The sequence below is a fragment of the Arvicola amphibius genome, chromosome 13 (assembly GCF_903992535.2).
Source record: "Arvicola amphibius chromosome 13, mArvAmp1.2, whole genome shotgun sequence".
In the NCBI taxonomy this organism is placed as follows: Eukaryota; Metazoa; Chordata; class Mammalia; order Rodentia; family Cricetidae; genus Arvicola; species Arvicola amphibius.
Window position 1 is genome coordinate 39,468,297 of NC_052059.1, and position 144,179 is coordinate 39,612,475.

The 144,179-nt window shown below is 46.6% G+C and overlaps 2 protein-coding genes across 2 annotated transcripts; one reads left to right on the plus strand and one right to left on the minus strand.

The window, feature by feature from the left end:
• Window positions 1-23,424: 23,424 nt before the first annotated feature.
• Window positions 23,425-88,426, minus strand: Siah3 (siah E3 ubiquitin protein ligase family member 3). The gene is made up of 2 exons (XM_038310683.1): window positions 88,238-88,426; window positions 23,425-24,093 (listed from the first exon to the last, which is right to left on the minus strand). Exons 1-2 carry the CDS (start codon window positions 88,370-88,372, stop codon window positions 23,425-23,427), a joined length of 804 nt encoding a protein of 267 aa, XP_038166611.1. The 5' UTR covers window positions 88,373-88,426.
• A 10,697-nt stretch (window positions 88,427-99,123) lies between these two features.
• Window positions 99,124-99,444, plus strand: LOC119800458 (60S ribosomal protein L36a-like). The gene has a single exon (XM_038310636.1). It carries the CDS (start codon window positions 99,124-99,126, stop codon window positions 99,442-99,444), a length of 321 nt encoding a protein of 106 aa, XP_038166564.1.
• The last annotated feature ends 44,735 nt before the right edge of the window (window positions 99,445-144,179 follow it).

Below are 144,179 nucleotides of genomic sequence, written 5' to 3' on the forward strand. Positions count from 1 at the left end.
ATGGCTTTGTTGGAAGAAGTGTGTCACTGCTGGGATGGATTTTGAGGTCTCATATATGCTCAAGTCACACCCAGTGTCTCAGTTCACTTCCTGTTGCCTTTGGATCAAGATGTGAATTCTCCAGCACCATGTCTGCCTGTATGCCTGCATACTTCCAGCCGCCATGCTTGCAGCCATGATGACGATGGACCAAACCTCTGAAACTGTAAGCCACCATCTCAATGAAATGTTTTCTTTTATAAGAGTTGCCGTGGTCATGGTGTCTCTTCACAGCGGTAGAAATGCTAAGACACAGACCCAGTGTATCTCTCCACCTGCTGTCTGTGGATCAGGGTGTAAAGCTTTCTGCTACTGCTCCAGCTCTAAGCCTGTTTACTTCCCACCATGCTGATCACTGAAGACAGAAGTTCCTGTCCTGCCCAGTCCTGCAATCATTCAGTCCCAAAGAAACACACAGAGGCTTATGTTAATTATAAACTGTTTGGTCTATTTACTCAGGCTTATTATTAACTAGCTCCTACAACTTAAATTAACCCATAATTCTTGTCTATGTTAACCACATGGCCTGGTACCTTTTCTCAGTGAGACATTCTTGTACTGCCTTCTCTGATTCTGGTTGGTGACTGTGTCTCTCTGCCTTTCCTCTTCCCAGAATTCTCTTAGTCTGATTGTCCCGCCTATACTTCCTGCCTGCCTACTGGCCAATCAGTGCTTTATTAAACTAACATCAGTGACAAATCTCTACAGTGTACAAAACCATTATCCCACAGCAGATCATGGACCAATCCTCTGAAACTGTGAGCAAGCCTCCCCAGTCTCTTTAGTATAAAAGTTGCCTTTGTTATGGTGTCTCTTCACAGCAACAGAATGGTAACTAAGATATCAAGCTACATAATGCAACTGGCAAGAATGTGTTCAAATCTTACATTACAATTTTTTATATAAAAACAAGACACAGAACGGAACTGTAAATAAGTACTGACTGATTAAAACTTCTGTGCTATGGACAGATTGGAATGTTACAGGACCAGAGGTAAATTACCTTATCTTGGACTAGTGTTAGACTCAGACAACCATTCCTTGCCCGCCCCTGTGTTAGAACTAACACCCTGTAACTATTAGAAAAAAAAACCCCAACAAACATTTGGAGTCATTACCTTAGCAGGCCCACTGGTTTCCACCAACACAAAAGCTAAGAAGAAAGTCATCAGATAGCATCTTGAACCTATAGAAAAGTCTCCCCCATCTTGCTGTACCTGCTTCTCTGAAATATCCATCAATGTACTTTATACTTGCCTTGATTTAGGAATTTTTCTGTTCTATAAAACTATAAACTTCATGAAAGTGCTACCACAACAGGGTGGAATTTGGAGTAACCTACATCTGTGTTCCTGGGCCACAGTCACTCAAAATGTCTCTAGGATAAACGATATTTTATTCTCTTTATAATGAGAGCCAGGGTTTTGTGTTGACAGAACTCATTTGTATGCTCATCATAATATAGAAATCCACAATCTGCACCCTAGAGATTGCAATTGCATTGACTCATCTTTAAAATAATGGCTTTTAATTTATTCGGTGTTACCACAATTGTAAAATGCTTTCAGAAAGGATACAAGTTTGGGGCCAGAGAGATGGCTATGTTGGCAAAGTGTTTATTGATCAAATACAAGGAACTGAGTTCGAGCCCCGAAATCCACATTTTAAAAAGCCAGACAGTGTGGAGCATGCCTGCACTCCCAGCTACGAAAAGAAGGAGCCAAAAGGATCCCTGCAACTTGCTGGCCAGCCAGTACCTGAATTGACAAACTCCAGAGCCATGTCAGATAAAAAAGGTGGAGAGAGATCAAGGAGGACAGGTGAAGTCAGCCTCTGACGTCCACATGTACAAACTCACACACATACAAGCTCACACATGTGCAAGCTCACACACGTGCATACACACAACAAATAAGCAAATAAACAAAGAGCTTTTTACAAAATGTGTGATTCTGATACTTGCAGGCTCCAAGCAGTGCAGTGCTGCTGTCCTGGTGTGGGTCTCTGGCAGTGTTGCAAACAGGGGAAAGAAGAAGAAAAAAAAGAAAGAGAAGCAGCCATTGCCAGAAAAGTTTAACCAAGTGGGATGGACTTGATTTATACCAACATGGTACTGTGGAAACTAAGTCATTCAGAGAGCCCAGCGGTACTCTTTACGACGGTGACAGTGGCCCAACAGATCCCACCTCTTAAAGTTCAAATCACAGTATCAGATAAGTCTCCAAGGATGTTCTGGTATAGTCAAGGAGGCCAAAAGTAAACATGAAGACTCAAGCTTTTATGTGTATGACCAGTACACAGAGAACGCGTGGAGGAGGAGCTGAACGCAAGTCAAAATCAATTAAAGACCTCAATATAAATCCTGATAGGACTGTGTTGTTTTTTTTTTTTTTTGACAACCTCCTCCAAAGTAACATTTACAACCCCCCCCAACAACAACAAAGCACACACACACACACACACACACATCTGTGAAGTGAACTGAAGCTTCCTGAAACAACCACACACAGGTTGAATGTCCTACAGGCTGTTATTGTGGAAGGTTAAAATGTCACTGGTCCAGAACCAAAATTACCTTGGGCTTCCCTTAGTTCCCTTCAGTGTCATTTATCACCAGTCTCTGCATTTGACAGGACAACTTTTTAGTTATCAGGTAAAAAAATCTAGAGGATATATTACCTAATCTATTAATAGACCGTTGACTTCCACTTACCCCAAAGCTCAGACGTGGTCAGACAGTGTCCGGCTCCTATGACACAGATTGCCTGCTGGGTCCTGATGCTCTCACTAGTGATTTGGTATATGAATTGATTGATGATTGTTCTTTGCTCTGTGACTGTAGCAGTTTCCATAGCCACTCCCACAATGCAATGTGCAATTTGGGACATCCGAAATCTGTGTATTCTAAGGCCATGATCACTCATACTTGGCTCAGAATAAACTGTCTCTCTCTCCTTCAGAATGAGAGCTGTGTTTTGTATCTGCTCTTCCAATTTCAGAAGTCAGAGTGCAGTAAGCAGAGCAGAATGGAAGTCATTTACAGTAGAACACGTCAATTCTATATAGACCAGTCATGTATTCCCACCCACACCAATGCCATGAGGAAGGTGATCATTACAGCATGACATGTCCGGTCTTTCGTAGGGTTAATGTGATGACCTTCAGTTATGACACCATTTGTGATGTCAACTTTCTGACAGGTAAAACACAGATCTTGGAGAGATTGAAAAGTAGAAGAAGAATCAAGTAGTCTGAGGTGCAATGAAATGGTGGAAAAGAGAAAGGTCCATGATGTCTGTGGAATCTGGGCCTACTGGTGCAGACCTACAACCATAGCATGCTGGGAACAGAGGCAGAACGATTGCAAGATCAAGGTCAGCTGAGCTACAGAGTGATTCCAAAGCCACCTTATACAAATTAGTGAAACACTATCTCAAAATAAAAAAATTAAGAAATGGGCAGGGAATGTAGCTCAGGCATAAGAACATTTGCCTAATATATGCAAGGCTTCAATCTTATGTACTATGGGGGGTGGGGGGGAAACGGCTGCACAGTTTCCATCCCTAAGAAGCAAGTACTACTATTCCAGAAGCCGGAAGTTAAGAGTGAGAGGTTCCTGGATGCTCCAGTGCAGCAAAGAATGCAGGAAGGTCAGAGGAGCTGGAGACAGTGGGCCTCCTGTAGAAACCCATGACCATCCACAGCACGTGACATGGAGTTCAGACTTCGAGTCAGATGAAGATACAAGGGCCCATGGCATTGAAAGGGCAGACAGAGCAGAGTTGGGAGGGACAGGAAGAGAAGACCTCGGTGGGTAAAGAAGCAGATGCCACAGGGGTTTCGAGTCTGGACCTCAAGGTAAACCTGTCTTGGATCTGTCTATGTCAGGTTCTTCCTAGACTCTACTCAATGAGGCTTTGGCCTTGAGCTTTGGTGTCCTCCTTGCTCGGCCTGTGTGACCGAGCCTTAGCCAGAATCCTGTTAAGTCCATATAGAGGGAGTCCCAGCCCATGGCGTCCCATCTCTCTCCGTACTAGCCAGTCTCCTTGTCCACCATGCCATAAAGCGGCCTGCTTTCAGAAAAACCCTGTTAGGACGACGAGTTCCCCTGCCCTGATGTCACCTCTTCATAATTTTCCAGCTTCAACTCCTTCTCCAACCTGTTCCTTGGCCAGAAACTACTAATTTCCCCTGTATTCTGGATTGAGCCTAGTTCTGACCTGGGGCCTTATTTGTAGCCGTTTCTGAGTGGAACATGGTTTTAGCCTTTTCAGTTACTATCAGGTTTTGGTTCTTTATCAGTTGTGAAGGGCAGGGGGTGGAAAATGAGGGTGGCCATAGTGTGAGGTGTGTGTGTGTGTGCGTGTGCGTGTGTGTGTGTGTGCTCGTACACCTACGCCTGTGTGTGAAGACATAGGACACAGAAGTGAGGTAGATGCATTTGGCCTAAGTCACATAAACAAAGTCCAAACACTGACAGAGAGTTGGCAGCAGCGATTTCACGTTGCGACCAGAACTTGTTCTGTCGTGACTGCTCTGGCAGCTTCTTCATTAGGCCAAGAGAAAGGTATTTGCCGAGAAGGAAGGGTTGTGCAGCTGAACCCTGTTAGAACAATGATTTGGACGGCTGGGCTAGGCTCTGCCAGTGAGTGGTAGAGATAAAATTGCCTGGTCATTCTGCGGCCCTAGATGGGCTGAAACGGCTGTGTAGACCAGGCTGGTCTTGAACTCCCAGAGCTCTGCCTGCCTTTGCACCCTGAGTTCTGTGACTAAAGGCTTGCACCACCATGTCTGGCATCTAGTCATTATTCTTGATACAGAGGTGACTTCACCCACTGTAGCCGTCTTCTTGTGGCCTTGAGAAAGGACCCTAGATGGCTCCCTAAAGGGGCATAGTGTGGTTTCTACTGGAATCTATAATCTGTGTACTTACAATCCTAAGATCCCAAGCAAAAAGCTTTATTTAAAAAAATTACATCATCTCAATTTCTTTCAATGACATTAAAAAAAAAAAACTGTTTCTTAAGAAATGTAAAAGGCACTCAGCCTAGGGTCCCTGGTGCTTTATCACTGCCTCTCGAATCAAGGCATTAGTTGGCCTTCCAGGAAGCTGAGAAGTTTCTTAGAGAAGGATGTAAATGTGACTGCATAGCCCAGGAAGCAGGCCAGAGAACTGCCTGCAGTGGCCAGAGGCTTCTCTCAGGCCACTTTGGGAGGCCTAGGACAAATCCCAGGTTGTCATTCCTCTCCTGGCTATGGACAAAAGCAACGTGGGCTTTGCTTTCAAAGTCCCCTATGTAGCAACAGAATATAAACCCTCCGGGCTGAACTAGGAGATCAGAATGTAGACTTTCCAGGTTAGTATCAGAACTCCCTGCAAGGTGGCCCAGCCCCACAGCCACCTGCTGTCTCAACCTGCTCGTTCAGTTTGCTGTGAAAAAAAATCCAGCTGATGCCGCTCGGCCTCCCCGCCTGCTGTGCTTGTTGGTGTCCCCTCTCCCGTCCACCCACTTGTTCAGGACAACTGAATCAAGCTGACATGTTGATAATAAACTGCAGGCTCAGCCGAGTTTTCAAATTTGGTCTCTTTTTCTGTAATGCTGTTTTCATTGATTCTGAGAGTCTCTGGGACACTGGTAGCTCTTTTGCAAGCCCTGGGCAAGGATGCAGACTCCACCTGTGTGTGTGTGTGTGTGTGTGTGTGTGTGTGTGTGTGTGTGCGCGCGCGCGCGCGCGCACAATAATAGCTGTCTCTATACAGAGAAGCCTTGGCTGTCTCCTGTTTTCTCTCCCTCATCCACTCAGGAAGCAGAAAGAGTGCTGGGGCCGTGTCAAATGGAAATGTTTGGTAATTTCAAAGCTACCAAACCAAAACCTATTTTCTGTGACCACGTAGTCCTCGGTGTAATCTCTCCCCTTTTTCCTTAGCTTGCGTCTTTTACATTACTTCGACACTAGCAGAAAATAGAATTTCTCACCTGCAGATGGAGAAGAGAAAAGAGGCCTGCCTAAACATTAGGTAGAAATTGCTTGTCAAGTCTGATCAATTCAGAGAAAATCCAAAGCCCTTTTGAAGAAGAGACACAGTTGACTCTGGGAGATTAGATGGGCTGTCCTTTTGCAGTCATTGTGTGGCTAAATTGTCTGCATATGCAACCTGTTTGCTAAATGTACGATACATTTGCATCTAAATGGCCCATAAATTATTTGATTCTGCTCCAGAAAGTGCAACGCAGGCGCCCCCTCCTCCTCTTGGGCGTTCGGCCTCTCCTCTGTTATTGCTTCTGCGGGCACTATTATCTGACAAGGCTCCGGGGAAAGAGTACAGGAATCTATTAGTGAAAACCCATCTCCATTATGAGCTGAGATTTGAGTGAGCAAGCAGAGGAATCTTTCATTATGTACAGCGTTTGGTCTCCAGGTCTCGGGGCCACACTGATAAAAGTAATAAGAAAAAAGCAGAAGCTGGTACGGAGAGCCCATTGGCCCCTCCCATTCCATGCAGCCACCACTATCTCAGCAACGTGGCTTTGCATGAGGAAGACCAATGTGAGGTGTCAATTACCACGTCCTGGCTGCCTTCTGTGAGGACGCTGGCTCCCCTTCCAACACTGGGATGGGGAGTTATAGCACACACTCCTGCCAGGGTGGCTGACACCCCAAGGGGTTTTAATTGCTCACTGAGCACAAGGAGGTGTTAGGATCACACACTTCACTCCCTTTATAACCACACTGCTAGGTTTTAGTTGTTTGGAGGTAAATTTCTAGCAAAAAAGACACATCTGCGTTAAATACTCTGCGATGAGGGCCTGGAGAGATGATTCAGTGGTTAAGAGAGCCTCCTGCTTTTCCAGGGGACTGGAGCTCAGTTCTCAACACCTACATCAGGTGACCTGGAACTCTAGCTTCAGGAGTTCCAGTGCCTTCCTCTGGCCTCTGTGGACACACACACACACACACACACACACACACACACACACCTATGTAAAAAAAGAAAAACAGCTTTACTGATGGCAGAAAGCTAGGATGTTGCAGGCTGGGAGCTGTAGTGATATTCTGTGTTTTAATAAATAAAGCTTGCTTGAAGATCAGAGTGCAGAGCTAAGCCACTAGAGGCCAGGGAGTGGTGGCACACACATTTAATCCTAGGACTCAAGATCACCCTGACAATTGAATTTGTCTAAAAAGAGAAACTCACACAAAGGTGCTCCCTGCACTCAGGAGTCGCATGCTTTAATCCCAGCACTAGGGACGTGGAGACGGGAGTGATATGGCTGGGCAGAGAGAGGAATATAAGGCAGGAAGAGGTAAGAACTTACTGCAGTCTGAGGTTGGTGGAGCGCATTGCAGCCCGCAGACACACTGAGAACAGAACCACCTCTTTGTTTGTCTGAGCCCTGGTAGAGGTAAGAACTCTCTAGTGGCTTGGCTGCTTTGCTTTTCTGATCTTCAGCCTGAACCCCAATATCTGTCTCTGGGTTTTTATTATTCGAGCTACAGGTAGCCAAATCATCTTGAGCTCTTTAGCCCTCAAAGTAGTCATTACCGGCGTACTTCTGTGTGTGACCTGATGTCTTTGAGACTATTAGGTAAATCTTGTTGGTATGTACAAACAGGTCACTAGCTTCCTCCAGTCCAAAGTAAGAACGCAGCAATGGCTTTGCTGGTGGTTATGACATGCTAGTGGTTATGATATTGCTAGGGTTGATGGCATTGCTAGGGGCTTCCTCTAGCTGTGCTTTCCTTGTGTCCGGCACTGCAAAGCTGGGCCTTTTTATGGCCTCCTTTGGTGAAATTTGTGATGTTCCATTCTTTTAAAGGGTTCCAGGCGGATGGCGTGTCTTGATTTAAGAAAGTTCAATATATTAAATCCAGTTTCACGGAGAAGAAATATGGGAGAGCGGTTATTCACCTTGTGAAAGGATTCACTGTGGGATGCTGAGGGTGATAAATATTATATGTGGTACTTAGTGTGTGATTTAGTTCACTGTTTCCAGAATATGTCTGTGGGCAGAATGTTGTGTAGTTACTTATAGGGTCTTGGCGCTTTCGTCCTCGGATTCCTCGGCCTTTGCTCCCCAGCTCACAGGGACACAGAGACAGTGAGCACAGAGCACAAGAGTGTTTGTCTCCATGACAGTTGCTTCTAAGTTTTTTTTTTTTTTCTGGAACTCTGGGGTCTCATTCTTTACTGTAGTCTCTTACTGGTTGCTTTTCTTCTCGTTGTAAGCAACACACCCAATAGGAGGACTTAAGAGAGGAAAGGCTGGTTGGGGTTAACTGTCTCAGGGGATATAGTTATCGTGGTGGTAGGAAGTATGGCCTCCGGGACAGGTGCATCTGTAGGAGAGGGAGGGTGAGGAGGGGGCTCTCACATCTGGCACATCAGGAAGCAGAGAGCTCAGGTAGCAGAAGGAGAGGCTCTAACTAGCCTCCTGCTAACTAGGACACACATCCTAAAGGTTCTATAACCCCCATAACAGCTCACCAGATAGAGACCGAGAGTCCAAACACAGTCACCCATGGGGGAGACTTCATACTCAGTACAGTGCAGTGTGAACTGGCCAATCCAAATTCAGTCCCCTCTTGGTTTGACTTGTTGCGCTAGAGCTGGAAATGGAAGTGAGGGGCTTCCATTCTCTAATTTCCCTGGTATTTAGGACTTTTTTTTGTCATCAGGCATGATGGCAGAGATAGTAGCCTCTTCTGAGGTGTCTGGAACGGAACAGCTGGTCGAGTTTCACGAACATTTAGGGATGTACCTCAATTCAGCTAAAACCAGATCCTTGGCTTCACTGCAGTAAAGGATTTCAGGACAAGGCAGTAGGAAGCAGAACTGGACTCTACTAAAAGTCAAAGAGAACTGCTTAGAAAAAGAATAGGGAACCGTGGAGCCGTGGGTGTGGCCTTCCGAGAAAAGTTCCAGGTGATTTAAAGACCTTCTAGACATGTATGCTAAGCACAGGGGTTAAGGAAAGGATGATGCTCACGGTGGAAAAGAGACAGAGCCACGTGTCATCGGTGTCAGGTGAGAGCCACATCGTTTCTGCTCAACCGTGTGTGTGTGTGTGTGTGTGTGTGTGTGCGTGCGCTGTGGCCTCCAGATGTGTCTCGGCGGGCTGCTCAGACACACTTGCTTTGTCTCTTTCATTTTGATGAGTGAGATTGTAGGGTGACTCCAGAGCTGCCTTGGATGGAAGTATCTAATAAAACCAGGTGCCACCATGGCTGGGCAAGGGGTGGAGGACATGATTATTGTTGTTTTGTTTCGATTTTCTGTAAATGGGGCTTCTGGTGAGAGTCCTGGAAAATCGTAGGTTTACAGTTGGGAAGGGAGGAACAGCTTCTGCAAATGTTCTTATTTGAAAATACCTTCACACAGAAGGGTGCCGCCTCTGTGTAGACAGTCCGGACAATGGGTACAGCAAACACTGGCAGCTTTACTGGAGTTCTTGCTTCTCAGCAGGAGAAAGACTTCAACCAGAAGCTAGTTCTTTTTCCCTCCTACGCCCCCATAGTTCTCACCATCTTTCTGTCTATCCTTCCTCACCAACCATCACGGCATCTAGCACAGGAGGCGACAGCCATAGTATTTTTGTTAGGAGAGTTATATACTGTAGCCCAGTGGGATTTTTTGTTTTGTTTTTAATCTATTTAGTCCCTGGAAGTAACTCTCTAGTCCTGTGATACCCTGGAAATATTTTCTGTGTCATTTCTTCTTCTTCCTCTTCTTCCTCTATTTTCTCCTCCTCCTCCTCCTTCTGCTTTGAGACTGGGCCTCCCTATGTAGTCCAGGCTGGCCTTGAACTTGAAACCTTCCCCTCTCAGCCTCTTTTGTGCTAAAAATCACAGGCATACACTAATATCCCTGGTCATAATATTGTGTTTTGATTCAACTAGCTGAAATGGGTTTTGTTGTTTGTAACCAGGGACTTTAGCCAGCATACCTTCCCTTTCTTGCCTGCCCCGGGGAACACCCTCAGAATGGCTGTCATCTTAGGAATCCCTATGGTCATGACAGCCTGCCACCCCTCTCTAAGCTGTCCTGTTCTTTACTGCCCCAGTTTGGGCCTCACCCCACTTGGCTAGCCAACTGTGAAGGGAGAATTTTCCACAAAGATTACAATTCCTTTCACCCGCAGGACCTTTCTACAAGAGATGAAAGCTTTTAGATTATAGTTTCATTTGTCCAGAAAATTGGGATTTTACAGGGAAGGGGTTGATCCACTCATGTTTTATCCTCCTCTATGCTTTTCGATGTGTTGGCACCTGGGTCTTACAGGCCTGGGGGATGCCCTGCTCTTCCAGGATCAGCTAATGACTCATCCGGAACCTATGTCCAGTCACCTTTATCTGCACTGTTGTCTGCGCTAAATCACCCCAAACTCTACAGCCCAGGATTCACTTCCCTCCCGTTTTATTCAAACAGCCAACAGCGTGCTTGCTAGACACTAACTCTGCCTCCCCTGTTCCTCCAGCAGAAGCAACACGAAGGCTTTGCCCAGGTTTCCCTCCCTCCTTCTGCCTCCTGACTGACCCTGATCTTTTCTGGGTGTCTTGAGGATAAGGGTTTTCCCTCAAACTGAAAGAATACGCTTTTCCCATAAAAGTTATTGTCTCTGTCTTGTATCTTATTATTCCCAATGAAGACAAACCGGGTGCATCTTATCGCACAGAGAACGAAGCTGTTTGAGCACGCAGTATCATTATCCAAAGATTTTAATCTTTTGCCAGAAGCTCCATCACAGAGCCCTGGTGGTCTGCCTTCTGCCTCGGAGAATTCGATCACAGGACTTCCCATCAATTGATGAGAAGACTTGCAGTGTTAGGGACACAGGTCACCCGTCAGCAGATTCAAGGTTCCCTTCATCAACTTTGAGCTCTTCTTTAGCGGTGCAACATTCAACCAGCAAGTTCCTCTTCAAGCCCTGCCGGTTTAATGGGCCATCCTCTCCTCCTCATTGTGCGGTGCTGTGTGAATGTTGTTGGTTGACAACTGTCCACAAATCTTTCCTATGTCTATGTGATTGAGTAGGAATGACTAATTGTTCCAGAACTACCTTTAATTTTTAAAAGGCGTTTGCTTGTTTATTGTTATGTATGTGCTGTGTACATGTGTGTGGTACGTTCATGTGTGTGCACATGTATGTGCAGATCCTTCCATGTGTGGAAACCAGAAGTAGGCATAATGTATCTTTCTCTGTTGCTCTTGATCTTATGTTTCTGAGATGGGGTCTTTCACTGAAGTACAGGTTTTGGCCGGCCTGCCTGGTTAGCAAGCACCCAGGATCCACCTGTCTCTGTACCCCCAGCTCTGGGGTCATAGGGCATGCTGCCACACCTGGTCTTTATGTGGATACTGGGAACTCAAACGCAGGCCCTTGTACTTTACCCATTGAGTCATCTCCCCAGCTTCTCTGCAGCTATGGTTACAGCCATGCGTATCTAAGCCCAGTGACAGTGACTCTGCCTGGATCAGATTCATTTGCAAAGACAGCTGGCTCCTCAGAGGGATTTGCTTACATCCCAGGGTATTCACATTTCTCTCCCCCGCTTCTTCCTTCAGAAGAGGGAATAGGAATGTTTGCTTGTAACTGATACATAAAGAAGAGTTCTCCTAATCTCTGGGTGCTTTTTCACTGATGCACATGTATTGTGTGTGCAAAGCAGCACCCAGACCCTGGCGCATTATCTTACTGAATCGGGCGCTCAGAGACCCTGCATCAAAATGTTCCCCTTGCTGTAAATAGTGAACTGTTACATTTGGGTGCATTTTCTGCTTATTTGCCAGTCTACAGAGGCATGCCAACCAGCCCAGCTGCAACAACTGTGAACTGGGAACCGCTGACGGGCTTGTATGTGTGAGGTGTGTGCTATGATCAACCTTGAGGTTGCTTGATTAGATGAAGGGCGTTTGGTTGCCTCAAGTACACTAAGAAATGCCTGAGGGCAAGGACCACATCTTCTCTTCCTTTCTGGTCCTCCTCTTTGCTACAATAGACACTCAGCGATGTTTGATTGCTCAAGCACTCCTCCTACCCCTAAATACTCTTCTTAATGGATCAAGAACATTGGGGACCACTTTCTACATTGATAGCTCCCCTCTCCTTGAATGTTCTGTGCCCACATCCACGTCCACAAACATGCACATTCACTTTCACTTATTGTGTGTGTGTGTGTGTGCGCACACACACCCCAAACAAACAAACAAGGACAAATTAATAAGACAAATTGTCTTATTAAGATACAAAGACAAACACCACCCAACAGTATTTAACTTTCTAGTTGAAACAGGTCCATGACCTTACAGTCTTGCGGCCAGAGAAAAGGAGTCACACTCTGGGCTCCCGGGATAAGGAGTGGAGTTAGCAAGAATATAGATAGATAGCAATCTACTCTCGTAATAAAACGATGTTCTTTCAGTATTGAGAGCCAAAGCCAGGGCTTTGTTGTGCTTGTTAGATAAGTGCTCTATTACTGAGCTGTATCCCTAGCTTTAAACAGAGCTTATTAGACTACCTTTTGTGTCTTCTCCTACATTGGCCAGATTCAACCAATTAAAAAAAAAAATGTAAGACGCCCAATTAAACTGGGATTTCAGATAAACGCTGAAGTGTAACGACATCCTAAATGTTGCATGAGATATACTGAAGTTGTTGCTGTTTATCGGAAACCCAGATTTAACCGGTCTCTTATGTATTGCTGAGCAATCCAAGTCCCTGCCTTCTCCGAAAGTGCTTTCCCCAACTCAGCAACACCCTCAGACCAGCCTTACACCCGCAGCGGGTGATGGTTTGTTTATTCTTTTCTATTGAGTTGGGGCAGGCACAGAGCTGCTGCTGAGGGGATACGGACAGCCTTCCTGTGACCTTTATTGTGTTTTCAGGTGGATTTTGTCACTGTTCAAAGGGGACCAGGAGATGAAGCGGGTAGTGGTTTAGCCTTCTGCTGGGAAGCCTTTTGAGGTCTTTGGTTTCTTATTTGACTGTGCATCATGTTGAAAAATCTGTTATTCTTTAATTATCTGGTGTGAAAGAGAATGAAGTAACTGAGGCAAAAGTCTTCCTAAAGTGGACTTGGGAGCCACGGGAGTACAGCACTCATGGCTGCTCCCTCAGAAAGAGGCAGCTGTAGAAAGACAACTAAAAGAAGACACCAAAAGATCCAGCTCAGCCTTGGCCGCTATTGCCACTTCCTCCCCCGAAGCTGCCAGCCACCCAAGTCCCTGCTTAAGTACTCACCTTTTGTTGTACTGGGGCCCAAACACAGCTTGTGGTGGGCATATCTTCACCCCTCACCTATAATCTCTCTAAAGCTTTCCTGCCCTGGCCTAGGAGAAAGACCTTCTCTGGACCTTGATCTCTGGGGTTGGAGAACCTACTCAGGGGTTGCTTTGCTCAATATACCTGTTGTTATACTTTTTCAGTTTGGTTTGATCAGGCTTACTGTGTCCGCAGAGAAACTTATTATTGGGGGGAGGGGAGAACCTATTAATGGGGACCTGAAAATAGAAAGGAATCCCTAGCCCTAGAGTCTGCTTGAAGCCTCTGGTAGCCGAGAATCAAGAACTCCAGGAAAATTAGCAACATTTGCTGTTTGGTTACCCACACAGAGGCAATGCTCTCTCTTTTTTCAATTAGAGAAAATGGTTGGCAATGTTCTTTTATATAAAGATATTTCAAATAATGTTAAAATAGCAGTGGGCTGTGCTCCAGGCTTCAAAGCAAATGGCCTTCTAAGATGGCCTTGCCGTAAATGTTTCTTTCTACAGTGAGTAGAGGACAAGGAATGCCGCAAAGTCACTCCATGCCACATGCCTCCTGGGAGAGATTTATTGGGGGTGGGGGATCTACAAAAGGCTGTCTCTGAATGAGGATGGAAAGGGAGCAGGCCGTACAGGTGCAGGCTCTGTTAAGGGTACAGTGCTCGCACCCAGGGGAAATGTACAACAGTGGAAATGTGTAGCGTTTGGTGGCTGGTGATGACGTGTTTGCGGGCACTGAGTCACTGAAGGTGGGCTGGGCAAGCACCTGGTTCTGGAATGTGGTGGTTCTCAGTTTTCCAACACTTACTCCTAATGAGAACACGAGAAAGACACCAGCAAGTTTGGGTGCAGAGACCTGAAAACCAGCAGATCCGCTTCTTGTCCATGCTAACCAATTCTGTCCTGTCTAGAAGCCAGAGAGGTCCTTGCTTCTATCGGCAGTGCTGTCTTGACCAAAGTCTAGAAATGCCAAAATGTTAAATGAAGGGTGCCGGTTCAACATCTGTTCTAGCTTTTGTCTTTCAACCTTAATGAGCAAGGATGCCTAGAAGCTGTGGGAGACCAGATGCCCTGGAACCTGTTCAAACCTCCAGTCTAGATACCCATCGTGGGGTGGGATAACTGGACTGACCAACTTACATCCCCATACCTCCGCCAAATAGAGCCTTATTAACTTAGAGCAGGCCCCTCGGTCGCAGCCCTTTCCAGGAACCCTCCTCTCCTAAAGCTACACCGTGCACTCCCTTTCTCTTGAGCTCTCGCCTGTAATAAAATTCCTTTCTGAGACTCACCCTTCCTTTGTTCACAAAATCCATTCTGAGTCTGCAAGACAGAGGATCCAAAAGTCCTGGTGTGGTTTTGGTGGCCATTGTACTCAGGGTCCTCTGATCACTCACCTTCCATGGCTCCTTTTCTAGAGGTAAGCCTGATATTCTTCAGGAATCTTCCAAACAAAGCTATAAGCATTCATTGCACTGAGAGCATTTCCTTATAACTCTGGTTGTCTATAATTTTATCTTTTCTGCTGTGAACCTCTCATGCACCTGGCAGCCTCTATAGGATCACATTTAACCTCCTTTCCAACTCTTTAAAGACAATAACTTCAAACCCCGCCAGCCTCCTTTATATGGCTGTTATGAAGACATGAGTGTGTCTTGGTCTCTCACAGAATGTGTCTCTTTCCATTAATTCCTGTGCTTGAATCTCTGTGAACACTTTCTTTCAATAAAGTCCTACTCTGGTGGCAGGGGAGATGGCTCAGTAAATAACTTGCTATGCCAGCACGACAACTCCAGTTTGGGTCCCTAGCTCCTATGTCAAAAGCTGAGCATGCTGGTAAGTGTCTATAATCCCGGCACTGGGCAGCAAGGGAGGGAACAGTAAGGGCAGAGATAAGAGGATCCCTTGAGTTCACCTGCCAACCAGCCTGAAGTTCCTTTCTGCAGTGAAGGTTCTTCCTTCATCTGGGTGGGAGGCTTCTGAGGACACCTTGGGTTACTGTAAGTAAGGCTGGGTCTATATGTGTTAATCTTGGGAATTCCACAACCTTGAGAAAATTTGAAGCAAGCTTTAATTAAATACTGGCCAGGAAAATGGATTCTGGCCAGGTCCACTCCTGGGTTCCCAGGAAATGGCCGCAAGTCATGTCTTGGAGAGGTTTGAAAAGGCAAAAACATCAGGCTACTGTCTTTCCCAACAGGACCAATCAGAGGCAAGGATACATCCTGACATATTTCCTGTCTACCTACCTCTGACCTACATCCAATCAGGGACCAACCTACATCCTATTGTATTTCCTGCCCATGGGCCTCCTAGATGTAATGGCTGCAATGGATCAAACACTTCCAGTGCAGTTGGGTCAAAGTTGGGAGTAAAAGCATAAACAATAGCCTCCAGCATTTAACTTCCATTCTCACACATGCTACTATGTATCACCTTCTATGGCTGATAAAAACTACAAAAAGAGAATTAGATAAAATCCATCCTCATGAATGGGCCTTCCAAACCTCTCATCAAATGTACTTAAGGACTAACCAGTCAGAATGGATTTGTGATTTAGGAAGTCTGACCAATCAGTCAATTGTTTCCCAAAACAACACTGGAAATCTATCAAAATGAGAACTCCTCCTCTGAGCTTATTTTCTGGAACATTCTCTGTGGTACCCTGATACAGTGTGCTAGAATTACAATCCCTATTTTTCCAACTGAATGTCATTTCCTTTGACCTCAGGGTTGGATCTCAAAATTGAGAAATGTCCACCTCCTGTGTGTTAATGGACATTGAACTGGAACCTGGGAAGAGGCAGAGAGAAGGGAAGAGTCAATTACTTCTAACTGGGTGGTAGTCAAAGCCCCCAACCTAGATACTTAATGGATGCTTTTCCCACTGCCCCCACCTTGCAGAGTAAATGCCAGTGTCCCATCTACCTCTATGCTAACGGGAAGTGGTATGGTGATTTCTTTCTCTGCTGCTTCTAGGCAAAGCTTACGTGGGGTTTAGTTCTGAGCTGTTGGAGGACAGAGCACGATGCCCCAATGGCAACCCTGTTCAGGCAGCCTGGGATTTTCAGGGTAAATGACTGCATCCCAGGGGGTTTGCTGGGAACCTTCTGGTGAGGATAGGACAGGGATTTAAATACAAATTCCCATCTCCGTGTCCCCCAGGCAGGGATTTGAAGGATAAACCCCTTCTGCTCAGAGGAAGATTTATACAGTTACAGTCACTTCGCTGGGGACTGTGTCTGTGTGACACTTGGCACTGGGGACTGCTCTACACTGGTTCATCCATCCATCCATCCTGGATGATAAGCTGTCACACCCCTATCGCTCTGTGCAGGCCTTTCCACTCCTCTGTCTGCCCCACCTTCCACTGTCACCCCTCCCCCAATGGCAAGAGCAGAGACCCCTATAACCCTGGTTGACAGACCACTTTGGATGGGTTGGAGCCCCGGTTACGTCTTGATTCGCCATCCGAATGCAGCCTGGGCCCTACCCAGTCACCTCTTCTTGGACTTCCCCTCCTCTTACAGAGTCACCAGCTGGGGGGTCTCTCCAGGAGACTTTGCCTGCTTTCTGTGTTTCCTGTGCCCCATTTTCTCACTGAACCCTGGCTTTGGGTTTCAGAACTCCTAGGGGAGAACATTAACAATCGGAGCCCTGGGCTTCACTCTGGCCCTCTCGAATCAGAACTGCAGGTTCTGGGGGCCTGGAAATTGCGGTCTCCAGGTAATTAATAGTTCAGTAACCCCTAGATGCAGTCGAGATGGGCCTCCCTCTAATGGCTGATTTTTGGAAAGGCTCCCTTTCCACCTTCATTTAGGGGACACTCTGTCCCCAGGATTGAGCCACACTAGTGAATGTCTTTGAGGATATGAAGAGAAACAAAACAAGTACTGGGCTCCTGTGAGGTGCAAAGCAGTCAACAGTCAAGGGCATGGCCTGAAAGGTACCCCAGCTCATGAATATTCATGTTAGCCTTCTGGTCACTTTTGATCATTCAGGTCAATTCTCTCTCTCTCTCTCTCTCTCTCTCTCCTCTCTCTCATCTCTCCTCTCTCTCTCTCTCTCTCTCTCTGTGTGTGTGTGTGTGTGTGTGTCTGTCTGTCTGTCTCTCTGTCTCTCTCTCAGCTTTTATGAGAGCAGGAATCAGGTTCTGGGCGTAAGATGGTAGGAAGATTGAGGTTTAACTGAACTGACAGGCAATAGGATTAGAACCATGCTCAATTCTGATCTTGGGAGTAACTAATGGTGGCCTGGAATTAAAGAATTAGACCACGAAGGCTTCTTTGACAAGTGATCTGATAGACCCAGGAGAAAATTTTAGAGACTGCGCTGTCAGGCAGAGGCAGGGGACAGCTGAGATAAGGGGTTCTAGGAGGCAAGGGCCAAGGGTGAAGCCCTTCTCTTTTTTCAGGATGTGGGGAGAGAGGCAGTGGTCCCGCCTCTCAGGGCAGCGGGAGGCGTGGAGATAGGACCGGAGACAAGGCAGCTGTCACAGTGCCAATTCACCACCGCTAGCGTTTTCTTCCTTCCATTCAATTATGGCTTTAACTGGAGGCACACATGGAAGGGGCGGGGGATAATGAAACAGAAGGCAAGCATGACAGTCCGTGAATCTCTGGGTATCGCCCTCTGCCCGGGAGCTTTCCCATTGCTGTCCCCTTATGTTGCAGGGAACAAACCAGCAGTAAGAATAAGCAGATTCCAAAGGGCTCAAAAAAAGAAATGGTATCAAATGCAGTTTAGTGGCTTTTCCATGGAGGAAGGGATGGAGGGACAGTGACATTCTGGCTCGCTACTGCTTCTTGTCTGTGACATCATAGGAAAAGCTAGTAGATTCTATATATGTCAATTGGAGTGAGGAGGTATCTTTGGATGTCCATCCCTTTCTTATCTCCATTCTCCAAACAAGGTTTTAAAAGGGCAGGGGATGTTTCTGGTGCACTCAGAATGAAGTATTTCCACATACATACTGTGGGAAAGACAGTCTATAGCCTACCTAAGTAACTGCTGTGTTCCGATTGCTAGATCTCTTTCCAGGGGATTTCTTCAGTTGCCCAGTGAAGGGAATCTTCAAAACAAATAATCAGAAATTTGACAATCTGACTAGGAAACATCACTTTTGATATTAGAGTTGGATTTAAATCAGAGCCTGTGACTCCCCACCCCCTTCTTCTAGATGTTGGGTCCAATCTGTAGCCTTGGAAAGTCTTGCAATTTCTGTCACATCCCTTACACAGAAACCAATGGACTCAGAGGCACTGGCTCATGTGTGTGTATGTGTGTGTTTGTATATGTTTGTGTGCATGCATGTGTGTGGTGGAAGTGGGGGTGTGCATGTGTGTGATCATGTATGTATGCATGTATGTATGTATGTAGAGAATGAAGGATGATGGAAGTATGTGTCTCCGCCTTAATTTTTGGTTCAGAGTCTCTCATTGAACTTGGCTCTCACTCCTTCAGGTAGACTCTCCGGTTAGGAAGCCCCAGGGGTCCTCCTCTTTCTGTCTCCCCATTGCCAGGATCATAGGCACACACTGCATCACCTGAGCTTTATGTGAGCGCTGGGGACCCAAATTCTAGTCTTCACGCATGTTCGGCAAGCACTTTACTGACCAAGCCATCTCCCCAGCCCCCTGAGTCATTCTTCACCTCAGAGTATCTGCCTGCTTCTAGGCACAGGACTTCCAAGGTCTAGTGTGACTTCTGTTGACAGTGGGAACCACGCCCTCTCTGGCAAGACTCCTTGCTGGGTTGCATGAAGTAAAGTAGCCAGAGCAGGAAGGAAGGTGCTGGGCTCCATCTTTCCCATGACAGCCCCTTCCCTGTTGCCTTCTCTGCCCCTTGATTCACAACAAATTGGAGTCTCACTTTCCTTCCTTGGCAACACATTTTATGTGATATTCGAAACCACTACTTATTATGTCCTTCTCTAATGTTGGATGTTTCCAATCTCTAGTTCCAAAGTAAAGCATTTCTTTAGAGACCATTTTGGCCCGTAGGTCAGGAAGAAGGAGGGAGGGGAACCTATGAGAGAAAATGATGGAGGTGATTCCATTTTATAGAACTTTAGTGTTACCAATAGGCTGGTTTTGTGGGCCACGGTTCTCCATGAGAGCCATTAGACAGAATTCTGCACAGTAGTATAGGTCAGGGTAGGGCGGAGGGCGGTTTTGAAGGGCGTCCTGGGCAAGAAGTGCTCTTGAAACCCTCAGGGTCTCTTCCCCAGAAGTGTTGCATTCCTGAACAGTTGGCTGGCTGACCGCTGTTTACTCACCAAGAACTCCTCCTTCCAAAGTCCTTTCTCCCCACCTGTGTGCACCAGCACTATTTAGACTGTGCAGTGATGGGAAAGGCTTATAGTGTTTGCCAGTGGCTGTAGTGTAAATCCTTCCATCCTGGCTAATTGTGAGCTATCACCATAGACAGTGGTGAGCTATCACCACGGCATGCTGAGCGGGAAGGCAGGTGGTGGTGCATCGTTGTGAGCTTGATCTTTGCAGGTGTGAGGCAAAGGGCATCAGGGGCACACAAAATAACATGTGGTGAAAGAATCAGGCAGCCTGAATGTTATGCTCGTTCTAAATAGAATTTATTTAATTCTAAGATTATATATAAGTTAATTTTCCAGTGATGGTTGTAATAACTGACCTACAAAATTCTAAAAATGTAACCGTGTGAAATACAAGTCAGCTGTTGAGCTGGAAGAGAAGGAGACGAACAGAAGAGAAAGGATACATTTAGTGCTGAAATAGGAAAGCGGGGTTTCTATGCCCTTCAGACTTTATGACTGGGTCCCTCTGAGACTCTGGAACACGAGTTGCTAGAAATGATAGGGATGGAGCTGGTTAGAAGCCTGGCTATGGAGCCAGCTTCCTACTCGCTAACTGCGGCGTCTCATCTATCCCAGCACACAGCAGTAGCTTCATGGGGCTGTTTTGAGGATTATGTGGATAATATATTCCAAGTACTTATCCCCTTGGGTCATCATATAGGGAACTTTCTGTTGGCAGCCACAAGGTCGACTGGGACAACTATCCTGTTCCCTTTCTAAATGTCCCCTGCACCGCAGAAATGTTAGATCTATTCCAGGCACAGGCTCGTTGCGTACTCGCCGTTAGGAACGATACTCATTGTATTGCTAAGCCTCCACCAGTCATTCATTTAGGCTCAGGCTCAAGGAGAGCCGTGCTTCTCTTTAAACACCTTCTAAACAAACTGCTCACAGCTGCCAATTCAAATACAGACAGCCCGTGTCTCTTAAGTGCTCCTGTCTGCCTGCCTATGCCCTCTATTAAAACACAAACGCTCTTCAGAGAGTAAGTATCCCTAAGCTGAGTGTCTTGGCCTGAATGAGGCAACCACGTTCCAGAATCTATGAACAAGAAGCTTAAGAGTGGGCGACGGAGGCCAAAGAACACTGAGCCACTGAGACCTCCCTGTGCCTCGTCCTTCCCACCTCCCCGGGACCAGTGGGCTTCCACAATGCTAAGACGCCACTAAACGCAGATTTCCCTCCAGCCTTTCCCTGTGAATTCTCCTTCTAACCCATTCAGTTTTCAAGTCTCCAATCAACTGCTGAAGCAAGACCTTCCTGAACACTGTGGGGTGGGGGCGAGGGCAGGGAGTCATTGTCCTATGGAGAATACCAAGTCTGAACTGGTAGAGAGGAGTTTTACTTGTGGTCTGACATGTGACCTTGAGAAGGTCATGGCCTGTCTCCGAACCTGTGTGTTGAGGAGAGTGATGGGCTTTATTCAAGGCTAAAGGAGAGAGCCTTTGGGTGGTAAAAACACTCAAACACTGCTTTTATTCCTCTCTTCTGTTTCCAATGCACCAGTGATAGCTTGTTAGCTTGTGTCTTTGTCTTCTGTTCTTCACGTATTCATGTGAAGAGAAAGGCTGTCTTGGGAGCACCATAGGTGGATAAAAAAAGAACCACATCTCCTAACCTTTCTTCTGGAGATTTCTAGGAACCAGCATTCAAGTCACTTACTCGAATACTGTGTGCAGTTACGGCGGCCGGCCGGCAGTCCTTCCTAGGTTGGCTCAGTAGCAAGGTCAAGGCAAGGTCGGGAGAGCTCCGAGGCCCGTGAGCATTACATGTCACGTATTCTTCTTGAGGTGTTGTGTGTCTGTTTAGCTGGGACACTTAAGATGTTACAAATGACCCTCAGAAGCTAGGGGAGGAGCTGTGGCTTCTGATGCCCTTAGACAGTTGGGGAGGTCCTGGATAGGAGGGATGGGGCCCTTACCAGTGGTCTCTCCAAGGACTGACACACCAGCCTCGGGTCTAGGCGTGGTTGGAGGTTAATGGCCTGGAGCCCACAGGACACAAGCTTCCTGATCCCTCCCAGCTTCATCTTCATGATATTCTGTGAGCAAAGTGAATTTGCTCAGGCCCTGGATAGATGAAGCCTCGGTTCAGAGTCTCAGCGAGGACTGGGTGACTGGGAAGAGCTGTGTTTTCATTCTATAAATGCATGCTTCAAGTGTGGCTCGGCAGGCAGGAAAAGCGGCTGGGAAAATCAATCCGTTTGGGAGGATGGGTAATGTATTTTAAGATGAATTAATTTTGGTGGAGAAAAGATTGCTGATGGGCAGCCAGGACAATCTGCCTGAAACTCAGTGTTCGCTGAGAGGCCAGTCAGGCCCAGAAGGTGTGCCTGAGGTCAGGGAGTGAGCCGGAGAAAGGCCCATACGGCCCTCAAGAGAGCTGTGCTGGTTTGGGGTGCCATGCTTTCCCCTAGCACCTGACAGTGACAGAAAGGACGCTGTGGACGTGTGACCCCACTGGGAAGGCTTTAAGGTGTGCAACTTAGAAGAGAAAGGAAGCAGAGCAAAGACCCCCACTTCCTTCCAGTGCAGGAAGGCCTTTCCCCCAAAGTTGATGCTTTGTTCTAATGGCAAAACAAGAGAGAGTAACCTCTGGGGGGTGAGAAGATGGGGGGTGAGGAGGGGTGAGGGCGAAGGTGGGTGAGGGATGGAGTGAGGGTAGGAGTGGGTGGGTGGGGTGTGGGGTAGGGAGAGGAGGATGAGGTGAGACGGGTTCCTGAGGTTCCCTTCTGCATATGCCGGACTTACTCCTAAGCAGCCATGTGGACAGCGCTACAGAGCGTGTTAGTCAGGAGAGAAAAGGGGAGGCCCAGAGTGTGTCACAGAGAGCTCTTCATGCTGGAGGTCCTAGTTGCTTCTTTCTGGGGTCCTCGTGTTTGATGATGGGTCTTATGCATATGCCATCAAGGAGAGAGTGACTCTCTGTCTGATACAAAAAGGTGTGTGTGTTTGTGTGTGTGTGTGGGGGGGTGATGGATTTATTGTTTATGCATTTAAAGCGTCTCGCTGAGGCAGGCATGCCCTCCCAGAGGTCAGAGGTTGATTTGGTGCCGTCTTTTTCTTTGCAATTCTTCTTCTGCATCATACCTATCCCGCTCTCCCCAGAGGCGAGGCGATTTTCAGAGGAGCACCAAAACATCTGGTTTTTAATTGCAAAGCAAAGGGGAATGGCATGGCCAGGGAATAAAGTCAGAACCTGAAAGACCGAGGGTTTGTATCTGACGGCTGACTCCAGCCCGGGATCAGGTGACCACTTCTGACCCAGAGTGGGCCTCTAGGTGACTCCACTGTTTGTGGAGGAAACACTGTCTCTCAGGCTTATGCAGCTTTGCTTTGACCCCAAGGCTCCTGGAAAGGTGCCAGTCACGTCTGGCTGCCTCAGCCATGACAAGTCAGGCTCTACCTGAAACCTCCGGAAAAGAGAAGGAAGGAGCTATTGGAAAGCCAAATCTCCCCTTAGCCCCAGTGCCCCGTTTCTTGGCGTTCGCTCCCTGTGGAAGCAGTAGCGAAAGAGACTAGTGGTGGCCGGAAATAACTACTCTGGTAGAATCTTCCAAACGTTCTACCAAACTGTACCAACAACACACAGGACAGATTTCACACCAAGCAAGACCTTGACTCACAGATGTTTACATAACAGAATGCCTGTGGCCGATGAATACTAATACCACAAATTACCTGAGACGAAAAAGAAAGAAAAGAAGGAAGGAAGGGGGAATAAAAATGTCCTGACATCTGGAGGTTCAAGGTACACAGGCAGCGTGAGTATCCAGCGGCTCCTGGCCTCACATCTCGGCATCCGTGGCGCGGACCTCGGTTGCCGTGATGGCGATTCCAATGGCGAGGCTGCCGTTGTCAGAGAAGAGCTGGGCCAGTGAGGTGTTGAGAACCAGGCAGTCCCCATCAGTGATGACCGAATCCACACACTCCAGGACAGATCTCGGGGTGGCCTCCCATTTGAGACGCCTGTGGTTTCTGTTGAGCTCCAGGCGATAGGTGAAGCAGTCGGCCTGGGTGGGGGTCCCGATCAGCATCATGGTAGCAAAGAACTGAGGGTGCCCTTCGTGTCGTTCCTGTTTCCTGAGCACCAGGAGGAAGTGGTGGCCGAGGCAGGAGTGCATGATGATCCAGTCGGCTGGCGCGGGGAGGTGCATGTCCGTGGCCAGGAAGACTATCTCGGCCCCTTGCAGGATATCGATCCTGTGGATCTGGCGCAGGTGAGGCACCACCACCTCCAGGTGGCCTTCCCACTGGCAGGAGAAGAGTGGGCATAGGCAGGGCGTCATCTGAGGACTGTGCGTCCCTGCCTCCTGGTGGTTGAGGTGGCGGGGGCGGGCATGGTGGCACAGGTGGTTATGGTGACAGTGGTGGCGATGGTGGTGGGGAAGATGATGTGGGTGGAAGCTGCCTTGCTCTGTGGAGTTCTGAGTGACAGCCCGTCTACTGGACACATACTAGAAGGAAAGAGAAGGGCATTAGTGGGGTGACAGACTTGTCTCTGGCGCCAAGTGTGGCTCTCCCGATATTCGAAGTGACAGTGAAGGTGTGGAATTTTCTCTCTCTCTCTCTCTCTCTCTCTCTCTCTCTCTCTCTCTCTCTCTCTCTCTCTCTCTCTCTCTCTCTCCTCCCCTCCTCTCTCTCTCATTGGCTTTGCCTGATAAAATGTAACTCTCACTTTTCCTCGAAGACGAAGACGGAGACCATTACAGAAAACCACATCTGCTCAAAATACAGAGGACATGAGGTGCTCAGCCCCAAAGGATCCATCTATAGCACAGTGGTACCCAAGACTCAGGCGACATTGTGGAAGGGGTCTGAAAACATTGCGAGAGCCAGAGGAGCAGGACATCTCCTGTGAGATCGTGTCCCCTAGAAATGACACGATTTTGCAGCAACACGGCTATGTAAACAAGACTTGGAAAAGTATTCCACCAATAGTCATGCTAATGTGGAATGGGAAATTCGGGGGGGGGGGGGGGAGGAAGGGGCTGGCCCTAGACAAAGAAATACAGGCAGCTAAGGAATGCTGGGTAGGCGAGAAAGAGTTTCCTCCAGGGATGAGCCTACTAATTAGTTATACAATATCAAATGACTAGTCCTGAAACTGTGTGTATAACAAACAATGCTCAGCAGATTTAGCAGGTTGGAGTTATCTATTGATAGATAGATAGATAGATAGATAGATAGATAGATAGATAGATAGATAATAGATATATAGATAGGTAGGTAGGTAGATGATAGATATATAGATAGGTAGGTAGGTAGGTAGAAAGGTAGGTAGATAGATAGATAGATAGATAGGTAAATAGATGATAGGTAGGTAGATAGATAGATGATAGGTAGGTAGGTAGGTAGGTAGATAGATAGATGGATAGATAGATAGGTAGGTAGAGAGATGTAGCAATAACAATTAGAGAAAAAGAGGCCATGAATTTGAGAGGGGACAAGGGGAGGTAGGGGAGTTTGGAAGGAAGAAAGGGAAGGGGAGAAATGAAAAACTATTAGAGAAATAATATCAGTGAGAGGAGTGGCGTGAGAGGGCTCAGTGGGTAAAGGCACGTGTCACCAAGCCTGACAACTTGAGTCCTATCCACAGAACCCACGTGGCAGAGGGAGGGAACAAATTTCCTCAAGATGTCTTCTGACCTTCCCACTCATATTGTTATTCAGTACATGTACACACACACACACACACACACACACACACACACACACACACACACACACCAATTCTTTTAAATGAGGTGGAGAGATAGCTCAGCAAGTAAAATGTTGGACATGGATCCCCAGAACCCACATTTAAAAAGCAAACAAACAAACTGGGGTTGGTGGGACAACTTGTAGTCCTGATGCTGAGAAGATGGGGACAGTAACTGTAATTTTGCAACTGTTATGAGTCATAATGTAAATGTCTGTGTTCTCTGATGGTCTTAGGTGACCCCTGTAAAGGAACTGTAACCCAGAGGTTGAGAACCACTGCTTTAAAGTATTTGGGAGGAGGTTCATGGGCTATATATAAAAATACTAGGCTATTTTTATAGAAGGGATTTATAGAACCAAGCCCAGTGAGTCCTAACAGACAACCATATACAATGGGGCCCTGGAAGTTACTGGAGGGGGTAACTATTCTAGCTGGTATGGGGTGACCTTACTCTGAGTGAAGATAGAGGTGGCTTCTCTAGCAAGAACAGAGGGTTTACCAGCAAGGAGAACAGAAGGTCAGGGAAGCCAGAAAGAGCACAGGGTACTTGAGAACTGTTGAGAACTTTCCTAGAAGCCGCCCGGTCTAGTGCGGATGGAGAGTGGTGGGGTCGGCATACTGCTAAGGTCTTCTAAGTCAAACTATGGCTGAAATGTCCTCTGTGCCCAGCAGTGGGTAGCAGGAGGCTCAGGAGACTCTCTTGATAGCTTTAAGGGACCCCTGTGTGCATTTTTAAGCCAAGCAGTAAAGCCTGCTCCAAACTGGCATCCAGAATGGGGCCAGCAGATGGTCCCTACCCTGTCCTGCTATGGGACCCAAGCGACGGCCCTACCACATAGTCTTTCTGGCTGCTCGCTCTTGGTTTCATCTTCCACCACGACCAGCCATTTTTGTTTTTTAATTGCTGTGGCGCCACGTGGTAGAGGAGGGTAATCAGAGGGGATGCAAATGACTATGCAAATCAAGTCTGGCAACACGAACTCACGGAGACCTGTGCGTGCACCCTCTGCACTCTGAGAAAGAACTAAAAATAAATGCAGCCTTAATTCTTCATTTCTCCCCATTCTGTCTTTTGATGCAAAATATGTTTCATTTAAATGATCCAGGGTGAGGGAGGTCACAGGTTCTGCTGGCAGGGAGAAGGGATTTGTTTAATTGGCAAAATGCTAATCATTTTTGGATGATGAATCCTAATCTTCCCATCTAATACAGTGGATGTGTGAGTAATTACTTTCCTTCACTAAACTGTTAATGCAACATTAGTGATTACACTAATTAAAACTAATGAACTCTTACCACTGATAAACCCTCAGGCAATGGATGGCCTCCCTCCATTGGCCGTGTTTAACTTCCTATTTGGAAGAGAGGTTTTGAATTAACCTTTAGAGTAGGGCACGAAATTGGGTTTAGAAATGTTAGGCTTTATAGACTGGGTATAATTCTGTCCCTAACCATTACTGAGCCTACTTCCACCGAGGGTGTAATTGAATTTTAAAACACATTTCTTAATTTGATCAGCCACACTCCTAGGCTTGGTAATGGCTGTCCTCTGAATCCTGATTTCAGGAGGGGAAACCTGTCCTTGGAATTATCTGGGACCCTTTCTCCAGCTTCTGCTCCCTGTGGGTAGAAGGCTCATCCAGAGGGTTGCTTTTCCTCTCCACTCACCTCAAGGAACTGGGGCATGCTACTTGAACAGGAAGGGGATTCTGTGCCTAGGTTTAAATGATGCTCAGACGTTTGTTTGTGCTAATTAGCGGAGGATTGAATCCTGGGAGAAGGGACCGGTTCGATGTTGCCAAGGCCTTTTATCCAGAGGGTGTAAGAACAAACAGGATGAGCAGGGAACATTTGGGGCACATATTAGAGGGTGGGGCTAATGTCAAGGCCTGATCCACAGTAAACAGTCAAGTGGGTCTAGAATTGAGGGTAAATGTGACTTAGGGCTTTAGTGTTTAATCATTGTCTGTCTCTGAGAAAGATAGTCAGAGAGAAAAGCTAAATGTTTTCTTATTTGGTTTTCCTGCCTCTCTGCATCTTTCCCTCAAAACCTGTAATGACTGTGAACATCAAAAGCCTGGGAAGACACGGAAACACTCCACCAATGGTTAAGAAGTGAGCTGAGGCCAGGTGTGGCGGTGCACGCCTTAATCCTCTGGGGGGCAGATCTCTGAGTTCAAGGTCAGCCTGGCCTACAGGCGAACTCCAAACAGACAGGACTCTTACCAGAGAAACCACATTTTGAAAAACTAAAATCAACCAACCAAACAAAACAACAAACAATCCTTAGGGGTGAGGGTTAGGGTTAGGGTTACCGTTAGGGCTAGGGATAAGAAGTCACAGTGACGCTTCAGCGCGCAGACAGGACATCGTAATGTAGCACCTGCTGTCCCCACTTTCTGGGATTCAGTTCTCAGCTGATTGTCGCGGCATAGTTGAGTGATATGTTTCTGTGGGCCTTATGGTCATGTCTGCATTCTTCTTTAAAATACTTCTTCATAGCAAGTGGGATCTAAATGCATACATTTTAACACCATACTCCGGTGGGGCTGTCAATGCCTGTTTCGGGAATTCACACCTCAGCGCGATCACCTAATGTTTTATTGGAAAAGACCATACACCAGAGATAACGAGCACAATTGCCTCAATTGCTAGCTGCAGCTCTGATTCACACCAGATGCTGCTAATTAACACTTACGCATGGGTTCTCATTGGGGAAATTAGTGGCTTGTCAATCAGCGGAACAGATGCTCCAGAATGGACTCTCCGTGATGTGCAAGAGTCAACTAAAGAGAAGTCAGGCAAACTGAGTCTCTGAGTCTTTGGCGAATGGGTCCTGAAAGTTCCTTCTCTAAGAACTTGGTACCCGGCCTCTGAAACAGGATTTACAGTAGCTGGATACCCTCCCTTAAGAGTTCAGGTGTTACTTCACTGCATGCTGTGATTCTGGCATTTGGGAGGCTGAGGCAGGAGGATTGTCATGAGTTTGACATCAGCCTGGGCTGTAGTGTGAGACCCTGGCTCAAAAAGAATTCTCAAACTGCTTTGTAAATACTCATATTTAGAAGCGTAGATTAATGTGTGCTCAGACGTGCTCCTTAGAGCAGGGAGGGGCAGTTAACGCAGAGACTCAGAGCTGGTCAAAGGGCAAAGGGTAAATGATGGTGGAATACTTGGCCCTAAATGGTACAGCTCTATCTCTCTTTCCTCGGCTCAGGCAATGTTTCTAAAGATGGGGTGGAAAGAATATAAGAGTCAGAGGCTGGGGAGATGGGCAGAAATACATCTTTTGGACACAACATGGTCAATGCATTTATGAACTCACCGAAGCCGTGGTTATTTGCATAAGACCAGTACAAGACTGGTCCAGCCAATATTTCATCATGGGGGGAGGGCGCTATGAGGTCCTATTCCTAACTGTGTGTACTGTGTGTAGTGTGTGGGGGGGAGTACTGGCAGTAAATGGTTTCTGGGGGGAGAAGGTGTCACTTTCCTCAATGCTGTAGACTCTGAGCAGTGGCCTTTGGGCCAGAAAAACAAAAGAAAAACCTACCCATGCTGGTGGAAGCAGCTGTAATGGAATGGTGGATCCATCCAAAGGAAGAAAACGTGGAGGTGGAAGGGGGCTTGTAGGGAAGAGAAGGTTTCAGAGGGAGGTGAGCGGGAGATGGCAATGAAATGAGCGAAAGTCATTATATACATGAATGGAACTGAGAGAGAGAGAGAGAGAGAGAGAGAGAGAGAGAGAGAGAGAGAGAGAGAGAGCCCAGTCTCACCCCTCCCCCCCCCAAAAAAAACAGACAAAAAGGACTATTTCTGCATGCAGTTTCTTTCCTGGTGACTAAAATCCCTGAAGCTGGGTGTGCGATCGTGGATTCAGGATCTATCTAGGCCATCAATTCACTCAGGAAGAGGGAAGCAGGATGCTACTGCAGAAAGAAGAAACAACTTTGGTGGATAAATCGGTTCTAAACCAAGACCCATGAGTGACAAATAACTTAAGGAACCCATAGAGATGGCCACATAGACCTCTGTGGTCTCAAAGCCTCCCAACTGGTCCTCTTTGAAATGAGATCCCTGGTTATGTGAGGGACAGGAAAGAAAACGGGGATGATGCTCTGAGAACAACAGAACCCTGCATCCTTGAGTCCCTAGACTTGAGATCATGGGGCCTTTAGCTTCTAGTTCCACCTCCTTGCCTGAGCAGCGTTAGTTGGTTTGTCGGTGTTACCTTCTCACTAGAATCATAGTTGATGAGAGTACACACAGGTGCTTGGCACACATTTGCCACACAGATGCACTAGATCCTCCTCTAGAACACTTTAGAACTTTACCTCACTCAGCTTTGTCAGCCATGGGCCCGGGCTGATGCCAGTTTGAGGCAATCATCTATTCTGGTTACTGCCTTAACCCCTGACCTGGGATGTGGTCGGAAAGCAATTGGGCATCAGACAACTTACTTCTCTATTCAACCTGCATTGAAAGTCACTAGTTGGTGGCCCTCTCTCCTTGGTTGGACTGGAGCTATTGATGACAAGGTTATATTCATTTTCCCAGTGCTATGTCCTGTGGTGGGCAAGAGTGGAACTTTTCAGCTCCAGAGGGCTCACAGATTTTCAATGAGAACACACTATTGGAATGAAAGAATGAATGCATGGCTCATCAACTGAACCCCTTTCTTGCCCGTGTGCACTGGTAGCTCTCTCCTCTACCCCGGCTTCCCAGCTGCTGGAGAAACATATCTGTGTGTGTGTGATTGGGGCGGGGGTCCGTGAATTCACAGCTGTGAGCTCCTGGGGATGGAGTCCTGGAAGAGTCACATCCTAAAATGACAGGGACACAGAGGCTACACTCAAGCTTGACAAGAAATGTCGCGTGCCAGAGAGGCATTTATTTTGCTTTAACTTTTTAGGGTTTACTGGAAAGTGTCAATCATTTGTTTCCCAATTGTAAGCAGCAAATAGACTGGGAAGCGCAGTCTGCTGGATTAATAGAGGAAATCTGTCTGTCTCCTAGATAGATCTAGATGGATTTTCTCTCATGTACCTCAGCAGGATTATTGACCTCACAAATGACTGAAGAGCCCCATGCTCACCTATTATCCATACAATGGTAGCTTCGGCTCAAGCAAAGATTATTGTTGATCTCTAGGTCCATTCTCTCATAAGATGAGTAGCTGTGGTGGCCTGAACAAGAACAGCCCCAAAGGCTCATATATTTGAAAGCTTAGTTGCTAGGGAGTGGCACGATTTGAAAGGATTAGAAGGATTAAGAGATTGGCCTTGTTGGAGAGTGTTGCGCTAGGGGTGGGTTTTGAAGTTCCCAAAGCCCATGCCAAGCCCAGAGTCTCTCTGTCTGTGGATCAGGAGTCTCACTCTCTCTGCTACAGATCAGAATGTAGCTCTCAATACTCCTCCAACTATGCTTCTTGCTATGAAGATAATGGACTAAAAACCTCCAAAACTGTAAACAAACCCCCAATTAAATGTTTTCTCTTATAAGAGTTGCTTTGGCCATAATATCTCTTCCCAGCAAAAGAGCAGTGACCAAGACAGTAACTAATGGATTAAGTCCATCCAGAGTCCTACAATCTACCACATTCTCTCTGTATTTCCATATTCCACCCAGATAACTAGGATGCTGGAATTCCATCCTAATGACCGAGACAGTTCCCTGTAGTCTAGGCTATTCAGGGATCCACCAACCAGAAGGCAAATCCTTGGGCTCAAAGAATAGCCAATGGGTGGATATCTGGGGGAAGGTGGGAAGAATTTGACTGTTGAGCTGGAGTGTCCACTCGGCTTTATGGGAGGCCTCTCACAGTGTGGAACGAGCCAGCTTTGGAAGAAAGGGACCCAGACTGCTGACTGGAACTGTGCTTGTAGTTTATTAAGAAGGAATTAATAATTAAGTTAGAAGCATGAAATATATTTGTAGAATCTCATACCTGGAGTTTTTACTTAGAAATATTTTAGGCATGTGTGGACGTGTTGTGTGCATGTGTGTGCATGCGTACGTGTGTGTGTGTGTGTGTGTGCGCGCGCGCGTGTGTATGTGTGTGTGTGTGTGTGTGTGTGTGTGAGAGAGAGAGAGAGAGAGAGAGAGAGAGAGAGAGAGAGAGAGCGCTTTCCTTGTAAATTTGCCTTGAACCCTGTGGGCGTTCAGGGCAATCTTACAGTCTAAACACAAGGCTGGAGAAAAGCTGCTGTCTTTCCATTTATCTCTGGCTCTGATTTTTTTCTGTGTGAGGCTTGGAGCATGCTAATGAGTCTTGTAGATGAAAAGATCTTTCTTAGAAGGAACTTTTGCAGAGTTCGACTTTTATACTGCAGCTGTAAGTGGAATCTGGACCTATGTGAGCAGTTTAAAGGTTAAGGTGTAATTATCTGGAACCCCGTTAACAAGAAACATCCATGGAGGATGGGTTCAGGACCATGGGATGACTGAGGGGAGTGTGTTGAGCTTCACTAGGAGAGCATGCTCAGCAGATCTGGACAACTCAGGACTGTGGGCAACAGTGTTGATCTATTAACAACAGAGACCGCAGCAGCTGACTGAGTGCCTAACCTTAGGGAGAAGGTGGGCTTCTAGAAACTGCTACATAGGTAAGTCTAAACACAGAAAGCATGTGTACTTGCAAATTTTGAGGGTGCGGGAATGTGTCCTGGATGGCACGAGACAGTCAGATGGCCTGATTACCCTGGGTGTCCTTGTGTCTCAGTTCTTCAAAGAAATCATGACTGAGACCTCTACAAGTTCAAGTTGTCTCATCATAAGTCCCTACTTTCCCATCCTCTGCAGAGCACCCTTGGCTTGGCTCCATTGTATCCGCCCACTAGGGGCCCCTTCTTCTCAGCAAGGTCTAGTCTATCTGTTGCACGTTCATTCTAACACATAACATAACTGTCCAGAGTCTGTCTTTCTTTTTTTTTCCCCGAGACAGGGTTTCTCTGTAGCTTTGGAGCCTGTCCCGGAATCAGCTCTTGTAGATCAGGCTGGCCTCGAAATCACAAAGATCCACCTGCCTCTGCCTCCTGAGTGCTGGGATTAAAGGTGGGTGCCACCACCACCCGGCTCCAGAGTCTTTCTTGACAGTGGCCTGAGCTCCAAAAGGGTGAGTCATGTGTCTGTCTACAAGTGTGTCTTCAACAGTGTTGCTCAGAAGTGGTGGCTTCCAGGTATACATGCATGAAGGAGAAATAACTCCTCGCTGTGACCCCCCACCACAATCCAATCACTTTTTACTCTCTGAGGCCACCACACAGATGCAGATTATCTGTGTTAACTCTCAGGACTACTATAGTAGCTTCTTCACTAGATAGGATGTGCAAGAAGGGGATCCTTAAAATTATATGCCCACATGCCCCCACCCCCCGAACACATGACTGTGATGGCTCCATTCGGGAAAATTGGTCTTTTCAGATATGATTTAATTGAGTCTTGAGATGTGATCATTCTGGTTATACAAATAGTGCCCAAATCCAATGACAATTCCTCTTAGAGAGACAAGAGCAGGAGACATGGGTGATGGTGGGGTCTCTGCAGGTATAATGGCCTGCAGGGAAATGAACCATGAAACTTGGTACAGCTGGACTTGGTCAATCAGACTGAATCAAAACCTCTAGTGGGTATGATTCTGTGGTTTGATTTTCTTACACATTTAAACATAGTCAAACTTGGCGGCGGGGGGGGTCTCTACAGGACAATTTTCATAACAAAGCTTCCAGGATGGCTACATAGAAATTCCCTTGCAAAAATGATGTTCATAATAAGGATGAGTTCTATTGGCTAATAAACAGTGCTCAGGGCTTGGGCCTAAGAAAAAGGATTTATAGCAAGCACGAGATTGGGTTCTGTTGATGGAAGATGAAGGATGGAGAATGGGGTCTCTTTCATAAGGATGAGTTCCAGCCTCTCAGAGACAAAACCCTGGATTAGGACCTCAAAAATTCTCAGGATTTGGGGGAAATTCAGGTGGATGCTGAATTTCTATCCTAATAGAATAGCAAAGGATCACGGGTTGTTTGACCAAGTCACTCCCGTGTTCAGGATGACCAGGCATTTGTTTTCTATCAGTTGAAGAAAATAGGCCTACCTGGTTCCTCCAATGTTTTCCTTAAGCTGAGCCTCCCATAACATGGGCGCAGGGGAGAGTGCCATTGAAGAAAGAAGTAGAGTCAGAGAGATGTAGCCACAGCCCCTAGAATGCTTGGAGTCATCAGAATTGGAAGAAGCAGGTGGATTCTCCCAGGACCATTCAGAAGGAGAACCGACTCAATGACATTTTGAATTCAGACTCTTGTTCTCTGGACTGTGTGAGCATATATTTTACTGTCATAAGTCACCAAATTGTGGTAATTTATCATGGTATCCAAAATAAAAAAAAACTACGCTCTGAGTATTTCTGTGTCTGTCCTTTTCCTCAGATAGGCTGGAGAATTTCTCACTAAATAGTCTAAAGGTTTCCCATCATTTACAATGAAACCCAAACTTCCTTTCACGGTCATCAGGGACCAACATACTGTGGTCTGTGCAGCCAGGAACGAACAAATGGCCTCCAACAACAATCCACACTCTGCCCTAAAGTAACTTTTGCTCTGGGACTGTCAGCCCTTAAAAGCAATTCTTAAAGTCTCAGCCTATATCATTCCACTTCATAATGCTTAACAATACCATAAAACCATATGCACATTCAAGTATATATAGGAAATATAGGCCATAGAATTATTGCATCTATCTTCAATATCTCAATATGTTTCTAGGTGTCATTATGGACTTCTGTGTATCTCTACCACGTTATTTGGCACATAAAAGGGTTCAGTAATTCAGGACCAATCTTTCCTTGGAGTATCTGGCTGAGATTAAGTACTGTCAAGTATTGTTCAGAGTGTTAACTTCATATAAGATATTTATGATTACGTTTTGATGCTTCAAATGAGCAAATATGATCATCAGTGGACCAGTTAGCTGCTTGGTTTGTGCTGACAGACACCCGTGTCTGCATGACTGGAGCGGGGAGTTGTCAGCGGAGAGTCCTTTTCTTGGTCTTGCTGCTTCAGATTCTCCACAGTTGCTTGGAGACTCATCTCCAACTGCAAGAACCACTGTCACCATGGCCCATGCTGAGATCTGATGCCTGCTTCAGGAAGCCTTGCTCCAGTAGACAACCACCTCGGGCAACTTGCACTGTTTTGGAAGACTCCATTCAAGGCAAAACAATTCTGCGCTAACTTTAAAAGACCCTACGCTAGCTAGCGACAGCTGTTCTCACTCCAGCTGAGAAAGGGGGCCTCCTGAGCCATTCAGCAAGAAGCCCAGAGATTGGTGTAACACGAGGCTTGTGATTTGCACAACTAAAGATTAATTAATACATGCAAGGCTGTGGCTGGTAAAATTGTGCACGCCATATCTTTTTTCTAGCTATACAAGCAGGTTGATTCTCGGTCTTGTTGAGTCAGCCTGAGAAGCTGATTGCCTGTGCCCTGTATCTGGACTGTAACACTGGGCCATGCCAAAGTCTTGGTGAATTATCTTTTGTCTCTTGTGGTCTTTACCATTGATACTATAGGGTGAGCAGGGCAAACCAGATTCTAGGGTTTCTATCCTTGGCAGTAACAGCAGTGACAGCCACAACAAAGAAGTGGCAGGGGAATTCCAGAGTCACTAAGACAGGAGAGCCCTGATAGTCAAGGTTCAAAGCTGAAACACTAAGGGATGTGGCTATCATCAGTTCCAGAGGGCTACTGAGGGCTGAGGGGTTTGCAAACCAAAGCTCAGAGTCTTAACGCTCGGAAGAGACTGGCGAGTTTTCAAAGCATCGGAGGACAGAATCTACAGAAACTAAAACTAGGAAGGGCAGCATGAGTATTGAGATAACTAGAGCTGGCAGAGACATTGAACCACCGAAGAGAAGTGGCTGTGGGAGCTAGAGGAGTCACAGCCACTAGAGAGTCCAGGAGAGCTACTGAGCATTAAAGAGCTAAGGGTACTGATGGCTAAATCTTGGAACCTGTAACTAATCAATGGGTGTTGATTCTCTGAGCCCTGAGCAGCAAACCTCTGCGGTGAGCACCTAGAACCAGAAGCCTCTAACGTAAGCCTGACTCTCAAGGCTTAAAGCTGTAAGCCTCTGGACATGGAACCTCAGCTTGAGAGTCCCTGGAGCTCAGGGCTACAGGCACTGGGACAGTCTCCCCTTTGACTATCTCTGAATCCTTTCTCTGCTGAATAAATGAACCCACAGTGACTGTTTATAATGGCTTGAATCTGCTCTCTTTGTCTATTTCCCCCAAAGACAAAACCAAAGCTCTGTCTACCTCTAACCCTGTAGCTTTCTCCCAGGTGGCGGCTGCAGAGATCCTGAGGCTTTGCGTAGGTTACTCGGGGCACTGGAACCCAGTACGTTTATTTAGCCACTCTCTTCTTGTTCTTGGACGTGTCCTCAAACCGCTGTCTGAGTAAAGTGAGGCTGAGGCTGTCCTGAGTCACACACACAGCCTTCAAAGCTGGGCCAGTGCTTCAGGTGACAGGCAATTCACTAAAACAGAATATTAGACCTGACCCCTCCTGACTCCTTGCTTGCCTCCAAATCTCCCACCCCGGATGAGTCCATGCTTACAGATGCAATTCCTCAACATCTTCTAGGCTCCAACAGCAGGATGGAGGGAAAATGAGGGTTCCTTCTCCTGCCTGCCTGGGATCTCTGCTCAGAATTTGGATTTCTTGCCTTAGCATTTGACCCTGGCCTGAATAGTGAAACTGGAAATGATGTCACTTCAAAAGACATGGTGTCTACACCCAGGCACAGATGTAGCTCATAGGACCCTTCCCAGGATACTCGTCACTCCATGCTAGCAACCAAATCACACATGTCTGGAGCAAACGGCCACGTTACTTCTCTCTCTCTCTCTCTCTCTCTCTCTCTCTCTCTCTCTCTCTCTCTCTCTCTCTCTCTCACACACACACACACACACACACACCATGCCTCTCAATGCATGCAGGCTTAAGTTCAAATAACTACTTTTGGAAAATTAGGCTTTCATAAGAATCTATTCTTAAAATGGGATATATATCATTTTATTGAGTAGATTGGAAATCAATGATGCAGAGTAGAAAGAAAACTGATTTTTGAAGTCATGCCAACATGAGTATGAATCCTGGACTCTTTAATTAACCTCTTCATGCTTCAGTTTTCCAATTTATAAAGCAGGAATTATAAGATCTCCCAGAGTGTGGGTAAGGACTGAATGAGATGCAGAAAACATTTGTAATGTAGAGGCCAAAGTAGAAAAGACATCGGGGGTAGATATAACTATCACCATCATCAGCAAACAGCTAGTTGGGGCTAAGGACCCACACTTTACATAATATCTAGAATTATACCTAAAGTAGATGAGATTATAAATCATGAATGTCCTTTTAGATATTGAAAGGGTTTTGTGGCAGAAGAGTTCTTGGCAATCAGGGCTAAGGGCTGTCCCAAAAAAATCACACCAGGCAATAGATCTCATGCAAGAGATTTATGGCAGGCAAGTGGGGCACAGACTGGCTGACTCTGAGCAGGGAATGAAAACCAGACATTAGCGGACCATGTTGGGATGGTGGGGCTTATGGGGGTATTGGGGCATGCACAGAGTGAAAATATGATACAGTGGAAACATGTCATTCTGGGATGTGGGAGGTTCTTAGTTGGCTAACAGATATCCTTTAAAGACTCCTGATGATTTCAGTTGGGATTAATATTTTCATCATCAAAAGTCTTTCACTGAGTATTTCCACCTGGCCTCTAGACAGTGGATACTGGCTACAATGCACAGAGCAAGCCAGCTGAGTACCTGGAATGTAATTGGCAATTCACAAATGATTGCTGCAGCCACCACCACTGCCACTGCCACCACTACCATCATCATCATCATCACCATCATCCTTATCACCACCACCATCATTGTCACCATCATCATCATCATTATCATTATTATCATCATCATCATCATCATCATCATCATCATTATCATCATCATCATCATTATCATCATCACCACCATCACCATCATCGTCGTTATTATTGTTATCATCGTCAAGTGTTTGGTTAAGGCAATGATGCTTTGTGAGTTTAGACAATCCTATGAACAAATCGAGCTGTATCCCACGATCCTCATCAGCAACTTCCTTGAGTATCTTTCCTTCGGGGCTCTTGAGCAGAAGGAAAGAGGGAGGGTGTGAGGGTGTCTATGGCTCTTGTGTCTAGATCACTGATAAATGGGACTGTCTCACAACAGAAATAAGACTTTAGGAGGTCCTGCCTTTCACCTCTCCATCTGTTGGAGGGTGTATCTATTGCCTGTGAGGCTAATAGCTAGCTTATCTAGCTAGGAGATGGGAAGAAGCCACACCTGGGTCAGAGAAATGGAGAACAAGAGCCCTGTGGGTAAGGTCTACAGAGCCACAGAGAAACCAGGATAGGCACTGAAGAAGTCCACAGCCTGCCTGCAGGAGGCTGTGGTCCTAGAGCCAGAAGGTTCCTTTCTGAGACTAGACGAAAGGGCTCAGCTCTGAAACAAGGATGCACTTTGCTGCATACGTGGCTCCCCTCACCCCAACCCAAGGAACACTGCAACCGCAAACAGCTCCTGATAGCACTGAGTATCCTCTCAAGTGAGGTGGGGCAGGTGTGTTATTAAGTCTAGGTCTCTGCCTATCAGTGCTAGGTGCATATTTAATAAAAAGCAGGCTTGGGGGCGGTATGAAGGAAAAAGGGAAAATTGCTGCCCTCTGGGCTTGGGAGCTTAGCTATCCATCCAATCCCACATAATTCATTCATCTACAATTCATCTTTGAGTTATTAAAGCTGCGATATGTCTCTAAGGAACAAGTTTATTAGTGTTCCGAGATAATTAGTTGGTGCTACTTCAAGGCAGTTTAAATTGTTCCCATGTAGGTATTCCTTCCCAGAAGTCACCATGGCTCCATTTCTACTTTGGTCTGTTTTGTTCACTTTTCTCCCTATTGGAGAACACTCATTTTTCTGTAAATCTTCTAAACTCTCCAAAAGTCCTGGTCTCTTAATGACTAAGTCCCCAGCCTCTAGTTCAGCCTTTTCTGGATTTAAGTTCTTCATCTTGGGTCATGCCCACAGCTGGGTTCCCTATAACCACCCAGGAGAGTGGGTTTACCTCTTTTCTCTTCTTTCCATGCCTTGGGGAACCATGGAGGAGAGGACACACCTGGAACTCCCCCTATGCCACATGTGTATAAATCACATACAACATTCCTAGCAGCTGTACAATGCCTAGTGGGCTAGACTGCAGTCCTCAACCCCTGGGCAGGGTGCACGCAAATCACCTGTGTAGCTTGTTAAAATGCAAACTTGGTTGTGGAAGGTTTGGACCAGCTCCCAGGGAAGCTGGAGCTTTGGCCACTGTACCCTGAAGAGTGAGAGATGCACCTCATATCCCTTGACTACTGGCATCAGACCTGGGGTCACCTCCAAGCACCCGAATCTCTGCAGGAACCAAGGAAAAGCTCCTAAAAGACCTCAGCCATCATCCTCTGTGTCTTTGATTCTTTAACAACTCTAAGTCCCACTGGGATCCATTGTCACCTTCACAATAGATGTGATGGGACTGTACTCTGAGCTGGACGGCTGCCTGATTCAGTAGGCAGGCAGAGCCCTGCAAACAGCAGGCATAGCAGGAATTCATAGGGGGACTGGGGAAGCCGAGGCCTTGAAGGAATTCTGATCCACAGAATGGAAGTTCCTTAATCTTCTTTCTTCTCACGGTATTTAAATTTGTACGTTAGTAAAGAACTTAGCTTTAATTAATAAATTATCCATTTTTATAGCTTCTCATAATTTTCTGTTTAGCTTAATGAGGTTTCATGTGCAGGGTTTCAAAGCAGCTTTTCTCCCTCTCTCTCTTAGTTTTAAGTAATAAGACATAAACAAATGTGCTTTTCTCCAGGATCTACTGGTTTCCATACCTCTCTATATAATAAATCCATCCATCTACTCATCTATCCACCTATCCATCCATCCATCCATCCATTTATCCATCCACCCATCCATCCATTCATTTATCCACCCATCCTCCCATCTGTCCTTCCACCTGTCTATTCACCCACCCACCCATCCATCCGCCTGTCCATCTGCCCATTCATCCATCCATCACTGTTCATATTATGTTACAGTTTATGAGGTGCTGGGGATAAGGCAGTGAACCAATCAAGTGTGACTCCTTTTTCCTCTGAGAGGTCACTTTTCTCAAAGGAAAGGAAACTGTTTCATCTGTAGGAGAAAGGTCAGAGGGTATCTTCATCAGGTTCTGGCAGAGGTTGCTTGAATACTTTAGTAGAAGGATGTGGTAGTTGGTTTTAAGATCAACTTGCCACAAATTAGAATGACCTGAGTCGGGAACCTCAGCTGAACACCTGACCTGACTGCCTTAATTGATATGGGAAGACCCACCCCAAATGTGGGCGGCACCTTTTGGTAGCAGCAGAGGCTCAAAAGGGCCTGCTGCAGGAAGATTATCTGTCCTTGGCTGGCTCAGCTTTCTCTCTGGTTGTTGAGCTGATTTACACCATTGCTGCTGCTTCCTTCACTGAAGTTAGAGCCAGGACTTCCAGGCCTCCACTGTCTTATTGAGACTGGTAACTCTCTAGAAACCCTCCATGGTTTTAGCACCAGATTGGGGCTCCTGAGATGGGTCCAGCCTTGTGTTCTGAGCAACTACGGGATTGTCAGCCTCTCCAGTGAGAGTGATTATCAGACTACTCTCACTGCTGAAGCACCAACCTCAAGGACAGAGCCCCTACCAGGTTCTAAGTTTCTCAGGTATGAGACAGCTGTTGCTGCTATTTCAGTAGAAGTTGATTTAATAAATTCCTAAAATATATATTGATTCTATTAGCTTTGTTCTAGAAAACCCTAGCTAATACAAAGGACTGCTAGTCACAGTGGTTCTAATACCCTGGGTTCCTAGACTATCCAGACAAAACTCAAGCTCAGTCAACCTCAGGCAGGCAACTGGACATTGATTACATTGTTTTAACCTCTTTACCTAGAATGTCCAAAGAAGGCAATAGCTCATATTTTAGCCAATCAAATAGTTCATTTGTTTTGTTTCCACATTCCCTCTTACAACAATTTCCCAGCAACTGCTTCTACCCACTTTGATTTAGAGGTTCCTTTTTCTTTGACTATCTATTCAAATAAACACTTTCAAAACTTTCATATGTCAAAGAATATGTTTTACCCTGTCTTGAGCGCAAATTGTTCCAACCTTTTTGCCTTCTCATCTCTTAATTCTCAATCTAGTGGGAGAGGAAGTTCAGAAGGGGAGAAGACAGACCCTTGCTCAATAGTGAGAAAGGGTCTAGGATTCCTTTAAGGAGACTTGAGAACAATTTATGTTTGCAAAAGAGGATGATTTGGAAGGACTTTGTCTTTCTCCATATCACTGCCCTGATTCCATGACTGCCTCCCAAATTCTTCCATGATGCTAATATTGGAGACTATTTCTGACAAATGCTAAGTCGATAGCGGCACCCAAGCCTTCCCCCAAAGAACAAAGAAGTGGCAAGTCTTTGAGGCCAGCTCTGTCAATGTCCCAGCCTTGTGGCAAGCAGCCAGAATGAACCCAAGCCTCCTCAGTTCTCGCCGTTCTAGAACTCGTCATGTCCACGACCCTTGGTCTCCCCCACCCACTGCACATTAATCCCTGACTGAATGTCACACGTCCTGATGGATGGGTCTCAGAATGAAGCTTATATTTCCCCAGGTGGGAGAAGAAAAGGAGCTAGGCACCACAAGCAGACTCAGCAGTGACTGATGAGGTAGGGGACAGTAACTCTGAGAAAGACGGAATAGACATGGGGACCAAGTTCCTCCTCTGCTTTGATGGGCAAGAGGAAGTCCCTTTTCTTTCCAACCTCAGTTTCTATGACTACAAGGTGGATATGATACTTACTTCTCTTCTGGATAGTACAACAAATGATGTTTTGAAGACAAAAGCCACTCGTGAGGGAAGTCTTTGGGGAAAGGAGGCATGGGCTATGTCTGCATCTGAGTCACAGACTGTCCATCCTAAGAACGTCATGTGTATCATCTCAACCTTCCAGCTGGGAGGTGAAGATGGTTTCTACCAGTAGCCGATATACTGAGACAGAGACTGGAGAAGGTAGGGCCTATCTGCATGGGGGCACTTCCTGTCCCTCCCTATCCAGCTACCACACTCAACCATCCCCATGCAGATAGTATGCCGCTCACATTTCATTCCATCCCAAGCTGAGCTTTCCTTCCTAACCTGCTTAGCTCATTAGTTGGCAGAGGAGCCAGGGACCTGGATCTAATCCTAATGTTAAGTAAAGAGCAAACATAACGAGGAAGATCAATCTTCTGCAGAGAAACGATGTGTGTAACATTCCAGAGTCAAGCCTGGGTGATTCCCGTCTCCTCTAGATGGGTCATATTAACAACCCCCTTTCCCACCTCAGATATCAGCAGGCTGGTGAGGAATTGCTTTTAAACTTACTGTTTTCCAATTAGGAGATAATGCATTCCCATCTCAAACATTTGAGAAAATCCTACATTATACAAAGACAAGAACAGCACACCTCACATTGCCCCATCCTAACAGGAGAATTATTAATGCTTTGATAGGGCACTCCTCCTACCTTGTTCTTTAACATAGACATCTAAATATTGCATGTATATTCTTGGAAATTATTTTCCCAATCTGAGGGTCATGAAATAATATGTGTCAAGCATGTAAAAGAGAAGTGCCATCGTAGGGGCGTCCTTGGCCTTGGAGAACCCAGGGAGAACTCCCATGGATGCCACACAAATGTCTTTAATGAACCATGTTGAAAGCGATTGCTCCATATAGTCCACCGTTTATATGTTCTTTCATCTGGCAATGCCCCACACATTTAGGATAAAAAGGAAACTGGATTTTCTTTCAGAACCTCAACAAGGACAAGGTCTGGTCCCAGAATCACCGTGTGACTTCCTATTTGGCTTACTCTCATCCATCCACCTCTCTCGCTCCGGCCTCCCTTGTCCACATGGCCTCTGAAGTTGCTGCCTTTGTTGTTGGAAGCAGTCAGGCTTTCCGTGTTGACCCTCACCCACTCTTCAATCTGCTCTTCTTTGCCTCTGGGTTTAGCAGTGGCATAAAACTAATTTATAGTTCTTGCCGGTAAGAGCACAAATTTTCATCTTAGCCTGTCAGGCGGAAGGAAGCTCTGGTTCAAATGAGTAATTGTTGACCCATGATCCTTATTAGAGATGGGACTGGGCTCAGCCTGTTTGTTGTTGGTTTTTTTTTTTTTTTTTTTTTTTTGGTTTTTCGAGACAGGGTTTCTCTGCAGCTTTTTTAGAGCCTGTCCTGGAACTAGCTCTTGTAGACCAGGCTGGCCTCGAACTCACAGAGATCCGCCTGCCTCTGCCTCCCGAGTGCTGGGATTAAAGGCGTGCGCCACCACCGCCCGGCTCCTGTTTGTTGTTTTAACACAAGAAATTAATAAGAGTCCCAGCAAGGGCTTCCACTGGAACTGAATTGGTAATGAGACAGAATATCTTTGTCTTTGTGGGTGACCTCTCCCGGTGCTGTGTTCACAGCAGGCAGTGGGACGAGGCCACACCTAATCTGACAAGGCCACGTGTCCCAATCCTTTCTAATAATGCCACTCCCTATGAGCCTATGGGATCCATTTTCATTCAAACCTCCACAGTTTGGGAACAGGGAGGACTCGGTCTTCTTGGGAACTGATTCTAGCAGAACAAGGAGAAACGAGGTTGTATTGAAAGGTATAAGCAGGTTTAAAGACGCGCCTCAACTTGCCATGTAATTGCGTCCTAAGAGTCCTATCACCAGGCAGAAATTCCCTGAATCTAGTACAATATTCCTAGCCTAGTGAGCATTCTAGCATAGACCGTCATCTGATGTGGAGTGTCATTTCCCTGCAGGATCAGGGCTGACTGGGAACCACAGTTTGCTGCTGCTGCCCAAGAGTATTGTACCACGTAGCCAACCCCAGAAGATCATAGTTAAAGTTCATAGCACGAGTTCTGCCCAAGGAGTTGCTCTTGATGCATTAGTGAAGTTGAAAGACTGCAAGTCGGGGGCCATCTGTACAGAGCATTTTGAAAGCCAGAGGAGGTTGGGTAGGATGGAGGATGGGGAGGAAGAAGTCTCTACACACTTTTAACTTATTAAAATTTTATCTTCTGTATAAGGGTATTTTGACTGCCCATATGCACTGCGTGTGTGCCTGGTGCCATAGATCCCCTGGAACTGGAGTTACAGACAATTGTGAGCTGCCATGTGGGTACTGGGAATTGAACCCAGGTTCTCTAGAAAACAGCTGGTGCTCTCAACCACTGAGCCATTTCTTCAGTCCCGGCATATGCCCTTCTAATGTCGGTGACTGAAAATGACAATGGAATTGTATGACTACAGCCTTTCATGGAGCTATGCAATCCTCTTGCCATCTCTCTAGTAAAGAACAGTTACCTTGAGACATAATTTCAGCATTATAAAGTGTTTCTTAAACCTGGTAGCTCCCGTAATCTCTTAAGCAAGGTTAAGCATTGGTTACTATGATGTCATGTCAACTTGACAGGTTTTAGAGTCACTGTGGAAGACCACCTCTAGATGTTGTCTATGCTTTTATTCCCAAAAAGGTTGAACCAAAGGGACAAAACCTATTCTGACTATGAGTGCCACCATCCCTGGACTAGGGGCTCTGAATGAAAAGGAGAAAACAAGTAGCATGCCACCATTCATTTCTTTCTGCGTCCTGAGTGTGGATAAAACGTTGTCAACTGCTTCATTTCTGTCGGGGTGACTTCCTCACCATGATGGACTGAACTCTCAAACTGCGAACCAAAATAAATCCTTCCTTGCTTCTTGACGTCGTTATGTCAAGTGTTTTATGACAGCAACAAGAACAATAACAAATACAGTTGCTCAGGTGACAGCCATGGCTTACTGGTAGACTCTCCCAGGCACTGGTCTAGGCCAGCTGGGGAAGACACAAGAGGGCAGGGAGGTGAGTCTTTGGGGAGAGGCTGTCTGTTCATGCTGATTCATGACATGGGTAGTGGGAAGAAAGAAGTCTTCCCTAGAAACTGTGACATTTCTCAGGAGAATTATTACAATGTGAAAAATTCATCTCCCCTCGTCACCGAGTCCTAATGATGAGGGTTGAGATATTGCTACAGAGTGAGGCGAGGAACAAATGCAGCCAAGATCGTCTTTCTTCTCGACTTGGGGGTATAGCCCTGGGCAGAAAAAAAAAAAAAGAGTAGGCAAAACATCAGGGTTGTCAGGATAATTCTCAGTAGAAGTAGTTATACGGTAAACAGAAGCGCTCCAGTTGCTGTCAGCAAGAGTCACAGCTCATCCCTTGGGAGAGGCAGCTGGTGATGTTGTGTTCTGAACCATAGATCAGAAGCCCTGGTGTGGTTTACAAGAGTCCCCAGCTGGCTCCAGATCGACATTGTATATGTTGCTATCTCAGTATGTGCAGGAACTTCAGGACAGCAGAACAAGAGTCTGTCTGTATGGAAACAGCCATGGACAAAAGGGCTTGCTTGGCTATTGGTTGCTCTCACAGACTGATATAAGGCCCTATTGCTGAAGAGAAACATAATACAACTCAAAAAAAAAAACATGGAGAAGTTGAGCTGGTGCCTGCCTAGAGCCTTCACCCCTATGGACCAGTGTCCATGGTACTGGAAGGTACTCTGCCTGCTACCAAAGAGAAATGTAAACACAGGCTCAGCTGTAAACTGCTTAATCTACAAAGATGACCTGCCTGCAAGATGCGCTAGTGCAATATGGCATAAAGCCTTCGGGAGGAACCAACCAAAATCTAATTGGATTGAAGTCCCATTCCATGAGATGGAACCCATCTCTGACCAAGAACCTGGGACCATACAGACTAGGGACCCAGGGGAAAACCAAATACTAACATTCTGCTAAAGGAACATAGCCATAAGATGATGTCTATGACATTCTGCTGTACTTAAGATTATCAGGGAAGCTTCCTCCTGCAGCAGATGGGGACAAATACAAACCCACAGCTGGACAAGGTGCATGCAGGAAGAGACCTTAGAAGACTGAGTCCTAAGTGGGAGGTCTCCATTAAATCCCCGCCCATTGGGACTCAGGAAACTCTAGTGAAAGATGGTAGAGAGACAGTGAGAGCCGGAGAGAAGGGAGGACACCGAAGAAACAAGGCCCGCTAAACACAGCAGGACCAAAGCCCATACGAACTCAGAGACTGGCTGCATGAACAGGGCCTGCACAGACCAGTCCCAGATGCAGGCCCAGTGCTAAGAGGAGAAGTAGACACAAGCCCCATCCCTAAGCCAGAGGTTATCTCCAATTGATAACCACTCACAAATGAGAAATTAGTTTTCCTCTATGGAGTCTTACTGGGTATACAAACCACTCTTAAGGGCAGGCCCCAAGGCCAGCAGTAGATGGCCAATACACTACAAATTCATTGGCATCTTTGGTGGTTCTTTGTTTCATAATGTTTTGTCAGGGATTTTTTTTTAAAGTTTACAGTTCTTTTGCATATATATTATGGCTTCCCATTTTGTGTTTCTATGGGATTCCTGTGTGTATCTGTGTCTATAAGGGTTTTTCATGATTTTTCTTTGGGCATTTTTCTTCTGTTTGTTTGTTTTGTCCTATGCTAGTCTGTTTTTGCTTATCTTATCATTATTCCTAGAAATTTATTTGTTTTCTAGCAATAGGAAAGGAGTGTGGATTCAGATGGGAGGAGAAATGGTGGGACTCTGGGAGGAGTTGGGGGAGGGGAAGCTATAACCAGAAGGTATTGCATGAAAAATACCTTTTCTCAATAAAAGAATAGATAAATAAATTTCTTTTCAAAGAAACCAAAAGAGAAAAGGAGAAAGAAAGGGTGTGGTGTTGGGTGGGTGCACAGGTGGGGGCGATCTGGGGGGAGCTGGGAGAGGGCGAATTGTGATCAGAATATATTAGATGAAAAAACTTCTTTTAATAAAAAGAAAAAGTTACAGTATTTTATACTTGGGAGAATGTGTACATAAGACTTCTTGTGTTTTCTAACAGCCATATAAATTCTTTATAATTATTTAGCAAAAAGCTAATTTAGCATTGTTTAAAGAACATAAAATTTTTGTAGCCTTAAAGAAAAGACACCTCTTGGTATGATGTAGATAGGACTGACTTAATCTTCGAAGGCCTCTTCAAAGTAGGCCTCTATTTTGAATATTCTGTCTTTCTCTAGTCACTGGTGGGTATGCAGCAAGTAGCTGAGTATATCTTGATATGCCTGAGGCTGAAATGAATGGATTTAGTTTCATTTATAAATTCATTTATTCAGTTAGCCACCAGACTTCATTGATCCACGTCCATGTGTCAGAAATGGTGACGGAACCCGGTGATAGAATGATTAATAAGACCCAATGTCTAGTCCCTAAAGACAGCATATTATAACGGCTGAAAAACAGACCAGCACATGACACACATGATCAGTGTTATGATGGGCATAAGGCGTCCCTGCCGTGTGTGTACAGAGGAGACACAGTGAGAGTTAGACCCACGCATGTCTCTTAGGGGAGCCTATCAAGGCCTTGGAGGATGAGTGGGGACCATCTCTGCACAGAGCCAGGTTTGCAACAGGAGGAATGGTCATTTAGGTAGACAAAAGCAAGGACATCCCCAGCTCAGCAGGTGATGGTTAGCCCAGCCAGTCTAGGAGGTCAGAGTGCTCAAGGTCAAGATTGGCGACAAAGAAGCCCAGCTAAGGAGCTGAGAGCTTGTGTCTTAAGGAGTGGAGAGGAACGTGTCATAAACAAGTTTCTCTTGCAAACACTGCCAGATGGGTGGTGTGGAACGAGAAGAATTAAGGTAATAGTGACAAGATGTTTGTGTTTATCCAGTTATTAATGTGTATAGCCCCTTTACAGAGACATGGATAGCTGTACCCAAAGAAGAAAACCGCGCTTAGAACTTTGACACATAGAATGTTTCTGTGTGTTGTATTTTAAACATAGAATCACTTTGTGTTTTATGTGAGTTCATTTCTATTAGTAAGTTAATGTTTATGTATCAACATCATCATCATTATTACCTGCTACAGCCGTGACTAGACTCTGTAACCCTCACACTGAGTGGAAGAAGCCAGTTACAGAGTCCATGTATTGCACGATTCCCAGCTGGATAAAAGATAAGAACAGGAAAGAATGTCTACCAAATCCATCCACATCTCTCCAACAATGCATCAGCCTATGTGCACTGATAATTAACATTTCAGGAGCTTTGTGAGATGATCGTTAAACATAGCCATTGTTAGAATGAAATCATGTAAACGTATACTTACCCCAAGTGTATTAAAAACACAGGGACAAAGCAACCAGACTTACAATTTTTAATTGTCTTACACGTGTGCATCACACCTCCGTCTTGTGGAAGTCGTCCCGCATAGTGTGAAGCATGCTTCCTGACGCCACGGCCCATGATGGGGCACTGGCAGGTTGAAGAGAGCCATGGTGGGGACTCTTGAAAACTATGCTGTGTGTTCGGGTGCAGCTTCATGCTGACCGGCACCAACACTGGAGGAGATGGACTTTCCAGAGCTCAAACTGTCGGCTGATTTAGCCCAGAAGGTCTTGTCATTTGGGAGGGAGTGATCTTTGCTGGTTCACTTTTATCTCCTTAACACAGAGGAAAATGTCAGCCAGCATTCCCCCCTGCCCCGAAGGTACACACAGTGACATGGTGACTTCCTTCCTGCCCTGGAGAATCATGATAGTCGGAGTCTGTCACATGACAGGTGGGTCACAGCTGTGCACTGGTGATGAACGCAAGAATCCGATAAAACCACTGAAGGTACTGGTGTGGTTTTATGGAAGTTAAAATAAAGGGGGGGGCAGAGGGGTTGGTTCAGGCGATAAGATGCTTGCTACACAAGCACCTGGGTTCAGATCCCCAGCACCCACATATAAAACCAGGTACGGTGGCATGCGCCTATAATCCCAGCTCTGAGGAGTGGGATTCAGGAGGCTCCCTGGTGCTCACTGGACAGCAGTTTAGCCAAACTGGGGAGCTCGAGGTTCAGTGAGAGGCCCTGTCTCAAAACTAAAGGGGAGCAGGATTGAGGAAGACATGAATTATCAACCTCTGACCTCTACATGCTTGCACACACACAAACATGTAAATACATCATATACATAAAATAAAGTAAAACAAAAATTATGTATTTCATTATTTGCATATATCATTATAGCCTCAAATTTTATAATAAGTGCACACAGAGAGACACACACATGCACAAGGCGTGCGCGTGCACACACACACACACACACACACACACACTTTTCTCCAGAAGAGCCAATTATTAAACACCTGCCAAAGTGTCACTTCACAGGTTCCAAAACTTGGTCCCTGTCCTGAGCAAAAGCGGGGATCTCCAACTTGTCTAAATTTCTACCCCTCATGGGATGGCATCCTACAGCAAATTAAACTCAGCTCTGATGGAAAGAATGTCACCTCTACTTCAAAGCTCCAATTCTGAGTGTGCGCAGACATGACTTCCATTTTGCACCTGAAGGCTGAGTCGAGCGAGCCCCTGTGAGACTGATCCCACCGGCGGTGTGCCCCTCTGTAGGAGGGAACAGGCTTCCAACCTTGTTGTAACAATATTGATGATCCCTGCCTGGTCCTGACTCATAAAAGAAGCTGATGGGGGTCAATGCCTCCTGAAGTGGACATAAATCCAAAGGCTGTCCCATCTGACCTCTGACCTTTCAGCAGCTGCTGCCTTCGGGTAATTGGCTGAGCTGCCGAAGGGAGATGGGGACGTTGGGGGACTCCACAGAACCGAGACCTTTAAAAATAGACTTCATAATTTTTGTTCCACGCTTCAGGTTACACTGGGAATTGGTGGATTGTGAGTTGAAATTCATTACAGGCATGTGTTGTTACAGCGACAGACCCATGAACTCAGAATCTCTGGATATCGGAACAGAGGCCTCAGATAAATCAGGCGTACCCACTAGAGATTGTATCTCATGGGGGAAATTGCCAGGCATGCCCGCTGTTCTTGCCTGCAGTCTTTTGTTTTGCTTCTTTGAACCAGAGAATCAATGACTTAGGTCATCTACCTCTAGATTGGACAGGACTCAAATCAAGGAACATTGAACTGCAAAGTCCCCAAGCTACTTACCAAACAAGGCTCTGTCTCCATGCTATGAGGATGCTTACACCAATTCCCTTTAAAAAAAAAAAAAAAAAAAAAAAGCAAGACAGGAGGCAAGGGAGCTAGCTCAGCCAGTCCAGTGCTTGCTGCGTAAGCATGAAGACTTGAATTTCAATCCCCAGATTCCCTTGGACAAAAGCCAAGTGTGATACAGGGCACCAGGAATTCCAGTGAGGCAAGACAGGTAGATTCTGGGGGCTCCCTGGCCAGCCAGCCTCACCTACTTGTTGAGCCGTAAGTCAGTAATGAGAGACTTCTCTCCAAAGATAAGGTGAAGATGTTCTGAGGAAAGGACACCCAAAGTTGACCTCTGACCTCTCCTTGCACATGTGCAGTTGTTTATGAACACACACACACTTTCACATCATAAACACATTACATTTGAAAGCAGCAGTCCCAGGTAATGGTGATGTTCTCTGGATGGGATTATATGGAATGCGCTTCTCAATGGTTTTTATATGTCTATACAGAGTGTGCATAGTACTTTTATGATTAAAAAAATAGCCAATCAGTGGTGATACACACCTCTAATCCTAGCACTCAGGCAGAGGCAGAGGCAGGCAGATTTCTGTGAGTTTGAGGCAAACCTGGTCTGTAGAGCGAGTTCCAGGACATCCAGGACTGTTACACAGAGAAACCCAGTCTCAGAAAATAAAGAAACTTAAATATAATGCGGTTGAGGGAGGATGAAACAAAACAGGAACCACCCAGAGAAATTCAGAGTAGGGGTGGGGAGGATTGTCATTCAGCCTTGACTGAGTTAGTCTTGACCCACGGTCCTGCCTTGATGTAGGTGTGTCTTCTATCTGATGATTTCATTGGTTAATTAATAAAGAAACTGCTTGGCCTGATAGGTCAGAACATAGGTGGGTGGAGTAGACAGAACAGGATGCTGGGAGTGAGGCAGATGCCTCGGGCAGTCGTCATGCCTCTCCTCTCTGAGACAGATGCAATGAAGCTCTGACCCAAGATGGACATAGGCTAGAATCTTCCCGGTAAGCCACCTCTCGTGGTGCTACACACATTACTAAATATGGGTTAATCAAAATGTGAGAGTTAGCCAGTAAGAGGCTGAAGCTAATGGGCCAAGCAGTGTTTAAATGAATACAGATTGTGTGTTGTTATTTTTGGGGCATAAGCTAGCCAGGCGGCCAGGAGCTGGGCGGGATGAAAAGCAGGCCTGCCCGCAGCTCATACTACAGAAGTAAGAGGCTAGAGCTAATGGGCCAGGCAGTGTTTAAAAGAATACAATTTGTGTGTTGTTATTTTGGGTGCAAAGCTAGCCGTGTGGGATCCGGGCGGGATGAAAAGCAGGCCTGCTCGTCTCTTCACTACACTGCCTCCTGCAGCCACCAGCTGAAGGGACAGGTCACCAAGGTGAGAGGAGCTTAGGTGACAACCACGGCCAGCATTCTAGATCTTGAGCTCCCTACCTTCCCACAAGAGACACCAGGGTTCCCGGTTGCTCAACTCACCTCCGGCTGCCAAAGGATGTGAGAGATGCTGGGGTCGGTGCCATCCCTCATTCGCCGTCCCTGGCTGGTGGGTGACGGGACTGATGAACTGCTAGCTAGCACAGGTACCCGAGTGAGGAACTGCCCACACCAGGTGCTTACATTTATCACTTATGGCTCTCACGTGTGTTGGGGCTGATATAGTACCACTGTAAACCATTCTGGATGCTTAAAATTTGAGAGGTATTTTTCAAACTCTGTCACCAGCAGCTGGTGTCTAGTGGCTCAGAGAGGGGACTGGTGGTATATCCTGGAATAAAAGCAGATTGTCCTCTGGAAATAGAAAAAGTCTGGTACAGGAGCTAATGGAGCAATGAAAATTTAGGCCAGTGCATTTGCCTCGGGCTGGCTGGTTTCTCCATGCTGGCTTCAGAGTTGGGAACAGAGCCTTAGAGAAACAACATATACTGCTGCGTGGGTGGGGCTGCTAATAATCTAACAAAATGATTAATTTGGATAAATCTGACTGCTAAAGGTTGGCTCTATATTGTTGCTACTAATTAGTTAGATGTCTCTGGAGCTGAAAAGGGCAAATTTCCCTTAGTTGGTGGACACCATGAACCTTTCAGTTACAGTAAAAATTGGCAAGCACACTGCCTACAAGGGCCTAGGATGGACGTTCTGAAACTCAAACTCAGAGTCTGAGCAGAACCAAGCATGTGAGGCTTGCACACCCATGTCTGACGGTTGGCTTCTGAGCATACATGGCTGAAGGGTTGTTCTGATGCTCTCAAGAGAGGCAAAACAAGTTAGAAGAGTAGAGAATGGGCTTGGAAACCCCAAGTCCCAGTGCAGTCATTCATGCGTTGTATGGTCCTGGGGTACTTATTTAACCTCTCTGAGTTTTATCTGTGAAGTATAAACAAAATGGGTTTCATTTCATGGGTTAATTTCAGTGACTGAAAGAATTCCACATAAAAACAAGCACAGATCTGGGACATAGTGGAAGTCAGGGTTGTTGCTGGTGATGCTGATGGTGACGGTGGTGATGGTGATGATGGTGATAGTGGTGATGGTGGTGATGGTGGTGGTGGTGATGGTGGTGGTGATGTTGGTGGTGATGGTGATGGTGGTGGTGATGGTGGTGGAGATGGTGGTGGTGATGGTGGTGGTGATGTTGGTGGTGATGGTGATGGTGGTGGTGATGGTGGTGGTGATGGTGGTGGAGATGGTGGTGGTGGTGATGGTGGTGATGGTGATGGTGGTGGTGATGGTGGTGGTGATGGTGATGGTGGTGATGGTGGTGATGGTGGTGGTGGTGGTGATGGTGGTGGTGATGGTGGTGGTGGTCGGAGATGGTGGTGGTGGTGGTGATGGTGGTGGTGGTGATGGTGGTGGTGATGGTGATGGTGGTGGTGATGGTGGTGGTTGGTGGTGGTGGTGATGGTGGTGGTGATGGTGGTGGTGGTGATGGTGGTGGGTGATGGTGATGGTGGTGGTGGTGGTGGTGATGGTGATGGTGGTGATGGTGATGGTGGTGGTGGTGGTGATAATGATGGTGATGGTCATTGTCATGGTTTCTCCGAGAGTTCAGAGAGGCAGAATAGGTGGGAAGAGAAGAGATGAGACGCAGTGAACATGCTCTGGCCATGGTGGGAGCACACTGAGCAGTTCTCAAGGGAAATGGAGGTTTTTAGCCAGACTAGATTTTCACAACTCTAGAACTGCGCTTTGTTGATAAGAAGTGTGGTGATCTGCACTTTCAAGGACCTCTAAGTAGAACTCACTGGGTGACAGGAAGCCATTTCCTGACGCCAGTGCTCGGTGGTCATGGTGGAGGAAGGTGTGACTGTTTGCCTCTTTTTCTTAACGCCCTGGCCAGTCTGCTAGAGTCTATGGCTCTGGGCTTTTGTTTATTCTCTTGAGCACTCTCCTCTGCTGACCTAGGGATCCAAGGTCAACAGCCCCATCTTTGGCAAGCCAGAGAATCTCTGCTCTGGTCCTGTGACCAGAGGGTTCAAGTCTGAGTATGTGACTCATACAAGGAATAGCTGAAGATAAATGGTCAGTGAGCCCCAAGCTGTGTGACCCAGGATGGCCTAGGAATGGACAGGACAGGACCAGACGTGGTGCTATGTCCCTGGCTTTGCAGTCTTCACGGGACATTCACCCACAGCCTCTCCGCCTCTCATTTCATCCTTCCCAAGCCCCAGGAGTGAGGACGGACAAATCATTGAGCTGATTTTACAGATGAGAAATCACTAAGAGAAATTCCACAGCTGGCTTAAGGTTCCACAATGAGGACATGACAGGCAAGGGAAAGATGTGACCCAGTGCAGTTTTAAACATTTTCAAAAGAAATAAAAAGTAATTCTTTCTTAAGAACTTTCTCCACACTTCTGGAGCAGTATGAAAGACCTCTTGTTAACCTTCACGTGTGTAGGAGCAGCATATAACTAATATTACAAAGGTCATAATGATCACTGTCATCACCCAGTCACTAAGCCTGGAATACAGCTCCCTTAATGCCACATTTTCCCGTAATAAACAGATGCACATATGCCCACGAGGAGACCCCTGTGTGTGTGTGTATGCAAATGTGTGTATGCAGATATGTGTATAGTGCAGATGTGTGTATGTACAGATGTGTGTGTTACATACTCTTATTTTAAGATAACTTTAACAACCATGAGGGTATGGTCTTTGGTTCCAGTATAGAAATTCTCTAATTTTTTTTTTTTTTTTGGTTTTTCGAGACAGGGTTTCTCTGCAGCTTTAGAGCCTGTCCTGGAGCTAGCTCTTGTAGACCAGGCTGGTCTCGAACTCACAGAGATCCGCCTGCCTCTGCCTCCCGAGTGCTGGGATTAAAGGCGTGCGCCACCACCGCCCGGCTCTAATATTTTTTTTCTGGTGTGCCAGGAACATAAAAGTCTTTGAAGGTGATCTACACAGGGGTGGGGGTGGGGAGGTAGCACATTCAGGAAAAGTTTGGGGTGTCTTCACAAGCTCATGTGCAGATAGCACATGCAGGTGCTGAGTACATTCTGGGCTGGAAATGGGAGGCCACATGTCTCCCCGGAAATGGGAAGGTAGCCAGTGGTACTGAAGCCTACTAGACCTTCCAGGTTTCCAGCAGGATGCAGGCAGCGAGGGGGTGCCTTCCCTAGCTGTCTGCACTATCCTACAGGGAAGAAGAAGCCCAGGGAGTCCACCTCAGGGCTGAGTCCCAGCAGCAGCTGTCCACATCCCTCTCACTTTGATTCTTGGAAAACAGAAGTGGGGAGAGGGTGAGGACAAAACTGGCTGCCTGGTGGCTTCAGTAGTGCAGAAAGCAACAGCAGAAGCCTATGGCTTGGTGTCACGGAACCTAGGAAATGTTGTTTCTAGGGTCCTGCGTGTTGTCCCCGCTCCAGTTGCTCAGACGACCTTGTGACCACAGCCTTGCCACCTAACCCTGTACAACTATTCATTCTTTCTTTTATCCCCTGTCTCAGCCAGTCAAGCCTGCTCCAACAGAGCATCACAGTCTAGGTGACTTAAATAACAGCCAGCAATTCTGCTCTGTTCTGCTGGCAAAGTGCGAGATCAAGATACGGGCAAATGAGGGTTCAGGGACAACCCACTTCCTGGTTTGCAGCTGCTACATTCCCAGTCTTCTGCTTCATATGGGAAGAAAGGAGGGAGAAGGAGGAAGAGATGAGGACACAGAGAAGCGGGGAGAGTGGGGCTGAGAAGAGAGATATAGAAGGAGGCAGAAGGCTCTCTACTCGCTTACTCTTCTTACAGGGAAATCAAGAGGGCTCCATCTTCATATTCTTCCCAAAACCAAATTATTTATGCCTGCAAAGCTAGGATGTCAGCAGGCAACTTTGAAGGAAAGCAGGTATTTGGTCCATAACATGCACTGTTCAAGGATGTTTCAGGACACACTTCACAAAAAGCTACAGTTCAGTGCACTGGCCAGTATGTAGAAGTGCACGAGATAGGTGCTGGGGACCGGGGGATGTTGAGCCAGAGAAACAGCACCATCCTAGGGCATCGAGAAGCTAACTGGGAGGATGAGTAGGCGCCGCAGAGGCAAAGTTGAGCAAGGAGGGCAGCTTGCAGACCCGACACAGCCCGTGCCATGAAGAGGTCGCTTCCTTCTTAGGCTTGGTTCTCACTATCCCTGATCCTCACCCTTTTCTCACAGTACGACACTGCTCAGATCTTTCCAGAATATTTAGAAAGTCGTGAGTTTACTTCCTTCAGAGGTCCAATATAAACAAACAAACAAAAATCATGGTGTGTTCTCCTGGTGAGGACTGCTTTGTATTTCTGGGAAAAGTAATGAGTGACTTTTATGTGTCCACTTGGAGGTCACAGCAGCAGATGTTTTGGTAAAACCCAAGTCTAATTGGTTCTGTGAACGTAGTGTTTAGGTGAGGTGGATACCTGAGCCAGGGGACTTAGAGAAAAGCAGACAGAGGTGGGCCTCTGTCCAACCAGCTGAAGGCTTCAAAAGGAAACAGACTGAAATCCTGCAAAGAGAGGAAATTTTGCCTCCAGATTTACTCTCGACTCAATGTCTGACATCATCTGTAGCTGCCTACCCTGAGGATTTGACCTTGCCAGTCCTCATAAGTGCATGAACTAATTAATGCCTTCAAGTCAATCTGTCTCTACTTGTATATGTCTGTAGTGTATGTGCATACAACCATGTCGGTTATTCCATCCCATTTGCTACACTGAAATTCCTGAAGCTAATCTATACATAGCAGACTGTTTCTCAGCTGGCAAGTCCCAGATCAAGCCTTTAGTAGAGCATGACAAAATAGTGTCCTTCAGTGTTCTTGTGTATTCTTTGAAATTGTCTGATATTTATGCAATGCATTTTTATTCTATCCATCCCCTTCCATCACCCCTAGAGCCTCCCCCCCTTATCAATTTCATGTCATAAGCTTTTGGTTAACAACTACTTAATCCAACGAATACTGCTCATAAATGCATTGTGTAGAGCCATCCCCTGGGGTGCCCACTTCATAATACTACCATGGTGTGTAATAGGTCTCAATCTATGAATCAGGAGGTGGCACCGATACCAAGACCGGAACTTCACATGTGTGTACCAGCAATATATCTGTATCTCTATACAGCAGCTCTGCATCCTCAAATTTACTTGCCCACAGGTGGGCTGTGTGTGGGCCTGTCATGAGGGTCTGTAATGAACATGGGCACGGGTTTTCCCACCATTATTCAATACAACAGTAACAACCATTTTAAAAGGTTTTGACATTGTGTGTTACAAATAATTCAGAGACCACAAATATTGAGGAGAATGTTATTATATATACACACACATATACATATATATGGCAGACTTGAGTACCTGTGGACTTGGGGATTCACAGAGTCTAGAGCCAATGTCCTATACTGAGCGATGACTGTCTATTCTTGCTCACTGTCTGTTCCCTAGGGGAAGCCTGTCTATCCTGTGGCAGCCCAAGCACTTGAGGCTTTTAGCTTTTGAAATTGTTACATCTCAACCCCAAGGAAAGCCAGGCTCCTTGGCACCTCCTAAAGACTCCAGGCACCCGCAGCATGATCTGAGAACTCGCGGGAGGACACTCCTAAATCCCACTCTGGCCCCAGCCTGTCTAGACTACGGCGTCCAGACAAGTTGATGGACTTCCTGAACTTGTTTTCTTTACATGTAATGCAGTTGACCAAGGTGACATGGCATTAGGAGGGGTCATACAGTCTGATGATAACTGTTATGACATGTGTCATGTTTTCCAGGATCCAAGCCCCACGTGAAACACATGACATGCATCTTCTCATTTGTTCTCATAGCAGAGGCAGGACTTGGGAATCCCATTATAGAGAAAGGGAAACTGAGGGCCGGAGAAACACAGCAGCTTAGCCTGGCTTCCTACAGGATGGAGGACTGAAGCCTCAGGGTTCGGCTGGTCCCCTGTGCTTCACAGATCTGATGGCCTTCAATGGACACTGGAAAGAGCTCACATCACCGTGTAATTGATGTTTCTACTCTGTGCCACAATGTCACCCAGCCTCAAGGGATGCCCCTCGCTTCCAACAGAGTACAGTGCTCCTGCCTTCAACAACCAGGAGGCCCTGTTTCTGCTAGGCTTTCCACCTCAGATGCCAAAGTCTGCCCCACCGTCAAGACATCGATGGGACATTTACCTAGTCAAATACCGTAACAATCCAGCTCAAGAAGAACAGACGTGACAGCCACTTACTTCCACTAACATCTGCACTGGGAAATAATGTGAGTCTATCTTAAAGTCCTGTTATAAATTAAGGCAGCTGTGCTATAAAACGCTCAAGAAGGGCATTCAAGTGAGTGTAAATGTCGGCATGACCCTGGCAACAACAACCTGTCTGGGACTCTGTAATTACACATCCAACAGCGTGTCTCTGCCTCGCTCTGCTCGCTTTGACCTGCTTCCCTCACTGGCTGGGGGATGCTCACTGAGACTGCTCAGGCTTTTCGGCGGTTGTGGAGTTGGTAACCGCTTCTCAGGTTGCTCTGGGACAGCTGGGACCAGCGTGATAGCTCAGAGCGTGACAACCACCAGGAGGAAGAATGTTGTGACGAACATCATCGACAAGTAGCAGCAATTAGCAGGGACAGTGACAGCTCACAGTTAAGTACAGAGTCTCTCTTAACATCCAGGTAATTAGTTCATTGAAAAGAGGGAGAACTCCGCAGCAGATAGGACTTTGCACTAAGCTACCAGATCCGCTAGCACCTTGGCTTCTAAATGCTAACTTCCAGGACATTAAGACCCTAAGGTTTTGCTGGTCAAGTGGCCTAAGTTATAGTCACTTGAAGTGCAAAGCGACACTCCAGTCACCCCATCCCCGTGTATTCAACAGTGGTCTTGCAAGACCGTGGTTGGTCTGAGTAGTCCCTGTTGCCTAGTGCCACAGTAGCTGTGCTGAGACCATCGTGTGACATACTACTCACGGGTTTGTGGTGATGTTGCTATAAACACACCTACTACGCCTCCAGTCGTATAAAAATATAGTACGTGGTTCGAGGCCAGCCTGGTCTACAAGAGCTAGTTCCAGGACAGGCTCTAGAAACTACAGGGAAACCCTGTCTCGAAAAACCAATATATATATATTACGTGAAAATTGTGGGTAGCGTGCAATGTTTGGTAATAATAATAAATGACTATAGAACTGTTTAGGCATTTACTAAATTTTATCACTATTTTGAATGCCCCCTTTCCATGTAGAAACAGTTTTGTTGTTGTTTTTGGAAAAAAAAAAAAGGGGTTGGTTTCCATAGACAACAGCCTTACATACACCACTTACAGAGTCTCCTGAATGCATCAAGGGGCCACGTTGCCTGTCTGTCCTAGTCTAGAGTCTAGTCTGAGCTGACACATGCTATGATGTGCCAGATACATATATCAGAATATATCTCTATTGCTAAGCACTCTTGGCTGTCCTTTAGCCCAATCACACTATGTGGTTGATGCCTTGTATGGCAGTTTGAATGAGACTGGCCCCTGTAGGCTCATATATTTGGAATGTTTGGTCCCTAGTTAGTGGACCTGTTTGGAAAGAACTAGAGGGTGTGGTCTTGTGGGAGGAAGTGTGTTCCTGGGGGTGAGTTTTGAGGTTTCAAAGGCCCCCGCCAGACCCAGTCTCACTCTCTCTGCTTACAACTTGCATATGAGGTGGGAATTTCTCAATTCTGCCTCCAGCTCCACGTTTTTCTGCTTACCGCCACGATGGACAAGCACTCACCCTCTGAACCTGTGAACAGGCCCCCAATTAAATGCTTTCTGCAATGAATCGCCTTGATCAGGGGGTCTCCTCACAGCAATAAAGCAGTCATTAAGACACCTTGCTTCCACTACCCCATCAGCCTCTAAGGGTCCGGGCCATATTGCCTTCAGAACCAATGCGGTGCCCGTCACATAGTATGCTGTCAGTAAGTGCCGGTGCCGGAGGAATAACCAACTTCACAGTGGACAACCTGGGCTAGGGAGATAGCTTAGCCAGTAAGGTGTTTGTCTTGCAAGCACAAGGGACGGAGTTAGACTCCTAGGGTCCATGTAAAAAGCTGTGCTGATGTGCTGGGGAGGCAGAGACAGCTGAGGCTCACTGGACAGCCCGCCTAGCTGACTTGGCCAGTTCCAGGTCTAGGCTACTAAGAAACCTTTACTCAAAAAGAAAAAAAAATAGAAAAGAAAAAAGAATGTGACCGAGGAACAAGAGTAGGCCTCTGCGCACACACGTACACCCCTACCACAGAGAATCATAACCATTGTCCTAATTAACTTCAACAAAGGTTCTAATTGTGAGAGAGTGTTATGCAAATGACGCTGTGGCCCTCTAATTACAGCCCCAGCGAGATGTGCCCTACCCCCAGGAAATAACTGTTCTCACTCATTGGGTTGCTGGTCAATGAGGCTGGGCTAGAACAACACGCATGAGCCGCCGTGTTCAGCGGCTGAGCAGGGAGAGAATTGGGGCTATCGAACAGCCTTCTCCATGTGCCAAACTGATTTCCGGAGACCTGACTTCCAGCACCATGGTTCACGGACCAGGGATGCGGGACTGGGTGCAGGAGTGACTTGACAGGGCCAGCTGTGGGATGTGCACACCTGTGTGCTCCTAGCCTGCATCACTGTCTATGCTCCTGTGGCATGTGTCCCTGCTGTAAGTGGCAAATGTATCCCTTGGTGTCTCAGAGGAAGATGGCCCATGCTTCCCCAGGACCTGCTCAGAAATAATGTTTTCTTGAGACACTGGGGTCTTGACTCAGATCTGTACAGTATTCTGCTGCCTTATCTCAGACGAGAGGGAGACTTCCTGAGTGTGATCTGGGGACGTGGTCCTCAGTTCCAATATAGACTTCCTAAAGCATCTTTCCTGTGATCAGTCAGCAGCTTTATCCTGTGGTGCAGGCAGCGTATTGCCATTTGAGAAAAGGCTAAGATAAGAAGACTGGAATTGTAGTTAAACAAACTGCATTTGAATACAAGTACTCTCTAATGGAAGTGGCATTCTGAATAACTACTTGAGAGTCCTCAACACATGGAAAAGCGAGCTGAACTTTATCAAATACAATAGGGGAAGATTGAGGGGAAAACCAACAAAATATTAATAATGATTGCCTCCAGAATATAGGATTGTGCGTGATTTTAATTTTTTATATTTTTTTATTTATATTTTTATTTGTAATTTTTAAATGAACACACACACACACACATAAAATCAGGAAAAATGTCACTTTTTCAAGTTGTATTCCTTTAGCATGGGTGGCAGGTGTTTGAAGCTGCCAACTTCTTGTACCCATCTTCTGCTCCCATGAGCTAAAGCCCCAGCTTTAATGTCACTCCTGGGAGGGTCTCTTGATTTCTTTTATTAAGGAGCAAGTGAGGTTCAGAGGACATGAAAATGTCCACGGAGGCCTATCCTAGAGGGTCACCTAGAGCAGTGGTCCTCGACTTTCCTAATGCTGCAACTCTTTGATAGCTTTCCTAGTGTTGTAGTGACTCCCAACCATAAAATGATTTCCATTACTACTTCCTACCTGTAATTTTGCTACTGTTATAAATCGCAATGTAAATATCTGATACGCAGGCTAACTGATATTTAACCCCTGTGGAGTCATGACTCACAGGTTGAGAATCACTGTCCTAGAGAGAGGCAAACAGAGATTTCTTAACCTTACTTCAACACAAATCTCCTCCTTCAATTAAGCCCATCCCTGCCATGATACAGTAAAGCTGCTATGTGTTCTGTAAGCCTCAGGGGTGCAAAAGGGGGAGTCCTATTCTATAGCAGTCCGGGCTTGCTTGAAGGAGGAAATAATTACAATTCACATTTGCATACTGCTCGAGAGTGGCAGAGGCACCAAAGCACTTGCCTGACCCATGCCCCCACACCGACTTCATTAATCTGGGCTGGGGCTCCTGCCTCAGCAGCTTCAGAATGCAGCCGGTATAGAGAGCTGACTTGTCCACCGTCTCCGCCAATCCGTAGACTCTGCACAGGGAAGGCGAGTCTGCCCTATTTTCCCAGTCAGGCAGGTCTTTTTATAGCGACTACTTTAAAACCTTAAACCTCATTCTGCCTCTGGAGTTTCTCCAATTTTCCTTCTCTTTCACGAAGTCTACAATTGATAGACCTCTCAGCTTGAGAACTCTGAAGAGAAACTCGGAGCCCTCATCACCTCTCATTCCCTGTGTTTGGACATTTTGGTCTCAGCGTTTTTTTCTTTTTCAAAGACGCCAGAAGAGCCATCTTGCCTCTCTGGTACTGGTAGTAACTCGTCCACTCTTTAATGCAACTGGGGTTGGGAAATGTTTTTCTGGGCCTGTGGTAGGGGGACTGGGGCTGACGCAGCCTGGTCTGAGAGCTGTGGCCGTGGGTAGCTGGCTCAGCAGCTCTTGCCTCTCCAGCAGTACTGGGAATGTATCTTTAATAGTCTCCACAGTGGGCCCCTACAGAGCTCAAGTATATGCGTCCCTCTGTTTCGTGGTCACAAGACTGTACCTTAGGGCCAATTTTTACATCTCATTACACGTACTAGGCAATTCCGACTTCCAGAGGTTTCAATAAATATCAGTGTGAGCTTTAAACTCATGGAGTAGAAATGGGCACAACTCGCTTTTGAAGTGATTTTCTCTTACGTCCTTTATTTCTATAAGCCTTCTGTTTGATCAGTGTGCCACAGCCAGGTCTTGTAAGGGGCCAGTTGTGTTCGCGGGTGGCAAAATTGATGGTTGGATGGAGTGCGTTGAGGTCAGTCACTCAGCTGCCCGCTGTTGCTGTCCACAAAGCATTGCTAACTAGTAAAAGGGAGGGCAGAGGGGGACCAAAATGGTGCGGGACAAGGTCCTCTCACCTGTCACTAGTCCCCCCTGCTCTCCCATTCTCTAGAAGCTTGATGGCTTTGGAGACAGACTCATCAGATGGAAGCAGAATTCCTAGGGGGTGGGGCCCCATTTCCGGGGCTTCGTCTGTGTTTGCAGCTTTTCTACACGAAGGTAACATTCTGGCAGACTGAAAACCACTGTTTGAAAAGACACCATGTGCTACACGTCTTTGGATCCCCAGATGCTCGGCACCTGATACAGGAAGCCCTGGAGTATACTCAGAAAACAGTATACCAGAATTGGAAAACCTAGCTTAAAATCTGATTCTATATTTAGTAGAGAGAGGAACCTATGCTCTTTGGGCCTTAGAGTCTTCATTTAGTAAAACATAAAATAAATAACAACCAGTCCCATCCTCTCCTCCCTCCAGGGCTGTGCTGAGGAGGTAGAGAGCAATGTATGCTAATGCACACACACTAGAGAATGCTGACTCTATGCAGGGGGGAGGTGGCTTGACAGCATTATGGGGCTTAATACATATTTATTGATCCTCACGAGGTCTTATCTACCCATCTTTTCTTCACCCTTAAATATAAAACCGGGGGAAATAAATAAGAAGTATAATTGCACCTCACGCCTCAGGACTCCCTAGGCAGCTCGCATTAATAGGTCTCTTCAGCTTTCCTCTAAGTGCTAATAATTCCTGGGTGTGGTGATGGTACCACTTTCTCCCCAAGATGAATTGGCCCCGGCTAAGAGCCAGGCTCCTTCCCAAATCTCATTACAATCAGCCTTGATGGCAGCCAGGCTTCAGAATGTAACACAGTTAGAGCTTTTAAATCATTATCTCAACTCTGGGAGCATGATGCTAATCAAAGGGAATGTGGAGAGTGGAGGCGGGGATGGATGTGTAGCCCTGACGCCAGTGCCTGGCCCCACAGCCCTCCCAGTAGGGGGAGAATATCGATTGACCTCACACCATATGAGCGGAGCTCAGGCCCAGCCTGGCAGCGTGCTCAGTTACAGTGCAGGGTACAACACTGAGCTGTCTCACTTCTGACAGTCACCCTCCGGGAGCTGCCCTCTCCCAGGTCCCTGCCTGCCAACAGAACAGAACATTGGTGCCTTTACAAGGCATCTTTGTGAGCGAGGAGTTACCTAGGAGACAGCATGTCACATTCTACAGTTCTTTCTCAGCTTCTGAATGGGCTCCTCATCCATCCACTCACTGAGCGGCATGTGGGTACATGTGTAATAGGTAAGGTACCAGGAGGACAGCATCTAAAGATAGCAGTTGTTGCGCTCCTGCTTCCTGCTTCGCGACTGCTCTGGTAGTGCCTGCCACCCTTTTCATGATGTGGGACCTTGCCGTTACCTCTGGGTATTGTGGGAGTCCACAGCTATTTCACCTCCAGGCCTTCCTCACTGCTAACACAGTGATTCTGCCTTGGGAGTTCCCAAGGCATAGGGCAGAGTCTCTTCTCAAAGACTTTCGGGTCTTTGCCCACAGGATGGCTCTCCCTACTGCCCACTAGCCTGCTGTACTATGAATTGACAGGGTGGCGGATAGATGAATGGGTGGGTAGACGGATGGATGACTGAGCAGATGGATAAGTGGGTGGATGGGTATATAGATCAGTTGATAGATGGATGCTGGGAACTCATGCTTACAGAATAAATCTCAACCATCTCCTCAGCCTCCAGCCACCCCGATTCAGAATTACATGAAAAAAGTTCTTTGGGGGGTTAATATACTATTGCCTGCCCTGTTATTTGCAAATTCTCTTATTTCTAAGTGATGCAGAACTATGCAGAGATTTCCAATCTAGAGCTAGAGGTGGTCCCACAGTTTACAGTTCTTTGAGGGATTTAGAGACCTCTGGACAGAAGGGATGGACCTAGCCACCCTCAGTCGGAGTGGCTTTCTGCAGGGTAGGTTCATGAACCTCATAGACTTCAGAGACCCTTACACCTTGTTCTGATTAACTCAGAAAAAAAAAAAGGTATTCAGAGAGGCATTGTGTCAGACTGGAAACCTCCTCCATTTCCACTGCTGCTCCCATCAATGAAGTCTTCTGCTTTACCAGTATTCTGGTCAGCATTGGCTCTTCCTTCCTTTATGCTTCCACATTTCCTCCTAGCCCCCGTACAGTGGTCAGGCTCTGCGGACATTCAGCTGGTGCCATCCACAAGGCCCTGGGGTTATAACTGTCCTCCCTGACTTAATATGTTGGTGCCACTTTGTGAGGGTGTTAATTTTAATCAGGAAGCCCCTGTTTTGCCTCCACATGGCATCCCACCAACAGCACAGCCAATCCAGCATCCCACCAATGACACAGCTTCCACTCGGAAACTTTGCGACTTCTTAGCTTGATGCTCAGTGTCCTCACACATAAAAGGAGAATTATTACTTGGCTGAGTTGTCAGGTGAACCAGATGAGGCACCATAAACATGGCCTGGCACAGACTCTACACCACTCCCTCCTCTTTCTCGTCCTTTGTTCCCTGCCAAACTCACACAGTGGTTAGGTTAGGCACATGCCCATCTCCATGGTTGAAGTTAACAATCAAAGCCTCCTCTAGAGAAATGCCACCCAAATTCTTTGAGAGCTGAGTCTATCTCCTTTATCCAGGTGATGTCTGAGATGGACTCTTAGCTTTAGAAGGCATGAGACAGAGGTTCTGTGAGTTTAGAATTGCTGTTCTGAATGCTTTAAGAAGTCTGTAACAAAGCCAACTTCTCCTTTTGAAGTTGTGTCGAAGCGGACAGCAGAATTTTGCAACAGTATAATAAAGAAGCCGTCATAAGGACTTTGTGAGACTCAGGAGCCAATGCCATTGCAGCTGGCCTAACAGAACAAAGAAGTCTCCTTCTGAGAATAGATTAGAGCCGAGGCATCGAGACATTGCTGTAAGGATTCAGATCCCAGCACAAGCACCAGCACCAAGGTCCTTCCAGCAGCCCAGGTGAGGTCCAGGACAAGAGCAGGAAGAGGCTGTTTCAATCAGCTATTATTGGCAGCTGCTGGTGCTTCTTTGGGGTTGAAGTCCCACTGAGATGCTGATGGTGACCAGGTAAAAGGCAGCATCTACACCTAGTGGTTTAAACTGAATCGGTCAGGGAGAAGACAGTGGCATCGGCATAACAGAGCTAAGGAGACTCTGGGGACAGAAAAAAAACTGCTTTTTTTTTAATTTAGTAAAACTTCACCTTAAAAAACAACCTACCGGTTTCCGCTCAGAGTGTGTTAATAAGTGAGGCCTACACATCGAATCCAATGACAGCAAACTTGGAGCCGCTACCACTCAAGCACCAGCTCCTGTCAGCTCTGCAGTGCCACGCGGGAGACGGGTTGGCCTAACCCACTTTGTAATCAAGTAAATGGAGGTTTCCGAGGATCAGCCACTTGCTCAAGGGCAGCTCGCTGGCAAGCCCAAGCTGAGCGACTCCAAAAACTACCTGCGCATGAAGCGTATGAATCTCAAGTATGTAGCTTGGAGAATTGCAGCGTCTGCATCCTCCAGAAACTGCTACTCAGGCCCTGAGGTTGAACACTGGCTACCTTCTAGAAGGCTCTGTCATGCTGCATCTTACTTAGACCAGGGGCAACCCCTCCAACACACACACACACACACACACACACACACACACACACACACACACACACACACACTTCTATCCCCAGCAATGAGTTTTGGGTAAACCTGGCTTCCTTGCTGCGCTGTCTGCACTGTTGACCTTCACAGAAGCTTCCTAAAGCTGGCTAAGACCTCTCAGACGCAAATGAGGATATGAGAGCTGCAGGCAGTAGCGGACCCAGGCTGTCGCTCTGTCACTTTGGCTACCTCTACATCTGGAAAACCCATACAACATTTATCTAAATGTTTTGGTGTTTACTAACTAGGCCGGCAGACAGTTAAATTTTAAACCTGTCTTTTTCCTCTGCTCTTGTGGGAGGGGCATCGTAACATGGGAGAGGACCCAGTTTGCATGGAGGATGCTCAGTTTCCATACACAGAGTTCTAGAATGCAGAGAGGGTGGGTTAGCGCCACGCTGACAACTGTTCCCACTCCTGGCTCTTTTCCACAGGTGATGTGTGCATCACCTCAGCCTGTTCATCTGAGTTCTGGCCAGTCTCTATGAAAGCAAGTCTTACCCATCGGGCTGAGGGCCAGGCTTGATGCTGGCATAGTTCCTGCTTGCAGGGTAGTGGGTACAGAGGCGCAGACAGTGAGTTCTGGGTACCCAGAAAGAGGGGGTGAGCGGTGCAAGAGCCAGGCAGGAGCAGTCGTTGTGGCTATAGATTCCACACCCCCCAAGGTGGAGCGAGCCCCCACAATGCTGAGACTCAGAGAAGCCTCTTAGGAGCCTCATGCAAGGGGCTCTTCTGTCTCATTCAGGAGGGAGTTCTCTTCATTATTTCTACCACTACTGCCGATAACAACAATAATAGTAATAATAGTAATTGTTATTATTAGTGATAACAACAACAATAATTTGCTTCGCTGAGAGCTTGCCATACACCCACCAGACGATTGGCCATGTCTGGAGAAGAACTCATTGGGTACCAGCTTCTCAAAAGCCTCCAGTTTGGTGTGGAGGGGGCAGAGGCTTTGCAGCCTTGTACCACGATAGAAACACAAGATAGTTAGGAAGAGATTCTGGCATGAGGTGACAGCCAAGCAGTCCTGGAGGCTTAGAACCCACTAAAGAAGCAGGGAAGGGTGCTTTGTGTGGGGGAACAGAACGCATCATGCAGGCTGTATGTAGTGAGCTCAGAGCTCTGTGTCAATGAGTGAATGTGAACCGTGAGATGGGGTACAGAGAAGGCTAGCGGGTACCAGGGACATAGGTCTTCTCAGGGAGATGCTGAGGCTTATGGCGGAACAGGGCATATAGGAAATGATATTTGTAGACATGTGGTGTGGGACCAGTACAGAACAGCAAGATTTGAGAGAAGAGAATTGAGGTAGACATGGTAGCATAACTGTAAACCCTGTAGTTGGATGGGTAGAGAAATGAGGGTAGGAGTTCAAAGCCAGCCTCAGCTACAAGGTTTGCCTGGGAATATGAAACTCATGTGTGTGTGTGTGTGTGTGTGTGTGTCTGTGTGTGTGTGTGTGTATGTATGTATATATATATGTGTGTATATATATATATATATATATATATATATACGAAAGAATAAAGATCTGATTACTCACTGACTAAATAAATGTCTACGGTACCCCAGCAATGTGCCAGGCACTGTTCCATATCAGAATCACTGCTGTGCGAAAGACAGAAAAGGTCCCTGCACTCCCTGGGCTTCTGTCCTAATGAGAAGACGGGGACATCACAGGCATAACTAACTCAAACCAAAGGAGACAGAGGTGAGCGTTATGGATGATGGGTGGTGGGAGAGAAGATGGAGAGATACGGTCAAGACAACGGAGAAGCTCATTGGTTCGTGCGTTTCTGCTGACGGTGTGTATTTACCTAGGGCCTGCCTTGGTCCTATCACGGAGAGATGGAACAGACTTTATGACACTTATGGCTCACGACAGACTCTGTTTATATACAGCCGTACACCGCACTGAAACATATCCATCAACAGTAGGTGTTTAAGACGCTGGTCTTAGATTATAATGGAGCTGGAAGACGTCTATAGCCCAAGGATTCTTACTGAACCTTTTCTGCTAGTACTTACCAGTGTGGTCTAGGCCTAGAACATTCAATACAACAGCATGCCGTATAGATTTGCAGCCTACAAGCAATAAACTGTACCAAGTATGTAAACCTAGGCTATCCTGTGTAAGTTTGTTAAGTATACTCTAAGACATTCACATGACTAAGGGGTTGCCTATTCCTACACTTCTCAGACTATATCCCCTGTGATGCCTTAGGCCTCTCACCCACCACTAAGATGCATCCTGCAAAGAAAGGTCTTTGATAGACACCTAGACTGGTGTCTTACAAAAACTTCCTTGGTGGGGGGTGTTAAAGAGAATTCTCCAGGCCCATAGTGGGAGAAGGCAGGGAGAACTAACCATCGCAAGTGGCTGAAGGGCGAGGGGCAGTGAGCTGTTGGCTGGAGTCACCCGTCAGGTAAAGGTACCGCGGTGCCCAGCTTTGTCCAGAGACCACGCTTTTGCCGTTTCTTTTCTTTTCCCATTCATTCTGCATGCTCTCCCTCAACCCCCATGTGTGTGATGTGCCCTGTGTATTTGTGCATGCTTTGCATGCATGTGGGCACATGTGCATGTGTGTGAATCTGTGCACTGTGTGCAAAAACAGGAAAGTCAGAGGTTGATGGCAGGAATCGTCCTCGGCTGCTCAGCACATTCTTAGTTGAGCTTAAACCTAGAGCTTGTCAAGATGGCTAATCTTTCTAGCCAGCTTGTTCTGGGGGTCCCCTGCCACCACACCCATCTGGTACCACATGGGTTCTGGGAATTTGAACTACCATCCTCACACTGTATGGCAAGCACATTAATCACTGGGTCATCTCTCTGGCCATTCAATGTTGTCATCTCTTAAGAATGCCTGTTTGTATTGTGGTAACTCTATCTGTCGTAACACTTAGCATCTTAAGTTTTCAAGTGTATAATTCAGTGGAGTAAAGTATGTCCACCATACGCAGCCATCATCACTGTTCCCAGAGGATGCTCATTACTCTAGACAGGAGCCCATGGCCACTCAGCAGTAATACCCACTTCTTCCTCCCCTTACCCTGGTTACTTATTACCTACCTTATGTCTCTATGGGTTTGCATATTTATAATTTACACAAATGAAAATAGGTATTGTTTGAAAATAGGTATTGTTGCTTTGTTTCTAGAATATTTCACAAAACATAGGTTTTTAATCTTTCAGATACAGGTATATTAAATTCCACTTTTATGTCTAACTCATGTTCCGCTGTGTATCCCTACATTTTATTGACTGATTGAACTATTGATGGGCATGTAGGTTGTTCCCTTCTCTTAGTCATTGTGGGTAATGTGTTTAATATTCATGCATAAGTATCTGTTTCCGTTTCTATTTTTAATTCTTTGAGGTATATAGCTGGAAGCAAAATTCTGGGTCATATGGTAATTCTGTGTTAATTTTTTTGGGGAGGAAACTCTATCTGACTTTTTATAGCATCTGGGCCATTTTCTATTCCTTCCAGCAAGACACTGCCGTTCCAAGTTCTCCAGGTTATTGGCAGCCCTTGTTGTTTTCTGTATCCTCAGAGCTCTGCATCCTCTCAGAACCACTGGCCACCCACGTGTGCAGTCTCTGCAGAGTCCTCTGTGTCCTTTGGTCAGTGGGAAGAATTCAAGGGACTCCTGAATTCCTGTCACTAATGATGGAAAGCAGGATCAGAAATGGGAGGACACAGGGTAGGGAACTGGGTCAGCTTCTGTCTTTGTGACAGAAACAACTGAGATAAACAAGTTCAGGGAAAAGCACCTTGTTTTGACTCATGGGTCCGGTGGCTTCAGCCCATGTTGCCTGGCTCTGTTATTTCTAGGCTGTGGTAAGTTGTGAGGTCACGGTGGAGACCACACAGGAGTGGAGAGCCATTTATCTCATGGTGGACAAGGAAAAGGGAGAGGTGATGGAGGGAGAAGGACCAAGGACAAAAGAGATTCTTCAAGAACACCCGCCCCCCCAGCGACCTACATTCTCAGCTGGGCCCCATTTTCCAAGAGATTAATTCAGTGACAAAGCCAGCATCCTGCTCAGTGACCCCCACATCTGGACTTTGCAGCCCTGGGGATCAAGCATTCAAACATTGATCTTCCAAGGACATTTCACATCCAAAATGTTTGGAACTGGAAGACTGGTGAAGAACTTAAGATCTCTCCCATTAGATGACCACTATGGGGACCGTCTTCCAAGGACTCTCCCAAGCTCCCTGTCATAGCTCTACTCCTCGTAACAGAGTAAATAAAAACATGCTCAAGGCAACAATGGAACGTGGAACAAATAAGCTGCTCCATCATCTTCCCGCCACCTCTCCTCCATCATCCGTGATCTATAGTACATTTAGGCCCCTGTCCTCCCAGACTCCCTTATAGCAGGCCAAGTCCAGGTCTGTCTCAGTCTCTGTCTATCTGTTTCTCTCTCTCTCTCTCTCTCTCTCTCTCTCTCTCTCTCTCTCTCTCTCTCTCTCTCTCTCTCTCTCTCTCTCTCTCTCGCATATGTATTGATGTCAAGTATCTTCTTATACTACCCTTCACCTTATTTTTGAGACAGAGTCTCTGGCTGAACTGCACTAAGGCTAACTGGCCAGCAAACCCTGCACCCCCTGCCCCTGCTTCCCAGTGCTGGAATTACAGCCAGATGTTGCTGTGCTCGGGTCCTCCTGCAATCCCAGCAGGCACCTTATCCACTAGGCCGCCTCCCCAGCCCCCACTGCAGGTCTCTTTGATTTTGGATCTCTGTTTGCTACTCTATTCTGCACGGGTGCTCAGAGTTCTGGAAGAAGCTACATAAACGCATGCAGGTTGGCTGGGGTCTGTCTGGAGCAAAGCAGGGCAAACACATAAAAGGACTTGAATTTGGTGATTTATTTATACACCCTCCCCACACTGCCTGTGCTCTGAAGACTTCTGAGAAATGCGCCAGGCATCTTCTCATTGCCTACTCACAACCCACCCCTTGGGTTGGCAAGGTTAGTGCCACCATCAGGCTGGATTATGCGGGACAGGACGGGGAGGTGGTTGCTGAAGGTCAGTGCTTGGGAGAGTAGGGAAGGTCTGACTTCGGGCCCTGAATGGGTTCCTCACCCAGCAAGTGGGTGACTCATTTTGGCCTTGTAGGCCCAGAGTTGCCCAAGGCCTCCAGTAAAAACTCAGCCAGGCTTTTAAGAATCAATCAAGAGTTTTCCTGAGACAGCAATGAACTGTTCACCAGTCTTCTCAGGCTGTTCTTTCAAAACAAACAAACAAAAAAGCTTCTTCATTTTTTTTTTTTGACCAATCAATACTGAGGTCAACCACTTATCCCCCACCTCCTTCAAAAACTCCTGTCCCACTCAGCCCATTTCCCTCCTGATATTCAAATTGGAAACCTCTTTCTGTTCTCATTAATTTGGATTGCAGCAGTCATTACTGCCGAAACAATTAATCCCCAAATGCCAATTTCTTACTAGAATTATCCTGGACTCAATAGCTTATTTTCTTAGCAGCGAGGCTGAAACAATTATTCCGGGCTTTGGTAAGCAAACCTGCAGTGCTTGGCACCTCGCATGTATTCATCATGGCTGGCTTCTCATCTCTGCACCGTGCAACCGTGAAAGCCCAGCATCACTGGCTGGAAGCAGGCTCCCTGCTCACCCACCCCTAGCCTTGAAACTGACTGCTGTCCTAACACTGTTTCCACTTCATGGCACACTCCAGGAGACATGCTCACCTTGAGTGGTTGTCTCGATGACGTGCTTAAGTATGAAGTTTTACTCCTTTCTTTTCTTTTTTGGGGGGGAGGTACTGTGAGAGTGGGTCAGCTGAGGATGATCTTGAGCTTAGGATCCTGCCTCCACCTCCAAAGTACTGGGATGGAAGGTCTATAGAAGGCTATACCTCATTTTATATGGTGCTGGGAATTGAACCCAGGAATCACACGTACTAGGCAAGCACTCTACTGGCTGAACCATATCCCCAAACCCTCCATAATCTGCTAATGCCTGCCATCTCTTGCCTTCTTCTCAGAGTCCTTAGCTTGTTTGTGAGTTAGACCTCCGTTTGCACTAGCGGTTTTATTGGCACTACAGCCTTGGGGTATGGACCCTTGGGGAACTCATCATCCGGATGCACAAGGAAATGAAAGCTGAGTAAAGTCTTAGCACTGCTTCAAAGCACTCCAGGGACCCCGGGAGTAGCCCCGTGAGTCTCCCTGAGGAAGGGGTAACCAACAGAGTCTTTGCTGGAGAGGAGACAGGAACTGGGTCTTGGAAAGTCCAGTGTCTGTGGCCAGTCTTTGGCTATAGCTCTGCCTCCTGCTGCTGGAGGTCCTCAGTTACTTGGGATACTACTTGCCAGTGCCCACTCTGCAGACACCACATCTGCCTATTTGGAGGCAGCTGCAAGACCTGCCATCTTGATTCTGTGACAGGCTGGTAACTATGCAGATACCTGCTGCCTGTTCCAGACATGGGGAAGAGCAGGTTCTAGACCCCCCTGGGCCTGCTAACTTGCTTTCTTGTGCTTAGCTTTCTCTATTCTTACACAGTTCAGGAACCCTGCCTAGGGAATGGTGCTGCCTATCGTGGCCTGGGTCTTCTCATGTTAGTTATTATAATTAAGACAATGCCCACAGTGTGCCCATAGGCCAAATCAATGTAGACAATTCCTTACTGACATTCTTTTCCCTGGTATTCCAGAGTGTGTCAAGTTGCTAATTTAAGCGAACCATCACAGTATTTGATCTTTCCAATATATCCGCGGATTTTTATTTTCCTAATAAATCCCTGCCACCTCTGGTAAAATGGGTTAAGCTATACAACCAATGCCTTCCCGTTTACTCTCACGTCCAACCACTCCAGCATTTAGCGGAAATTATCTTGAAATTCAAACTTTGTTTGGTTTGGGGTTTTTTTGAGACACGCTCTTGTGTGGTGCTCAGGCTGGTTGCTGACCTACTGTGTAACCAAAACCGGCCTTGAGTTTCTGATCTTCCTGTCTCTGCCTCACGAGTGGGATTAGAGGTGTGTACCATGGCATCCAGCTTTCAAATAACAGAGGCAGTATCTCAAGTCACCTGTAAACCCTTAGTGCTGTCCATCAAGATGACCTTGGAGGAGGCAAAGAGCAAGTGTCACCCCTGTCATTTGACAGACAGGGACACGAAGGTTTAGTGCTCAGACCCCTCTGGGAAACAAGGAGGAGGCTGGCAAGGCTTTGCCTCTGTGCGCTAAGCAGACCCCTTCGCCAGGTGTGCTCACCAGCTGGGGATAAGGCCTGCGCGCTAACCTTTCCAGTCCTCATTTCTCCTAGGTTATTAGAGAGCAGCAAGCTGCTGGCCTGTGTGTCAGTGAGAAGGCTGAGCGGGGTCCAAGAGGCATTTATTCCATTGTCAGAAGCAGGTGGATCCATTTGGCTTCAGTGAGGCCACCCTTTGATGTGCTCATCAGCTCTACTGGTGAAGAGGAGACTTGGGCAGGGTGTGAGGCAAGGGAGGGCAGCCTGGTGTTTACCAGGCCAGTGCCAATCTGCTTGCCTCCATATCACCACCCTGAGGGGTGCTGTGACAAGCAGACCACCCTGAGGGGGCGGGACAGGTATCCGGCCCTGCATGGAGGACTTCAGTGTGTGCTACCTGCCTTCTACAGCTGTTGGTGTTTTCTTCCATGTCCTGCCTTGCTGGGGTGATTTTCCCAAAGTTGCTGAATGAAACTTGTCCTTCTATGGGGTCAGGGTCCTCGAGGATGGTGGCCTACCTGGCTCATTCTGTGCATCTCCCCCAGGCTCCCTTCGCCTTGGGGCCCTTTCCACCCAACCCTCCCCACAACTGTCTTAGAAAGGAATAAACCAAAAAGTATAGACCCTTAGGGGAGGGGTTTTGTCTGATGCCTAGGGGAAACTGAGCTGAATTAGGTAGGAGGTGGTCATTAAAACTTACTTCCTCTTTGATGTTAGGAAAATAAATTTAGTAATAACCGGTAGCCGCTGCCACTAATGAGAAAGATGTTTTAAAGGTACCACATGAGAGCCAATTCTCTCAGAGGGCATGTTTATTTTTGTATTGAAAAAAACAACTGTCCCCCCCCTCTCTCTCTGTGTGTGTGTGTGTGTGTGTGTGTAGATAGAGATAGATAGATAGATAGATAGATAGATAGATAGATAGATAGATAGATAGATAGATAGGTGATATTCACCCTAGAGGAAAAATAGCCTAGAGAAAATTTACATTGCCCTTCTGAGGTGGCTCTCACTGTCAAGGCAAAGCAAGTTGGATATTGACCAGACAGCCATATCAGTCTCAGTCTGGGGGTCAGCCCACATTTCAAACATGTTAAAGGAAGGTCTGGTGCACAGACTCCTTTTCTATGAGACAGTTGTTAGTTGGGTATATCAGTGAAACTGGCAATGTTTCTCCCAAGAATTTTACGGAACTTGGAATTTTTATACAGCTTGACTAAGGGAGCTGTACTCTTTGTTGATGCTTCCAGACAACCTATTCTAAAAACAGAAAAGAGAAACATACCTTAAAACAAGATTAAAAGAACGAACTATACCCTTCCACTGTGACAAGGTGTCATGTCTCAACTTCCTCCTGTGCTGTGGGACAATGGTCTTTTGTCCTGTCACTTGTATTATTTTTAATAAAGTGCTGATTGGCCAGTAGCCAGGCATGAAGTAGAGGCGGGACAACCAGGCAGGAAGTAGAGGCAGGGCAACGAGAATTCTGGGAAGAGGGAAGTTTCAGTCTGCAGTTGTGACCCAGACACAGAGCAAGCAAGATGTGACTGCCTCGCTGAAAAAGGTACCAAGTCACATGACTAACACAGACAAGAATTATGGGTTAATATAAGTTATAAGAGTTAATAAGAAGCTTGAAGAGTTAATAAGAAGCCAATCAGTTTTATAATTAATGTGGACCTCTGTGTGTTTATTTGGAACTAAACGGCTGCAGGTGGTGTGGCTAACATAGAGGGACCAGGTAGGATAGAAACCTACATTTTTGTATAAACATTTTTGTATAAACAGGGTGTGATGTCTAGCTTTATGTCAACACAAGCTACAGTTATTTTTGAAAAGGGAACCGTAAAGGAGAAAATGTCCTAATTAGATCGGTCTGTGGACACGGCTGTGGGGCATTTTCTCCAATCATGATTGAGGAAGGAGGGCCCAGTCCTGGTGGGTGGTGATACCCATGGGTTGATGGTCCTGGATGGTATAAGAAATCAGGGTAAGCAAGCCAGCAAGCAGGATCCCTCCATGGTCACTGCATCAGCTTCTGCCTCCAGTTACTACCCTAATTTCTTCCCTCAGTGACAGACTACAGTCTACAACATGAAATAAAACCTTTTCTCCCCAGGTTGCTTTTGGTCGTGGTGTTTTATCACGGCAACAGAAACCTTACCTAAGACATGAGGCATAGAGTTGGGGCTTGATTATAGGAATGATGGATGTTTCTATATGAACCTATTTTATAACAAATTTGAATTATTCCATAGATCCTTTTACCTAAAAGCATTTTATATTTCATCCTTAGACATAGTGTTATACCCAGTTGCAAAGATTTTATCCAAAATGCTTTAGTAAGATACCTAAATACTTCAATAAACACTAAAATAAATGCATAACACCACATTACATACCCAAACACCATGAAGAGTATATGGAATGACAGTTTAGAAGAACGTTTCACCTTGAGAAGCATAGTAATTTTTAAATTTATTATTATTATTATTTTATTATTATGTGTGTTGAAGCAGGATCACTCTCCTTGTATCTGCCACTCTGTGTACTTCAGGTTATCTGGCAGGTGAGCTTCTGGGTTATTCTCCTGTGTCTGCCTCCCATGTGAACACAGTGATGCTGGGGTTACAGGTGCCTACCACTGCATTCGGCTTCTTGACGGTTCTCAGGATCAAACTCAGGTCATCAATCTTGCGTGGCAAATGCTTGCCTGATGAGCATAGCAGTTTAACCAATGAATCAGAATCTGGAAGGCTACATACTCACTTCTCTCTATGGCCATTCTAATTCCCGCAAGAAACAGATTGACGGCAGTTTTGAAACAATACTGTAGGTCAAAGTGTATTCCTCTCCTGAGCTGTTCATTCATGTGACGGTCCTTCCCTTGGTGATGTCTGTTTTCTAATGTCAACCTGTGCTAAGTAGCCTATACATTGACAACTTCACAACTTTTGAAACTCCAAATAAAAATGTTTATCAGATAGATGGGTTCCTTTAGGAAATCTTTGATAACACCATTCACATTAATGAAAGATTTCTGTTATTAAAAAATGAAGGTTATGGCTGGTGGCAATTCTCTGCTGGATCCTCTGACTCAGGTGTATTTTACATGTATGTCTACCTCCATTGTGACTTTCAGTTGATTATAAACTTGGACACGCAAAGGAGACTTTTCTGTAGGTACATAAGGAACACCCTTATAAAAGAGTTCCCTCGTAGAAATACACAGAGAAGCAAATATTGCTTATAGTTATGCAAATAATCACACTTCATGATAGGCCTATGTGATGCAGATTTTCAAACATATTAATAATCACCATAAGTTATTTTTTATGTCTGAAAGGTAAAAAAAATCATTGATTTCTGCCATTTAAAAAAATTGTGTGAGAAAGTCATTATTTCTGTTTGATTAGCGCCAACTCTGCCACGGCTGTGTAAACACAGCCAACAGTAGCATTTATTTTCTATTAAGTACCCTCTCATTCCCTAGGCAAAATGGAAAGGTACTCCTTATCTTCCTCCTCTCCCAATACAAAGACCTCTGTTATATGACAGGCTGGGAGCCAGGAAAAGCGGCATCCTTGAAGTTGATTGCAAGGAAAAGGATGGGCCAGGACAGCTAGCGGTGTGAACTACTCTTCTGTCATTCTCGGGTGTCATTTTTTTAGGGAGACGCTAATGCAAAACTTTCTATAAAATAGCATTTCTATCACGTCCCTAAGGGTCACCCAAGAATCCAAAGGCAGTCATGTGGCCCCTACCTCCCATTCAGGGAGTCTATAGTGTCAAAACTTTTTTTCATATTTCTACATGTCGTGCGCTTCTTTTTCAGTCACTCATGAGTATGTAATGTTGTCTTAGTTACTTTTCTATTGCTTTGCTAAGACACCGTGACTTATAAAAGTTTGTTGTGGGCCTACAATTTCAGAGGGTGAGTCCATGGCCAGGAAGAATAGTAGCAGGCAGGCATGGCTCGGGAGCAGTAGGTGAAAGCTTACATTCTGATACATGAGCGAGCGAGCGAGAGAGAGAGAGAGAGAGAGAGAGAGACAGACAGACAGAGACAGAGAGACGGAGACAGAGACAGAGACAGAGAGACAGAGAGAGACAGAGAAACAGAGACAGACAGAGACAGAGAGCCAGAAACAGGGGATGGCATGGACGTTTTGAAACCTCAAAGCCCACCCCCAGTGACACACCTCCTCCAACAAGATCATATTTTCTAATTTTTCTGAAACAACCCCACCAACTGGGGATTAAGCATTCAAACACATAAGCCTATGGGAGACACTCTCATCCAAACTGCAAGTGACATCTTCTAGAGGCTGCGTGATGTGTGATATTGCATAATGAATCAGATTGTTAATGTGTATTATTTCCACATTAACACTGTAAGTAATATTTACTTCTTTGCATGTTTCTATGAGGGGACTCTCTTATAAGGGTGTTCCTTATGTACCTATAGAAATGTCTCCTTTGTGGTTCCCAGTTTATAATTAATTAACTGGAAGTCACAATGGAGATTTTATATATACACATAAAACACAGCCCAGTCAGAGGATCCAGTAGAGAACTGCCAGCAGCCATAATCCTCATTTGTTTCTAACTGGGAAAACTTTTGTTAATGTGAAGAATATTCTCAAAAGTTTTCTCAAAGGAACCCACCTGTCTGATAAAACTTTTTATTTGAAGATTCAAAAGTTGTGAAGTTGTCAATGTATAGGCTACTTAGCACAAGCTGGCTTTGGAAAGCAGACATCACCAAGGGAAGGACCGTCACATGAATGAACATCTTAGAAGAGGAATACAATTTGACCCACACTATCGTTCCAAAACTCTCCTCAATCTGTTTCTTGTGGATATTAGGATGATTATACAGAAGTGAATATCTAGTCCTCCAAATTCTGATTCATTGTTTAAACTGCTATGCTTACCGGGCCAGTGAGCTGGTTCAGCAAGTAAAGGCATTTGCCACGCAAGACTGATGACCTGAGTTTGATCCTGAGAACACTCAAAATGCCGAATGCAGTGGTGGGCATCTGTAACCCCAGCACTCCTGTGGTTACACAGGAGGCAGAGACAGGAGAATAACCCAGAAGCTCACTTGCCAGCTAGCCTGGAGTACATAGAGTGGCAGGAACAATGGGAATGACTTTGCCTCAATACAATTCTATTTCTAAATGAACATACATCTTAGGTAGTATCATCAACTTAATATTTGAACGTCTCTTGCCATACAGAGAGAAATGGGGAGCGCTGTGGGTTTGGGACTCACTATAATGACAAAAAGGTCCTCTCAGCCTTTATTTTATCTGTGATGGGTAGCTCTCAGTGTCAGCTTGACACAACCTAGGATGACCTGAGATGACAGTCTCCACTAGGAAATGTCTGCATTTGGTTGGCATAGCTATGGGGGATTGCCTTAAATTCAAGGGTGCTGGTAGATCAAGTCTGCTGTGGGCAACAGCGTTCCCTAGACAGGGGTTCTTGGACTATAAACAGAATGGAGAAATTGAGCTCAATACATACAAGCAAGTGAGTAACCAAGAGGCTTGTATACATGTATTCTCTCTATTCTTGGATGAAATGTGATAAGCTCTCTTGAGTTCCTGCTTTAGGTTCCCCACAATAACGGACTGTAACCTGGAATCATAAGCCAAGCAACTCTTTCAACCTTAAGTTGCTCTTTTTCAAGGTGTCTTATCACAACAACATAAATGAAGCTGGAACCATAATTCAATTATAAAATAATTACCTTGATGCTTTTGACCTTCCTTAATGAATTGGTATTTAAAAACCAAGGTAACTAACATATATATATATATATATATATATATATATATATATATATATATATAATTTGCCAATGGTGTTTCAATAACTAATGCCAAGAACACTTTTGCTAATTTAAAACATATTATGACCCTAATATTAACTATTTAAGATGTCATATGCAGATTCACTGTCCTATTGTTTTGTTTTGTTTTATGTTTTTATTTGCCTTTTAAGCCAGATCTTGCTCTGTAGGTCAGTGTCTTAGGGTTTTTATTGCTATGAAGAGACTCCACAACCATGGTGACTCTTATAAGGAAAACATTTAATTGAGGGGGCTCACTTACAGTTTCAGAGGTTCAGTCCATGATCATCATGGTAGAGAGCATGCAGGCAGATGTGATTCTGGCTACAACTTGGCTTGCAGGCCGCAGGAAGTTGACTGAGACACTGAGCAGTACCCTGAGCATAGGAAACCCCAAAGCACACCCCAACAGTGATGCACTTCCTCCAACAAGGCCATACCCACTCCAACAGAGTCGCACCTCCTAATAGTGCCAATCCCTATGAGATTATGGGGGCCAATTACTTTCAAACTACCACAGTCAATCCGTCCTGGAGACTCACTCTGTAGTCCACTTTGGCCTCAAACTCATATTCATTCTCCTGTCTCAACTTCCTAAGTGTTGGGATTATAGGCATGAGCCATCATGCCTAGCAATTAACTGGCATTTGAGAAAATATGTATTTTTCTCTAAGCGGTCTTTTGGAAAAGGTGCACTGAATGTCGCTTCTAACCGTAGTTATGTTCATAACTTGTGATTATTTTTAAATTGTCTTGTCAAGAGGGGCTTAAATCGCACTCAAACCAAAAGCCCAGTGATTGGCTTTTCCTTCCTCCCACTTGTGCCTGCTCATTCCTAACTACCATTTAGCCACAAAATTTCCACCGAGTCTCTCAGAAATCAATGCCATGTAAGTTTTCTAAAAGGCCCTGCAATTTGCTTGAATTTAAATGATTGCAGCTTTCTGCAGATCTGCGTCTGCCAGAGTGAGGGCCTCATCTAGCAGTCTGGGAAAAGGAGCTGTCGTCAGGGAAAGCTGAGGACCTCTCTGAGAACCTTACAGTTTTTCAATGAAGTCTTCAGCGTGGCTCAAGAGATGTGAGAGATACTATTTCTGGACAATGCTTTTCCCATTGGCTAACCAGATCTGTGTATCAGCAAGAGGTTCCAAGGAGATGAGCGGAACAGAGGGGATAGGGTTTTCCTTTTAACCTCAATACTCTTGCTGTAGAAACAACTTGTGGCGTAGCCCGATAGGGCTGGAATACAGGCATCTTAGAGATCCATGCTGATTTTAACATCCACTTCTATGTATCAAAAATTTGGTGGAGCCGGGCGGTGGTGGCGCACGCCTTTAATCTCAGCACTCAGGAGGCAGAGGCAGGTGGATCTCTGAGTTCGAGGCCAGCCTGGTCTACAAGAGCTAGTTCCAGGACAGGCTCTAGAAACTACAGGGAAACCCTGTCTTGAAAAACCAAAAAAAAAAATTTGGTGGAATTTTCCCTCTTTGGCCGAGTTCAGAAGCCGCAGACCTGCATCATCTTGAACCATCATTGTTCCCGTAATTTTACATATACACATCTACCTTTTCCTTCTGTTTGGTGGGAGGACAAGAATTTGGTACCAACTTTGGAGCTTTCTTAAAAAGCCTGTCAACAAAATACTCACAACTTCTTTATATGTGTGTGTGTGTGTGTGTGTGTGTGTGTGTGTGTGTGTGTGTGTATCTTTAGAGGCTTGTAAGCCCCTCCCTCCTTTTTTCTTTTCAAAGCAATTCAAGGAAGCTAGCACAGCGCTTGGTACTTAGTATGTGCTCAGTAAATGCAAGATGATTAGGCAAACAAACAAAACCACAACTAAAAACTACAGGCACAGTCTTCCCCTGAGTTCCCTCACAACAGAGCCTGAGCTAAGGACTCTGTTGACTTGATTGTGGTTCCAGCAAGCAGAGGGAAGGAACGAAGTCAACGCAAGCTGCAGCTGTCCAGCTCCTCCAGCAGTCTTGAGAAATATAGAGAAAGCCTCCCGGGATTGCCCAGCAGGGGCTGGGGCATCATCCCCATGTTTATATGTGTGAGGATGAATGGAACATGCTCTTAGCTCAATATTCTACAGGGAGATAGAGTAATATCAGCCCTCAGCAATATCAGTCCTCAGCAAGATGCCTGGGTTGTGGGTTGTGAAGAGTGAGTGTGAGGGGCCACTATATCAGTATCAGGAAGTGCCAGAAGTTACAGGATTTTGATCAAAGAAAGAGAAGGCTTAATCCACCAAGATCATCCACATTGGGCCAGGTGGTTAACCTCTTTCTGTGTTTTTATATTTTGTAGAATGCAGTGAGATAATAATATGTCGGTTCCTGGTGACAATTAAATGCTCAGTTCCACACTAGACAGATCTTGGACATAGCAAGCCTGCCTTCAGTGTGACTGTTATCACTGTGACTTATTATCCAGCCAAGACATGAAAAACTGCTGTGTGAGAGTTTCAGGACAAGTGGCCTGGTTCAGCCTGGGAAATGTCACTTGAACACCTAATTTATGACAAAGAAACCGGAAGCTCTGAGTGGTTACCTGCCTCAGACTCTTCAGCACATCCTGGCCAAGTCCTGTGAGATACTCTGAGGAGCTACGATGTCTGGGTGCATAGTCAGGAGGCAGCTGGCTTAGCTGTTCTGCCTGTTGTAAAGCCTGTGTTATTGAATTGGTTTGGGTTCCGTCTCTGTGGGACCTTCTATGGAAGCTAACCTTGTCTTTCCTCTAAAATCATGACCTTTGAAGATCCCATCCTCTCACATTGTACCCTCTCCTGCTTCATTGGGGCGCCAGGTCTTCCCCCCACACACCCCATCTTAGGTCACTGTCTCCTAGCTGGGATTCTGATGCCAAGGGCTAGTGAAAATGGCCCAGCAGCGTGGAGCACATTTCTCATCATGGACTCGTGGTGTAAAAATACATCAAAAGACACAGGAATTATAAAGAGATACGATATCTTGAAAGTACGACTGACATTCTCAGCCCACAATTCTAAATTATCCACAAAGAACCTGGTCTACTGAAAGCACGGGGCTGGTGTCTGCCAGTGCTTTCATCCCGGGCTCACAGCCAAAGTGAAAATGAAGCCTTTGGTAACAGGACTCGATCTCTCTGCGGTTTGATCATCTGGACTGGTGGCTGCTTGTCTTTGGTGACTTCCTGTAGACCCTCATATGTGCCCAAGTCATGTATCTGCATGAGTGTTTTAGGTACAAGAAACTGTTGTTTCTTTGATGCCCTGTGGTGGCCGAGCTGGCAACATCCTGAGAGCAAAACCCCTCCAAGATGACGCCCAATACTGCCAATAGGCCATATTACCGGGGCACTTTCCTGTACCCTGTTCCCTCATGGTATGGGCACAGGTGGAGCAACAGTCTGAATGCAGAGTGTGAGTGTGAGACCTGCCCCTGCTGCAGCTCTATTAGCTGTGACTTGGGACTGGTTGTTCACCTTGAGCCTTATGGTTCTAGCCTTTGAGCCTAGCCTTTGAACTGGAATATTGCTCCCCCTCTTCTCCCTTGAAGAGCATGCTTTAAATCTTGTCTTTCAACAGGAGTCTTCTATTGCCTTAACTTTACTACTGTAACTTCCCGCCTTAGTTACTTTTCTTTTGCTGTACTAGAACACCATGACCAAGGCAGTATAGAAGAGAGGGTTTATTTGGGTCTTATGGTTCCAAAGGGTTAGAGTCCACGATAGTGAAAACAGAGGTGGCAGGTGGCAGGTGGAGGGAGCAGAAGCTGAGAGCTCACATCTCGAGCCACAAACAGCAGTCCCAGAGAGCACTCAAAATGGCTCAAGTCTTTTGAAACCTCATAGCCCAGTGACACACCTCCTCCATCAAGGCCACACCTCCTCCAGTGAGGCCACACCTCCTCCAGCGAGGCCACACCTCCCCCAGCGAGGCCACACCTCCTCCATTGAGGCCACGCCTCCAGATCCTTCCCAAACAGCCACCAACTGAGGACCAAAAATTCAAATGTCTGAGTATTTTGGGGGCATCTCTTCCAAACCACTATTCTTTGTAACATCTAGTTTGAGGAGTTTGTTCTCCCATCACGTTAGACACAAGAACTGGGTCATATTTACATTATGCCAAAGGTTTCAGAATGTGTACCCTTGCCAGCCTACGATAAACCATGGTATACCCTTAATGTGTCGGAAAGGCATTTCTGATGAACTCCCCCATTTTATAGATGAAAAGACACGAAGCCCACAAAGCTCAAAGATATCACTTGAGTCCAGAGGTTTCCAATCCCCAATAATCAATGCTGGAGGAGATGGGAATGACAATTAGCACAATTTGATCATTGCACATTGTGTAACATGTTGAATGGTCATCCTGGACCCCAGAAATGTGTATAAACATTGCATCTCCATTAAGAACCAGGAAGAGACACGCTCAAGGACAACACCATCGGATCCCATCCTGCTCTAACTCCAAATCCCATAAACAGCTAAAACACCACTTCCTTCCCAACACTACCACGTGTGGCTCACAGCAGCCTCAGGAAACCAGTGCAGACCAGCACAGGGAGTCCCTCCTCTGTGGTCTTTGTTCCCCTGGCTGCATATAGCTTTAACTTCCCTGCTTTGGCATGCCCTCCATCATTCCCTGAGCTACAGAACACACGCGGAGTTGAGTCTCCATTCCCCAGGTAGACCTCTTGTCCGTGGCATTGCATATCTGAACAGGTCACTACACTGCTGGGGGCAAGATGACTTTTTAAGTCTAAAACACCGTCTCAGACAGTTGCTCCCTACCCCGCCTCTGTTGTTAACTGCTAGAAAAGTAGTCTGTCTAAACTGGGGGGCAGGGGAGCTGTTCAAACATCTGTGACCTCTCTGGGAGTTTCCAAGGAAGTTGAGGCTATCGGTTCCCTCATTTCCCCAGATTGGTAGAGAGAGCCTAGGTAAGGGAATTTCACCAAGGGCTCGAGGCTTCTGGGTAAATGCAGAGCGGAGGTAATCAGTTCACTCCTGCACAGCTTCCCGCTCCAGCCTGTTCTGCAGCTCAATCACTAGCGCACAGCTAACCAGATCACTGCTGAGGGCCTGGGGTCTCCCGTTATGTGGCTCATGGGCCTCTTTTACAATCACCATTAACCAGAAAGGCTGCAGGACTGTTTGGGGCCCATAGTGTCATAGAATATTTGCAGAAACCAAAAGGCTGAAAGAGACTGTAGAGCCTTTGGTATCTGAGTGGAAGTGGGTAGACCTTGGGCCTCCCCCTCCCCACCATCCCGTCCAGGCTCCCGCCCCGCCCCCAACTTTTCAGGCCTTAACACTCAGTGAAACCTCTCCAAACTGGGAGAGAACCTGAGGGAAGTGTTGAAAAGACTGTGAACAGAGCCCTCGGATGTGGGTACGAACTGGGTAACCCCACATACCCGCTCTTCAACAATCTTGCTGCAAAGCTTCAAGGGGTCATTCACGCTGAACGCTCCAAAGGCTACCTCTCAGTCTCAGGTCTCCTTGCTCTCATTCCAACTCCTGCAGCGCTGCATCCACCAGAGTTAGCAAAGCCCTGGGGCAGGCAGTTCAGGACTTCCAACATCACCTCACACAGCAGAAGTAGGGCCATGCTTGACTTCGCCAGTCTCTCATCTCCCCTTCTCTAAGAATGAAAGGTGCATAGATGCTGCAAGAGCTGCAAATGCAACACCCCCAGTGCCAGATTTTGCATCTGCCAGGCACTTGAAGTAAAACCACCACTGTCCTGTTTGTCACTCGTGTGTGTGTGTGTGTGTGTGTGTTCTTTTTGTAAATCCAAGATTAAACAAATTAGAAGAAAATTGGCAGGGAACTGGCTGAATGGAGGCACGGAGGTGGGGAACTAATGTTCTTGGGCCCAGTGCAGAGGAAGGCACTGGGTGGCAGCATCAGACAGCGCCTTTCAGAAGTTTGCCAGAAAGCATTTTGCTAGCATTTCTTTTTAAAAAAACTTATTCATCAAAGCTGTGGATAAAGAGAGGAAATCACCCAGCCACCCCAGCTCACTGTGGGCTTGGGAATGGCTGAGGACTCAGAGGAAAGGGGTCCCGGGAGTCTGCAGACCTTTCCCCTGGAGAACCCTGGCTACAGGAACTGGTGGTGCCACCCTGCAAAGGGTGTGTCTGCAGACAGGGCAGGTGGCGGGGCTGCGTGAGTGGCTAGGCCAATGGGAGAGGAACCTGGAGGGAAAAGTCTCGGAGCGTGGAAAGAGCAGCAGATAGGAGTGTGGTCTAGGGGCAGCCTGAGGATGGGCAGCCCCTGAAGACCACTGGCTGGAATGCTGGCTCCCTAAGGGAATACTTTTCATAGGGCGCAAAGGGAAACTGGGTGGGGGGCGCCCTTTGGAATTCTGCTCTAGGCAAAGATTATAGGCAGAGACAAACAGCCAATGGGATGGGGAGTGAGTCTCTAGTACCTATTTCTAGGCAGTGTTCCAGGTCAGCCATTCGTTCTAAAGGACCCCTTTCATTAGAGCGGGCTTGTGGGCATAACAGCTTTAACCAGAGTATCTGCAGTCCCTGTAGGCCCTGCTTTCCATTTTAGAAGGAAAGGTAGCATCTTGAAGGAATCCCAGGTCAGTGAGACTGATAAGGAAGGTGACCTGTAGAACCAAAGCAGATACACGATTTTCTCTGCTCAGCGAGTACATTATAACTCAACACTTGCTTTCAGTCGTAAAACGCTGTTAGAGTCTCAGAGATAAGCCAAGAACTATTTCTCCGGTCCCCACAGCTCCCTCTGGTAGCTCCAGGTAGCCCAGCAAAAGGAAATCGGTGGCCCTGGTCACCATTTCATACCCTGGCCAATCTTACAAAGTGCCAGGAAGCATCACAGATCAATAGCTATTCTGGGTTAACATTGCCGTACTTTTTTTCTTCCCTCCAAAACCAGGAAGCCCCTCCCCCGCCACAGAGCACAGCTTATTATAGCAAAGGCATATTTTATGTGGTCTATTTACGGACATGAACGTTTAGGAAGGGAACCCTTTTGAGTATGTTTGCGCTTCTTAGTCTAACCAGCACGCCGGTGGTGCTTTTAGATAGCCATTCTTATGCATTAATTAATTAATTAGCTAAGTAATGGATTAAAATGTTTAAAAAGCCTGAAGCTGTCTGCTAGCCTCGGGTTGGGAGGTGGGTCTGACCTTCTGCCACCTGGTCCCTGGGTAAGCTCAAGTTGATGAAGACCCCCACAGAGCAGTTTGCCCGCTGGATGAGTCCCTCTGCCTGCAGCAGCCTCCTAGTTCTGGTGCTGGAACCCAAGCGGGTTGGGACACAACACGCCGTGTTTACTCGCAGCGGGGCTCTAATGAGCAGAGTCCCTAAGAGGATATTAGTGGAAATGAAAAGCCAAACGAGCGTTTATATGAAAAACTGGGCCGTGGAAAAGCACTCCTCAAAAGCGCAAGGCATCTACTTTTCTGTTCCTGATTAGAGGACCTAAAGCATTACGAGACACTCTTTGAAGAGCTTGCAAATCGAATCAAGAATGTATGCGCGCTGTGTGTATGTGTGTGTGTGCGTGTGTGTTACAAACACATTCATCATTAACTTCCGCCCCCCTCCCCCAACGCTCGCACACACTGTCTCTTAGCTGCTCCAGAGAGCTGTGGAGGAACCGAACAGCGATTCCTTTGCTCATCCTGAAGATGAGAAGGGGAAGGCTCAGAAAGGTGGAGCCACTCAAAAACTCACACAGCTGTCCAGAGCTGACTCAAAGCCCCGCACCCCGACTCTGGGCAACCAGAGTGGCAGTCAACAAGCAGTTATCAGGGGAAAAGTCATTCATGGATGATTCTCCTTGCCCCCCAGCAAGGTCTAAGCACCTCTTTCTCCATCATCCAGTGCAGGCAGTGAACCCTGTGAACTCAAACTTTAGAACGGCCACGTTGCAGGGTTTTAAAGGCATTAAAATGCAAAACAGGAGTAAACAACGTTTCCTGCCACCAGGAAGTAACTAATCTAAGTTGACAAAATAATGGGATTGGAGTAAGGTCTCCAAAGTGGCCATGAAATGGAATGCAAGAGTATCTTTAATATGGATATGATGTACTCGCTCTGCCAAGGATAACTGGAAGAGAATTCTCACTTATAAGACCAGGCCATGGGGGGGGGGGGAGGGACAAAAACAAACACGGAGCAGGAGGAAAGAGATGAATGAGTAGGAATGAGGGAGGGCACACACGAACGCTTCTGGGAGATTCATGGATTCGTCACAGCCTGGGTAACATAGAAAGCCAGTTGCGGTCTCAATATAGTCCATCCAGCCTCCCCTCCATCACATCGCCCCCAGGAATATGGCCTCAGAAGCTCCAGAGAGCCTTCAGCTTAAAGACTTCCAGGAATGGGGGTGGGGGCCACTCGTAAGCACTGATCTGCAGCGAGAGGGCTGAGGACCCTCCCATCGTGAGTTTAGGGTCACAAGCATCACCCGACACTGCCCAACCACGGTAGTCAGAGTTACAGATTTGGTCTCCTGGAGACAGTCCCAGACTCAGCTGCAGACACAACCCCTCCCCCTGCCCCCAGTCCCCCAGTACAGTGAAGACCGGTAAGCAACTCCCTCACGAGTCTTGCATCATATTTTATTTTCTCACCATTTCACGTTTGGGGAGTTTAGCTGTGTCCTCCCGGCATACCCCTTAACCCGTTCCCTATCTTCCCCATGTCCGTCGGCAGCTGGCTCTTCATTAATCTCCCCACCTGGACTGTGACACGCAAAGGTCCTAGCCCCGCATCTCAGCTTTAGAACACTGACTTGAGGTGGATGGAACACAGAGGATACAGAGCCAAGCGAGCGGTGAGGCAGCCACTGGCAACTCAGCAGCCGGTCGCCTGCAGGCTCCAGGCAGCCGGGGCAGCTCCTAGTTGGTTTCATTATTACACAATTGAAGCTAAGCCCTCCTCCCGCCGCCGCTGTCCTCAGTGAAGGTTCGCATGTAGCCCGCAGGAGGGAAGAAAGAAGCTAAACTCCTCCCAGCAACACACCAACACACACACACACACACACACACACACACACACACACACACACACACACACACACACACACACAGAGTTTGAAACAGTTTGAGGACAAGGGCAAACTCCTGCAGAAACGGCCCCTTGCCAATGTTCCTCAGTTCTGCATGAGCAAATCCTTGCACTGACAGGCAGGACAAACTGCAATATGGATAACTTTCCGGATTTTTTTTTTCTCTTGCTCACTGACCCACAAATGCGTGGGAGGAAAGTAAGGACACCTCTACCTGACTCTTCCCATCACCCTCCCCTTACCCCCCACATCCTGCTCGGAGGACGGTATGGGGGAGACACTACAGGCTTACTCCACTGTTGCTTGCCAGTCCAGGAAACACCACTCAGTCACTGTAAAAAAACAAAACAAAACAAACAAACAAACAAAAAAACCCAAAACACCACACCGCCCAGAGAGCGAGAATGAGCCTAGGGAAGCAGGCTAGCGTCTCCAGAGCACCAGGATCCTAGCACCAGCAAACTATTTGCATAAGTTCCCTGACAGATGCCTCCCGAGAAAAGGCTAGAGCCCCCACGGAGAACTGAAGAGGAAGTGACTCACCTTTCGGTTGTGCGTGGGATTGACCACACAGACAAGTTGCCCGGCAGCAGAGAAAACCCGTTTAGCCTTGTAGTGCTGAAACCGGAGGTGAATGAGATCCAACACAGCCCCAAAGCACTGGGTAAAGAAAAGCATCCCAACTTTTGGGGGGTTGTTGGCACAGGAAGGCGGCGGAGGATGCTGTAAGTCCTTGGGCTCTGAATGGAGACTGCCTCTGAGACACTCTGCTCCAGCCCGGCTTAGCGCGCCTTCATATTCATCATCAAAATAAGACGGTTAGAATCTTGCAGCAGCGAGGCAGCCAATCAAAAGGACAGAAATGTTATCCTTGAGGTGCAGAGACAGCCAATAACAAATACCTCCCCTACCGGAGCTCCCTGATGAATTGAGCCTGGCGGAGAATGTATTATTGAACATTACCATAGATCAGCGCATTGCATTTATCTTGTGATTACAGCCAACCATACATAATGCTGGGGAGATAGGCTGACAAAATTGATTGCTTAATGTGTCTCCATTTATTAATTGACTTAATTTAACATGAGAGCCTTTCTTAGTGCCCTGAACAACAGCCCTCCCTCCCCCCCAGAAGAAAAAAATGTAAAACATTTAAACCTCCAAACAGGAGAGCGTTGTGCTCCAACAGGCAGATGGGTTAAGCAGCTTGTGGTTCTACTTACCAGAGCTGCTGGAAGAAAATCAAATACTACAAGACCCTGATTCTAGATTCGGATTTGGCAGCTGCAGAAATGTGTATCTTTCAATCTTATGCTCTGACTCTCTGCAATTTGGATTGTAGCCCCTTGGTAATCTAAACTCCCCACTCTTCATGCAAAAAAAAAATTGACAAATGAATTTGGAATTGAGGAGGGAAATACATACATACATACACACACACACATATATTTTCAAAATATAGTAATCACTAGACTCTCTTTTATTAAAGCATAAAATGCACAGAGCTCTCTTCTAAAAATAATAAAATCCCTGATGCATGAACACACACACAGAGAAAGCCGCTCGGGGAAGAAAGTGGCTTTGTACAGCAGCCGAATAATTACAGATGCGGAGAACCTGTGCTTGTCACTCATTTGCATATTGGTGGGCAGCAAATTGCTAATTAACCAGTAGATTGTTGGCGACATTAAAACAGAGATTAGGGACACACGCGGCACTTCACTTACTTGTTTGTGTGAATGCCAGCAGCATACTGTGTTGGAACTGGCAGAGGCCTATCCTGTCCTTAGCTGCATCAGGGCACCGACCACCCCAGTGCCCAAGGTAGGCCACGGGGCTGCCGGCCCATTCCTGAAGGAGGCTGCGGAAGCAGTAGGAGGGGGGAGGGGGTTGGACTTTCTGGGAATAAACTCCATGGTTTATTTTAGTCTCTGTCCAAGAATTGGGAGTACTGAGTTTTAGCTCTTTAGCTTTTTCAGCTCGGAGTGCTCAGATAAACTCTAGGGCTACCGCGGCAGGACCAGCTTGAATGAGCTGCAGCCATTGTCTTGAGGCTGTGGCTTCTTCTTGGACCCTCGCTGATCTGTCCCTGGATAGCTATGAACACAGCCAACACGTCCTAAACTTGCTTGGAACAATATGAGATTCAAAACAAACTCTACCGCATGGTTCACAGCGTGAAGTCTGAAGATGACATATACCCTGATGGCAAAAGGCTAGATGTGTTGGGGTCCTAGGACCTAGCTTGCAATCATAGAGACTCTCTATGACCCCAGGATACCTGAGTGGACACTCAGCGAGGCACTTAAGAACAGACGAAAACAGCAGAAAAGAATGTGCCTAGGTTTCGGAAACCAAAGCAGAGCCCGAGTTCATTATAACTCAATTTTAAAATCAATATTTAAAGCAGTGTTCTCAGCCTTCCTGGTGCTGCGACCCTTTAATACAGTTTCTCATGATGTGGTGACCCCAACCACAGAATTATTTTAGTCGCTACTTCATAACTGTCATTTTGATACTGTTATGAATTGTAATGTAAATATCTGTGTTTTCTAATGGTGGTCTAAGGTGACCTCTGGGAAAGAGGCTTTCGACCCCACAGGGGTCAGAAACCCATAAATTGAGAATCGCTGATCTAACGAAACACTTTGAATAACAAATGAAAGAGGATGTTAATGTTTGCACGTTAACAATAAACACACCAGAATAATATATGAGTGTTTGAAACCAAGTAAACCTTAATCAATGTGCCCTAAAAATAGGGTGTGCATTCCTACACCCACAGCCTGGGGCCTCGTTTGCTTTCTACTTTGTTGTGGTGAACACATGACCAACGGCAACTTGAGGAGGAAAGAGTTTGGTTTATACTTCCAGGTCACGCTCCATCACCGAAAGAAGAAGTCAGGGCAGGAACACAAGGCAGGAACCTGGAGGCAGGAGCTGAAGCAGAGGCTGTGAAGATACTGCTTACCAGCCTGCTTTCTATGGCTTGCTCAGCCTGCTTTTCTATATAACCCAGGACAACCTGGCACTGCCCACATAATTATTAATCAAGAAAATGCCCCACAGACTTGCCTCCAGGAAAGCTAATAAAGGCAATCCCTCAACTCAGGTTCCCTCTACCCAGATGACTTTGGTTTATGTCCAAATGACAAAAAACTAACTGGTACAGATTGCATGAGAATATATAGTTTATAGTCATATTTTATAAGCAAGTGTTCTTAATCTACAAAATTAGAAGCCACTTCCCAAAGTTGTATCATCTGTAATAAACTTCCAGCAATTAAGCAGGATAGCATTCAAAGTTTTCATTGTCTTTTGGGGAGTTCTTTGGTTTTGGGGTTGTTCATATATATTTATTGTATGTGTGTGCACACACGCACACACACATAAACACACACCTTGTCCTGTGTGTAGAAGTCAGAGGACAACTTGCAGGTGTCAATTATTTCCTTCAAGGTTGTGGGTTTCAGGAGGGGATTGAACTCAGGTCACCAGGCTTGGGGACTGAGTCTCTGGCCAGCTCTCATTTTTGGTGTTTTGAGATGTGATCGCATATAGCTGAGGCTGGCCTCCAATCTTCTATGCGGCCTGAGATGACCTCTCTCTATATCATGAGTGATGGGATTACAGGTGTGCACACCACTGTGCCCACTCTTTTTTTTTTTTCTTCAATAAGAGTGAACATATAGGCCGGGCGAAGGTGGCACTTTAATCCCAGCACTCGGGAGACAGAGGCAGGTGGATCTCTGTGAGTTCAAGGCCAGCCTGTTCTACAGAGTGAGTTCTAGGACAGCCAGGGATACACAGAGAAATCCTGTCTTGAAAAATAAACAAAAACAAACAAACAAAAAGTGAGCATATATTCCCATGTACCCCTTAAAGTAAGACTCAGAAGGTCTAAACTTCTACTTTTACATTCTTGGTTAAATTGCAACTATTATTTCATTGACTTTTATTTTATTTTATTTTATTTTATTTGTTTCCTTGCCTTACTAGAAGTAAGTCCAGTGATAGTGGGGACAGTTTTCCATTATCTTTTTTAAAATTAATTAATTAATTAATTAATTAGTTTATTTATTATGTATACAATATTCTGTCTGTGTGTATGCCTGCAGGCCAGAAGAGGGCACCAGACCTCATTACAGATGGTTGGGAGCCACCATGTGGTTGCTGGGAATTGAACTCAGGACCTTTGGAAGAGCAGGCAGTGCTCTTAACCTCTGAGCCATCTCTCCAGCCCCCTTCCATTATCTTTTAAAAGGTACATTTAAAATAAAACGGCTGTAAGCAAGATAAAGAGAGCATCAAGTAGAATGGAGCCTGAGTACTTTGAGACACAGGAATGAATGCTCTTTTTAATCTGAAATTTGATTAAAGACTACTTTAGAACAGTTTCTGGCTCACGACGAAGTTGAAGGGGAGGCACAAGGCATTCCCTATGTCTGTGCCGTCACTCTTGGATAACTCCAGCACCATCCACACCCCCACCAGAGTGCAAACTGCCTTCGTAACAAGTGGTAAAACCCCACTCACACACCCCTCTAACCCGGGGTGTGTAGCTGACCTTAGGCGTCAGAGTCTGCAGAGTAGATCAGGACTCCGCACAGATAACCACAGATCAGCCCCTGTCATACCAAGGACTCATGCTGCTCTGAAAACCCGGTCGGTCCCCTTGGCTCGTTTTCCTTCCTTCTCTCCAGACTCCTGGCACCACTGACCTTTTGCCGGCACTGTTGCCTTTTCCCGAATGTCCTACCCCTGAAACCATGAAGTCTGAGGCCTTCCCAGAATGACTTATTTCACTTAATTCAGTACATCTCTGTGTCTTCTCGTGACTTGGCAACTCATTTATTCTCTGTGCTGAATAGTGTTCCTTTTCCTGAACATACCACAGCCTATTCACTCACTGGGAAGCATTTTTATAGCTTTCAAGATTCCAAGAAATTGTGAACTAAGACTCCATAAACATCTGTTTTAGTTACCTTTCTGCTGCTACGATAAACCACTATAGCCAAAAGCAACGTCAGGAAGAAAGACAGACATTTTTATTGTCTTATATTTGTTTATTTGGGGGAGGGGGCCACACACATGTTAGAGCGTGCATGTGTAGGTCAGAGGACAGCTTGCAGGAGTCAGTTCTCCCCTTCTACTATGTGAGCCCTAGGACTTGAACTCCCATCATTAGGCTTGGGAGCAAACATCTGTACTCACCGACTGTCCTGCCAGGCTAAGGAGGAAAGGCTTTATTTTAGCCTACTCTTCCAGAGGGATGGAGTTCTCCTGGCAGGGAAGGCGAGAGAGAGAGAGAGAGACAGAGAGAGACAGAGAGAGACAGAGAGACAGAGAGAGAGACAGACAGAGAGAGACACACACACACACACACACACACACAGAGAGAGAGAGAGAGAGAGAGAGAGAGAGAGAGAGAGAGAGAGAGAGAGGTGAGACAAAGCTCTAAACTCACAAAGCCTGTCATCACCAGTTAAGGCCCCCCTCCCCTCCAGCCAGACTCCATGATGCTGACACTCCCTAAATGCCATAATAGTCAGACTTGCCTGCATCTTGGATCAGTAAGGAGACAAATCAAGGCTTAAGCCCTACATTCTTAGTTAATATGACCTTGGTCAAATTGCTTGATCTCTCTGATATTTTCTTTAAATGAAGCTAGTCATGTCATTCAGAAATTAATAAATCACGATAATAGCGGTGAAACAATCATGACCCACAGTAAGAACCCTCACCCCGACACACACACGCACACACACACACACACACACACGCACACACACACACACACAGTCCTCTTCTCGCCAAAAAGACATTTGTGTAAATGAATACAGAGAACTGGAAAGGACATGGAACAACAAAACTTGACAGAAAACTGTTTGCTATTACCTACTAAAGCTATCTAGATTAAAGAAAGAAGATAGAAGAAGATAGATAGATAGATAGATAGATAGAGAGATAGATAGATAGACAGATCTCATAGGACTCAAAAATCTACTCCAGTACCTAACAGAGATGCTAACCTAGCCTCCTCAAAAGTTATACACAAGGACTTCCATAGCAGCACACTGAAATAGTTGAAAGCAGAAAGCATCCTATCTATCAACAATAAAAATAATATTTTATGTGATTCCTCTCTAGTCAAATATTGCGCAGAAAATAAAAATAGAGTAAACTCTTATTGCATCAACTACTGCAATAACATGAAAGGATCTCACAGATGTGATTCTGGGGTAGAAAAGTCAGACAGAAAGGAATACGCACTTCATGGCTCCTTTTGTACAAGATCTAGTGAGACGGTTAAGCAGGCGAAGGCACTTGTCTTGAAGGCTTGACACGCAGAGTGAGGTCCCTAGAGCCCGTGCGGTGGGAGGAGAGAATGATTCCCTGGTGTTGAGCCTCTGGTGACTTACTTCCTCTGTGCAGGCCTGACACACTAAAGCTCCCAGCACTTCCCAAAGCAGTACTACCAGCTGGGACCAAGTTGACAATGTACAGGTCTGTGGGAGAAATTCCGTATTCAAGCCACAGCATCTACCTTGGCAAAGTAGTGCAATAAATACGTCATTTCTCAGAAAGTTAGCAGACTATGATCAGTGCACATTACCGCATGGAAGATTTACAACCCCTATTAAGTTAAAGTGGCACATATGAGTGCACTATTGAATTTTGGCAAGATGGTGTAAGTCATAAAGATGTTTAAAATCCACTGAAGCAATCACAAAGGGAAATACTTGATTATACGAAATACTAAATTCTGCATGTCCAGCTAACACATTTGGTATCCAACAATCTGAATACAAAAGAAAAACCAAGCATTGGAGATGCATTTGTAATAATTATGGCAAAATATTTACATTCCTAACAAAGACTTAATATGCACTTGAAAGACTACGGTAGAAGCAAGAGACAACGGATAATAAAGGGAACAGAAAAGGAAACAAGCGGGCGACAAGTGGAAAGCCAAGTTTGCGGATGGCAGCTCATGAGGTGCCCCCCCCACTGTCCCCTCCCCCTGGGAACACCAATTTCACACACCCCACAGATGAAAATACTCCAGGGGAGGTCCACAATCCAGATGTCCATATTAAATTCACACCGTTTTAAAATTATTTTTACTGATGTATATGTGTATGTGTCTGTGAGAATATGCCATGTGTGTGCAGATGCCCAGAGAGGCCAGTAGAGGGCAGCAGAGCCCCTGAAGCTGGAGTGGCTTGTGGTTGTGTGCTACCTGAAGAGGTTCCTGGGATCTGAACTCGCGTCCTCTGGAAGAGCAGCAAGCCCTCTCAACCGTCATCTCTCTAGTCCTGTGTGCAGCTTTATATCTTAATCATCCGACAGCAAAGTGATTTCGAAAAAGAAAAAAAAAAGATTAGTTAATTAAATTTAAAATATTCAGCAGAACTAAATCAAGGAAATGCAAATTAAAATAAGATAATGTCCTTTATCTATCAAACTGGTACTTCATAAACAAGCCACACCATGGAATAGGTTATAGCTATATTATTATGTATCTGGAAAAAATGGGGGGGCTACCCACATAAAGGCAATTGCTGTAACAGTGCCTACAACAGGGAAAGATTTAGACAAGTGGTAATAAATAAATGGTAAAAGAATAGAGACCCCAAGATTATCCCCACTTAGGGGAGTGATTGAACAAACTCTACCCAACACTGACCACCGGTAGACAGGACCGCAATGTGCAAACACTGCGTGTCAAATGCTGACATCAGTGCTGACTGTATTCTAATGTGAAGAAATAATTATGAAGAATGGTGTGCATGGCATGCTAATGTTCATCATAGAACTCGGAGTGCATGCATGCATGCACGCACACACGCTCATACACACACACACACACACACACACACTTTTTAAAAGGAATTGTTTGTTTTCAGAAGGAATCATAAATAGGAAGCTGGAGAGGAAGCTAACTAACCTGGAGGAGACAGGGGACGGAAGTGAACAGACAGCCCCAGCACAGCTGGCTTAGTTTGACACCTTGAAATTTATTTCTCAAGAATTTTGAACACGGCAATTTGTGTATAAATCGTAATTAGGAAATACTCTAAAATTCAAAAGTACAAACGCTCTAGCTACTTTTAGCAATTATACTGTTGGTGACAGTATGTGTATCAGTATAAAAATATATCCCACGTTGAGGAGGTGAAACAGTTGTCCCTTCCCTGACTGTGTGTGAGCTGGCTTAGGTGGCTTGCTGCTAATTAAAAACACGACACGAAGGCACTATGACACTTTCCTGATAGACTTCAAATTTGCTATGGATCAGGGCCCCTGTTCACCTTTGTGTTCCCATTCTGACTAGTGGTGGGCTTTGATCGTATATGGAATAGCCTATGCTCCATGCGTCGAGTGTGCGTAGAGGGGAGAGTGAAAACTTAAAATCATAGGTCTTCAAGTTATCAGGAATTGGGCTTGGGAAGCTGCGTGTAGGAGCAATGTAAGTTATTGTCATAAAGTAAAGGGAAATATCCTTCACATCCCCGTTCAATAGGTCAGCTCCTTCTTCTTTAACTGTTTGGAAGACTTAGTGACCCATACGACAGAAACAAGAGTGTAGAGTTTCTGAGCCTGCCTTCACCCCTCTCTAATGCCACCTTGGAGAAACCAGAACTCACACGTAAGGACCCTCCAGCAGCCTTGTGAGGATCACTGAAGTTTTCTGTCACACACTCTGAGCTTGCCAGCCGTATGAGGAGGCCCTGTGGAACTCCACCATGCTAGCCCCAGGCACCACTTCAGATGAGGAAACCCTGGACAGCATTTCCTCTGTCTTCTCATGGGAGACTCTGAGCAGAACAGGAGCTAAGCTGCTTAAGATGTGCTTACTGATCTACAGAAACTGTGATGTAGTTAGTGGTTACCGTTGCCTCCAAGCCACTGTGTGTTGAAGGTGTTTGTGTGTGTGTGTGTGTGTATGTGTGTGTGTGTGTGTGTGTGTGTGTGTGTGTGTAAATGAGGGTAGTGAGTGATCATGTTGGTGTCATTGGTGCATTGGGCATGAGGCTGATGAGGATAAAATTCAATTGTAGTGATGGGTGCTGTGTTTTATGTTCAGGGAGAGAAATGCAGGGACATAAAAGGGGCAGATGGAAGAGAAGGTAAAGGAGAAGGAGAGAGGGATGAGAAAAGGGAAGGGGGAAGGGAAGAGGGAAAGGAAGGAGCTATCGTGATGGAGAGGAGGAAAGAGAAGAAGACATGTATTCAGCTCTGTCCATTGAGAAGACTTCAGGAAAGGAGTGACACAGGGCCAGAGGTTTGTTTCTCTGTCATTGACCCACTAGAAGAAAGAAACCAATAAGGTAGAGCTCTCTGAAGCAATGACTGGCCCTATTGTTCCAAGGGAAAGGTGCAAGACAAGCTTAGTTCATCTCAAAACCCCAGAAAGTAAGGAAACAATAGAAAAAGACCGGAAACAATGTCATGGTCTTGTTAGAGACGTGGAAGCCAATACAAAGATGACCCTGCTGAAAAGGGGTAACAGGTGCATTAATCAGCATTCTAACTGCAGTGGGGCTAAGGTGTCATGCGTGTTGAAATCCCCGCACTCACAATGATGCTAGAAACTAATTAGCTCCCTCTAGGTCGTGTGTGGTGCTTAAGTTTATTATTTTAGTAACTGGCAAATAAAGAGAATAAACGAAGCATGTATCTTGCCTTTCATGTGTTATTATAAGATAGCCATTTGCTTTAAAGGAAATAAGAGCCAAATATGAGCTACCATGATCTGGGAACATGGAACAAGTTTCTCTGAATGGCACTGTTGCCTGGATGTACCCACCAAGTAAGAAGTGGCATGAACTTTTATAGCCACAGAACAAAGCCAAGTAGGTGGGCTCATTCAGGGGGCAGGCTACAGAAAAGCTAGGAAATTTCTTCTATAGGATTCAAGAGTTTTCTTTAAGGAGACAGTGTTGTGGAATGTCAATTGAAGACGTGTTATATTTGTTTGTGCTCTGGAACATCTGTTTCATGATGCAAAGATGTGTTGCCTTCCTTTGTGTTGCATTTGTTTAACTCTGTGAAGCTGTGTTACTTTGCCTGCCCCAAACACCTGATTGGTCTGGTAGGGAGCTGAAGGGCCAGTAAATAGGCAGGAGAAAGGATAGGTGGGGCTGTCAGGCAGAGAGACTAAATAGGAGGAGACTTCTGGGAAGAGAAGAGCGAGGAACACAAGAAGGAGAAGGAGAAAGGGGTGTCAGGGGCCTGCCACCCAGCCACCCAGCTACACAGCAAGTCACAGAGTAAGAAGTGAAGAAAGGTATATAGAATAGAGAAAGATGAAAACCCAGAGGCAAAAGATAAGTGAGACATAATTTAAGAGAAGCTGGCCAGAAATAGGCCAAGCTAAGTCCAGTCATTCGTAAGTAAGAATAAGACTCCATGTATTTATTTGGTAGCTGGGTGGAGGGCCCTCTAAAGAACAAAGAGTAAATATGACCAGCTACACAGCAGAGCGAACCCTATTCAGATTCCTCTGTTACCCTTTTCACGTTTTGGAGAGTGGTGGTAGCTACAAGCATTTGCCTAGGATGTGAACTCAGACGCAGAAGCTGATAGCAAATGGCTTTTACTGAAAGGGACTAAAAACAGACCAATTTTGGCTCAATTTTGGTTTGTTTCTCTTTCTTCAGAAGGTGCCTTGTTCTGTTGCCCAGGCAGATCTGCAGCTCACCGTGGGGCACAGGCTGGTCTTGACCTCAGGAATATCCTTCCTTCTCAGCCTTTCCTAGTGTTGGAATTACAGGCGACAGGCGCGGGCCACAATTTAGCAGACAGGGAAGAGCCCTGTAAACGCGTAGAGAAGTAAATGCAGAAGTGTTGGGAGCAGTGAGACCCCAGATTCTGAATTTCTTGTAATCCCCTGATCTGAGCGCCTACAGCTGCTCTGATGCATGAGACCTTCAGCAGTTCCTGATGGCAGGAGAGTGGTTTCTGGTGGGTTTGGCTGGGGCGTGGCTATCTCTATATAATCTGCCCCTGAACACAATAAAGGGGGCATTCTTGGGGAATTCAAGGATGACCCGTGTGGTTGTCTCTCTGTCTGTGTGTGTCTGTGTATTTTAACCTCCAGCCCCTTGCCCGAATCTCGAGAACTGGGTGCCAGCGCATCGAATGCAGACACGGGGGCACGGTGCTTGGCACAGGAGGAAGGAGAAATGGAGAAAATGTAAATCTTTATTGAAAGGATTCCAGTAAGAGGTGTGGTCCGTTCCTGGTGGCTGCCTTCGTGGAACGGAAACACCCGGTTGTAGTGTAGCTGGGAGAAGGCGACGTTGCTGACGGAGGAGGCTTGGCAGGGTAAGTTGTATCTGTAGAAATCCTCTAGACTTAACCACCATGCTTTAGAAAAATAGAGGCCACTTTTTTTCTGTGCCGATATCGCACCTGCCAACATGGTGAACGTTCCTAAGAACTGCCGGACATTCTGCAAGAAATGTGGCAAGCACCAACCGCACAAAGTGACCCAGTACAAGAAGGGCAAAGATTCTTTGTATGCCCAGGGAAAGCGGCGTTATGACAGGAAACAGAGTGGCTATGGTGGGCAGACGAAGCCTATTTTCTGCAAAAAGGCTAAAACTACAAAGAAGATTGTCCTGAGACTGGAATGTGTGGAGCCCAACTGCAGATCGAAGAGGATGCTGGCTATTAGGAGATGCGAGCATTTTGAACTGGGAGGTGATAAGAAGAGAAAGGGCCAAGTGATTCAGTTCTAAGCTGATCTTGTTATGAAGACAATAGAATCATGAGCTTTCACTCAAAAAAAAAAAAAGAAAAAAAAAGAAAAAAGAAAAGAAAAAGAAAAATAGAGGCCAGAGGATCGTGACCAGTGAAATTACAATTACCAGCAAATTCCAGCATTTAAGAAAGCAAAGCGTAGGAAAATGAGCTCTGGAATGAGTAAGAAGGAAACTGGGAAGAGAAGAGAGGAGCATCAATCTGGGGGCTGGGGGAGGGTGACATACGCAAAGGGGGGGGGAGACAGTATTCTTGCTTGAAATAATGTGAAAATGCCACACGCATGCTAAATTAGGAAAGCCAGGATTGGGCATTGGATTTAGAAGACAAATTGGTTTTATTTTAAAAGAAATTTATAATAAAACCAAACTAACAAAATTTGTGACAGCTCTGGGTAAAAGAATTGCCAGAACTCAACCGTGCTAGTTTGTTTTGCTGTAGGGTATGTGGAGCCTGTGCTCACCATATGTGAGGCCCTACGTTTAATCCCGGACACTATTTAAAACAAACAAATGACATAATTAATATATTAGTAAATTAAATAGAATAATTTTATTTGGTTTCCAAGTCTGCTTTCGGGATCAAGTGCTTACAATTACCACATCATATATCCTTCAGAATGGGAGAAATAGATAAATTCAGTCTTTAAAAAGGAAAACAAAAGTCCACGCCAATAGCTAGACTTTCTCTATCCCTCCCCAGCCCCCTTTCTTTCTCTTTCAACACAATAGCCCTATGCCGATCGATTTTCTATAGGGGATCTGACCAATCCTCCTGGATTACAGAGTGTCGATGGGGCTGTCTCCCTAATTACAGCAGTGTATTTTGAGCAGTGTGTTGTGGGAAGAATCTACAGGCAAGGCAATGAATCAGAGCCCGCCTTGGGGCTGAACGGCCCTAGCGTTCGTTACTCAGGCATCCGTGGCTTAGCCAGGAGGTTTGACGTTTAGTAGATGACAAACAGGAAAAGGAAGCGAGCAGCCTCCACGTAGCCCAGGTTGGGTACAGATGGTCCACAGGCAACAAGTTTATTCTGTAGTGTTGCCATGGCAACAGCAGCTGCTTCGAGCATCACAGAGGGTGAGGGGGAGGAGAAGCCCTGGAGAGAAAGAGGCAGGACAACTCTGTAAATCTTTCCTAGGGAAAAAGGAGAAAGAAGATTGTAAAATAGGGACTCTTTCCAAGAGTGCCTACTTTCCCTGCGCTGGAAGCGTCAGTGATAAAAGGCAAATGGTGTTTTTCACATTATAATATGCCTGGAACCAAATGGGAGCCCAGCGCCTCTTGTCATGCTGCTATTTTCCCTTTGGAGTCTCCGAACAGCGGTGGGTGGGCTTTCTTAACAGCTTTATCCCCTTGAGTGTTAACCACAGTGATGGTTTTCTATGATAGTTTCTGTGGCATCTAGTCCTGTGAAAGATGCTAATTTATGTTTTATTGTGTCTGGACTTGAGCAGGAAGAGAGAAGAGGCATGGCTTTGCTCCCTCCTCCTCTCCTCCTCTTCCCTTTCCTCCCCTTCCTCTTTTCTCTCCCCCTCCTCTTCTCTTCTCTTCCTCCTCCCCCTGCTCCTCCCCCTCCCTCCTCTCTCTCATCCTCCTCCCTCTCCCCTACTTCTCTTCCTCCCCTTCCTCCTCCCTCTTCCTCTCCCCTCTCCTCTCCTCTTCCTTGCCTCTCTTCTCCCCTCTTCCCTCTCTTCCTCTTTTCCTCCTCTTTCCTTCATCTTCCACCTCTAAATCCTTTCCTCTGCAGAGAAAAAGGATGAGGGAGGAAGGCAAAGCTATGTGGAAGGAAAGAGAACAGATTCGGGCAATGCTCTCAAGACACATCAGTACAGAGAAGGGCAGGAAAGTGGGCCCTCCTGAAGAAGAAAGGCCTGTGCAGGGGCCCCTGAAACCAGGAAGAGCCGAGCCAGGGCTCACCACGAGGCAAGAGCCTACCCTGAAAGGGATAAGTCTTGGGGAACCCTCAGAGCTGGAGATCAAGAGAGGCGAGGGGCAGCCATCCACGTGGACAGGTTGACCCTCACACTCATCCTCCAGCTGGAGAAAATGACAGTTGCGACACACAGGCTCAGGGAAGACACCTCATCTCTAGTCTGTTCTGACCTATAAAGAACATGGAGTCCAGCCCTGCTTGTGTTCAGTAGAGACAGATGAGGCTAAGAGTTGGGCAGGTCAGGGGAACGTGAGCCAGGTTTGCTGCTCAGTGTCGTCTCATTTGAATTACACGTAGGAGGCCAGAGATATGGAGGACAGCCTCTGGGACTTCAGCTCCTTGCTCTGTGAGCAGAGCTCCCGAGGCAGCTTTCCAGCGTTGGATGTGGATCTGGCCCAGCATCTGGGACATTCCTGTCATTTTCATCTGAGCATCTTTGAAAGCTAGAAGGAATGGGGCTCCCTTGTGTTTGCTGCTGGGATTTAAAGGTAAAATAATAAAGGAAGGAACAGGGCCAGAAAGCAATGTTCAAGATGATAATGGATCTGTGTGAGTCAGACGGAGAGAGAGGAGAGGAGAGAGAAGAGAAGAGAGAGAGCTGATATGGCCTCAGTGGAGCTGCGTCTTTCTCTCTTAGGACCTTCAGCTGGTTACATAAAACCCACCCACATTGTGGACCAGAATTGTCTTTTAGATGATGATCTGATCAAGAAATGTTTTCTTGCTGGGTGGTGGTGGCACACACCTTTAATCCCAGCCCTCAGGAGGCAGAGGCAGGTGGATCTCTGTGAGTTTGAGGTCAGCCTGGTCTACAGAGTGAGTTCCAGGACAAACAAGGCTACACAGAGAAACCCTGTTTTGGGCGGAAAAAAAAGAAAAGAAAAAGAAAAAAGAAGAGAAATGCATTCTTTTTAGCTTTTAATGTGTGTGTGTACATGTACAGATTCATTTGTGTGCCTCTGCCTGTTTATGCATACATGTGCATGTTCATGTGTGCCTGCGTATATTCATATGTGCCTGTACATGTTCATGTGTGCCTGTGTATGTTCACATGTGCCTGTGTATGTTCACATGTGCCTGTACATGTTCACTCAGAGGCCAGAGGTCAATGCTGAGGATTTTCCTTGTCTGCTCTCTACCCTGTTTTTTTGGAGACAGCCTCTCTCTCTCTGTCTCTCTCTGTCTCTTTCTCTCTGTCTCTCTCTGTCTCTTTCTCTCTGTCTCTCTCTGTCTCTCTGTCTCTCTCTGTCTCTCTGTCTCTCTCTGTCTCTCTCTGTCTCTCTCTCTCTCTCTCTCTCTCTCTCTCTCTCTCTCTCTCTCTGAACCTGGAGCTCACTGATTGTTTAGGCCAGCTGGCCGGTGAACTCCTCCTGTGTCCTTCTACCCCATGTCCCTACTCTAGGGTCACAGATGTACCCAGCCTCATCTGGCTTTTAAGTGTGTGCCGGAGATCCAAACAGATCTTCAGGCATTTTCAGCAAGTCCTTTACTGACTTAGCCTCCTCTCAAGTCCCCAAGGAATGTTTTCGCAGTGTGTGGGCAAATACCCAGGTGTTACAGTTTACCCAAGCTAACATATAAAACAAACCATCAAAGAAACCTTTAGAGTACTGTCCCATTGTGGGTCGTTTTGATGCTGTGACCCTCCTGACAAGCTAGGAGCCATGGCCCTGAGGAGTCATGTACAGTGAATGGGGTTCTCTCAAAGCGGGTCCAGCCTGGCTTCTATCCAGTAGCGACAGATTTGGGTTTCCATTGATTTGTGCTTCATTGGAAGTCGCGGTTTGAAATATTAAATGAAATGTCCCTCACATGCTAACATTTTGGACACTTGGGTCTCTATCAGCGATGGCACTGTTATGGGAGGCTGTGAGCCTTTGGGCATAGGGCCGATTTAGCCAACAAAGGCCGCACTAGGGTCAGCCTTCAGCGTTACAGCCCAGTCCTGCTCTGGTCTCTTTTCTGCTGCTTCCTGATCTACCAAGATGTGAGGAGCCAACCCCTTGCCCCCATTACCACGAACTTCCCAGCAGGCCGTCCCGCCCTCCTCTTCCAACCTGTTCTCCACCCTTCCTTCCTCACTTTCCTTCCCACCTCGCCTTCCCACAATGCTGGGCTGAAACTGTGACCCCAAATGAACCTCTCTTCTTTGAAGTTGTTTCTGTCAGGTATTTTGACACAACATTGAGAAAAGTAATATAAGGAGAAAATGAAACAAGAAACCAGAGGTCTACCATTGTTATCAAAAGGCATTCCTACCACAGACCCAAGGTTAATATATACATATGAATGTATGTATATAGATTGTCTATCTATCTGTCTGTCTGTCTATCTATCTATCTATCTATCTATCCATCTATGATCATCATCATCTATCTATTTGTATACATATATGGATATATGTAGATTATATGTGTCTGCATCTATATATAAATGTGTATATGTATATATAGGTACACACATGTAATCTACATGCATATACATAGACACGTGCAATCTCCATGCATACATCCATGTTTATACCTTATGCATTACGTGAAAGAGAAAACATTTAAAGGGAGCCTGGATTTGGGACCATCTTGCCGCTACTGAAAAGCGAGATTCCCTGCAATGGTCACTGTAGCTATGTACTAGCGTCAGTTACACTTGAACCTGGAACGGAGTTGAAAGACAAACTTGGTTGGGTAACCTAACTTTCTCAGAAGAGTGATTCAATATAGATGTGAGCTCTGGCTGCTTTCAGCACAGAAAGGAGGAGCTGAGGAAGATTTCTGAGGACACCTGGCTCTTCTTTCTTTTTGTCTTGAGCCCACTCACACTAGGTCTTGACAGCCCACCGCAGTTATTCCTTCAGGTTCCCGCTGCCTGTCCATCTTCCTTTGTACGATGCCCTCAAGCTGTGCTGAGCTCTTTCTGTAATGGACTGAAAAAAAAAAAAAAAAAAAAAAAAGAGTGTGTCAAGGCTCAGAAGTCAAGGACAAAGGTAGCACACAGAGAGGATGGTGCCTATTCTGGGTGTAGGCAGGGGCACGCCGAGACTCCGTGGCTGCATGTGTAGTTCAGAACATTCGCCGAGCACAGGCTGAAAAGGCTTAGTTAAGGCTTCTGGTACCCCCCTCCCCCCACCCTCGGCAAAGAACAGGCAAGTGTGCAAACTGAATCACAATCGTCTCAAGAATAGAACATTTAATCGTCAGGAATAACAGCGGGAGGATGTACGTGGCAGCCTATGCCTACAGTTCCTCGTTGGGGTAGGAATGCACTTTCAAGGCAAGCCTGGCCCCTCAGCAAGACCCTGTTTTAACCAAAGAGACAAGAAGATGCCGTGTGTGTGTGTGTGTGTGTGTGTGTGTGTGTGTAACATACTTTTATCACATAATTAGGAATAAAGGGAAAAGCGTCTTTCTTAGATTTCTTAGATATTTCTTAGATTTCTTAGATATTGGCTGCTCTCTGAGTTTCCCACCTCCAATTAGATGGGCTTTGCTCAGCGTGCTCGAAGCCTAGGCAGCCAAAAGGGAAAGAGGTCTCCACGTTATCTGTCCATTTAGCATTAATGTTGATGGTGGAAACCTTTCAGACTCCCACGCTGGATGCCTCTTCCCAAGGAGTCTTCGTATTGCAATGAAACAACTGCTAATTCTATCAGTGGCCTGGGCACCCTTATTATCATAAAGACGGCATTTCTTCAAGGTTTGTTAACTTAATTTCATCAGGAAAATTCTGATGTAAATTCTGGAATGTAAACAAAGATTATATCGAGAAACCTCAAGGGTGCTTGTGTGTTAGGTGAGAAAGACCTGTTTCCTTTCTCCCTCTTTGCTGTCTGTGGAGTCTGGGATTGCCAGCAGAAGTAATGGCGGGGCCTGAAATGATGCTATTTCTTGACAACGCTGGCAGAGTTCACCTTGATTGCTCAGAGTGCAGAAAACAGCCAGCGCTTTCTAGGCTGGACACGACAGAAACGTCCGTGGATAATCGTCTTTCCTGGTTCTCTTGAACTGCTGACTAGCAACCAGAGACACATATGAAGAACCCTCAAAATGGTCTTAGACTTTTAGATCCTGAGATGCAAAGCAAGAAAGGGACAAAGAAGAGCCAAAGTCACTGTGTTTCTTAAGCATCAGCAAACTGGGCGTTCACATGGAGGGAAGGGGCTGGAGGCGGGAAGGCCAGCACACGGCCTCACACCTGCAGGGCCTGAAGGTATCAAGGGTGTCAGGATTCACAAGATGACTTTTGTCTTCTGGTTCTGTTGCAGCAATTGAAGGGGGGCGTCACATCTAATCAAGCAGCACCCTACTTGAGTTCCCCTAAGAAGTTACACACTCCGTTCTAGGCTCCAGCTAGCATTCCCTACCCACAGTCACCCGTTGCTTCTTCTACACTGGAGAAATCCACTTCTGCTCATCTCTCTGAAATGGAGCCCCACACGCTGTCCAAATCTCCGACCAGACCGGCCAGGCATCATAAAGAAGAAAAAAAAGCTTCAAACAGCTTATTGGCAGCGAATCATGTACTCTGTGTAGTCTCTCATTCCTTTCCATTATGCTAATTCTTCTAACTCAATAACCTAATTCCCTGCCCCCTCACACACATTCCTCTTTCTCCTGGTGAAGGAGCTGATTGATGCTAAAGTCGGAATCCATCCAATCTTGTGATGGGCTAAGCACTCCAGGCAATTGGTTGGCAGCTGCCAGTGGCTGTCCTAACTCCACGCTCAAACAACCCCCCACCTCTTCAGGGGACTCACTCAGGGATTTGGGGAGTCGGGTGGCGTGTGCTAGCTGTGCACTGAGGACCTTCTTTGCATGTGGCCACTTGTCCTGGACACATGCCAAGGTCAAAAGGATCCATAGAGGACGATCCTAGTATTTCCTCTCAGATTTGTCTCGACCCGCCTTTGCGCTGCCCTGGGGGAGGTGCTGCCCCAGCTTGTTGGCACCACTCTCTAATACACACCGCCCAGACACAATGCTTATTTATTACTCGGTTATTAAAGTTATTGGATGTGCTCCTGGCTTATTACCTTCTGGGTGAATTTATAAACAGGACAGGAAAAAGCCACCATGGCTTGTTTTCCTTTTTTTTTTTTAAAGTCAGGAAGTATGTGCCTACTGTGACACACCATCATTGTTTAATAAAGCTTTCATGACATACTTGTTTTCTCAAAAGTCAATTTTCTTTTAGAGACTTCCTAGAAAGTACACGTGGACCCTCTATACAGAGTAGGTTCAAAGCAGGCGTTGCTGGAGTTCAGGTGTCTGCAGTGACAGTGGGGGCTGCTGGAGGGGTCCGGCCTAACTCAGGAGGAGTCCGGTCTAACCCAGGCGTGGGAGCAAGGACAAGAATGAGAAGCAAGACACAAGAGGAAAGAGTGAAATTCTCCACTGCCCCATCCTTCCTGAAATTCTCCACTCCCCCATCCTTCCTAACCTGTAGGGAGTCAGCAGTCAGGATTATACAGTTTAGATTTCCTGTTCCATTCCTCTCTCTCGGTAGAAGTGTCCTGCCACACTGTGAGCCCTCTGCCACTTCCCTGGGAAGAAGACCCGTCCAGCCGTAGCCAGCCGTAGTCAGCTGGTGCAGACACGCGACCCTCCTTCTGCCTCTGGCTGCATAAGGAAGACAGAGAACTAGGGACATCTGTCATCTTAAAATGTCCTTGGTGGAGCAACATGACAACATGACAATGCTTCTTTCGTGAAGAAAGGGGATGTAGCGGTCTGTCTGTCTGTCTGCCGGCCTTCTGTCTCTGTGCGTATCTATGTATGTGTTTGTCGTGTGTGTTTGTGTGTGTGTGTGTGTGTGTGTGTAGCTGCATGCCGGTGCACATGTGTGGAGGTGCCTGTGGAGGACAGAGGTTGATACTGAGTGTCTTCATAGCTGCCCTCCATCTAAATTTTTTAAAGACACTTAAACAGAAGCTCGCTGATTCACCTAGGTTAGATGGCCAATGAGCGGGAGGAATTGGAGATAAGATTACAGATGTGTGCAGTTGTCCTTGGTTTCTTGCTGGTCCTCGTGCTTGTACCGCAAGCACTTCACCAACTGAGCCATCTCTCCAGCTCTGTCTCTTTTCTTCACCACTACCTCGCTCATTCCCACTTCCACTGCCCTTCCTGGTTGTTTGAACCTGGTGTCTTGGGTGTCACATCCTGCAGGACAATCTGCAATCCCTTACTGGGTAGGTTCCACAATGGAAAAGCTTAAGTTCTTGGACCACAGAGGACAGAGGAAAGGCCAAACCTTCTCAGAGGACGAGGACTACCTGCCACACTAGGCAGCCTTTCTGGGGCAGCTGGGTGGGGGCGTGCTCATCATAATGCTTTTCAGTCTAAGATAATGTTCTTAATGCACTTAGTCTATTAGTGGGCTATTAGTGGGCTCTGAAATGAGATCAGTACTTTACAGCTGGTGTGTGAGGGAGCGTGCACGTACCACACACACATGCGCGCACATATGCACACACACACACACGCACGCACACACACGGGGGGGGGCAATAGAACCAAATAGAGTGGAATAACGTGTCAGAATGCACTTTATGTGATAAAGGTCAGCCTCTTGGTAGCATTTATTTTTGTTCTAGTATATTCGCATACGCGCAGATATATGAGCTTGTGTACTGAGGTGAGACATAAAACACATTTTTGTTTATTTTTCAGCCTTTACTTTTATTGTGAAATATATTAAATTCCCAGCAGCACACACATGATTGATGTGTTTTGGAGACTAAGAAAGCAGAAACTGGGGCCCCCATCATTTCGGTTCGGAATCAGAATACAGTTGGTTTGATAGCCTGGATTCCATCTCTGGACTCTCTCTCCCCTTCTCTTCACTCAGTGAAGACAAGACCATCCTGATGTTTTAAAAAGATATTTATTTTTATTTCTTTCATTTTATGAGTGATTTGCCTGCATGTATGCAAGCTTGATGTGTGTACCTGGTGTCCATGATACCCTGAAAAGGGTGCTGGGTTTCCTGGAAACTGGTGTGAAAGATAGTTCTAAGCGGTCATGTGTGTGCTGGGAACTGAACCCAGGTCCTCTGCAAGAGCAACAAGTGCTCTTAACCACTGAGCCATCTCTCCAACCCTGCTGTCTGTGAAGAGACACCATGACCACAGCAACATTTATAAAGGAAAAACATGTAATTGAGTGGCTTACAGTTTCAGAGGCTTAGTTCATTATCATCATGGCAGGACATGGCCGCACGCAGGCAGACATGGTGCTGAGAGTTAATACATCTTGATCTGCAGATAATGGTCTGAGTGTCACACTGAGAGAAGCTTGAGTACAGGAGACCTCAAACCCCACCCACACAGTGACGTGTTTCCTCCAACAAGGCCACACCTACTTCAACAAAATTACACCTCCTGATATTGCCACTCCCTATGAGTTTATGGGGGTCAATGACATTCAAACTACCACACCTGCCCTTCTGATTTTTATGATCATTACCCATTATCTCTCCAATCCTACCTCCCATGTACACACCCAGGGCAGATGAAGCGGAGTGTGTCCCCAACACGAATCATGTGTAGCTTAGTCTGAGACGCTCGCAAAGAGACCACTGACACTCAGCGCTGTGTGTGTGAGGCTTATCCTCTCCCTGTAGCTATTAAGTGGTCTGTAGACCACTTCATTAATGGCAGGCAAAAGTTTTGCTCCTTATGGGGCTTGACAACCAATGCCGCCCCATTTCCTTGACATGAATGGTGTTTCTCTGTACCCCCAGGAAGGAGCTTCTGCAGGTTTGGCTCTTGCTTAGAGACGTTGATGTGAAAGAGCTTAATGTTTTGATCCATCTCCTCTCCACTATTTTACATACAATTTGGTGAACATGTACGCAATGGTTGGTCTTAATTGGGATTTAAAATCGACCTAGAAGACACACCTCTGTTCGTGTTTGTGGGGACACTTTTGGAGAGGATTGACCGGAGGGGAAGGATTCACCCTCGGACTGAGTCACAGCTTCCAACCAGCAGACCAGGAATAAAGGGCCCTAAGGTAGTGAGGACTGCTTCTCTTGCTTCTTCCTCAGTCACTGCGCCTGTCACCGTGTCCTCATCCCTCCCCTGACATCAGATTCTGGCTTCCTTGCCCTTCCACGTGGGCTGAATATCCACAGCTCTTAGGAAGGCTACAGAGCTCCCGCAGTGGAAGGGGAGGTACCCAGCTTCCAGGACTGAGCAGATCATGGGGGTCTCAGCCTCTCAGTGTGTAGATGGCCCCTGTTGCCCGTTCCAGCCCTATTGTGTGACCCCGTCTAAAAGATCCCCCTCGCAACACATCCAGTCTATCAGTTCCATTCCTTTAGAGCGCCTGCCTAATGCAATGCATTTCTTATAAAGGCTCGCGGTTTAAAAAAAAAGGAGTGAAGGGAAAGAGACCAGTCTCCTCTTCGCCTTGGCTTGATGTGTGAAGAGAAAGCAGAAGGATGCTAGCAATTCCCATTTGGAGAATAGCTGTTACCCATCATGCACCAAGCTCAGAACGTTACATCCCTAGAATGCTTAAAAGCCTTAAGAGCCCGTGGAGTAAGCGATACACTTAGATTACTCATTTACCAGCAAGACCCTTGATGTCTGTAGCACACTGCTGGAGGCAAAGACTCACAGTGGTTAGCAGAGTTAATTAGTCACAATTAAGAGCATTGATAAAGCCAGTGGACCAAATAAAGTCCCAGGAAGCACTGACCGCCACAGACAGAGAAAACGCTTTATCTGGGGAAAGAGGATAAGCCTCCACTTGCCAGATGGTATTCATCCCCAGGGAGACTTACAGGCACCATCCCCTCTGGCACTGCAGTCTTTGAGGGCCACTGTCACTGTGATGTGCCGAATCTCTTACCTCAACAGAAAACAGGGGCAACAAGCTTCCCTTTTCATCCATCATAGAAGTTATGAGATAATTGCTTAGTGTTTATCAGTTCCAGTTGTGTACTAATGTAACACACAGATGTTTAGTTATTGGTTTCTGGATAGCCCACCTGAGCTGGCCTTGAACTCAGTATGTAGTTAAGGATGATCTTGAACTTCTTCTGACCCTCCTGCCTCCACTTCCAGAGTACTGGGATAACAGGTGTGTGCCACCACACCTGATTGTTTATTGCGGTAGTGAAGATTGATCTCAGAGCTTTGTGTATGCTAAACAACTGTGTAGCTTGCAAGAGGCTCTTGGTTTAATCCCTGGTACCAAGCTAAACCAATCAACCAACCAGCCAAACAAACAAAACAAAACCCAGCAGGGACTAGGAACTAGCACAAAGGCAGAGTATTTGCTTAGCATTTAAGAAGCCCTGGGTTCAATTCCTGAACAACCACCACCAGACACCAGCCAAGCACAAAACAATTATTTAGGCCAGATGAATGACTCAGCTGGTAAAGGCACTTGCTTCACAGGCCTGACAACCTAAGGTCAATTCCTGGAAACTACAATGGTGTGGAAAGTCCTTTTGTATATGTGTTGCTTTTATTGGTTAATGAATAAAGCTGTTTTCGGCCAATGGCTTAACAGAGTAAAGCCAGGTGGAAAATCCAAACAGAGATGGAGAGAGAGAGAGAGAGAGAGAGAGAGAGAGAGAGAGAGAGAGAGAGAGAGAGAGAGAGAGAGAGAGAGAGAGAAAGTGGAGTCAGGGAGAAGCCATGTAGCCACTGCAGGAGACAGATACCTCTACCGGAGCCCACCAAAACTTTGCCAGTAGGGTCATGAGCTTGTGGTGATGCATAGATTAATGGAGATGGGTTAGTTTAGGATATAAGAACTAGCTAGAAATACGTGTAAGCTATTGGTCAAACAGTATTGCAAGTAATATAGTTTCTGTGTGATTATTTCAGGTCTGAGTGGCTGGGAACGAGCAAGCAGCCTCTGCCAACAGATTGACGTCCAATGTGGGAAAACTAACGAAGGAAAAACTATGCATGGGACAACTAACTCCACAAAATTGTTTTCTGCCTTTTACATTCCTGCCACAGCGCACACGCAAGCATGCACACACACACACACACACACACACACACACACACAGTAAAAATTATTATAAGAATAAAAATTTTTAAAAGAGGAGACATTGAAGAATAGGCCGGCTGAGGACTCAGTTGGAACTAAATATACAGACACCTTGATTTCTAATATCTAGCTTCCTGAACTAAGAAATCCGATCTTGCCATTTAAGCCACCTAGCACGTGGCCTGCTCACCCACGGAGGCTAGTCTCCTCAGAGTCTGTTAACTGCAGAGGTCAGTGACATCTTAGAAATACACTTGCAACATCTTCCAAGGGGCGGCTGAGCCAAGAGCTTGGCACTGTGCCCACGCCTCAGCCAACCCGTGGCCAATTCAGCAGCAAGATACAGGTCTCACACTTGGTGAGAGAGTCTTTCCATACTCCTTGATTTCAGGTCAGATTTTTTGCCAACGAGTGAGTGGCCAAACAATTCCCGGGTTTCCGAGCTTGGAGAGAGAGATTGTAAATTGAAGAAAGCGAAACAATTAATCTTCCCTCTCCTCCATGCTTTAGAGGCATGCTTACCAAGGCATATTGGAATCAACGGACCTTTATTCAGTCCTAATTGTGATAACAAAGACTGTTGCTTATAGATTTGTAATATTCTGCCATGTGTTAAGCAGCCTCTTTTCCTTTCGATGACAGCCCAATGGGGTACATATTATCCTGCCCATTTTTTAAAAGAGGGAACTATGCACAGAGAGGGTAAATTAATTTCCCCAAGTCACACAGCTATGAAGAGGCAGAGCCTGGCAGACGTCCTAACCAGCTCACTATGCGGCCTGCTCCCATAGGAAGGGATGTGTGCAGAATAGGAGAAAGCGTCCCTTTTCAGAAAACAGGGAAAATCCAAACCCTGCAGCCTTGGTCACCACCAAACCACTAGTATTCCATTTGAACTTGTCCCTGGTCTCTCCTAAAAATACCACGTTGTAAGGTTGTCATTGGCTGTCCTTGACCCCCACAGCATCCTAAAAGGGAAAGCTCCCCCCCACCCGGGAACTTGGCCTCTCTAGTTGGTTGCTTGGTTTTTTAGAGGTGCTAGGCTCCACGGCTGCTTCTGTAAATGTCCGCCATGGGTTCTGTCGCCCTCCCTCCTCTGAGAAAGCTTGGACAGCATGGGAACAGAACTTGCTGGCACCTGCTGGCAATGTCTGAGCCTGAGAGAACTGCCCTTGAGCATTGAGCTATCCCCACCACAGGATGTAGACATAACTGTGCCCATGCCACAAATGTGATGCAAAGGTAGAGAGATTAGGCTCACAAGTATCATGCTCAGGGACCTCCAGAAATACTGCCCTCCCCCAAGAGGTGCTAGACCAAGGGGGCAGGGACAGGCTCTTGGGTGCCTTGCAGGAGTGGTGTTTGGAGTCCCATTCCTCAGCAGAAAAATGGCCTCACCTCAAGCACATAGTATCCTGGCCTCCCTCCCTCCCAGGACACTAGAAGTCATTTGGTGATGGCTGGTCCAGCTTCATGAGAATTCCCTGGAGGCCTCTCCTTTTAAGCTCCATCCAGTTTTAGGATAAACATAATTTCCCTGTATGCAGATAAGCACTGAAATATCCACCTGGAAAATATCAAGGGTGCCTCACTGAAACCACACACACACACACACACACACACACACACACAGAGGAACTCACAGACACTAACAGTTTACATTTTATTCTTTATTTTAAACATTTTCGAGATAAGATCTCATGTGCCCCAGGTTGGCCTCGAACTCTCCACACAAAGAAGGATGACCACCTTGTGATCTTCCTGCACCTACCTCCTAAGTGCAGGAATTGCAATGGCTAGGCGTGGATGGAGTCATTGGCCCTGCTCTGAACAGCACTTACAGGGTCTTTGGCTAGGCTGCTTTCTTAGACAGAGAATATTCCAAAGGTTGTAGGCTCTGCCCATTGTCTTGGGAGGCTGTGTACACTCTGAGGGTGCTTTGATCATCTTGCGCCCCTGCTCCAGAAGGCGCTCTAAGCTTCAGGCAGTTTCTTGACATCCATCTCAAACGAGCATGCCCGCTCTTTGTCGAGACAGATTTTCTTAACCAACCACCTCCAAGCAGCAAAATGTGTGTGTGCCTGTTTAAAAAATGCCCCAGGAGTTACTATGGTAACCTCCATCCAGAGATGGTAAGATCAGATGCTGAAGAGAGACTTCCAAATTGCTGTGGTCACTCGCAGCCGCCGGCTCCACTCAGTTTTTGCTTTATGTCCTTATCTTCAGAAACCACGAGGAAAATTCAAAGGTGACAAGGACATCAGAAGTATGTCCCAAGCCTCAGGAGCAGGTTTGGAGTACCTTTGTCTGGCTCTGCTTAGTTTTCTCTGTCCTTCCATCTCTTGGACTCAAGGTCAGACACATAAAAGTAGATTTGCTTTTCCCAGAAAGGCGCCGGTGTGTGTGCAAGCTAGGGGCAATGCAGCTGGCTCCACAAAGCTGGACTGAAAAAGAAGATAGAGACATTGAAGGCTTAAAAGAAGGAATTTGGTTCTGATAAAATGTTAAAAACATTTCCAAGAAAACTTGGTGGCTGGCTTCTTTGTTTTCCCCCAAGGAATGGAAGAAGTATCAACAGCCAGAAGATTTGAATTAAATAATGTGACATGAGAATGGCCTAAAGTTACATCGACTCGCACCTGTCAGTGTTTGGCCAGGACTATGATTCCTCTCCAAGCGGCAAACAGCACGGCTTGTGTTGGGAAATGCGCTAGCTGGGCTGTGTGTGCTCTCTGGGGACTGCGACTGTGATATAAAAGGCCCGAGAATTCTGCTGCAGCTCCGAGATTTCACAGTGCCTTCTGTCTGGACTGCCTGATCACGTGGCTTTCTCATGGGCTGTAGCCAGCTTGGGAAGGGACAGACCTGAGAAGGAAAATATATCCAACCCTGGGGGGAAAAAGCCTCCTGGGGGCTGAGCATCAAGAATCAAATCACAATTAACATTTGCTTAAGTCCTTGCAGGCTTCCCAGCTATAAACCTCCAGTTTTCCAGGAATCCCACGGGAAACCCCCATCTCTGGGGAAGGGCATATCCCTAATGCTTTGTGCAACCCCATTAGCTCCTGGTCTTACCTCGCTAGACTCTGATTCCACCCAAAGCATCTTTAGAGCCATTTTATAACTTGATTTCATTTTTTTTTAGAGGAAAGAGAGGGGAAAGGTTCTTATTAGCCCAGTGGGATGTAACTGAGAACCACAGTAGGTCTGTCTGGTGATAACTAAGATTCTTGAGATTCCCAGCATATTAGCAGCATTCAACCACACCCTCAGGGGTGCTTTCTTCTTTCCGGGGAACCTTTACTTCTGTTTTAAATACATCCTACCTCTGACTCATACCAACTCATTCTGAAGTTCCGGTCTCCCTTGAGGAATCCAGATTTGCCTGAGTCAAGGTCCTAAAGGATTAAGGGAACTCCTTGGGCTGCTGTGGGTGACAGAGTGGAGTCGGGCCTCTCTCTTTGCTCCTGCTGACAGGAGGATTCTAGAAAAGTTCATTAGCTTCCTCTGTCTGTTTTGTCCAGTCACTACAACCTGACCCCACAGCAAGAATGATATAGACTTAGCACAAGGGACATGGGAAACACCAGTCTTGGAGGTTCTGGCTCTGGAAACATTCATAAGAAGGAAGCCACCTTGGCACCAGTCTCCTGGGAGTGTTGTAATGAAACATCACACACTGAAGGGTCCAAAGGAAGAAAAAATAACTCCCAAGTCTACAAGTCCAAAGTCCTGTCTCAATATGGTCAGCTCCTTTGGGAAGCACTGAGGAGGCCCTCCCCACGGGTCTCTCCTAGTGTGTGGCCTGATGGCTCTGGAATTGTGTGCAGATGTGTCCCTTACTCTTCCCATTTCACACGATAGTCTTTACTGTGGGTGTCCATCTTCTCTTCTCAGAAGGATATCACTCACTGGACTCCCCAGATACAGGGGGATCTCATCTTCATTACAATGCAAAGATCCCACTTCCAAATTAGGGCAGGCAGGGGAGAAAGGGCTGGGTGGGACTTCAGTGAATTTTTTAGGGGACACAATTGAAACTCTAAAGTATTTCTGTCAGATTGGGAAGGATGGTGAACAGCTGAAGTAGACAAGAATAGATTTAGAAAAAGATTTTTTTTTTTTGAGAAAATGTGATGCAAGGAGAGACAGAGACACAGCAAACAACTCCTCAGAGAGGAACAGAATTCTTTTTTTTTTTTATATAGTTGAAGGGAAGTCACACATTTACAACCTGCACCAGGAGGCTGAGCCGAGCCGCAAGTGAAGACAGTAGGAGCTTTCAGCCCAAGAGAACCGCTAGGGTTGTCATGGACCAGTCGCGTCTGCTACAACTTCAGACAAATGGAATTTGCTTTCTTTCTGTGGAAAATAAGGGAGGTGCGTCATGAATCATCTTGATCCCTTTCCTAACACTAATTGTTTGATCAGTTTTGAGAGAAAAGACATTTTACTTCAAAACAATTTTCTTCTGGGATTGCCTAGCTGTATGGAACCATAAATATTGTAACTCGATCATCGTATTATTTGAGCTTTAAGCAGCTTTGCCCCCGTGCCCTAATCTTTCTTCCTTTCTCTGATACGGTTCCCGGTCTTCTGCCTAACCTTCTCCCATGCAATCTTTGAGATCGAGCGTTTCTTCCTTCGACTCTGAGCTCCTCTTAGGCACAGCGCAGCACATGGTCATCAACTTCCCATGCGTGATGAAAGTAGATAAGAAAATGAAGGGATGAACTGGATCACGACACTCCAATGGCAGGTCTGGGACATTTGCTATGCTTCCAAAGGTGTCATAAAATGTAAGCACCTTCCTAGGGTGTCAATAACATGGCTGGGGTGTGGCCAGTTCTCTTCCTGTATGTGGTGCAATTGTTCTTGGAGATGCCGCCCCATCACACTTTCCCCAGGCCTGTTGCTCTTCTGCTTAACTCCAAGTTAGCTCAGCACCTCCTTCCGGAGAGCCAGTTTAACACCCATTGTCTCTCCCTTCTTTTCTTCCTTTAAAATTTTTATGGCTTGGTAGCTGCCAGAAGAGAGAGAGAGCTAGAAGAACAAATGGGATGTAGCAGCTGCTGGCCCTCCAGCCCGCAGTGTGAAGAGCTGCTGCCCACTGCGGGCCCCTGCTGCAGTGACGCCCTGCTTCAGTACAGCCAGCCAAGCACCTGGGGGCTGACATCGTGAGCCGGAACAAGGGATCCCCTCCTTAGGCTGTTCCTGTACTCAAAACACAACCCTCAAAGCCTGGTTAACACAAGGCCCGAAAGATTAAGCTATTTTGTCTAAATCCCACAGCCAGCAAGCAATGGAGTCAGGATCCGAACCAAGTCTTTTCGATTGGCTACGGGGCATAAACTTGAAACAGGATGAAATCTCCAACTGAAATGTACTAGGTCTAGCTGAAGAAAATGCTAAGAAGCAGCAGGATAAGATACTGAATACCACGGGGCATCGTGATTAAGGGCAGCCTCCTCTGGATCTCAGCTTTATTGCTTCCCTTAGGGTCCAACCGCTGAAACTTAGCATCAAGGTCAAGGGGTGGGTCAAATATTGGCGGGGACAATAGGGGTGGGAAAACTCAGCCATGGATGTACACGTGTGACTCTTGCCACCGTTCCTTTATATGTAAATAGTTAAAAGGTGAGACCACCAAAGCAGGTGACTTCACCTAAGACACAAATTGCTACCTGCCCTTGACTAGCACCTGGGCCTGCATTTCTCAACCACTCCCACTCACCGAGTGGGAGGAAGCAGGCTCCAGCACTCCTTGGAACATACTGGCACCCGGAAGCACCTATGGCCTTGACCCGTACCAGAAGCCGTGTCCTCAGCACACAGATGAGGCACCTGAGCTGTTTGACAAAGAAGGAGCGAATTGTATTCAGAGTTGAGTTACACACTGTGGAGCGAAGGCCAGAATTGGCATTTTAAAGATTCATCATCGTCTAGTGATGAAACTCCATGTTTACAGAGGGCTATGCCTCCAAGAGCAGCCGGCTCTGAGCAAACATCATTCTAGAGGGCTCCAGCAGAGCGGTGGGGCGGGGGGGGGGGGATGGGGGGCCAGGTGATTGAAATTGCCACCTCCACTGGCAAGAGAAAAAGGCATAGAGGGGAAGCAACCGGTCCCTGTAGGGCTCGTAGAGGCCAATGTGACACGATATGAATGGAGAACAGGTTGGGAGGCACACAGGCAGCCCGGCCTGTGGCTGTGAGCTCTCTAACTGCTCACACCCTCGATTCTTACTCCTCGAGGCCAGAGGAGATGGAGATGGAGAAGACTGACCTCCAGAGACCCAGGAGGACAGCTGTGCCCTTGGCTGCTCTCGGCAATCCACCTCCCCCTTGAGCCGGCCTCTGCAAAACAGGCTTTTCCAGCTCTGAGCCCAGGCATGCTACATCCATCTACAGTTTGCCTAGAAACTGGGCTGATGATGAGACCACCTGCCCTGTCAAGCAATTTTGTGTTTCCTGACCTTGTTTAGCTGCCTCTTCCCCATGAGCTGTTCTCTCCTTGAGAGGTCAAAGCCTGTTTGTTAGGGGCATCTTGGTTTCCCTGATAGAGGGGCTTTAGCCAGAATGGAATTCCAGCCCCTTCCTTACCGATTGCTTCTCTACACTTCAGTAATGGTCTATCTGACTCAAGCTGACGTTGACAGAGGACGTGGCATGCTTGTGCTGTCTTTCCTCCCTCAGACCTTCCCGTCTGTCCATCAGCCTATGCATGCATCACCATTGCCACCCTCTGGGACAGATGTCTAACGTGCTCTGCCCTTTGCAGATGACTGCAGTGGTGGGTGAGACAGGTGTGTGAGGTAACCAGAGGCTGGGCATCTAAAGCATGTCCTTCAATCCAGTTTCTACCAATAATCAAACTTGCCATTTTAATTTTCACTCCTAGATTCCTAACTCTACTGCTCCATTGGTTTTATGCTTAAAGAATAGACACCAGAGTTTGGTTCAATTCTTACTGGGATTCTCCCAGGGTCTCAGTTTCATGATTAACACAGAGATCGGTCTACAGTATGGGGATAATGAATTGGTCAGATTCCAGGGTAGGAAACTCTTCTTTCTCTGCTAGAGGCAAAATGCAAAGCCCCATTCTTAGCCTTGTGGGTGGGAACAGAATGGGTATTGTGGTTTGAGGAAGAGATGTCTCCCATAATCTCTGTGTCTAAATCTTGGCCCCCAGCTAGGGAGGTTCTAGATAGAACCTCTGAAAGGGAGACAGCCCCACTGGAGGAAGTAGGCCACGTGGCATGGGCCTTTGAAAGTCATTCTGCTTCTGGTTTCAGCCCAAGCTCTCTGCTTCCTGTCTACTGCCATGTGAGCAAGCAGCTTGCTCACACACCCACCACTGTGCCTTCCCTGCTGTGATGGACCCTCCAAAACCCTGAACCAAACCAACCAAGTTCTCCCTTCAGTGACGTGGTCAGGCATTTTTCCAAGTGATAATCCATGTTCAAAAGGCTAAGAATCTCTTGTCTTTGATAAGGTTATATATGAAATGAAATTACTTTAGTTTGCAATGTCCAAGGGCAAAGATCTCCAAGGATATTTAGATTGGAGGAATAAAAACAATGTGATTTTATGGAGTTTAATTCTTAGTTCACCATTGGAAATAACTATGGGATTAAAATTTTTTTAGTGTGTGTGTGTATGTGTGTATGCATGCACGTGCATAAATGTACATGCCATGACTTGTGTGTGGAGATGAGAAGACAACTTGTAGGAGCTGGTTTTCTCCATCATGACGAACCCAAGGAAACATCAGGCTTGGTGGCAGGTACCTCTTCCTGAGCCATCTCACTGGTCCTAACTTTGTGTTTTTGTTTGAAGAGCACTTCAATGTGAGAATAGAGGATACTGGGGCAGGGCTGGGCTCGCAAGGCTCCCTTTGGACAAAGCACTGGGAAAGGAGAAATGAAGGGAGTCCTGGCTGTCAGGAGATGAGGAACTCCACAGCAGATGTCAACCCACGGTCAGGTCTCAGGTATAACTTTTTCTGCCCACAGAGAGACAATAACCGAGGCTGTACACTTATATAACTTATTACAAGCTCTAGGGAATGATAAAGTAAAAAGATGGTTTTTGAAAGCATAAAAATGGAATTAATAAGGGAAACAGAATCAATATCTAAGACATCTACCCGTGGGGCAGAGGAGCAGAAAGTGGAATTTTGCCCAAGAAAGCGAGAAGCAAATAATGAGAAATTAGCCATCAGTTGACAAAATAAGTGTCCCATAATAACTGCATCTCTCTGTTGTCATGGTACTGAGGCAGAATTAACTTCTCAATTTAAATTTTCCAGGCCGCATGAAGGATATTTTTCTTCCCTCACTAGGCCTTGTCTTCTTTTCTTTTCTTTTCTTTTCTTTTCTTTTCCTTTCTTTTTCTTCCCCCCATCTGTGAACTGATGGCGGAAGAAGGGTACCACTGAGGCAAGCAGAGTGAATTTCACCCAGCATCAGGGCTGCCACAGCCAGAAACCAGGAGGCAACAGTGATGGAGGAGAGTTATCTGTCTATGTTACTTTCATTGGTTAATTAATAAAGAAAACTGCCTTGGCCCTTTAAGAGACAGAAAATTAGGTAGGTGGAGTAGACAGAACAGAATTCTGGGAAAGAGAGGGGAGACGCTTCAGGCAGTCGCCTTAGTGAGTCACCATGATTCTCCTCTCTGAGATGGACGCAGGTTAAGATCTCTCCTGGTAAGCCACACCTCGTGGTGCTACACGGATTACTAAATATGGGTTAAAGGAAGATGTGAGAATTAACCAATAAGAGGCTACAGATAATGGGCCAGGCAGTGTTTAAAAGAATACAGTTTCCGTGTAATTATTTCGGGTGTAAAGCTAGCCGGCGGCCGGGTAGCGGGATGCAGCCCTGCCGCTTCCTTTTACACAACAGGTCCATTAGGTGAAACCCCACAAAGACAGGGGTCCCATAGATTATTCATAGGTTCTTCAGGATACACTTGTCTCTATCATTGCTATTCACTATGCTCACAGAAAAGCCAGTGACCCACTAGGCCCCCAGCTGTGAACGCTGGCTTGCCCCTTGCCCTGCTCTGATGGTAGGCAGTCACCTGCTTTCTTAGCCTCTGTTGGATAAGAAATCATTGTGCAAATTGAATGAACACTATGTTCTACAACCTATAAATGTCCCAGGCTGTGGGTCTGGAAATGCCATTCTTTCCCACCTGTTAAAGACTTTGGAAGGAAGAATTTGTGATGTTCCAGTCAAGACAGCAGCATAAAGTGTTTCCCAGAGTTCCTGTTGTTCCAGGAGGTGGGACTCTCCCAGGATGGACACAGGCAGTCATGATGTGGAAACGATGGCTTGATATAAAAGCCAAGCTCATGGTCGCTTCTAGGAGTTGATCTGATTTCTGCTCCCGGCACAAGCTCATCTTCCCCTCAATACTCTCGTTCTCCACTTGCACATGAGGAAAACAGGCATGGAGAGGCAATGCGGTTTGGTTTACATCACGCCCTTAGTGGTTCTGTCACACCTGACCCTGCAAGTGTGTGTCTGTCCAGCTTTTGCTCTCTGTACTTTCCTTCCCTGACTCCACATCATTCTTGCCAGATGGAGAAAAGAGCCCAACACACCAGGAGAGGAGCCCGTGCAAGGTCAAAGGCCCTTGGGGTGATCCACCTGGGTCATGTCTTTTTACCAGTGCTGTGACAAGGAGCAGAAATACCTTGCTTTCAAGCCTCAGCCCCTAAAATGAAGATACGGATGGTGCCATTGTGCCAGCCTGTCAGTGGCATTGAGAGTAATTACAGGGTATGCTTCCAAGCATAACTGGTATGCATTAAGCGTTCAGTTGACATTGGTTCCTATGATCACTATGGGATTCATCTACTCAATCAGAGAATCCTTGAAAACGGAAAGAGAGAAAGACCAAGAGGAGAAAACAGAATGTAATTATTAGTACAGGGCAATTCTCTGTAAGGATCTATCCCTATTCGAGGCAGTCCCACCCTCGTGACCCAGTTACTACCCACAGGCCTCACCTTCTAAGTCATCACACCGGGGATTAGATTGCAGTTGAGGGATTCTCGAGGGACATGTATGTTCAGACCATGGCACCTTAAATCTGTGGTCCTTGCAGTTAATTCATCCCCTGTTCATGCTCATGTGCAATGCATCAGAGCTTGGACATCCAGAGAAATTAGCCGTCACCTTTTCTGGTCACTGAGTCTTCCCCTTGTCTGACTAGGGGGTGAGGAGGGCCTTCCTAAGCGATGGGGTCATGGAAAATCAAGGACATGGTATCATATATTTGCCTTGTGGTGTATCTTACTAAGGGCTTCTCCAGTGGGCAAGCACCTCTGCCTTTAGCCTTTGCTGACCGGACCAAGGAAGTGACCAGACCAAAGCTTCCTAGACGACAGAGATGGGGGTCTGTGGGTCCAGTTCTTTTACTCAGAAATCCTAACTTAGTGGTGCTGGGAGGTAGCCCAGCTGGTAAAATTCCTGCTTACCATGGATAAAGCAACTAGTTCCATCTCCTGAGCTACATGAACCTAGACAGAGGGTTGCAGGCCTGGAATCCCGACACTCAAGAGGCCTCTGCTCAATAGATTTGAAGCCAGCCTGGGCTCTATGGGACCTTGCCTTACAAGAAAAGAAAACCCCTTGGCATCAATAGAACCATCTTCTTTGGACAGTGCTATAGCTGGAAGCTATGTGGTCAGCAGGGGATGGGGGCTCTGTCAATGAGGCTGCCGAAGCTGTGGCCATGGCAACTCTTATAAAAGAAAGCACTTAACTGGGGCTTGATTATAGTTTCAGAAGGTTAGTTGGTTCTCATCATGGCAGGGAGCATGGTGCCATGCAAGAAGACATGGCGCTGGAGAACAGCGGGGAGTTCTACATCGGGACCCCGAAGGTAACAGGAAGACAAGGGCTTGGCTTGGGGCTTTGAAACCTCAGAGCCCATCCCCCAGCAACAGACTTCCTCCAGCAAGCCCTAATCTTTTTTTCAAATACTGATCTGGTGACTAAGCATTCAGATACAGGAGCCTATGGGGGCCATTCTTATTCAAACCATCGCATGACCTGATAAAAAGAATGAGATGTGAGGTGTGTGGCCATGACTGACCAGGGTGGAGCCCCAGAAAGGCTTCATCTTCAGTGCAGACTGCCCTGTGCCCTCTCAGGCTGGTCCACTGAGTCTGAACAGGGCAGCCTGCCTGGACTTGCTTTTAATAATGCAGTTTTGACTTTAAGAAAATGCCCTGGTGGAGGAAGGAAAACTCATCATGCAGGGCCCTGCGTTCCAAGCACCGGGCTTGAGGAAGAGTTATGGCTGCAGCAACTGCAGCCTGCCTCCACTTGGGGATCTGCCAGAGTCCCCACACCAGACAGTCTTCTGGAGTCTACACCACGAGCTCTGAGGTAATCAATTTAAGAGGCTTTATGAGATGACGGAGCACGTTACTTAAAGCGTTCCCATTTATTTTGCCTTCCTCTATGTTTTTATTACCTAGAATTTAAATCCAATCCATTGGGCAATGTTTTACAGAGGCAGAAAGGCAGGAGAATAGGAATTTGTCCGCCAGGAAAAAGCTAGCTGGACCGGACCTTAAGGAAGGTGCCTCAGGGTGGGGAAACGTGAAAGCCTTCCCTCACATGGGCGAGGTGGAAAGTTTCTCATTGCTTCACGAGGGTGTCCCTGCTCCTTCGTCTTGGAGGACCTGAATCCAAGGCCACACTAGACAAGTACTCTACCCCTGAGCTACATCATCAGCCCTTACTCACAATTTTAAATATTTTTCTAAGGGCTCATTCTCATCATTGTTTTCTCAAGAACTTTCCAGTCTGGGCCCTGGGGTGGGAACTGGCTCACAGCTCAGCATGGGAAAGAGAGGATCCTGGTCTTGTTCACAAAAGCCTCTCTTCTGCCTTATGAACTACGTTAGTGCTGGCCACAGGGGCTCTGCCTTAAACCTGACCCTCTTCAGCCTGAGCTGTGATGAATTAAATAAGCTGAGTTACTGAAAAAAGCTCCTCTTCATTCTTTGCCAAACATTCATTGAGAGCTTACTATATGCAAGGCAATGCTGCTAGACTCTCCATGCTAAATGTTATAGACAATGTATTCTAGCATATATCCTGTATATTTATACATTATCTGTTGTACCAGCAGTACACATTACAGTCTAACACACTGGGGCATGTGTGTAATATGTTGCATAGGTATTATATATACTAAAATAATGTGTGGTGTAATAGGGATTTTGTAAATATGTTGAATAAATGAGCTATGTACTTAGAAAAAAAAAAAAGGAAAAGAAAGCATTTCCTGAGCTAGCTTTGCAGCTCGGGCCTTTAATCCAACCCTACTTCCCATGCCCACAGGTCCATTAAACTGACCTTCTCTCTTCAGGAGAGAGCACTGAAGTGGTAGAGACCTTTTCATGCAGAAGGTGTTTCCCAGGAAGCACGAGTGTCTGTTTTCTGCTTAAATGATGGACCAGTCTGCAGACAATGGTCTCATGATCCACCCTCTACTTGATAGTCTCTACCCAGAAAGCATAACTGAGGAAAACCGAGACTCCCCTCACAACCACCTGCACTGTTGCTAAGTGTAATTATTAAATAGCTCGACTATGTCTTTAGAGTCAAACGCTTACCTAGAGCTTAGAAGTGCACTTGAGCAGTCGACTGAACCCGTTCAGCCTACAAAGCAAGCAACTATAAAAAGCACAAGTTAGAAGCATCGTGTGAATGAGGTTCAACAGCGGCAGGAAGGGATCCGAAGGGCAAGGCAGGCTTGAGAGCCAACTGATAAGCTGAGCAGTGGGTTTCATGCTGTGGCTGAATTTTACTAATGAGTGTTCTAAAGGGCAACATGAGACAGCACGTTCATGACTCGTACTGGGCTTTTTGTTTGCTATCTTGTTTATGTTTTAAAGATGTAGTTTGTTTTTAATTATGGGTACAAGTGTATGTCTTTGTGTGGTTAAATGCGTGTGTGGACGCAAGTGCCCGCGGACTCCAGAAGAGGGCGCTGGATCCTCTGGTACTTGAGTTCCAGGTGGTGGTGAGCCACCTAATGTGGGTGCTGAGAACCCAAACTGGGTCCTCTAGAATGCAGGAAGCCCTCGCTATCCCGGAGCGGCCTCGCCAGTCTCCTGGGTCTGTTGTTTTGTGCTCTGGTTACTGATAACTTTCCTTTGAACTTTGGGGGAAAAGAAGTAATGCAACTGGACTGAACACTGCCTGGAGACTTAAATGAAGCTAATCAGCCTAAGTGGAATCTTTCCATGCCTAAGCAATGATGGCAGCACTGGAGGTCAGATAAAGTCATGAAGCCCTGCAGGAGCGAGTAACAATTTAGGAGTTTAATTCCCTTTAGTAAAGAGGCATTCAGCAGTGGCTTTCGTGATGATTAGGGTCCGTGCCTGTTAAGATGCAGCATGCCAAGCCTCTCTAAACGGGTTGTGTAAATTCAGACCTCCCAGCTGTGTGGGTTGGCGGTGGAGGTCCCAGTTGGATCCCTGCCTGAACTCATTACCATTCCAGTTCAACACGAGCTCTGATTTGGGGTTGTTGTTTTTTTTTTTTCCTCCCCCAAATGACTGCATGTTGTTCTCAAGAAACTTCTCTGATTATCTTCTGAGCATTGTGATGGCCTCTCCAAATGGGAACAGCTGTGCAAGGCAAACACATAAGCAGAAAGCATGGTAATGGGGGGGGGGAGGTAAAATTAGGCCAGTTTTGTATGTTCTTGTGACTATAAAATAGTACATTCAAGTTTCAGTAAATTGCGTTATGCTGACTGGAAGGCAGGAGGGGTGAGGAACACTCAGCTCACGTGTTCATAGAAGGTTGGATTGGACGAAGCGCGGGAACCTGCAAGGTGGAGAGGTTGGAGAGCAAAGAAGAGCAAAGAAAGGAGATTTGGTGTGGGTGTCCCCTACCTAAAAGGAGTCCAGGAGACAGGAACATCGCCATAGCCCCTCCTCTGACAACCTTAGAATTCAGCAGAGACACTTCACAGTGTGGTGACAGCAAAGACCACTAGCTACCACCATCATTGATGACGACAGGGCCGTCCTGCGGCAGCATCCGTTGCCAGTCTTTGCTGTACTGAAGGGAGCATAATATACTCCCTGGAGTGAGGCCAAACTCTCGGTGTCCTGCCCCTGAAATAGAACCGAGTCTCACTTTTCTGCATCCCTGCTGGGAGCCATCTATTGTGGAGAGCTACACCTCAGCATCCTATCACAGCCATTAAGAGTTCTCTTAATGGCTTCCTGTTTAGGCTGTCACTATTTTGGGAGGGATGGAGAGGAGGTAGCGGTTGTCATAGAAGCCTGCCTTGTCCCTCTTCCTCAACTGTGCATCTGCGTTCATTGGTATCGCTGCCAAAGCAGCTTATTTGCTCTTTACGATCTGTGGAAGCATGGATCATGGGCTTCCACATGGTTTCTGGCATCAGTACAGACCACGAACAGGGCTCCCAGTTGCTGTAGGGCCACGGGGCCAGACAAGGCCCTCTGATGCAGCTGGGATCATGGATATCACCATGGCTTCAGTCTGCAGCATAGACCCACAGACATCAACTCAGACCCTGTCACAGTAAGACCATGGACCCCCATACATGGTCCTCTGTAGCAGCATGGTCTTGGACATCATCACAGCCATGGGGGGCAGCACAGGCTACTCAGATCAATATGGTCCCCAGGGGCATCACAGGTCCAGACATCACCAGGGACCCAGGTGGCTGTGCAGGCCGCCCACATCAATGTGGCCCACAGCAGCTTCCCTACCCATGGACATCAGCACAAACCATGAATATCCATGTGGCCTTTGGCGGCAGCGTGGCCACAGAGATCAACTCAGACCCTGATGGAGCAGGACCATGGACCAAGATATGGTCCTGGTGGTGGCAGCCAGGCCTCAGACACCACCACAGTCTCAGGTGGCAGCACAGACCACTTACATCAGTCTGGAACCCAGGGCAGCACAGCACACAGACATCAGCATGGATTCTTCAGACACGAACATCTGCATGCCCTTAGGTGATGACACCATCCTCGGACATCAACCCGAATCCTGGCCACATCAGGGCCACTGGCCCACACAGGGCCCTCACTGGCATCATGGGACAAGTGGTCCTTCGAGGAGTTCTAATCTGGAAAGTGGACCATTCCTCACCCCAGGCCTCTGCCATTGCTCAGATCTATGATCCTGTGGCTGAGCAGTTTGTGCAGGGCCTGAGTCTGCTTCTGCTTGAGCTCAGGGCTGCTGCTCACCTTCCTGATGCCCCCACTGGACAGCAGCATGAACTGCTGACCTCGGCTCTCTCTCACACCTGTCGCCCCATCAGGTGACCAGTTCTGCCTCTCTCCGCAGCACCCACACCGCTTCCATTACTTTGGTCTCTCTACCACCTGGTCCCTCCTCACAGTGGCACCCGCTGGGGCCCAGAGGCTGTTTCTGCCTGGCCAGCTTCTGCCATGGCCCACCACAACTGAAAGCACCTTAAAAATTCTTTCTTATTTATGTGTGTGTGTGTGTGTGTGTGTGTGTGTGTGTGCACATGGATGTGCGTGCCTACAGAAGCCAGAGGGGGGAATAGAGGATCCCCTGGAGCTGGAGTTATAGGTGGTTGTGAGCTGCCTGACAATGGGTTTGGGGAACAAAACTCTAGGCCTCTGCAAGAAGCAAACACTCTCAACTGCTGAGCTGTCTCTGCAGCACTGTCTACCCAGCCCCACATCATTAATAGAAAATAGAATGTGATTCCTTTTTTTAAAAAAATGTATTATATTAACATTTATGACAAAAAGAAGGAAGTGTGGGTTTTTATTTATTTCGTTCTCTGGTTTTAAGATGGAGGCTTAGGTCATGTTTAGGCAAGAAGCAAAAATATGAACAGTCTTATGCTTGCTGCTTCCTCTAAGAGGACACCACTCCTGGGGACAATGAGTGTTCACGTCTGGCTCCCACCCAGTGAACACAGCATTTTTGTGTAACATTAGCTCAGTTGCTTTTCTATAGCTATGAAAGCATGCCTCAACAAAGCCAGATTGAGGGAGAGAAAGGGCTTGTTCTGGCTCACGGGTCAAGAGAATATTCATCATCACAGGGCAGTCAGGACAGGGGGAGCTTGAAAAGCTGCCCGGGCAGAATGCGTCCCTATCAGGAAGCAGAGAGTGAGCAGGAGGTCAGGCTGGGTTAAGGGCCACCCTGCAGTGGCTTACTTCCGCTAGCAAGATTCCACCTCCTAAAGGTTCCTCAACCTTTCCAAAGAGTACCACCAACTAGAAACCAAGCATTCTGGTATGGGAGCCTGTGGGGGACATTTCACATTCAAATCACCATCATCCAAACAAAGATGCATGAGCCCCAACCTAGATCATTGCAAAGGTTTGAACCTGAAATGTGGTTCTATTTGAAGGTTGTGAAGCACTAACAGGATGGCTTGATGGGTGGAAACAGACATGAAAAGTGGGCTTTAAAGATTAGCTCCATCTCTGGTTCCAGCCATTGGTCTGCATCCTGTTCAGTGTGGTTCAAACTGCTCCATTCCCTGGTCTATTACCATGGAAACACCTTCAGCTTCACATTCCTGGCCACCGCAGGCTGAGCCATATGTCCCTCTGCCATACCTCCCCTGCTGGCTAGGTACTGTTTTGCCACAAAAACATGGAAATCTAAACTGATATAAAACAATTTCTCAACACATCCTCCTGGAACTGAATTTTAGTCTAAGATAGCGTTCCAGAGGCCCTGCCAACGACAGTTGATGAAGATGGTACTCATTTATTTCTGCTATAGAATTCTTTGTATCTTCCAACTCTACCTAGCCCAAAGATGTCCCAATGTGGATCGCAGGGTCTTCTTCCCGAGAGGGTGTCTAGTGAGTCACTACTCTTCATTGGCTTAGAACAGAGACCTCAGAGGAGGAAGGAAGAGTTTTTGAACTCAGAAGCAGTCATCCATATCTTCATTCAATATTTTTGTTTTGTTTTGTTTTGTGGTTTTTCCGAGAAAGCATTTCTCTGTAGCTTTGGAGCCTGTCCTGGAACTAGCTCTTGTAGACCAGGCTGGCCTCGAACTCACAAAGCTCGGCCTGTGTCTGCCTCCCGAGTGCTGGGATTAAAGGCGTGCGTCACCACAGCCTGGCTTCTTCATTCAATTATTGAGAAGGTTGTATTCTACGTTTAGCTAGCCTCACACTGCTGGGGAACAGAAGGCATCGTCTATGGGCCCCTGAAGAGCTTAAATCTGTAATACTCAGGGTTTGCGCTAAACAAGTGGGCAAAGATGTTACGAACTTAAAATTCTAGCAGAAGATAGACAAAGTGAACTGCATACACAATAAATACATAGTGTAGAATGTAGTACAGGCCAATAGTGATAAATAGCGCGGAAGAAAGTGCAGGGGATTAAGATGAGGTTGGCGCAGTGGGAGATTTGGGTGGCAGGGGTTGGATGTACTGGGGTAGTGGTAGCCTCACTGAGAAGGCTTCGCCTTGCTCTGCAGTTATCTCGTTTGACTGGCCTATATTCAGTTACACAGCCATCATTTCCTTCTCCAACTGTAATGATCATACAGGTCCCTAGGGGATGTTGTTAAACTGAGGTCCTGATGCGGGAAGTCCCTGAGCCCCTGCGTTTGTAACAAGCTCCCAGGGGACGCGGGAGCCCCTGGTTCCCACATTATCGTTAGACGGGAGAGGCTTGGCAGAGCTGCAGCCCCACCTGGTTGCTCTGTCTCCCTCCATCCTTTATGCAACTGTCCTATGTATTCGAGGAAGTTCTTCATAAATATGTTGCCTACGTGAACCTGGAAAAGCCACGTGACATAGGAGATGTCAAATACTGCTAATGAATAGCTGGGCTCTGGTGACGGACTGACTTAATGGGTCCCTTTCAGAAGCAGAGACTCATCACAATTATGTTCGCTTGCGCCTTGCTGTAATAGCATTTCAACCATACAGAATTAATTCACTCTTTAAATGGGGATGTCATTAGCGTCCCTGAAAGATTTCTTGTCCTGAAATTTTTAATGAATTCATCATGAATTTGAATTTGTTCTATCTATAGCCTCAGGGCTGGTCCCATGCTTAGAAAATGACCCATCTAGTCTAATTTGATGGGCGCCCGGAATGGGCCATCTGCTCAAAAATAATTCTTACTCCGATTCCAGAAAATTCACCGTCAGAGTTTAACTTAATAAATCAATGAATAATTTGATGGATAATTAAAGTCAGTAAATATTTACAAAATAGTTATGACTTGCCAAGAACTGTAGACTGCAGAGAGATGGATGATACAGTTTCTGCCTGCAAGGACCTTCAGCAGGCTGTGAAGATAAAAAAAAAATACATATTCAGAGGGGCATAGATGATGTGAAACTTCCTCGGTGGCTTTTTTTTTGCAATCCCTAGGCAGTTTCAGTGGGGAGGGAATTCGACAGTGTCTCGCATGTGTTGCAGGTCTTTGGAATTTGACAGGGGATGTTGCTTACTATGTGCTGACTGGGTCCTTTCCAGTGAACGCTCCCTCTGAGCCTGTTTCATTATCTAGGAGGATAGTAATATCCTCCTGCTCTTCCTCCTCCTGGTGTAGCCCTGAGACCTACGGAAATCACATCACCAAAGCACTTCAGACACGCCTCATGCCTATAGCCGACTTAGGACTGACTCTCGCTTCCCTTGGTGGAATAAGCTGAGAGCGGTACTCCTTCCCTCACCAAACCCTTAAGAAAACTCTCCCAGCCTCAGGTCAGATGTGAGGGGCTATTTGTCAAAACCAGCTGTGGCCCTCTCTTCTCAGGATTCTGTAGGTCACCCAGAGATGTAAATACTTGCAATCTATTCAGGCAGGACAAAGGTCAGGGTGAGACTTCTGGAGAGGAGCCGAAAACAAGCCTGAGGGTCAGGGATTCTTCTGGACAGGGACACTGCAGTCTGGGGGAAGCAGAGAGGTCATTTCCATTTCCCGGGGCGGGTGGGGGACAGCATTGTCACAGAGAAGCAGAAGGGAATGGAGGAGATGAGAGCAGGTGAGCAGGGAGAGCTGACAGGGATTTTGTCATTCCTTACAGGGATGATTACAACCCCAGGCCACCAGCTGAAAGAGGACGGAAATAGAGATGCCACCGGAGCCATTGAAGTGAGGTTGAAGGATGCCCCCCTGAGTGAGGGGTGGGAAGCATTGGGCACTAGCCTCTCAACCCTGGGAGAGCAGTGCCTTTCTTTGTTTGTTTGTTGTCTTGGTGACAGGGATTGGTCCTGGGCTCTGAAGAGGGCTAGGCAAACTCTACCTCCGAACAATAACTCACCTGCCCTCTTTTGACTTTTCTGATTTTAAGACAGAATCTAAGTTTCCTGGGCTAGCCTTAAACTTCACTCTATAACCCAGGCAGGCCTTGGTCTTTTGGTCTTCCCATCTCAGCCTTCCAGATAGCTGGGATTACCAGCCACCAGATCGCTAGCAAACCAGAGGCACCAGCAGAATAGAAAACAAGAAAGACAGGAGCTGTGGAAGAAAGTACCATTCTTCCGGGGTTCACGCAGGCCCACACCAGAGCCTCAGTCAAAGCGCTTAGGCCTGGAGCCAATCACATTCCATGCCCTGGTGTCTCACATAACTGTGTCAACGGGAAAGAGGCCAGAGCTAATTGCTGGAAGTGCTGGAAGAGGTTCTCATGAGGAGGCAGGAAAGGTCCTGGCCCTTTGGAATATGCAGGACCAGCAGAAGAGGCAGCTCATCCTGCTAGGAATGCCAAGGCCACCTAGCTGGGTTCTGCCCCTGAGTGGGGCCAGGCACGTGAGCTCACTCTCCGCCCCAGTGCCTGTGAACACACCAGGAAAGGAGACTCTGTTTGCTGTAAAACCAGCACTCTGTGTGGTTGATTGGGTTCCCTGGGTCCCTTGAATCCCTTGTCATTTTCATTCACTTTTCTGCCTTGAGTCTTGGACTTCACCCTCCTTATTGTATTCTCTGCCTGAAAGCGTGGAAGACTCTCTGTCCTGTGTCTTTAAAACTAACCCGAAATCAAGCCTTCCTGGATTGGCCACTCCTTCTCAACCCTTCACTGTTAAACTTCTCTAAAGTCAATCTTTGGGGCTGGAGAGATGACTTGGTGGTTAGGAGCAAGAGCTGCTCTTGCGGAGGACCCAAGTTCAGTCCCCAGCACCCACATCAAGCATCTCCCAGTCTCTGTAAGTCTAGTTCCATGGGATCTGATACCTTCTTCTGACTCCTGCACTGGTGTGTGTTGGAACCAATTAAGTCCTGGCCTTCAGCTGCTCTTCCCTGTCTAGAGCCTTCTAATTGAAGTTACTAGAAGCTGTGCCTAGCCTAGAGGATCAGAGGATGGGATTTTCACCTGCTGGCCATTGACTGTAGGGTATTTAAGCCTCCATGGTGCTATTAAAGAGGGGCTTTTGTACCAGCGATTGGAGGTCCATGTGTTGGTCTGTCTCTGCGTGTGTTTCCTCAATCTCCAGCCCTGGGTTCTAGCGCATAGAGCACAGACAGGGTGTGTGTGGGGGGGTGCGGTGCATGGCAGGTGTGAACATACATACACTCAGATGCACACACAGGCACCCAGAGATTACTCGTAGATTTAAAAAATGTTAGTTTTCTTTCCTTGTTTCTCCCTTCTCATCACCTGCTCATTGCATTTTAAAAAGCAACTTTAAATTTATTATGGTGGGAGATACCTGTGATCCCAGCATCCCTGTCATGGTGGGAGATACCTGTGATCCCAATATCCCTGTCATGGTGGGGGATGCCTGTGATCCCAGCATCCCTGTCATGGTGGGAGATACCTGTGATCCCAGCATCCCTGTCATGGTGGGGGATACCTGTGATCTCAGCATCCCTGTCATGGTGGGGGATACCTGTGATACCAGCATCCCTGTCATGGTGGGAGATACCTGTGATCCCAGCATCCCTGTCATGGTGGGGGATACCTGTGATCTCAGCATCCCTGTCATGGTGGGGGATACCTGTGATACCAGCATCCCTGTCATGGTGGGAGATACCTGTGATCTCAGCATCCCTGTCATGGTGAGGGATACCTGTGATCCCAGCATCTCTGTCATAGTGGGGGATACCTGTGACCCCAGCATCTCTGTCATAGTGGGGGATACCTGTGATCTCAGCATCTCTGTCATAGTGGGAGGTACCTGTGATCCCAGCATCTCTGTCATGGTGGGGGATACCTGTGATCCCAGCATCCCTGTCATTGTGTCAAAAATCTGTGACCACAGCATCCTTGATGTCATGGTGGGGATACCTGTCACCTCAGCATCCTTGTTATGGTGGCAGCACCTGTGAGCCCAGCACCAGAGAGGCTGAGGCAGGAAGACCACGGGTACCAAACCTGCCTGAGTTACTTGTTGAGAATCCATGTCAAAATGAAAAACAAAATGTAGCATTAAAAAGTTTGTTTTCTTAATTATAAGCTTGATTCATAGTTACTACAGAAATTTGGAGAACATAGAAAAATAAAGTTACCCACAAGCCCTCAGTGAAGAGATAACTATTAACTACTGATATTTTAGCAGGTATCCCTCTGAGTCTCCTTATCTATGGGATTAGATGAACAGATGGCAGGTAGATGGATATATGTATAAATAGGCATACAAGCAGCTAGCATCATTCCAATTTTTGATTTTACAAGTTTGGTTCATTCAGAATATAGTTTTATACTCCCAATTTGGCTTCAAATAATATTGGAATCTTAGGGATTAAAATGCTCTCCATCAAGTAGAATTTCATGTTTGATATTCTGTATTGAACATTTGATGTAGGATTCCCCTCTGTATGCTGTGAATACCATTAGTCAATAAAGAAACTGCCTTGGCCTGATAGGGCAGGTAGGCGGGTAAAACTAAACTGAATGCTGGGAGAAAGAAGATGGAGTTGAAGAGAGTCCTTGGAGTCACCGGTAGAGACAGACACGCTGAAACCTTGCCAGTAAGCCAAGAGCCTCATGGTAAAATATAAAATAATGGAGATGGGTTAATTCTAGATATAAGAGCTAGCTAGCAATACACTTAAGTAATTGGCCAAGCAGTAATTTAATTACTACAGTTTCTGTGTGGTTATTTAGGGAGTCTGGGCGGCCAGGAAATGAACAAGCAGAGGGTGACTGGGAACACACTAGCAACCTCCGTACTACAAACCTGGACAGAAATATCCCCCCTCACAATTGTACTGTTGTTAATAGCTTCCTGTCAAAATCTTTGTCTGTATAACATGCCTAGATATGAAATCCTGGGCTGAGGTCTGTGCATTTTAAAAACTCTTGACGTGCGGTGACACTAGTTTATGTAGTTGTCCCTGGATGTCCTTGGCAGTGTGGACCGGGGTGTGTCTCGGTTGGGAGAACGCTGCTGGACTGCCAAGCAGGGAACCCTGGGTTTCATTGCCAGCTCCACATAAACTGGGCCTGGTGGTGTATATCCGGAATCCCAACACTCAGAGGTGAAGTCTGGAGGATCAAAAGTTCAAGGTCACCCTCAGCAGATGTGCAGAGAGTTTAGGGCCAGTCTGGAATACGGGAGACCCTGTCTCATTAGTTAATTTAAAAACTTTTTAAATATTTAAAAAAATTAAAAAGGTTTGGGAGTTTGGTCCCAGGAACCTATAATCCCTAAATCCATAGATACTCAAGTGCCCTATGTAAAATGACATTGTGATGTTTAAACTTGGCTATCATCTTGATCGGATGTGAAATCAACTAACATTGTATAAGCCAATCTAATAAACCCCTTTGTGATATATATATATATATATATATATATATATATATATATATTCATCCCATCTGTTCTGTTCTTGTAGAACCCTGATTAGCAAGGCAGCATTTGATATAACGTAGACACTTAACATCACCAGTAACTTACATATAGCCTACCGCAATGCAATGCTAGGTAAACAGTTATTGCAACATATTGTTTAGCAAATCATGGAAAGAAAATCTCTTCTCTCCACTTCTCTAATCTCCCCATGCTTAAATCCCAAACTCTGCAGTCAGTGCCTTCTTGGTCTCTGCCGTATCAGCTGACCTCATCATCCCTGACTCCTCCTGTAGCGTTCTGAGTCTGCACCGCACTGCTTCCCTGGGAACTCTGATCATTTTTCTCCCACACTGATCCCGTGGGTCCTTGGACTTTACTGAATATGTAAGTGGGTCATGAAGAAGAAACACCACTATGACACACCCAGCTGGACCTGGGCTGTCAACAAAAGCTAGCTGAGAAAGTCATGGGGAGCAAGGCAAGACGAGGGGTTTCTCCATGGTCTTTGCTTTCATTCCTGCCTCCAGGTTTCTGCCCTGACTTCCCTCAGTGATGAGATGTGACCTGGAAGTTATGGATGAATGAATCCTTTCCTCCCCTGGGTTGGTTTTAATTAGTATTTCATCACTGTGACAGAGAGCAAACTACAGTAACCACATAGGAAAACAGTGACCTACACTGGAGACAGAGAAACACACGTACACACACACACACACACACACAGGGGGAGAGAGAGAGAGAGAGAGAGGAGAGAGAGAGAGAGAGAGAGGGAGGGAGGGAGGGAGGGAGGAGGGAGGGAGGGAGGGAGGGAGGGAGAGAGAGAGGAGAGAGAGAGGGAGGGAGGGAGGGAGAGAGAGAGGAGAGAGAGAGAGAGGGAAGGAGGAAGGAAGGGAGGGAGAGAGAGAGGAGAGAGGGAGGGAGGAAGGGAGGGAGGGAGGGAGAGAGAGAGAGGAGAGAGGGAGGGAGGGAGGGAGAGAGAGAGAGAGAGAAAGGGGAGAGAGGGAGAGAGAGAGGGGGGAGAAGGAGAGGGAGGATGAGAAAGGGAGATAGATTGAGATTAATTTGGAGGAGGGGGTCCACCTTGGAGGGTGGTGTTGGTTTGGCCGAGAAAATGGAGAAATGATGGACACTCTGGAGCTAGTCCAGTCTTAGCAGTCATCTTGGAAGAATGCCCTAGCAGCCAAACCCTGGTCCTGGTCCTGCCACTCTCTGGACCCAGTCACTTTTTCTGACCTGAATCCTAGTTTTCCTGTCACTGGAACAAAGGCAGAAAGGTCCCAGGCAACACCTTCCTGGGGCATGACTAGAGGCCTTACCTTCTTGCTCCAGCCCCAGGATGGGTCAAATTCAGCTCCAGAGTCAGGTCTCATTTTCCTCTGTTTGGCTGCAATCCACAGAAATAAAAATAGCAAAACTGCATCTACCATGCTTGGCAATTCCACTGAATTCATGGCAAGCTGCTATTAGAGCATCTGAACAGGAGCATCGATGTTGTCTAGGGCCAGAGAGGCCAGGCTCCTCAGCTCCTTCTCTCCCCCGACCCATCACCCCCAGCATTTTTGACACCAGAAGACACCATTATTTAGAGTCATCACTGTCATCCCAAGACCATCCAACAGCCTCCAATGTCTTAATGGAAAGATAATTATCAGTATGGTCACGGTTCAAGACCTCAGCTCTCTTATGGGATGTCAAGGCCTTGATGTCCATCATGGGCCTGTGGAAACACCAGAGAATGACCACTTGAGAGTTTCTGACTGTCCTGCAGGCTCTCTATGAGGACTGAGGAGCTGGAGTGAGTCACTCAGCAGGCCAAATGTGGCTGTTTGTTTTTACAGGGAGGATTGTACATTTGGGAGGATTGCGAGGTTCTTGGAATCACTCTTTGGTAAACATGAGAACTATATATCTATTTTTATAGGCAATTATGCTTCAGCCATTTCTGGTTCACAGACAGTTCTGGATGCTGGATGGGCTCTGGATGTCAGCAGACAAGGTGCCTGCCCTCACATTTAGCGGGGATAGGATGCACAAGCTGGAAAATATAAGTGTTGTGTACACTCCTCTGTGTGTGTGTGTGTGTGTGTGTATGTGTGTGTGTGTGTGTGTGTGTACAGGAGAGGACTTCAGGTGTCCTGCTAGAGTGCTCCCTTTAATCCTTTGAGACAGTCTCTCAATGGACTTCAAGCTAGTCTGGTGGCCAGCAAACCCAGAGAGCGCCGACCGTGTCTGCCTTCCACAGCACCGGGGTTGTAGGCACCCACATCCACACCCAGTCTTTCCCATGGGTTCTGGAGATCCCGATTCAGGCCCCAAAGTGTAGAATGCTATAAAATAGATGTACTATTAGGCTATGATGAAATGTTGCACAATTATAAACTATTAACCATTTGCAGTCAGATGCTGGGCTTTTCTCCTGTAATCCATATCCAGGAGAGCCATCTTTGTCTACAAAGTGGTAGAGCGGAACTGCCTCCAAATATTAAAAATAAATTATGTGGGCCATCCGGAGGTAGAATCGTGAAAGCATTCTGTAAGTCACTTGATTTGTTCCACCCCAGTGTTTTCTAATCTGAGCGGATTTATGACACAAGCACGCCAAGATTCCAAATTTCAGCATAATACACATATCCTGTTTGCATTAATAACCGTTCTAGGTTGTCACCTTTGTTTATCTTCTTGCTTTCCGCTGAAGGTTAAAGCATCGTACACACATAAATACTGTTTTCTATATAGCTATTAGAATGATAGAATATTTCATAAAATTCTTAGAGAATTTCATCTGCCATACAGTGCCTGTTGATCGCATTTTACCCTCGCTACTCCCCTTCAACTCGTTCTGGATCTGCCCCTCCTCTTACCACCTGCTCCCAACTTCGGTGTCTTCTGTCTTTCCTTACTTCTTTATACAATTGTCCTAGTCCAGTTTGTGTTGCCCGTGTACTTACGGGTGTGGAACCATCAACTCGAGTATGGCCAACCTACTAGGGGCCATAACCTTGAAGAAAACTGACTCTTCTCCCAGAGGCTGTTAACTGTCAATAGCTCCTCGGCTAGAGGTAGGGACACATGAGCCCCACTCTCCACTCCCTATCGTCCATGCTGGATGTTGAAGGCTTGGTCTTGTGCAGGTTCCCTGTCCTCTGTGCTGGATGCTGATGGCTTGGTCTTGTGCAGGTTTCTCGTCTTCTGTGCTGGATGTTGAAGGCTTGGTCTTGTGCAGGTTTCCTGTCTTCTGTGCTGGATGTTGATGGGTTGGTCTTGTGCAGGTTTTGTCAGACAGTCACATCTACTGAGAGTCCATGAGTGTAGAGGTCCTGTTATGTCCAGGAGATGCCATTCTACTTCAAGTCTTCCTAATCCTTGACCTTTACAATCTTCTCTTCCCCTCTTTCATGATGTTCCCTAAGCCTTGTGAGATGTTTCATTAATGACTGAGCACTCCACAGAAGCTTAGTCTCTGTACTCTGATCAGCTGTGAGCTTCTGCACACAGGACCTTCTTCAGGCAGGTCTGAGAGCTACAGTAATCTACTGGTACAGAGATAGAAATTTAAAGGACTGTTTGAGACTATCTCTATTTACAAAAAAAAAAAAAGTGAGCTTACCACTAGAGCCTATCATCTTCCCTACCATGGGTTCTTGACCAGATTTACAGTAGTAAGCCCACTTTTCCTCCTGTTAGCCAGGTCTTAGATCTAATCAGAAAGCAGTTGGTTACTCCCAAAACAGTTCCAGACACTCCACTCCCGCAACATTTCAATGGCAGCTTTTCATTTATTCCTCCAGGATAGAGACCTCTGATGGCAGGCCAGGATCAGAGATGCATGTTCATGGAGCTTGCTGCTCATGGGGGTCCTGGGTTGCTAACACGTTGCTAAGCGCACTGTTTGGCATGGGGTTGTGTGCATAGGATGTGTAGGTAAAGGTCTGAGGCTGCCAAGACCTTTATTAGAAGAGGAGTGTGTGCATTGTGCAAGCCAAGCAGAGTCCCAGGAAGCTGAGCTGTTCCCTGTGCTTCTCTGACTCAGAATCACAAGAAAGGCACACCTGTAAGGGACTTTTTAGATGAGATTTAACCTTTGGCCCAACCTGTGAGGGATTATCTTGATTAGGATCATTGAGGCGGGGCCTCACTAGTCCACTGTCTGAGGTCTAGATAGAATAAAGATGAAAATATGAGCTAAACTCAAGCACTCATCACTCTCTGTTTCTTGACTACGGGTGCAATGTGACCAGCGGCCACAAGCTCCTGCTACCGTGTTTCTCCATCAAGATGGACTACACCTTGAAACCCAGACCCAGAATAAATCCTCCTTTTCTCAGGGCATTTCTTCACAGCAGGAGAAAACCAAGATCGTTCTTGTGACCAAATCCCTGGGAAAAGCAACTCAGAGGAAGCGAGGTTCATTTTGGCTCATGCTGTCGGAGGGTTCAGTGCATGGTGACTTGGTCCCTGGGTGCTTGGGCAAAGCAGCATGGTGGCAGGAGTGTGTGGCAGGGGCTGTTTCTAACAACCTGGTGAGTAGGAAGCGGTGAAAGGGGGCTGGAGAGAGGTTAAGAGCACTGGCTGTTCTTCCAGAGGTCCTGAGTTCAACTCCCAGCATCCACAACCACCCATAATGAGATCTGACGCCCTCTTCTGGCATGCAGGCATATATGCAGGCAGAACGCTGTATGCATAATAAATAAGTCTTTTTTAAAAGTGTGCTATAGGAAGAGACCACACAAGATGGCTTCCAAGGACTTGTCACCAGTAGCCTACAAATAGGTCCTACCTCCTGCCTTTTCTTACCTTCTTGCTATGCTGCCATGTTAGGAAAGCATCAAAGGATCGATTCATTGATTAGGCTGACCTCTCAAGACCTAAATATCCTGGAATACCTCTCAGTCGTTCCAGGGGTGTGGTGTGCTGCAAAATGTCCTGACCACTTGTCCATGAACTCATACCGAAATAAGCTCCTTCCAGGATGGCTGACCAGTGTCTCTCTTTTCCTGGACTTGGACCCAAAGGGTGTGCTAAACAGATAAAACTAGACTAGAGAATGCAGCAGGAGTTTTCCTTTGGGGAGTCTATAGAAACCTAAGGGTCCTCTTCTAGAGGACTGCTCTCAAAGACCCTGGACTCACTGAGATGTCCTGCCATTTCATGGAGCCACTGGAACCTGGGCCTGGGGTTAGCAAATCAGAACTCCGGGGCTCCTAGATGGTGGTCACTCCAGAAATAGTAAAGAAGGAAGAAATGGAAAGAGGGTGGGGAGGAGCTGGTCAACCACCCATGGGTTAGCGAACTGCTTTGTAACACTTTTTTTTAACTCAAGGTCATACTCAGGGTCATATTCCAACTAATTCCTTCGTGAACTTTCAAGCCTGGGGTCAAAGAGTAAGATTTGGGACAGGGACTGTCTTTCACCATCTTCCATATTGGTCAGAACCTTCAAACTTCTCTTTTACACAAGGGGGCTCGCTATGGAACACTCCATCAAAAGACTTTTACGATCCCCAAAAGGCCCATTTAGTGGCTGAAGACTATCTAGCGCCAATACATGTCTAAATGTGGTTAAATCAGAAAAGCAGACAAGCCAGGGACGTGCGCATGACATATTAATTTTCAGCCTGCTCTTGCTCATCACTGAGCTTAGAAGGTTTGTGACATGCTTGTGTTGCGTCTGTCACCAGGCTGCAATTTACGGAGTTCCCTGGCATCCTGCTTTGGGTTGACTGGGGCAGAGAGATATTCGTGATGAGAACCTTTGTGGCTGTGGGCATCTCTAGGCCCACTGATGATGTCATTGGCGTGAAAAGGGATAGGAAAGAAAACAATAACAAAGACCGACTGTCTCTTCTCTGGGAGGAACAGAAAGGCCAACGGATGGAGCACGAAAGGCAAGATGTTGCTGCTGACATGGAGACTGACCCTCTACTCCCTCCAGAGCCAAGAGACTCTGCTCGAGAGCCTGTCCAACCTCTAGCCCTGAGTGACCAGGTTAACTAGTGTGCCCCTAGGAGAGGCTAAATGTCAGGTGAGCATCCATCTAAGCAACGCAAGACCGAGAGAAAGGAGACAGTGGAGAGAAGAATGGCTGCCTTACATCTTCACCCCTTAACAGGATAGGCTGTCATGGTGCCTCTCCTGGATGCCACAGCTGTCACTCTTGCTGACTTTTTCCAAACACCAGACACAAGTCTCAGCATGGCTGATTTAATCTCAGCACTACCTGGTGTTCTAGGTGCTGACAGGTACAGAGTTTGGGTAATGTGGTTTGAACGCTGAGTGCTCCCCAGGAACCACGCACTGAAGCCTTGGTTCCTAGGGTGGTGCTGTTGGGAAGTGGTTGAACCTCAACGACATGGGGCTGAGTAGGAGGTCTTCTAGCCACTGGGAACATGACTTCGAAGGGAACTATGGTCTCCCACTCATGTTCCCCTTGCCCCAGTCTCTTTTTTCTTTCTTCTCTTTTCTTTCCTCTCTCCCTTTGTCTTTTCCTTCTTTCTCCTCCCTTCCCTTTCCGTTCTCCTCTCCTCCTCTTCTCCCTCTTTTCTTCTCTCTTTTTCTCTCCACAGCCCTTGTAGCTACCATGCCTTTGAACTTCCAAAGCTACGAGCAACACAAACGTTCTTCCTTACAAAGTAATTGCCTCAAGCATTTCACTACAGCAACGCTAGTCAACTTGTACAAGTAACTTGCTCCAAGTCACAGAAGGTGGGGGTAAGAAGAGAACCCACACATAGATCCGGATCCAAAGTGAACTTTCTTAAGCTTGTTCTATGGTGTAATAGTTCTCACCTGTGACCCTGGGGTCAGAGCACCAGCATGACCCGGGGAGTTTGTCAGACACAGAAACTCCTGAGCCCTACCTGGTGTTCGGCTGTCATTCCACTGCAGGGAGTAGAGGCAGGGAGATCAGGATTCAAGGCCACCCTCCAGTGATTAGCAAGTTCAAGGTAGGCCTGGGCTCAAAACAAAAGGACAAAGCAACAACAACAAAATGCCTTTAATCCTCAGCACTGGAGGCGGGGCAGAAGCAGGAGGATCTCTTCGAGTACTAGGCCAGCCTGGTCTACAAAGCGAGTTCCAGGACAGCCAGGACTATGACAGAGAAACCCTGTCTCAGAAAACAAATGAACAAACAAAACAAAACTCCTGTGTTTTACCCCTCAGACTCTGGGGGTTGGGCCTACCAGTGTATTCTCAAGTCCTCTGGGGATTCTGAGTCCACAGAAGTTAGGGAAACACAACCTGCATCATTGCCAGTAAACCCAGGCTCTCATTTCCTTCCATGTCTACATGAAATTGACTGCAGCCGATAGCATCTTGTTTTGGAGAGTATTGGAAGGAAATTGATGGAGACTATTGATGTGGAGGTGACGCGGGGCTGGATGGGAACACAGGGGCCTCCTGGTTCCTCCTTCCAGTTAAAGCAGAGAACCACAGACGCCAGGGAGAAACCCCCGGTCTCAAACTGGCATCTTCCCTGCCCCTTGCCTTTGACCTGCTTATGCAAAATGCCTTCTTAAAGCCTCTATTAGATTGCCGGCTCCAAGGCAGGGCCTCATCCATTAATAATGCAGGCCTGCACAAAATGCCTGGGTGCTCATCTTACTATTATTCTGCTTCTATCATTCATACACACACACACACACACACACACACACAAATGCACACACACACACAAACGCACACACACACAAACACATGCACGCATGCACACACATACACATACATCTCATACTTGAATTAGCCTTTCATTTTTTTCAGATCTGTTTCCAGAACTTTGTAAGCTACACTACTTCTTCTCGGAGCCACTCCAAGAGCCAGCACAGGCTGTGCCCGGCACAGCTCAGGAGGAACGTTCACAGATACAGCCTTACCTGGCTCCTGGAGTTACATGACACTGTGACCCTGATGCTGTTGGTGTTCCTGCCTCTCAGGACCTGACTCCTGCTGGCAGCCTCCCACGTCTTCCTAACTGGCATCATTTCGTCCATGTTATTCATTCATTCATTCACTCGCTCACTCATTCACACCTTCATATTTTGTACTTCATATTTTTCCTAGGTCAAAGGGCTGCCTCTTCCTGTTTCCCTTCTCCAAGAACCCTGCAGGCTACACAATCCTATACTTTCCTGCTTGCAGATCCAAGGACACTGGGTTTTCAAGATTATGAACAGAGTCCCCTGTGAGCTGTCCCATTCTTAACTGTCCTAAACTCCCCCGAGTGAGTGAGGGAAGGGAGAGCTTTCTGGGTGAAGCCCAGCATAGCCAGTAAGTGGGTTCTCATGAGAAGCCAAAGCCTTGTGTCTTTGCTTAAACAGAATGAATTTGAGAATAGCCTGGTAGGGGCATCTCTGATTTGAGGTAGGGAGTAGAGGGGGGCACAATGACCTTGACTGACTGCCAGCAGGCTGTGAGCCCGGTGAAGGGCTGAGTTGGTAGGGGGAAGGAGGCAACCTGATGGGCTAAGTCACACCCTAAAGGCTGTGTCTCCCTAGCAGAAGGGTACCTGCTCATGGTACCTTCTCCATCTCTGTTTCTTTGCACGCGTACAGCTTATGAACATTCTGATTGCTTTTGGAATGAGATCAAAATGTGCACCGTGAAGGAAACTCAGCTTTCACTCAGTACCCCAAACTCTACACCCCCCCCCAAACTCTACAGCCCGTGCTCAGTCAAGAGTCCCATTCATGGACATAGGGCAGGCTGCTTGCCAGTTCTAAGGGATAGGGACTTACTTCCCCTCATTGAGTTCTCCAAGACAGGGGTCATTGAGCCCCCAAAACACTTTCAGAGAACATGCCTCCCATGGCAATCCCTCCGTCCCTGAGAGGAAAAGCATCTACCACAGCACTGTGTTTGGATATTCTGAACCACTAAGGATCACCACACACACACACACACACACACACACACACACACACACACACCTGCTCCACCCCCAGTCTTACTTAAGAGAATGAGACACTAGGCTTGTTGGAAGATGCACTGCGTAGTGATTCCCCAACTCTTAGGGGCTCAGAATCCCCTCGAGGGCTTAGGGAAACATGGATGTGTTCTCAGTTTTCAGACTATAGAGGTATGGTTTGGGACAAGGGCTTAGCATTTCCTCCAAAGCCCCAAGCCGTGCTGACTCAGTGGGTGGGTCCAAGCCACACTGTGAAACTATCCAAACTGCTAGAACAGAAAGCTGACAAGACTAGCCTTTGCTCCAGACTGCAGCTGTGACTCCCGCGACCCGGAGTGAGACAGCTGCGTTAGTCAGCGGGCTGCGCGTTCCTGCGATGTGGGGTGTATAATGTGGGGTGTATATTGTGAAAATAATGATAATAACCGCATCTGCCCCGAGGGACTTCATGCGAGCTGGCCAGCTTTTCTAGGAAGCACCAGACATTGCATTTTCTAGGCTCTCAGGGCCTGAGCAGGCTCCTTAGCAGCCACTCAACGGCGCCGCCTTAGGAAAGCGGCCACGGTCCTTGGAAGTGCTGGGCTGGCCATGCTCCAGAGGCAAAAATAGACACCGAGCAGGATTCAGATCTTGGCCGAGGGTTGCCAGCTCCTGATTTAGCAGAAACAAGAAATGTCTGTGAGAGTCAGCTTGCTGCTAAGAGCCGTCTGAAGAGCAGAGCGGCCACTGCCTAGGCTGTGTGATGACAACCCCAAAACTCAACTCTCACCTCAAAGATAGAAAGAAGGATTTTTAGTCTAGAGCCAAATATGAGTGACCATGGCCCAAGAACACAACTTCAGGGTCGCTCAAACCCGGTGTTCCAACGTGGTGGCAGCTCCGTGACGTTTTTATTGTTATAGAACAAAGTTATAAATCAAGGCACTTTTCAAACACATTGGTGGAGACATCAGGGGGACGGGTTAATAGAAGGGGCATGTACAGGCCTGGGGAAGTCAGTGTGCAGAGTGCAGAGGGGGGGAGGGGAGGGAGAGAGAGGGAGGGAGGGAAGAGAGAGAGAGAGAGAGAGAGAGAGA

Excerpts from the sequence above, each read along its gene's own strand:
- Siah3 (XM_038310683.1), bottom strand. The coding sequence starts at position 88,372 with ATGCTTTTCTTTACCCAGTGCTTTGGGGCTGTGTTGGATCTCATTCAC. Across the intron at positions 24,094-88,237 it reads ATCCCACGCACAACCGAAAG|TATGTGTCCAGTAGACGGGC; the intron begins GTGAGTCACTTC and ends CTTTCCTTCTAG.
- LOC119800458 (XM_038310636.1), top strand. The coding sequence starts at position 99,124 with ATGGTGAACGTTCCTAAGAACTGCCGGACATTCTGCAAGAAATGTGGC.